General features: G+C 56.2%; 10 protein-coding genes across 14 annotated transcripts in view; 6 read left to right on the top strand and 4 right to left on the bottom strand.

Moving 5' to 3' along the window:
• Positions 1-8,743: 8,743 nt before the first annotated feature.
• AQP2 (aquaporin 2) lies at positions 8,744-14,890 on the top strand. The gene is made up of 4 exons (XM_083881166.1): positions 8,744-9,230; positions 10,990-11,154; positions 11,903-11,983; positions 12,909-14,890. The coding sequence occupies exons 1-4, from the start codon at positions 8,865-8,867 to the stop codon at positions 13,122-13,124; spliced, it is 828 nt and encodes a 275-aa protein (XP_083737292.1). The 5' UTR covers positions 8,744-8,864; the 3' UTR covers positions 13,125-14,890.
• Positions 14,891-22,006: 7,116 nt separating this feature from the next.
• AQP5 (aquaporin 5) lies at positions 22,007-24,989 on the top strand (the record flags this gene model as incomplete). The annotated part of the gene is made up of 4 exons (XM_083880921.1): positions 22,007-22,369; positions 23,612-23,773; positions 24,009-24,092; positions 24,804-24,989. The coding sequence occupies 4 exons, from the start codon at positions 22,007-22,009 to the stop codon at positions 24,987-24,989; spliced, it is 795 nt and encodes a 264-aa protein (XP_083737047.1).
• An 18,236-nt stretch (positions 24,990-43,225) lies between these two features.
• On the bottom strand, positions 43,226-64,670 carry SLC4A8 (solute carrier family 4 member 8). The gene is made up of 24 exons (XM_083881202.1): positions 64,612-64,670; positions 60,510-60,644; positions 59,706-59,841; positions 58,819-58,979; positions 58,149-58,334; positions 57,162-57,250; positions 56,896-57,053; positions 56,473-56,560; positions 55,729-55,875; positions 55,477-55,568; positions 54,947-55,121; positions 54,549-54,682; positions 52,871-53,116; positions 52,675-52,780; positions 51,428-51,589; positions 50,706-50,819; positions 50,083-50,244; positions 49,297-49,548; positions 47,512-47,580; positions 46,814-46,987; positions 45,824-45,961; positions 45,139-45,236; positions 44,608-44,711; positions 43,226-43,880 (listed from the first exon to the last, which is right to left on the bottom strand). The coding sequence occupies exons 2-23, from the start codon at positions 60,613-60,615 to the stop codon at positions 44,624-44,626; spliced, it is 3,081 nt and encodes a 1,026-aa protein (XP_083737328.1). The 5' UTR covers positions 60,616-60,644; positions 64,612-64,670; the 3' UTR covers positions 43,226-43,880; positions 44,608-44,623.
• A 7,279-nt stretch (positions 64,671-71,949) lies between these two features.
• Positions 71,950-76,520, bottom strand: LOC310921003 (uncharacterized protein). The gene is made up of 4 exons (XM_083881065.1): positions 76,431-76,520; positions 74,766-74,922; positions 73,612-74,057; positions 71,950-72,673 (listed from the first exon to the last, which is right to left on the bottom strand). The coding sequence occupies exons 2-4, from the start codon at positions 74,878-74,880 to the stop codon at positions 72,515-72,517; spliced, it is 720 nt and encodes a 239-aa protein (XP_083737191.1). The 5' UTR covers positions 74,881-74,922; positions 76,431-76,520; the 3' UTR covers positions 71,950-72,514.
• A 3,609-nt stretch (positions 76,521-80,129) lies between these two features.
• On the top strand, positions 80,130-87,800 carry GALNT6 (polypeptide N-acetylgalactosaminyltransferase 6). The gene is made up of 10 exons (XM_083881064.1): positions 80,130-80,632; positions 81,691-81,863; positions 83,434-83,583; positions 83,662-83,896; positions 84,871-84,988; positions 85,089-85,289; positions 85,760-85,891; positions 87,094-87,195; positions 87,294-87,446; positions 87,598-87,800. The coding sequence occupies exons 1-10, from the start codon at positions 80,145-80,147 to the stop codon at positions 87,709-87,711; spliced, it is 1,866 nt and encodes a 621-aa protein (XP_083737190.1). The 5' UTR covers positions 80,130-80,144; the 3' UTR covers positions 87,712-87,800.
• Positions 87,801-89,416: 1,616 nt separating this feature from the next.
• On the top strand, positions 89,417-91,530 carry LOC310921108 (chymotrypsin-like elastase family member 1; the record flags this gene model as incomplete). The annotated part of the gene is made up of 8 exons (XM_083881219.1): positions 89,417-89,456; positions 89,551-89,633; positions 89,728-89,828; positions 90,084-90,209; positions 90,298-90,434; positions 90,700-90,845; positions 91,260-91,409; positions 91,513-91,530. The coding sequence occupies 8 exons, from the start codon at positions 89,417-89,419 to the stop codon at positions 91,528-91,530; spliced, it is 801 nt and encodes a 266-aa protein (XP_083737345.1).
• A 4,718-nt stretch (positions 91,531-96,248) lies between these two features.
• Positions 96,249-98,232, bottom strand: LOC310921091 (chymotrypsin-like elastase family member 1; the record flags this gene model as incomplete). Its single annotated transcript, XM_083881201.1, has 8 exons — positions 96,249-96,266; positions 96,370-96,519; positions 96,804-96,949; positions 97,215-97,351; positions 97,440-97,565; positions 97,821-97,921; positions 98,016-98,098; positions 98,193-98,232. The coding sequence occupies 8 exons, from the start codon at positions 98,230-98,232 to the stop codon at positions 96,249-96,251; spliced, it is 801 nt and encodes a 266-aa protein (XP_083737327.1).
• Positions 98,233-99,681: 1,449 nt separating this feature from the next.
• BIN2 (bridging integrator 2) lies at positions 99,682-109,673 on the top strand. 4 transcript variants are annotated; one of them, XM_083880956.1, is made up of 13 exons: positions 99,682-99,773; positions 101,041-101,121; positions 101,243-101,297; positions 102,045-102,139; positions 102,232-102,327; positions 102,412-102,519; positions 102,617-102,702; positions 103,257-103,332; positions 103,609-103,691; positions 103,953-104,678; positions 108,679-108,743; positions 108,838-108,912; positions 108,994-109,673. In XM_083880956.1, exons 1-13 carry the CDS (start codon positions 99,696-99,698, stop codon positions 109,155-109,157), a joined length of 1,788 nt encoding a protein of 595 aa, XP_083737082.1. In that variant the 5' UTR covers positions 99,682-99,695; the 3' UTR covers positions 109,158-109,673. The 4 variants fall into 4 exon arrangements, 2 of the variants coding, with proteins under 2 accessions (XP_083737082.1, XP_083737083.1); XR_014592065.1 differs by lacking the exon at positions 108,994-109,673 and having other exon boundaries at positions 103,953-104,670; positions 108,671-108,743; positions 108,838-108,877; XR_014592066.1 differs by lacking the exon at positions 108,994-109,673 and having other exon boundaries at positions 103,953-104,655; positions 108,671-108,743; positions 108,838-108,872.
• A 127-nt stretch (positions 109,674-109,800) lies between these two features.
• DAZAP2 (DAZ associated protein 2) lies at positions 109,801-113,382 on the bottom strand. Of its 2 annotated transcripts, none has more exons than XM_083880959.1 (3): positions 112,450-112,683; positions 111,932-112,165; positions 109,801-111,120 (listed from the first exon to the last, which is right to left on the bottom strand). In XM_083880959.1, the coding sequence occupies exons 1-3, from the start codon at positions 112,642-112,644 to the stop codon at positions 110,995-110,997; spliced, it is 555 nt and encodes a 184-aa protein (XP_083737085.1). In that variant the 5' UTR covers positions 112,645-112,683; the 3' UTR covers positions 109,801-110,994. The 2 variants fall into 2 exon arrangements, with proteins under 2 accessions (XP_083737085.1, XP_083737084.1); XM_083880958.1 differs by lacking the exon at positions 109,801-111,120 and adding an exon at positions 113,294-113,382 and having other exon boundaries at positions 111,146-112,165; positions 112,450-112,562.
• Positions 113,383-133,190: 19,808 nt separating this feature from the next.
• Positions 133,191-136,518, top strand: part of POU6F1 (POU class 6 homeobox 1) — a gene marked incomplete at its 5' end in the record, with an annotated part of 8,493 nt that continues 5,165 nt past the window's right edge. Inside the window, 4 exons of the mRNA XM_083881011.1 lie at positions 133,191-133,374; positions 134,645-134,826; positions 135,504-135,629; positions 135,764-136,009. Coding sequence (XP_083737137.1) covers positions 133,191-133,374; positions 134,645-134,826; positions 135,504-135,629; positions 135,764-136,009 — 738 coding nt within the window. The remainder of the gene's footprint in view (positions 133,375-134,644; positions 134,827-135,503; positions 135,630-135,763; positions 136,010-136,518) is intronic.

Here is a 136,518-nt window from a genome sequence, read left to right as displayed (position 1 = left end):
GGCTCCACGAGCCTCAGCACAGCTCAGAGGGGCAAAGCAAATCACAGTGACAGTGGGGCCAAATCCCATCAGCACGGGCATGGGCATGGGAGGAAATCAGAGCCACAGCCCAGATTTAAACACAAAACTCCTCCAAAAGTCTCTATACCATGGCAAGAGGGCAAATCCCAACCCAGGCATGACCACACCCAAACCCCACTGAAATCCACAAACAGAAACATCCCACTCTGAACCATCACCCTGCCCTTTCTTTCCCACAGCAGGAAGGAGACAGAGGTTTTACAGCCCACTTTGGTGCTCTCTCCATTTCAGCCTCGGTGTTGAGGACAGGTCTGAGAAGCAGAAGGAGAAGGAGGGACATGGAGGATGGAAGGTAGGTCCTGAAAAGAGATGGAAGGAGGGAAGATAAATGAGCCTTCCACTGAAAATTGAAAAGCAAGAGGTTGGATCTCCTGTCTGCACCTGCTGTGTAAAACCAGAAGTTTTGGTAGCAGTTTTGGAGCCTGTCCCAGCCCTTTTCAAGCTGTTGATCACATGGAGATCTCTGCAGAATCCAGGCTGCTGTGAAGGGCTGCAGCCAGCCCTGGAGGCCTTTCCATGGGGGTCCAGCCTGTGGAGCTGTTCTACCCTTTTCCCTGCTTTTCCCACCATCCCAGCCTTAATCTCCATGGGAGAAACTTCCTGAAGCAATGTAGGAATCATGAGAAGCATGAGGGTTTTGTTTGCTGTGTCTAGAGGTTGCCAGAGCAGCTCCTAGAGGCAGCTTGGTGGGATGGAACTCTGGGAATTCATCACAAGCTCCCAACCTTGTTCCTGATGCTGTCCCAGAGCCCAGGAATGGCTTCCAATCCCTTCCGGCCCCAGGAGGGACAGCTCCAGGCAGGGGGAAACTGCTGGATGTCCACAGAACCTGTCCCTGTCCTCCTGGCTCTGAGCCAGCCCTGGCCCAGCAACTGCACCGCAACTTCCCTGGATCCCACCCTGGGTGGGATCGACCTTCAGCTATCAACTGGTCCTGCACAAACCCCACTGGACTCGGGAACCCAGCACTGGGAATGCTGGGGCTGTCAGAGCCCAGCTCCACACCCTGATTCCAACTCCATAGCCAGATCCCAGCTCCATACCCAGATTCCAGCCCCAAATCCATGCCTAGATGTCAACTGCAACGCCTAGATTCCAACTCTGCACCCAGAACCCAACTCAGTACCTACATCCCAGCTCCACACCCAGCTCCCAGCTTCACACTCAGATCCCAGCTCTGTACCCAGATCCCAGCTCCACACTCAGATCCCAGATCCTCACTCAGATCCCAGATCCACATCCAGATCCCGGATCCACACCCAGATCCCAGCTCCATACCCAGATCCCAACTCCACACCCAGCTTCCTGCTCCACGCTCCCCCAAAGCAGAGGCAGAAGCAGCTTCATACTGAGAAATTGATTTGAAAATGTTCCATGTAAAGGCCAGGAGGGATTTGATGCAATCCAACATTTCCACCAGCTTCCTCTGATTGCTGCATCTCAGCCTGAAAATTATTAAAATTATCCTGTTTTTTTTTTTTTTTTTTTTTCCTGTGGACCCCAAAGTTCCCTGCACTGCCTCTGCTGTGGGTAGCCCACGAGGGCCATGGACTGACACTGGGCTCAGGTAAAAGAAGCCAAAAAACATTTTCTTTCTCCCTCAATCCCAGCGGCTTTTTAGAGAGATTTTTGGAAATAACCCTCTTCTTTCCCTGGCCATCCCTGCACTTCCTCACCAGGAGCAGCTCCCCAGGCAAGGAGCTGGCACAGGGATAATGTGCAGGGGACAGGGCAGGAGGGTACAGGGAATGAGAACAAGAACCTTGGATCCCCAGGGCTGGAGGGGACAGGGAATAAGGGGCTGCAGGTGCCAGGCGAGGGGATAGGGGACATCATTCCTAGAGCCACCACCAGGACAAATTCCCAGCAGCATCCAACACTGTTTTTAATTTTCATTATTAACTCCAAAGTCACCTGGAGCTGGCATCTCCCCAGAGCTCATTCCCTTCTGGCCCATGGCCCTGGATTACTGAGATTTACATAAAACGAGGAAACCGGAGCTCAGCCCGGCACTGCCCCGTGTCACTGCCCATCACTGCTCCGTGTCACTTCTTGGTGTCACCACATGATGTCACAGCCACTCCCCAGTCCCACCCACAGCACTGGGGCTCGTTGGGGCGTTTGGTTCTGCAAACAAACCCCGCTGGAGCCGAGCTGAGCTCTCCTGCCCAGCTCCATCACCAGGGTCGTGTCCCACCCTCCCTGCTCCTCACTGATGTCACATTCCTGCCCAGGCAGGTGACAAAGAGCTTCCACCCCCCAGCCAGGCCACGGGGCTCCATCACTTGGGAATCTGCTGGTTTCTGGATGTCCTGGATGAAGTCTGGATGGAGTTGTTTCATGGGTTTCAGTGAAAAGCATTCATTATTTTCCTGTAAATGCTTATAAGCCCTGGCTTGAACTTCAGCACCAAAACATGGGAAGAATGTTCTCCTTTCTGCTCTTTTACGTGGGATTGAAGGGAGGTCCCAGCTTCCATCTCTGATGTCACAGGATGTTGGGAAAGGTCAAATCCCAGAGAAGCTGTGGCTGTGCATGAGCTGTGTCTCATTCCTGGAAGTGCCCAAGGCCAGGTCAGACAGGACTTGGAGCAACCTGGGATAGCAGGAGTGTCCCTGCCCATGTAGGGGTGGGACAGGATGGCTTTAAGGTCCCTTCCCACCCAAACTATTCCATGATTTCTGCTGGGTCAAAAGGCTCCGTGGTCTCCACAGCCATGGGAATATCCTAATCCCAGCAGGATCCACGGCCTGGCTCTGGCGGCACCAGTCTTGCTGTCTGCCTGCACTAATGCCTGGGCAAACATTCAGGACTGAACTTGCAAGTCCTTGAGATGGGATAAAGAAACGAAGCAAAGCCTCTGAGGCAGGTTCTGCTCCTGGCCCGCGCCCAAGGTCCCTTTGGGAGGCACTGGAGGGAATCGGGGCTGCGATAAATCCATGTGACTCCCTAAGGAACAACAAACACAGCCAGAGCCAACGGAAGCTTTGTGTGAAAAGGGATTTAGGACTTGGCCTGAAAGGCAGAGGAGGTGGGGATACTTTGCTCCCCTGGGTGAGTGTCCTCTGGATGGAATTGGGCAGTGGGAGAAAATCCCTTCTCCTGATGGCCACCAACCCCGCCCCCCTCACTGTGCCACAGCTCCTTGCTGGAGAGGGACTGGGGACAAGGGATGCAGGGACAGGTCACAGGGAATGGCTTCCCACTGCCAGAGGGCAGGGTTAGGTGGGATGTTGGGATGGAGTTCTCCCTGTGAGGGTGATGAGGCCCCAGAATGGATTTCCCAGAGCAGCTGTGGCTGCCCCTGGATCCCTGGAAGTGCCCAAGGCCAGATTGGATGGGGCTTGGAGCAGCCTGGGAGAGTGGGAGGTGTCACTGCCCATGGGCAGGGGGTTGTATTTCAATGGTCTTTAATATCCTTTCCAACCCAAACCAGTCTGGAATCAGGCAGCAGGAGCTGAATCCTGGAAAAGCCCAGCTCGGGGGACAGTGAGGGACCTGTGTTTGGTCCTGTCCCACCTGAGGGACTCCCAGTCACAGCCCCTCTGGGGGCTGATCCTGTCTGGGAATTGCCCACCAGGATCAGGACATCCAGGGTGCAAAGTTCCCTGGAGCCAAACTACTGCTGCTCCAATTCCCAAATGGAAGCCAGGCCAAGGGGTTTCTGTCCCTGCTGATCCCAACACAGGTGAGTCCGTCCCTTCATTCCCACCTGCTTCCCAAGCCCATGGCTGCCATTCCCCACACTCTGCTGGGGAACAGGATGGGACCAGAGGCTCCAGTACATCCATTTTTCCAGGCAGCCAACAGAGAACCTCAGCCAAGAAGAGAATTTGTCACAATACAAGAATTTTTTTTTTTTTTTTCTTTTAAGGACTGCTCCTGGAGAACTCTCTAAGAGAGGATATCAGTTTTACCCATTCCAGTTTTACACATTCCAGTTTTACACATTCCAGTTTTCCCCTCCTTTGTGGGACAGAAATCTTGCATTTCAAGGAACAGCAGAACCAAAACCATCTGAGTTTGTACAAAGTTTTCTCCTAAGCCTTATTCCAGTGGTGGATTCTCCAGTGTCCAATGAAAAGGGTGTTTGCAGCAGTTCAGGTTGTCCCTTAGGTGCTGTTTTAGAGGAGGGAGAGTTGCCTGCAGGTTCTCCCTGCTCCCAGAAAAGAGCAAAAAGTGGGATTTCCAGCAGGGTCTGGGCAGCACGTGGGACTCCTGTGACAGATCGGATGCAAGCAGGAAACCTGCACGTTGTTTATGCAATAAGTGTTTTCGTGGCTCCGAGGTATTTCAGATGGAATGGAGATACCTCGGGATGTTTATACTTTCCTGGAAGCCAGGGGAGCAGAGATATCATGGCCATCTAAAGCATTGGAGGAGCTCCTGGTTGTGCAAGAACCATTCCCTGCCTTGCAAAACGTTCCTCAAAATATGGCAGCCACAAAACATTCCTCGAAAAGTGGCACCAGGACCTTTCCTGCTGCACCAGCTCGGGGTTCAAACACAGACACCAGCTCAGGGTTCAAACACAGACACCAGCACAGGGTTCAAACATGGGCCACCAACACAGGGTTCAAATATGAGGCACCACCAGCAGATTCCAAACACAGAGAACCCACATAGGGCACCAACACAAGATTCCAAACACAGGGTTCCAAACACAGACAACAGCACAGAGTTCAAACACAGGGTACCAACACCAGATTCCAAACACAAGGAACCCACACAGGACTCCAAACATGGGGTTCCAAACACGAGGTTCCAAACATGGCATTCAAACAAGAGGCACCAACACCAGATTCCAAACACAGGGAGCCCACACAGGGCACCAACACAGGGCTCCAAACACAGGGTTCCAAACACGAGGTTCCAAACACAGAGCACCAACACCAGATTCCAATCACAGGGAACTCCACACAGGACTCCAAATACAGGGTTCCAAACACGAAGTACCAACATGGAGTTCAAACGTGGACACCAACACCAGTTTCCAAACACGGGGCACCAATATAAGGCTCCAAACACAGGGCTCCAAACATGGGGTTCCACACATGGGGTTCCAAACACGAGGCACCAGCGCAGGGTTCAAATATGAGGCACCAACACGGGGCTCCAAACAGAAGGTTCAAACATGGGGCACCAACATGGGCTCCAAACACTGGGCACTAGAATGGGGCACCAATATGAGGCACCAGCATGGGGTTCCAAACATGGCCCTGCAACATGGGACACCAACACGGAGTTCCAATCATGGGGTTCCAACACACAGCACCAAAACAGGGGTCCAAGTACAGGGAACCCACACGGGGTTCCAAACACAGGGTTCCAACATGAGACACCAAAATAGGCTCCAAACATGAGGCACCAACACAGGCACCAGTGTGGGGTTCAAACACAGGGCACCAACACACCTGTACAAAGATGGGGTTCTAAACATGGGCACCAACACAGGGCTCCAAGCACTGGACACCAGCACAGGGTTCCCAACACTGGATTCCAACATGAAGCACCAACACGGGCACCAACATGAGGCACCAGCTCAGGGAATCCACACAGGGCACCATCAAGGGGTGCCAAACATGAGGTTCCAACATGGGACATGAACACAGGGAACCCATGTGGGCTCGAACACGGGGCTCCAACGTGGGGCTCAAACCTGAGGCACCCACATGAGCACCAACACAAGGTTCCAGATGTGGGCACCAACACAAGGTTCCAGACGTGGGCACCAACACGAGGCACCAGCACAGGGTGAAAATACAGGGCTCCAGACATGGGGTTCCAACACAGGGCACCAAAATGGAGTTCAAACACGAAGATGAGGCACCAACACGAGGCTCAAACTCAAGGCACCAGCACGGGGCATCAATGCGATGTTCCAAACATGGGGCTCCAAACATGAGACATCAACACGGGACTTCAACACAGGGCGCCAGTATGAGGCACCAACACAGGGTTCCAACATGAGGCACCCACATGGGTTCCAGCTTTCTGCAGATGCCAACCCACTCCTTGAGATCATTAAATTTGCAGTTGGTCCCAGGGAGGGCTGATAACTCCAGGGGCTGGGGTTAACAGGTAAAATAATGCACTTTCCCAAACTTGCTGGATTCCCTGCAGGGCTGGAATGCTCCTGGCTGCTCCCAGAGCAGCAGCACACCTGGGGTGAGGTGGAAAGCCACATTTCCATCACCTCCAGCAGCTCCAGGACCCCCTCATCAACACAAGCACAGATTCAACAGCCCATTCCCAACCCTTCAGTTTGTGGGGTCTCCCATTTTTCCCAGACACAGGGCAGTGCCCAGCTGTGGTACTGCCAGGAAACCTTGGCTCTGCCACTGACTCTGTGCCTGGAGTCAGCAGGGTCTGGTTTTCTGCCGTGGATGAATTCCTCTGTAAAACCAGTGGAATTACAGTGCTGGGAGTCTCTGGGGAAAGCTGAGATGGGCTGTTCTTGCTGGAAAACACCATCTCCCAGCAAATGTCATGAACACCACAACAGCCAGTCTCAAAATGCAGCTCTGACCCTTTCCCCACAGTCCAGCACCACAGGATCCCCCCAGGCATGGCACAGACTGCTCCAAGCTCAAAACAAACATCTCCAATTTCAGCACCAACATCTCCAAGCTCATTACAAATGAGCTGCAATGAGTTTTGCATCTCCAGACAAAGGTCAGGACCATGAGGTTGGACTTTTAAGTTGCTCAGCACTAATCCTGCTGACTTCTCCTTCCTTTTAATTAGTCCTGAGCACTGAGACATCACCACACTCCCCACAGGTAACCACTAATCAGGCAGGGTATGAGCTCCAGTAATTACCCGGATTTGCTCTCCATCCTCCCTGCAGTAATTGCAGCCCTGAGTGACTCCTGCCCTGAGCAGGGCTGAGCCCTGTGCCAGGCGTGTGGAGCACGAGCCTGGCCAGGACCACGATCCTGAGGCTCAGCAGCACCCAAATCCCTTTAGCCTCCAAACCTGTTTTACGAGAGTGACTCCACTGATGGAAAAGCTCCAGCTGCAGAGATGCCGGGGCAGGACACAGTCCAAGGGGAGGATTTTCAGAGGAAAAGGTTTTATTGGACCACAGTCCCACCTTCTTCAGACTCAACCGTGGGCTGGAGGGTTTTTTTCCACTCTTTTTTCCACTCCCTCACTTGTTAAGAGCGATATTCCCAAAAACCTTTTTTTAGAGGGAAGAAAAGTGAGAGGGAGAGGGAGAGGGAGAGGGAGAGAGAGAGGAGAGGAGAGGAGAGGAGAGGAGAGGAGAGGAGAGGAGAGGAGAGGAGAGGAGAGGAGAGGAGAGGAGAGGAGAGGAGAGGAGAGGAAACGGGAAAGAGGAAGGGGGAAAAGAAAGGGGAAGAGAAAAAAGAACAGAGAAGGAGAAATAAAAGAGGAAGGGGAAAGAGGAGGAAGAAGAAAGGGAGACAAGAAGGAAGAAGGGGGAAGACGAGAAGAATGGTTCCATTGGAAGGGACCAACATCCATCCTGTGCTCCACCTGGGAGCTCTGTTCCCCACCTGTCATGGAGAAAAGAACCTTCCCATATCACTGTGGATCCCTTCCAACCTGGGATACCCCATCATTCCATAGTATAATTCCAGCAACATGGATCATCTGCCCTCAGTCCCATGGCACTTGCACAGCCCCTCTGGAAGGGAAAAATCCTCAGTTTATTGTAGAGCAAGAGCCTTTGTTAGAGCCCAAAAGTGGACACTTGGTCCTGGTGCTCTGCATCCCTCTGGGATGAAATGGTCCTTCGAGCTACAGCTAGGGGAGTGATCCCACCACAGATCGGCTCTGGAGAGGAAAAACCAGTTCCTCAATTTCCAGTAAAGCCACCAACCCCAATGACAAGGTGAGGAAAAGGTTTTACAGATATCCCTCAGGAATGGGAAATAGAGAAAAGGGAAAAGAAGTTTTCTGGGCAAGGAGTGGATGGAAAGAACCAAATCCCAGAGAAGAAATTCTCACTCTGGGATTGACACTAAGAACTAAAAGAACATTTCTGAAGAGCTGAGTTGGCCAAAATAGCCATAATTAGGGCACAGTTGGTGCTCCAGCCCTGGGCTCACATTTTCACATGGGAATTTCTGCCAGTCTTTACTTTGGGGTTGGTTCCCAATTTTCTGGGTAGGAGATCTTTTCCCAGACTGCAAAATTCTGCTGCTCTGAGGAGCTGAGCTGTAGTGAATCACTTTTGTGCCTCCCCCGCCCTCACTTTTCATGGAATCATGGAATATCCTCTGTTGGAAGAGACCCTCAAGTATCATTGAATCCAGCTCCTGGCCCTGCACAGGACATCCCCAGGAATGCCTCCATATCCTCCATATTCCTGGATTTTTCTGGTTGTTAAATCACAGCCCACAGCCTGATTTTCAACACAACCTGACCTCAGCTCCAGCTCCACAGACCCCCCGTTGCTTCCTGCCCTTTCCACGCTCCCAGGGTCCCGCTGCCACAGCAGCTCTGGGGAGAGATCCCAGGTAAGGAAGCCCAGGAGAAAGGGAGCAGGTCCTTCCCAGCACTGCTGGAGGCTGATCCATGACCTCCCCAGGGTGGCAAGCACCACATTCCCCGGCTTTAATAGAAGGGGCAGGATCTGATGTTCCCTCAGCTGGAACACGGAAGGAAAAAAGCATCAGATTTCCTGGGATCATGATCCCATCCCCTTCAGCAGCTGATCCCATGGCCCCCCCTCCTCCAGATATATAAGCGTTGTCCCAGGTCATCCTCAGGGGACACAGTGAGAGGTGGGCACCGAGGACACTCCGGGCAGGATCATGCTGTGGGAACTGCGCTCCATCGCCTTCACCAAGGCCGTCCTTGCAGAATTCCTGGCCACTCTGGTCTTCGTTCTCTTCGGCCTGGGCTCTGCACTGACCTGGCCATCGGCGCCGGCGCCCAGCACGCTGCAGATTGCCCTGGCCTTCGGGCTGGCCATCGGCACCCTGGTGCAGGCCCTGGGCCACGTCAGCGGCGCCCACATCAACCCCGCCGTGACCCTGGGCTGCCTGCTGGGCTCGCAGCTCTCCCTGCTCCGGGCCCTCTTCTACGTGGTGGCCCAGCTGCTGGGAGGGGTGGTGGGCGCTGCCATCCTGCACGAGATCACCCCGGCAGACTCCAGGCAGGGCTTGGCCCTCAACAAGGTGAGGATCAGGGGCAGGGTGTGGGGAGACTGGGAAGGGTCTTTGGGAAGGCTGAGGGGTGGGAGGAAGGGGCTTGTGGCCAGCAAAGACCCTCTGGGCTCGGTGAGGAAACCTCTGAATGCCGCAGCCCAGCACCAGGACCCTGCTGCTCCAAGGGTCCTGCTAGGAGCAGGGATGAGGGCAGCACTCGGTTCCTGCTCTAGTTTTGGGGCTAAAATTTCCTGAGGTCAGTCAAGTTTTTCCCATTGAGCCACTTCTTGCACTTGGGAAATTTTTCCCCTTTTCATATTGGTGCCAAAAATGCCCCCTGTTCTTAGGGTGGAAGGCAGAGGAAGGATCCAGGTGACCACAGACACCTCCCTTGGAGTCACAACCATCTCATTTTTCCCTGGGACTGGACTGGGGGGCACTCGGATTCTGGGGGTCCCAGGGGCTTAAGAAAGGAGACATCCAAAATACCGCCTCTACATTCCTCTTGTCCCAGGCTCATCTCAATTTCCCCTCAGCTGTGGGTACAGGCAGCCTTTTCCTGGCTTTGCTTTGGCAAAGCCACAATTTCCAGGTTGCTGAGGTGGTGGGCAGAGGAGAGATTTGGCTCTAAATCCCAGATTTTCATTAGATTCAGCTCATTGCTTCCCATTGTGATGGGATGGTGACACCAGATCCAGCTGGTTCATCCCAAAACCCAACACGTGGATTCCCTAAAGCTTCACAAAGATCTCAGGCTGGTTTTAGACAGGGAAGAAATGAAGCCAGGGAAGTTTAGGAAGCCATGGGGGATTCTCCAGTGGTATCCCAGTCCCCACTGCTGCACATAACAACAGGAGGGGGAAAAAGAATTGAAACCCAGGGATCCACTGTCCCCTCTCCGAGCCCACATCCAGGTGGGATCAGCATCACCCAGCCCCGAGGGAGCAGCGGGGAGCTGGGTTGGGAAGCTGCACGTGGAAATGGCCTTTCCCACAGCAGGGAGGCACTGCCAGGACTCAGCTGCACTGCCAGAGTGATTAAGAGCGTTAAAAAGAGGGATTGTGGTTTAATGTGAATAAGGGGATTTAGGCTGGTAATGACCGAGGGTAATAAAAGCGGGAGGTTTAAGGGAGACTCAGACTGCTCCAGCTTTGTTGGTTTACAGCTTAAACCACCTAAAAGTGAGAACTGGGGATTTCGAGAAGATTTTTTTTTCCCCCTGTGGGCAGTTCATCATGTGGCTGCCTGCACGAATTATACCTATAAAAAGGGAGGGGAATACTGGAGAGGAGAATGAGGAAGATCTGACTCTGGAGCTCGGGCAGGAGGGCAGTTGGGACCTTCCTGGGATTGCTGAGCAGTGGGATTAGATTTGGGGGGATACAGGGAAAGAAAGGATTGAGTTGGAGGAGAGGGGGTGCAGCCAGGAACAGCTCCAGATCAGACCTGACAAATTCCCTGAGTCAAATAAGTGTGGAAAGGGATTTTTTTTTTCTTTTTTCATGCCAAAATATTTCTTTTTGATGTCTTCAAAATGCAACTTGTAAAGTTTTCCAAAAGGCATTTTGAGTATGAGGGGGAAAAAAAATGGAAAAATACCCAAAAAATGCCAATAAAATTTCCTGAGAGGTCAATCAAGCATTTCCCATTGAGCCACTTCTACCTGGGAAATTTTTTCTTACTGGTGTCAAAAATCTCCAGTCTCCTTTGGTGTTTTTGGATTTGTACTCCACATTTCTCATCTGCTCATGGAACTCAGCCCTGGAACTTGTTTTTCCTCCCATTCCAGCTGCACAATGAGACCACAACGGGGCAGGCAGTGACAGTGGAGCTGTTCCTCACCTTCCAGCTGGTCCTGTGCATCTTTGCTTCCACAGACGAGCGGCGTGAGGACAACCTGGGCTCCCCTGCCCTCTCCATTGGCCTCTCTGTGGCCGTGGGGCACCTCCTCGGGGTGAGTGGATGGGCCAAAACTTGGCACTTTTGGGGTTCTTTTTTTTGTTTGTGCCCGAATTTCGTTTGCCTGAATCTCCGGGCTTGATGAGGAATTTGTAACCTGTGGTTTTCCAGTAGAGAAAGGGAAAAATCCCACCGAAGCCATGGGAGAGCTGTGGCCTGAGCTCAGCTTTTATTTGGCATGAAAAGCTTGATTTTTCTGGACTCTGCCTCTCCTTAAGTCCCAGAGGGAGTTCCAGGGATCTGTGGGATCTCTCCTGGAGCGAATGTGTTGGCAGCTGGGGCTCTCCAGAGCATGATGAGCCTGGGAAGTGTTTGGGATTTGGGATGGACACTCAGGGAAATCCCACCTGGGTGATGGTCCAAAGCAGCCCCCACACCCTGTGCACACAGGAAAACGCTGCTGGTCACACCACACCTTCCATCCTGGACGTTCCACGAGCCTCTGTGTCCGTGGGACTGTTCCTCTCTTGTCCTCAGAGGCAGGAGAGGGAAGTTTCTGCAGGACTGGGAGCTCATCCCTGCAGTCCTGGGGCTGCAGCACAACAGCACAACAACCATGGTTGGGACACACGAGCTCAGACACCTCACAGTGTTGACTCAGGTGGTGGCCGCTCCTGGAATCCCTTTCCCTGGAACAGGAATGCTGGAGCTCAGGGGACAAATCACCCTGATGGCACCCCAATATTTTTTAAAAACGTGGTAAAAAGGGCTAATGCTGACGTTGGCCGTGGTATTCCCGGCAGATCCGTTACACCGGCTGCTCCATGAACCCCGCCAGGTCCTTCGCCCCCGCCGTCGTTGTCGGAGACTTCAGCGACCACTGGGTGAGAACTTGGGGCTTGGGTTGGACGAGGCCCCCAAACTGCCAATATTCCTCGAAACTCACCAAGCCAGATGAATTCCTGGCATTTCCACACCAGCTCCCAGCTGGAGGAAAGATGGAGAGATTAGGAGCAGGAGGTGGGGCTGCTGGGTGCTTAATTGGCTTTTCCAAACTCCAAACCAGGAGCATTGCAACAGGATCAGGGTGTGAGGTCTGCTGACGTGACTTAGCACAGGGAACAAAACCAATGGAACGTGGAGCTGTTGCCAGTCCTGGGGAACTTTCCTGGTTCCTGGATCTATGTATAGCTTTGGGAACACTCCCTGGCTCCCTAGGGAATGCCCATGGCTCAGCCTGCCAGAGCTCCAGGAGCATTTCAGCAATGCTCTCAGGCACAGGGTGGCATTGGTGGTGGCAGTTGTCCTGAGCAAGGCCAGAAGCTGGATTTTGAGGATCCTTGAGGGTCCTTTCCAGCTCAGGAGATTCCATTATTTTATTGTTTTCACCTGCAAAGAGCCCATTTGGAGGCAGAGCTGCGGTGGTTCCTGGTGTGTTCCAAGGTGTCTGGCCCAGGCTTGTACCGCTGCCACCGCTGCCTCCTCCTCCTTCTCCTTCTCCTCCCACAGCAGTCCATGAGTGGGTAGGAAAACGTTCCTCTAGATGATGCCACATCACTCAGCATGTTCCCGATGGACCTGTTAATGCAGAGTCTGAGCATAGGGGGAATGGTGGAAGAGGATGGTTGGGAATATCCAGGCACTGGAGAGGATCTCAGATCCCTGGCGATGGCCAAAGCAGGGCTGACTTGGTGTTTTGTTCCCAGGAAGGAACTCAAGCCCCTGTAATGCCCCTCAGAGCTCCCAGCTCCTCCCCACCCTCCAAAGCCAGCCTGAGTTTTGCTCACCCCTCTTTTCTCTCCTCCCCAGGTGTTCTGGGTGGGCCCCCTGATCGGGGCTGCAGCAGCTTCCATCCTCTACAACTACGTCCTGTTCCCGCAGGCCAAAACCTTCTCGGAGCGCTTGGCCATCCTCAAGGGCTGCGAGCCCGAGCCGGACTGGGCTGAGCGCGAGGCCCGGCGGCGCCAGTCTGTGGAGCTGCACTCCCCCCAGACCCTGCCCAGGGGGATGTCTGAGAAGGTGTAGCCAAACCTCCCCCTGGGCCGAGAGAGGAGCTGGAAACCTCTGGCATGGTTTTATTGCTCGTCCAGAGGAGCACCTTGCCTCGCCCCTCTCTCCCTTTGTTTCTCCTGGGACACTGGAGGTGACTCCTCTCCCGGGGAGATGCTGCGCTGGTCCCACCCACCTCCTGTCCCCAGCTCTCCCCATGCCTGGGTGGATTCTGATCTGGGGCAGAGCCAGTGACTCCCAACCCCGCAGGAACAAGGGATCTCCCCAGGATGTCCTTTTCCACGTCCCCCTCACAGGACACGGAGCTTGGCTGAGGCTGTTCCCTCCCGGAGAGCTCCGAGGAGCCTGAAGAGTGTTCATTACCCTGGGTGTGGAGGTTGCCACCCGATGCCTCATTGCTGCTGACCTCTGCTCCCGTCTCCGGGCCCTGCTCGGCTCTTGGCTCACACATGGGAGCAGGAGCAGGAGCGCTCACTCTGAGCCACCAGTGTCACACACAACAGGTTCTGCTGTGAAAGGGACCAAAGTGCCCCTTCCCACCTGCCACAAGACACAGAGGTGTTCCCACAGGGGCTTTCCCGGGAAGATGGGACTGGGAGCGTGGCCACGAGTCCCTGCAGGTCCCATGGGAGCACTGGCAAATCCTCTCTCCTGTGAAATGACAAACCCGAGTTACAGCCCAAACCCACCTTATTATTGGGCCAGGGTTGTCCTTCTTCTCTCTCCCTGGTTTTCCCTTCTTTCACCTGGTCCTGTTCCCCCTGGACGCTCAGACCACCTGGAACACACAAAGGAGAGATTTCACACCCAACGTGTTTCGGGTATGAAGAATCAGAATCATGGAATGGGTTGGATGGGAAGGGAGCTCAAATCCTGTCCATCCCACCCCTGCCATGGGCAGGGACACCTCCCACTGTCCCAGGGTGCTCCAAGCCCTGTCCAGCCTGGCCTTGGACACTTCCAGGGATCCAGGGCAGCCACAGCTGCTCTAGGAAATCCATTCCAGAGCCTCCCCCGCCTCATAGAGAGGAATTCCTTCTCATCTCCATCACCTGTTTCTTACATCCCTTTCTCATGGCTGCATCACTCCAGACCCTCCACACCCCTTCCACCTCTTCCCTCTGCCCTGTCAGGACCTGGTCATGGTCCTCAGCCTGGCCAAGGAATTTGGGCTGGTCTTTGGGTGAACTTTGCTCTTTCAGCCATTGATTTAACCCAATTTCACTTGCTCTGCCCCAAGCTCTCCGTGCCCAGAGTAAATCCTAGCAGTGCTTCCAGCATTGCCCCATTAGTGTCAGCCTCACCAGGATTTCTCTGAAAAGGCTGTTCATGGGAATATTCAATGAGATTGGGCCAAATTCCACATCATAAGGGATCATTTATGGATCATTATGGATCATTTCCCTCCCCCTGTTCTGACAGGACCCCCCCACCAAAGGGCACTCTTCACTCTGCTCTGCTGGCACCATCCCCTCCAGACACATCCTTGCCTTTCTCCCCGTGCTCTTCCTCAGGTGTTGGAGTGGCTGTTGCTGGAGGGGTGGGGAGAGAGCCCAGCTTCGATCTGGCCCAGGCCAGGAGTTTATCCACAGCCAATCCATGCAAATACCCCCAGAGGGCTCTGCCAAGGCAGCACTTCCAGCCCTGGTTTGATCCACCCAAAAACAGGGGTTCTGCTTCCCTTTGCTCCTCGATGGTGAATTTGAATTTTAGCTCAGAAGAGCCTTCTCAAAAATTCCCTCTGTTCTCAGCAAGGGCAATAAAGTCAAGTTTTAAATCAATCCCAGTGTCAAATTGTATTTCTGTTATCAAATGCTCACTTTTACAACTCGTATGGGGTTTTTGATGCTTTTTAAAGGAAAATGAATCCATGTATGTGTGCAGGAAACTCCCAGCAGACATTTCCAGAAGTCATCCTGGGCATGTTCTGCTGCAGAAAAAGCCACAGCTGAATTCAGTTATTTATTTAAATTAATGTTGGTATGCTTAATGTCTCTTCTCCAGATTGAAGCATTTCATTTATTATTTACCCTGATGATGTTTAGGTCTCACAGGGCCTGAACCTGAGGTTTAATGTCTGATAATGGCTCTCCTCTCTCACATGAAGTGCTTTAAATTCACTTTTACCCTCTGAATGTGGACACAGGGATCAAATACTGACACATTTATGGAAAACACTGACACATTTATGGTAAATAATAGATATAAAGTCACCTCGCAGACCCCGAACCCCTTAGCCAGGTGGCTGAAGCAGCTCCAGTCTTCCCAGGAATACAAATTCACCTTCCCTGTAGGGCTGTGTCACTTCCCAAACTTGCCCTGTCAGGAAACCCCCCAGACATTCCAGATTGCACTGGGGGAACTGGAATTGGAGGGCAGGATCAGGAACATGGAGGTGCCACAGACCAACCACAATCCTCCCTAAACTGGCAACACTTGGGATGTCAGATCCCAGGGGAATGATTTGAGCCAGGATTTGAAGCATTCCCATGTCCTTCCACCCCCAAGCCCATGAGGTTTTCCCCTTCTCCCACCCTGGGGTCAGGGATGGCCTCAGCTTTGGGCTGATCCTTCTGCAAAGCTGGAAAAATTCCAGTTTGCACACACTGGAATTGTCCTTGTCTTTGCTGTTTGGCTGCCACATTCCTGGAACCATGGAATTGTTTAGGGTGGAAAATGCCCTGGAGACCATCCAGCCCCAGCACTGCCAAGGCCACCCTTGACCATGTCCCCAAGTGTCACAGCTTTGAAACCCCCCCAGTGATGGGATCCCACCCCTGCCATGAGCAGCTGTGCCTGGTCTGGAAAACCCTTTCCACTGAGGAAATTTTTCCCAATATCCAACCAAACCCCCCCTGGCACAGCCTGAGGCCATTTCCTTTCTCCTGCTGTTCCCTGGGAGCAGAGCCTGACCCCACTGCTGTCCCCTCCTGTCAGGGAGTTGTGCAGAGACAGATTTTCCCTCCAGAACTTCCTTTTCTCCAGGCTGAGCCCCCCAGGTCCCTCAGGAGTTCTCCAGACCATTCTCCTGGTGCTCCAGCCCCTTCGCAGCTCCATTTCTGGCTCCTGACTCACTCCAGCCCCACAGGGTCTCTCTTGGCAGCAGAGACCCAAAGGGACTCCAGGATTTGAGGGGCCTCAGCAGAGCCCAGCACAGGGCCCTGCCCTGGTCCTGTTGCTCACAGCTTCTGGTACAATTTGTATTTTATCCTAAGGAATTCCCTCCTTTCCCCATTGCAGCTCCAGGAAGGAGCATTGCCACACCCACCCACTGATCCCTTGTCTGTTGTAGGGACCCGAGAGCATCCAAACCCCTGCTCAAGATCTGGGGGAACCTGGGAACACTGACTTCGATCCCAGATACCCTGAAGGGTTTCTGCATCACATGGAAAAATGGGGAAACGACTGGGAGAACATGGAAGTAAAATCATGGCCTGGAGAAGCCCAAACCCACCTGTACCTTGGAAATCTCAGCACAGGACAAACCCCTCCAGCCCCTGGTCACACCTGTGGGACAGGGAGGACAGAGATCAGCTCAGATTCACTTTGGTGGGGGCCATGCTGAGTTCTCTGCTTGGGATTTCTTGGCCTGACCTTTCCAAATTCTCCCAATCCCAGAGGCAGAAAGAGCCTCCAGCAGTCACCTCCCTGCAATGCCATGACCTACCTGGGATCGGGTGCATCATTATTTTTATGCATCTATTTATAGATGGAGAAATACTTCCCAAGCATGTTTTCCTTGAGGAGCCAGGAGGGCAAGAGGAGGAGGCAGGGCCAGATGTAGGAAATTACCACAGACCATCCAGAAGGTGCTTGTGCTCCAGGGGGAAGCCAAACATCTCAAAATTCTTCTATTTCCAGGGCTCTGCCGAAGGATCTGCTGGAGGGAATGAAGACTCTGCTTCAATTTTTATCCAAACTTCCCAGGAATCCAAACAATTGAAAGAGAAATCCCACATTTCCAGACACCACTCAGTTCAAGGATCTTCAGCTCCGGCTGTGATGGCACAAGGGATGTTCCCTGCACAGGTCTCTTTGACTCCCCAGTGAACATTTTTAAAGCTGAGAAATCCCTTGGTGTCTTTGCTCTGAATTTCAGAGGCAGAACGGGGGGAAAATGGATTTTCCCATTCCCCAGCTGTCCATGTATTGTCCCCAATGTTCTGCTATGAAACCTCAGGCACCTGGAGCCAGAGGACTGTGTGAAAATCTTGGCTTTTCATAGAACCATGGGAGGGTTTGAGTGGCAAGAGACATTAAAGCTCATCCTGGCCCACCTCTGCCATGGGCAGGGACACCTCCCACTATCCCAGGTTGCTCCATGCCCTGTCCAGCCTGACCTTGGGCACTTCCAGGGATGCAGCAGCCACAGCTCCTCTGGAAAATCCATTCCAGGGCCTCCCCACCCTCAAAGGAAGGAATTCCTTCCCAATATCCCACCTAACCCTGTCTTCTGGCAGTGGGAAGCTATTCCTCCTTGTCCTGGCACTCCAGGAAATTGTCTCCTCTCCTCTTTCCTGCAGCTCCTTTAGGCACTGGAAGGCCACAATTATGTGAGCCTAGAGCCTTCTCTTCTCCAGGCTGGACAATCCCAATCCTCCTGGCCTTCCCTCACAGGAGCTGCCCCATCCCTCTGACCATTCTGGTGCCTCCTCTGGCCTGGCTCCAGCCTGTCCCTGTGCAGGACTCCAGGGCTGGAGCAGCTCTGCAGGTGGGGCCTCACCTGGGCACAGGGGCAGAACCTTCCTCCGGGGGGCTCGGGGGGTCTCTCGGTCCTGTCCAGCTCTCACCCCCCTCCCCCCCCCAGCACCCCCAGAATGTTTTTAGGACTTTCCAGATTCCTGCAATGATATCGAGAACTCATTAGTTTATTTATGGTGTTTTTCAGGTGATTCAGAGCCTGGTTGTGATTCAGGCCCCTCTGAAGCTCCTCCAGCACAGGCAGGATGGCAGTGCTGAGGGGAGGGGGAAAATCACCTTCCCTGGTTCATCTCCCTCCCCACAGCCTTTCAATTTCTTCCTGGGTGTGCTCCTTGTAAACCAGGGAAGGACTGCACAAATGAAGACATTTCCACAGCAAACACCTTTCCAGAGGAGGAACACCACTGCCCCCAACTCTGTCTGAATCCCGAGGACACAACAAACAGCCCAGAAGAATTCCAGGTGAGCAACAACGGTGCCTTGGGATGTCCCTGGTGCCGGTGGCTTTGCTGGAAAGGGCTGGACCTGAAAACCAGGACACCGGGGGTTCATCCCACCTTTCCCACTGTGTGATCTGGTTTTCCAACTGGGCTTTTGCTTTCCCTCACACTCATTATCCCATGGGACAATTTAACGACAATTTATATGCAAATGAACTCCTGAGGAGGCAGAGCAGCCCCAGAGCTGCCTCGGGACCCCCAGGAATTACTGAGCAAAGAGCAGAGCACTGCTGTCACTATCTTTGTCACCAGTACAGAGCACAAGTCACTGTGACCCACCACTGCGGGCTGGAGCAGCAGGGACAGCAGCAGGGGACGTGGGGACAGCCCCAAAACTCAATGTCACAGCGTTCTGGCTCTGAAGCCGGGGCTGAAGGAAGCCAAAACCTCAGTGCTGCAGGGCAGGAGAAAGTGAAAACGCCACCAGCCCCAGGCCAGCAGAGTCATCCCTCAGCTTCAAAGAGAGGGCAGCAGATGGAGGTCAGATAAAAGGGATCCTTGAAAGGGCAGTCTGAAACACCTGCACAGGTGCATCCCAAAGCAGCAGCAAACCCTTCCCTGCAGCCCCTGAGCTGAGGATCAAGAGGGCAAAGTTTGCTGCTTCTGCTCTGTGGAGTTTATTTCAGTTTTTCCTTATCAGTTTTCCTTATCAATTGTCCCCATTGCAAAATCCTGGAGCTGAGGCAGCAAGAAACACTTTTTCTCTTGGAAAACTGAACCAAACTTTCTCCTCTGACGTCATCCCAACCAAGGTCTTTGGGTCATCTAATCCCAGCCCATGACTTTAGGTGATGGGTTGGACTCAAAGGTCTCAGAGGTCTTTTCCAGCTCAATTGATTCTGTGTTCCTGATTCCAGGTCCAGCAGAACTGGTGTCTCCTGTTTGGGACATCCTGTCACTGTTATTATTCCTGCCTCTATTACTGGGCCAGTTTTCAGGTCCTTGGCTGGTGGAGCCAGGCTATGGCTATGGAGCCAGGTGAGGAGGAAATCCCAAACCCTGGCTCAGCAGTGTTTGTAACCTGAATTTGGAGCAGCCTCTGCCAGGCCCCGAGGTGCAGCATGGAACTCAACTCTCCAAAAACAGTGAGGAAATGCAAATTACAACAGCAAATTAACAACAGCCCCGCATGGGCTCTGACAACGAGCTGGGTGACAGCAGGGACAGCAAGGACTGGCACAGGGTGGCCTCAATGACTCCCTGGGTGAGGCAGAGCCCGTAACGGCCCCAGGTGAGGATGAGGCCGTGGCTGCCTTCCTCCCACATCCTCCCTGCTCTGGGGTCCCTCTCCTGAGTGGTAGATTGGGGCAAGTTTAGGTTATGTTGTTTGTCTGCTGATGCCAGCAAGAAGGAGGAGGAGGAAGAAGAAGAGGAGGAGGATGAAGAAGAGGAGGAGGAGGAAGGAGGCAGCCAAACCTGCCCGTGTTGCCAAAAGCCTCCTTGTGTTGTCTCCTGCAGGGTGAGGCGAGGCGTGTGTGACCCCTCCACGTAGGTGTCCGTCTGTCAGCACCTTGCCCAATTCCATTAAACCTGACACATCAAAGCACTTTCAGTTCAGCCAAGCTCCTCGGGTGGCGTGGAGCCATGGAGAGGACAGGGAGCCTTCCAAATGCCAGGGCTGGCAGCAGAGGAGCCAAGCAGGAATGCCCTAGTGTGAAAAGGTTCCCAAACTGCCTCGGCAACAGGGGCTTTGCATGGCATGTTTGGGAGAAAAACGTCCTGTTTCTCTCCAGAAGTTTTCCCTGTCATTCCCAGCCCTATTTGATTATATCACCTGCAGGATTTTGCTTGTTATTATCCACACTTGAGAGGCTGGAAGAGCTTTTTTTTTGTCTTTTCAGCCAAAGCGAGGAGTGTGCTGGAGAAGCCAACAGCAAAGTGCAGCCGCCGCCAAGGGAGAGCCAGGATGGGGATGCTGAGGAAGAGTTTGAAGGATGGGAACAGGGAGCATTTTATCCAGCTGGAGCTACAGACAGGGCTGAAGGGAAGTGGCAAGTAATTATGGCAGCTGGATTCCAGCCAGGGTGTCTTGAAATACCAGCTTGCAAAACTTTCACCAAAACACGCCAACAGACCAGGTGTTTCGAGGATAACAGATCTGGGCTTTGACTCTGCAATCAGCCCCAGGATCAGCAGATCCAGGGGAAAACCATTATCAGGAATTAAGACTGTAATAGATCCTCAGTCCCTCGAGGCCCTCCAGGTCTGTTTTGCTCAGGATTTGGGGTACAAAGGAAGAGAAAAGCTCATTTATTTCCAGTCCTGGACAAGAAGTTCCCTCTCCTTGCTCTGGACATGAATGCTCCTGGTGTTTGACCCCCCAGGCCTGACAGCCTCCTCGGAAGGCAGCAGCAAATCCAACTTTTTTGATTTAGGGAGGATTTTACCGATGTCCTGCCTGCAGAGCTTTGCCCCCTGAGTGCTGGAGTGTGGCTGCCCCTGCAGAGGGACCTGGCAGCCAGAGATAAACCAAGCCTGGGCATCCTTTGGGAAAGGAAACGTGGATCAGCCGAGCAAGGAGGGCTGATCTGGCACCAAAACCCAGCTTAAAGAAAATATCCTGGCACAAGGTTGTGAGGGCTACGAGAGAAGCAAGAATTCTTTGTTAAATGTCAACCGAGACCTTTTCCACCCCAAAACCTCCGTCTCCAGCAGCTCCATGTGCACAGCCCCGAGAGCCTCCCCCGCCACTCCCTGCCAGCCAGGCATCAGCAGATGGATGAGTTTGGGATGGAGGGAACATGAGAGGAGATGTGTAAACACAGCCTGTGTCCGTACAGAGCCTGTGGCTTGGTGCTGGCACTCCCAGGAACAAAATCATTGCTCGTTGAGCAAGAGCTGGACAGGCAGAAAGAAAAGGAAAGGGCGCAGGGTGGCAGGGGAGGAGACATCATTCCCAGCTGCCGGCTGGGAGCAGCCTCCAATTCCAGTGCTTGTTCCAGTGCTCTGGAAGGAGCAGCAGAACAGGAGCCCTCTCCATCCCATTTCTCCATCCACACACTTCTGGGAGGCTCCGGCTCATCTACAGCTCCTCAGAAGTGACAAAGCTTTCCCCAAAGCCTCCCCTGCTCCCTGGACAACTGCAAACCTCTTGTTTCCTGGAACTGAGCTCTCTTGACTGCCTGGGAGAAGCTCCAGGTGTTTGATTTTCCTTTACATTTCAAGGTTCCATAGAAGTGGAACGCACACAGAGCCCAGCCCCAGGAGAGCTCCTCCAGCCCAACGAGGGTTTTCCAACAGGAGCAGTGTGCAAGCACAGGGCAGGAAGGGAGGGAGCGAATATTAGCTACACCTGTGCTAATGAAACACCCAGGACCTGGCGAGAGGCAGTAAAAGGGAAAAGCAGAGGAGGGAGCTCAGCCTCGTTATGCAACCTGGTTATTTAACGACCACAAGACACCCTATAGGGGCTCTTTGTTTGCAGAGGGAAAGGAGAGAAATGCCACCAATATCTGAGTCACTAGTTCACCAAGAGGCTCCGAAGACATTTTCAGGTGGAAACTTTTCCAGGTTCACATGGTAATTTGGGAGGACTGGCTAATTCCCTGGCTCCACCCACCGCCCTGTAACACAGCTCCTGCTGCTCTTGCATATATAGATAGGTATGGCCCTACACCTGGCCGCACACACCAGAGCCCGGACACAGAGCAATCCTAAACGTTCTCCCTCCCTGGCTGCCCTCCACGTGCTCCCACCATGAAGAAGGAAATACTAACCCTGGCCTTTGCTCGAGCCGTCTTTGTGGAGTTCCTCTGCACGCTCATCTTCGTCTTCATTGGGCTGGGATCAGCACTGAAGTGGCCGTCGGCCCTGCCCAGCATCCTGCAGATCGCGCTGGCCTTCGGGCTGGCCATCGGCACCCTGGTGCAGGCCTTCGGCCACATCAGCGGCGCCCACATCAACCCCGCCGTGACCATCGCCTTCTTCGTGGGCAACCAGATCTCCCTGCTGCGCACGCTGCTCTACGTCCTGGCCCAGCTGGTCGGGGCCATCGCCGGCGCCGGGATCCTCTACGGCGTCACCCCCGCCAACACCCGCGGCAACCTGGCCATCAACGAAGTGAGTCCCTGCCCAAGGCGCTCCCCTCTTCCTTCCCTCGCCTTTCCCTCAGAGCTGGCTCGGGGAGGAGAATCCGTCGGGATGGAGCCTCGGTGCTCTGTCCCACACGCACGCACGGCGGGCTGGGAATGGGCCCGGCTCTGACATGACGGCTTTATTGTGCGGGTGATGAGTGGGATGTTTTTCCCTCCTTTAATGAGGGCTTCCTCTATCCTGAGGGCCTCGTGAGTCACCCGCACCACTGAGATCTTCCTGAGTGCAGCCTCTCCACCTGGAGATTAGTGCGGGATAGGAGCCGTGCCAGCAGCAGGGGGGAGGGAGGGAGCAGAGCCCAGTCAGACCAGTGTGGGCAGGGGGAGCAGGAGCCCACTGGAACCAGTCCTCTGGGGGAGCTGGGAATGGAGAGGGATGGGGAGAGTGGTGGAGAAGACCTGGAGAAGGAGCGAGGGGCAGGACAGTGTTGAGGGGCTGCTCCCAGGGGAGGAGGGGGACAGCAGGACCCTCGGAGATAAGCAGGAATGAGGCACAGCCTGAAACCCCCGGGGCAGGGCTGGGAAAACACCTGGAATGAGAGTGGTGGAGCAGCTGCTCCAACCACGGACCCCTGGGAGCAGCACAGATGTTGCAGAGGGCTCAGTCACTGGGATGGGGAGCTCCAATGCCTCTCATTCCACAGGTTCCACATCCCAAACAAGCCAGATTTAGACAAAAAATGAGCTGTGATGGGTTGGGTCACATTGTCCTTCCCATGTCCAGTGGGGTCGAGTACACCTGAGAGTCCCCAGGGTTTTGTGCAGTCACTGGGACACAACAGCCCATCCCACTCCATGACCTTCATCCCAACCCTCACTCTTCATCCCATCCCAGCTGCTCCTCATCCTCCAGGTGCTCCACAAAGTGCAGGGCAGAAGTCAGGGTACAACAGCCTGCAAAGATCAAAGAAATGCAGGAAAAAAGGGATTTGGTGGGAAAACACTCAGTGTTGTGGAGACAGGGAAGTGGAGAGCCCAGGGAAGGGACAGGCTCAGGGGAGAGAGAGATTTTGAAGAACTGTAAAGAAAGAAAGATCATTTCTTTCCTTTCAGAGAAGGAGCAGGGAGCTCAAGCAGGAGCTGGGAAGGGGCCCTGAGGGGCTGCTCATCCAACTTCACCCTTCCAAATCCACCTGCAAAGTTCCTGGGAGCCCTCCCGGTGATACCGAGCCCCAGAGATGGTTAACTATTGTCATTCTCATGGTTCCAGCTCAACTACCATGTAACCCCAGGCCAGGCCCTCGTGGTGGAGATCATCCTCACCTTCCAGCTGGCCGCCTGCATCTTCGCCTCCACGGACAACCGGCGCAGCGGCGTCGGCTCCCCGGCACTGTCCATCGGCCTCTCCGTCACCCTGGGCCACCTGGTGGGGGTGAGTCCAGGCTGAGGGTCCTGTGGGCACAGAACTCCCCTAAATGCCCTCGTGCAGTCGGTCCCGAGGGAGCTGCTCTGGAGGAGAAAACATGGGAGATCTTGGGGCTCTTTCCTGGTGAGGGGTCACCTCCAGCTCTCTGGGACAGAGACACCATCGGGGGCCACTTCAATCCCTGCTCCCAGACAGTGGCTCCAACCTGCTCCTTAACCCAGGGTTCTTTCCACACCTCCAGATTTACTTCACCGGCTGCTCCATGAACCCTGCGCGCTCCTTTGGGCCCGCAGTCATCACCAGGAGGTTCAGCTCCGTGCACTGGGTAAGTGTTGGTGGCACTGGGGACAGGGACAGGTGGGGGCCATGTGGGGACAGGGCAGGGAATGCCTTGGGAGTGACAGGGGTGGGGTTCCAGAGCCCACCCCAGGCAGGAAGGATTAAAAGAGGCTGGAAAACGAGGGAGGCTTTGCCCCTTGACGCATCAGGAACAGTTAATCCCCTGGCACAGAGCCAGCCAGGGGACACAAATGAACCCATCCCAGGGTAGGTTGGGTGGGAACGACCTAAAAACTCATCCACTACCACCCCATGCCATGGGCAGGGACACCTTCCACCAGCCCAGGTTGCTCCAAGACCCATCCAGCCCAGCCTTGGACACTTCCAGGCATGGAAGTCAACAGTGGTGCCCTCTGAGCATCATTGGTGCATCGTCTCAGGGGAAGAAAGCCCACAGAGAAGCCCAGCTTGGTCTCTCCTCTCACCCAGCACTCCCTGCAAGCTCAGCCCCAGACTTACAGAACAGGTTTGGCCCTCAGTGAGCACAGGCTGAGGGGGTTTCAGTCCAGGGAGTCTCTGGAACAGGTATTTTCCTCTCTGCGTGGCAGGAGACATGGAGCAGGGATGGATGGATGGATGGATGGATGGATGGATGGATGGATGGATGGATGGATGGATGGATGGATGGAGGTACCACGAGCAGAGCTGGAGCACCAGCCCCAGGAGCTGCTCTCACCGTGTCCCTGTTGCTTTCCAGGTGTTCTGGGTCGGGCCCATCCTTGGGGCTTGCTTGGCCTCCCTGCTCTACTTCTACATCCTGGTCCCCTACTGCATGAACATGTCTGACAGGGTGGCCATCATCAAGGGCACCTACGAGTCCGAGGAGGAGTGGGAAGAGCAGCGGGAGGAGAGGAAGAAGTCCATGGAGCTGACCCCGCCGTAAGAGCAGCTGGAAGAGCCAAGCCGAGGGAGGGGAGGAAGCCCCACACATGGGCTCATGTGTGCCCCAAAGCCAGGCAACAACCACAGCCAGCTGCAGCTGCAGACTCTTGATCCAAAGCCTTGCCATGCTGGCCCCTGTGGGATGCAGGAGGGCCAGGGGCTCTGTGTGTGTGTGTATGAACCCCTGTATGAACTCTAGAACCTCTCCAGCTTCCCCGCAGCCACAAAGCCCCTCAACCAGGCCCTGGCACTCTCGGCTCCATCCCTGCACCATGGCAGGGCCTCAGACCCCAAAACTGGGCCACCTGCAAGACCTCACCTGGCCCAGGTATGGGAACACCTGGGGGCTCCTGGGGGAAGGGGAACAACTGCTTAGGGCAGGGGGTGCAACTGCCCCCCAGCCCAGGGGCTGCTCGTAGTTGCTCTTTCACCTTTCCTGGTGCTGGGAGTCCTTTTTATTCCCAAAGAACGAGACTTTTTGGATTCTGTGTTGAGGACTTTGTATTATAGCTTATTATTTATTGTGAATAAAGGAAAGTTTAAAAAAACCAAATCCTGGGTGTAAATCCGCTCAAATCTCAAAGTTTAGGTGGGAAAACAGATCAAGCTGGATACAAACTCATCCCAAAGGGTCAGGAAAACAGCAAGGGCTCAGACCCTGAATCCTGTGGGAGCTGGTGGGTTGGGAGGGGAAAACATTAATCCTGGGAAGGATAAGAGGGTGCTGGTGATGGAGTGGGGAAGAGCAGCAGGTCCAGAGCAGCTGGGAGTCCATCCCGGGGCTGGAGGGAGCAGGAGGGATCCTTCCAATGCTTCCAGCCCTTCCCACACAGCCAGTTTGACTCCAGCCATACCAGTTCTCCCAGACGGCTCCGTGGGTGCCCTCGAAAAGCGACCCACAACTCCCCAGCCCCTCACCTGTGCCAAACCCACACCTTCACCTGACCTTCTGCTCCGGCCCTGCTCTTCCAGTTCTACCACAACCCTCTGCCAGAGCAGCTCCTGGCCAAGGCACTGGCACCAGGACACCAGCACAAGGACACCAGGACAGGGGCATGGGACAGGGACACCGGCACAGGGACACCCACCCTGGCCCAGCTCCCTCCCAGCCCCTCCTCCTGCTGCCAAGGGGAGGTTCCCACCCCAGACCCCCAGAGAGGTGGGAGACTCTTCCCTGGGAGCTCCCCGATCCCAGGTTCAGCTCGATCTCATCCCAGAGGGTCCTGCAGCTTTGGCCAGGGGGAGGGGCAGCCTCACCTGGATTTTGGCACCCCTGAACCTGCAGTTCTGGCTGAGCCTGAGGAGCAGCACCTTCACTCCCTCAGTTGTCCCCAGCAGGGGTTGGGGACATGCAGGAGGAGGAAAGAAGGTAGAAAAACCCTTTGGGACAGCAACAAGGTCAGGAAATTAAACCCTGCAACACCCCTAGCCATCCTCAAGGATGGGCTGAGGACCCCCATGCCTCACTTTTCCCTTTTGAAGGACATTCGGCCCCCTTCCCATGGGGAGATGGGAAAAACACCGGCCCTGGGGAGATTAAAGCACGTCCAGATCCCAGAGACCCCCTCTCAGGGGCTGGGGCAGGGCAGCCCCCCAAACGTGCACCCCCCCAGTGTGCTCCCCCTGCACCCCAGGACCCCGAGGATGCACCCAAGGGTGGATTCAGTCCCCCCAAACTGGGAATCTTGGCCATCCCCCTAATTTTGGAGCTCTGAACCCCATCCATCCCCACACTGGAGCAGGGATGGGGGAGTCTCAGCAGGAACTGGGGACCACCATAGCCCCCCCAGAAGTACCCAGCCCCCCCCACCCTGTGCCTCTAGGTGATCAACACCAGGGGAAGGAGCCGGGGCTGGGTGTGAGCCCTCCCAGGATGAATCAGAGGCTCCTGCAGCTCCAGCTCTGTGTCAGCACAAAAACCATCCAGGGCCAGCCCAGCCCTGAGCCCAGCTCAGGCACTGCCAGGGGAATTTGGGGTCAGTGGGACCCCAGAGCAGGGTAGGGGCAGCTGAGCCCAGCAGGACCCCTCAGGAGCACAGAGCTAACCCTAACCCAGCTTCCCTGGGCCTTGAGGATTTCATCCAGGCAGGGAGGTGAAGTTAATCTGGGATGAATTTTGGCACCCAGCAAACCCCATGACCTCACCTGGCCAGGGCAGGGCCCAGGTCAGGGCTGGGAAAGACTGAGGTTCTCCCACCTGTCCTCACCTGTCCAGGAATGGGAACAGCAGCACTGAAAAACAAATGGAGAATTTATTGTTACGACTTGTTTAACATTCCAGCTTCTTCAGACCAATTTTTAATACATTGGAAGGCTGGGAGGCAGCAGTGCTCCAACTCACTCCCTGAGCAGAAATCGGCTGTTCACAGAAAAATTCACCTTTATTTCAGCAGAAACAGCAAGGCCAGGTACAAACCTGTGTACCTGCACTGGGTTTTCTGCTTCTCCATGAAAACAGGAGTTTCCATTGCAGCAGCAGCATCACCTCCCATCCCACTCTTCCCTAAGCCACACAGCTCCACCGTCGTTTGGGGTATGAAAAGGTGAAATACACTTTATTACCAGATTTTTCTACCCTAATTTAAATGTTTCTCACCAGGTGAAACCACTCCAAAGGCACCTCATTACCATTCCTGGGTGGTTTTGCTCTAATTAAGGGTTATTCCTTGAATATGCCCACGAGCAGCTGCTCTGCTCTAAGAAGATTTCACAGATAATTCCTCACTCCCGAGTACCTTTTCCATCCTTGAGTAATCACTGCTCAACTTTGAAAATTGGATTTTTTTTTTATTTTTTTTTATTTTTTTTTATTTTTTTTTTTTTTTTTTTTTCTGGAGGGAGGACAAGCCCAATGATTTTCACAAGTTGCAACAGTTTGGAATCTCACATTTTGTACACATCAAAGGGCTTTCAGGTCTATTTAAGTCTAACTAAGGAAGATCTCCACCAGATAATTTAAATTCCCTGAACCCCAGGTTTTCTGGACAGGGGAAGGAACCAGGGGCATGAGAATAAGCAAAATTCAATAAATGTCCCAGTTAAGGATTTTTCTATGGGATGCAGGAGCTTCTTTGTTTCTGCTCCTTGCAGAGAGCGAGGCCCAGGAGGGAGCAGGGACAGAGCTCCACACCTGGGGTGCATCCCTTCCACCCTGCTCCCAGCTCCAACTATTTTGCATCCCTGAATGCTTTGCTTGAATCCTCAGGTTCTGGAGAGCAGAGCCGGGTTTCACCTGGAAGCTCAGCCCAGCTTGCTGGAAAGATGAGGAGAAAACAACCCAGGAATTCCCAGAGAGGGAGAAAAGCATCACAGAGGGGCTTGAATCCCATCTGGGATGTCTGAGCAGCCCAGGAAGCACCTCCCTGCTCCAGGAGGAATTCCAGGGCTGTTCTGGAGAGCCCTGAGCAGGCAGAGAGCAGCTCAGGAGCTCCACGAAGGAGCTGACCCAGAACAGAGAACACAGAACAGAGAACAGAACCCAGAACTAAGAACAAAGAACCCAGAACAGAGCTTGAGGCTCCACACCAGGAAACTCTTCCTGCAAATACTGACATTTCCAGAGCATTTCTAAGCCATTTCCAGGATTGAAATGCCGGCAGAGAGGAGCGAGCTGTGCCCCAGGAGGAGAGAGAGCCTGGCCTGGGTGTTGTTGGCATTAGTCACGGCACAGGCTATGCCAGCACCCACCTCCTCCAAAGCCTTCCTCCTCCTACTCAGCCTCTGCCCAGCCTGTTGTGCCATGAGATCCCTCGTTAGGAGCCGGGAAACAGCTCCCAGGCCACCGAGGGCCAACAGCCACCCTTCCTGTTGTCACCCCAGCCAGGAACACGGCCTCCACCTGAGTAGCAGCTCCTGGAATTTGTGTTTGGCTCCCTGGCCCAACTCACAGGGATTTGGGGGTCCAAGCGATCCTGGGTCACCCCCAGGTGCTGCCAGTGCCACCAGTGCCCTGCCTGGTCCCCACAGTGCACCGAGACCTCAGAGTGTGCATGGGAGGGGCAGCACCATAACCCATGGAAAGGTGAGAGTTGCCCAAAAACCACCCAGGACATTGAGGAGGTGAAGGGCTGGAGGTGTCCAGAGAGCAGGGAGGGCAAGAGGAGATCCAAAGGTGCTTCTGTTCCCATCAAACACCTCCCACAGCCCCCCAAATGTCTCTTTAATAACTCCCAACTTTAATAAGTCCCAACTCCTATAGCCCAAAAAATGCCTCCTTAATAAATCCCAAAGACTTTAATGAGTCCCGACTTAGCTTTTAATAAGTCCTAACTCAACTCTAGTAAGTTCCAACTCCTTCAGCCCCAAAAGCACCTCTCTCAAGGCAGAGCAGTTGGAAGTTTTTAGCAGATGTCCCAAGGTGGGGACCAGGAGGAGACAGGTGCCCTCCTGCTGCCCTGTGCTGGGATCGTCCATGGGGAAAGGAGAGGTGGCCAACAAAACCGCCCCCAAAGCAGCTCTACCTGAGGGAAGAGCCCCTCTTGTTCCCACTCACCCTCCCCAAAGCCCCAGCAGCCCGTGGCAGTGGAGGATCCCTCCCTGCCCATGGGGACTCAGCTCAGCGCCGGCGGGACTGCGGCTCTTCCCGCTGCCAAGTTTCCTCTTGCTCAAGGTTTTGCCTTGGCTTTCCAGGATCTGTTTGCTCTTAATCACCTTCCAAACAAAATCCAACGGCGGCTCCTCTGAGGGCTCCTGGTGGTGGCATCAATAAAGATCAAGGGTAATAAGACGGGAAGATAAAGGCGCCCGCACGCCTGAGCTCAGCCTAACAAAGGGGCTTTGTTGGGAAAGGTCAGCTCTGGAGCTGGGAAGATTTCCCAGGCTGGAGAAAGCAATAACCCAGCAGGCAAGGAGGGGATTAAACCCAGCTTTGTTAAACCACAGCCCTGGGGTGAGGCCTCTGAGCTGCCCCAGCTCCTCCAGCCAGGCTTTGGGCTGGGTTCCTTCAAAACAAGAGCTCTTCAAGCTCTTCCATTCAGCCCCAGGATGTGCAGGACAAGGAGGACAAGACCTCAAGGGCCCTCTCCATGCACGGAACCACTCAGGAGAACTGGGACCTGATCCATGGCAGAAACCACCCCTGAAAAATCACCACGAACGAGCAAAACAAACCAAATAAATCCCCTGGCACGAGGCCTCCAGGATCCAGGCCCGGCTCTGCCACTTGACATTAATCCTGCTTGGCAAAGGCCACGGGAGCTCCTGTGCCCACAAGCAAGGTGCAGCTGCAGGTTGGGATAAAGCCCTCTTGTGCAGCCAGGATTAAAAATGGAGATGAAAACAAACTTAAGTGTCCAGCACAATCAGCCTTTTCTAAAACGTCAGAAAGAAAAAAAAAAAAACATATAAATCAATTCCTCTTCCCCAACAAATCTTTCAGCTTTTTCCAGCAGGGATCTGTACCTCCTTCCCAGGGCTTGGTTTCTCTGGGGACAGGGCAGTTGGTTTCCTGCCAAGCAGCCAAAGAAAATAAGCCCTTTCTCCATTAAAAAAAAAAATATCCTTACTTTTTAAGCTACTTATCCCAACAGCCAATTGTTTCCTCACCAAGAGCCCCCCACTTGGAGATCAGAGTCCACAGGAATTCTGAAAGCTGTTATCACCCTCAGAGGGAAAGGACATAAACCCGAGCTTGTTTTCTTATCTCTTGGAACAGAAAACCCCCGTGTGTTTCGCAAAGGAGCCCTGTATGAACAGTTAATCAGTGCATAAAAGCGTGTTGGGTGTGGAAACACAACCTTATCCCACCGCTGACATCAGGGCTTGCATCTCCACGGCTTTGTCCTGGATTTTTGCCACGTTGTGTTTGGATTTGGAGCTCAGCTACAGAGCTGGGCTCGGCTCTCCCTCTCTGCAGCAGCAGCATCCCCGCAGAGCTGTGATGGGCTTTGCTCATCCCTCCTGCACCGTCCAACCCCCAAAGGCTCCTTTCTTTCCATGGAAACAGCAGCATACCTGAGCGCTCCCCTTCGTGCCTGCAGCCACCCCGATCTCCCGGGCTCTGCAGCAAAACAAGGTGTCATTAACCAGAGCCTCCTCAGAGCAGGGAACAGCCACCCACCCACCCTGGCCATGACCCCAGAGCGTCCAGGGATGAGCCATCCTGCAGTGCCGGGAGCAGTGGGAGTAAAATCCAGCAGCAAATCCAGCACTGGGCTCCTTCAGCTCGGGCCGGTGCTATTTAGGACCAGTTCTAAATCTCAAAACCAGCCCAAAGGAGCCAAATCAGGTGCAGGAACCATGGCCACTCAGTGTTGCTCAAGTTAGATACACCTTCCGATTCTTGAAATATCATTATGATTACAAACAGAACAATTTTCCGTGAGTTAAGAGGCGTCCCTAGCCACAGTGCATTCATTTTGTTAAGGTAAATTTTAGTTTCAGTCAGGCACTGCCAGGGGTGTCCCGGGTGGAGGCGGCTCATGCCCCAGCTGGGGGTCCCAAATCCTCCTGCCCGAGCTCTGAGGATGGTCAGGATAAATCCTGTGCTGGGCCAGGGCCACGTCTGAATCCTGGGCTGAACCTGAGACAAGAGAGACCCTGAGGGGCTGTGTAACAGTGTCTTTTCAGAATGTAGCTCAGGCCTTTCTAGATCCCAGTCAGCCTCTCCAGTGGAGAAACTGCTCAAGAAGAATTCAGGTAGCACTTCAAGCTCACACATCCACACGTTACAAGGCTGGCTCAGCAGAGAGGCAGAGGGCTCCCAGCCCCAGAGCAATTTCCAGCAAACGTTTATTCCGTGTGCCAAAGGTGAATCCGGAGCCAGAGAGAGGGACCATGTGGTTTCTCTCAGTTATACAGGAGGTCTGTGGTTTGTGGGTGGTACAGGGGGCAGGACAGGGGACAAGTGACCGCAGGGAAGAGAGGAACAGGACACCCGGCCCCATAACCAATGGGGAAACAGGGAAAGGGGATACCATGGGAGGGGTGATGGACTTGCCAAACCCAGAGAGAAGACTGCACAATGTCTGCAAGGAGCCACGGGGGAGAAACCTTTGGTTACACCTGGGAGAGGGATCTTTAATCTTCACCTTTCCCAGGCAAGGCACTTGGAAATTCCTGTAATGGCACAAGGGACTCCACAGGGCTGGAGTGAGTCCTGAGCCAGGAATGGAACTGGAGCTCCAGGGAAGGGTCAGGAGAACTCCTGAGGGACCTGGCAGGGGGGGCTCAGCCTGGAGCAAAGGAGGCTCAGGGGGGACCCTGTGGCTCTGCACAACTCCCTGACAGGAGGGGACAGCAGGGGAGGGCTCAGACTCTGCTCCCAGGGAACAGGGACAAGAATAAAGTGCCTGAGGAGCTTTAGGTTGGATATTGGGAAATTTCCTCAGTGGAAAGAGTTGTCCAGCCCTGGCACCAGGGCAGTGGTGGAGTCACACCCCTGGAAGGAGTGGCCCTTGGGGAGCTGGGTTAACGCTGCCCGTGGTGGGACACTGATGATCTTGGAGGGTTTTTCCCAACCTTGGTGATTCCAGGATTCTACAACCTTGGAAAAATGAGGGCTCAGACAATCCAATGCGGCCAAAAAAGCCGAGTTTCCCCGCTCCAGGTGAAGGAGCTGAGGCCAAAGGATTCCTCACGGTGCAGCTGCAGCTCCCGGGGCTCATCCTTCCCGTCCCCAGGGGAAGAGCCGGGGCCGCGGCCAAGCCTCGGCGGCTGAGCAAACACAGGCGGCTTCTGTCCAAGCAGGCAAGTGAATCTGGAGGCACAATTTGTCATCTAATTGCAGCCACACCCCCTCCGGATTAATTGCTGCATTTGAATGCAAAGCAAGGCAGATTTATGGCCCCATCAGGTTTCATCAGCCGTTACCGGTGATTGATGCCCAACTAAAAGCACTGCAAACACACAAAAAGGGCCCTAATAGGGATTTTTTTTTCAGAGTTAGGAGTATTTGGGTTGTTTAATCATCCCCAGCCAGCAAGAGGGAGAAATTAAAACCTTGGCCACATTTGCTTCAGACTCCACTGAAGATTTTTGGCTCATGCACAAGGGGAAATTGCCTCGGGAGGGTGTCTAAGATTTCCACTGAATTATGGGCAGGAAGAAGAGTCGGGGTAACAAAACCCTGATGGTTTTCCACATTCAAAGCCACAGGGACATTTAGGAGAAATAAACCTTTAACCAGGATAAACCATTCACCACCTTCTGCTCCTGTCTCGGATAAAGAGGAGAAATTAACCCCCACCCTGCCCCGAGATCAGCAGTTGTGGGGCTGCAGGTGTGTAACCACGAGGTGCTGGGCCAAAACCATCCACAGCCATGCAAACCATCCCACAGGCACCCAAAACCATCCCACAACCTCCCAACACCATCCACAGCCATGCAAACTATCCCACAGCCACCCAAAACCATCCCACAACCTCCCAAAAACATCTCACAGCTTCCCAAACCATCCCACAGCCACCCAAAACCACCCACGGCCATGCAAACTATCCCACAGCCACCCAAAACCATCCCACAACCTCCCAAAACTATCCCACAACCTCCCAAAACTATCCCTCAGCCATCCAAAACCATGCCACAGCCTCCCAAACCCTCCCTCAGCCACCCAAAACCAGTGCTCGCAGCTGGTGACGCCCAGAGCTGCCCCAGTTCAGCTCCTGTAGGGTCCCAGTATGAACCAGCAATCACTGGTGCTGGGCCCTGAGGGCCTAAGGCTGCTCAGAGCACCCAAGGGTTCCCTAAAAATATCTGATAGTGCCCAAAAAAGTCTTTCCTCCCTAAAGGAAAGGAAAGCCACCTTGCACTGTAAGGAATCGTGCTGGGAGCACACGGAGAGTGAAGGAGCACCCAGGAGGGGTTGGGAGCAGGAGGGAGCACCAAGGAGGACCAGGAGGAGCAGCCAAGGAGGGCCAGGGGGAAACAGGGATCACCAGGGGGGTCCAGAGAGCAGAAGAAAACACCAGGGAGAGCCAGGGGTCAGGAGTAACAGCCAAGGAGGGCCAGGGCTGGGGACCATGCAGGGCTTGCAGCCCAGGGTTTTTAGGCAGTGGGAGCTCAGCTGGGTGTGTCCCGTGCCCTGCTCTAATCACCAAGCCCGAGGAGGGTTGAAATGCTTTTGTTGAAATGCAGAAGAGGTGAAATGCTTCTGTTCACCCAGGTGAGAGGACTGAGCCTCCAGCCTGACCTGCAGGTGACCCCAAAGAGCAGCTCCCAGTGATGAGGAGGAGCAGGGACAGCTCCGGAGCTGGGGACACACATACAGGTGTCCAGATCCCAGGGCTGAGAGCCCCATGCTCCACCCCAAAGAGTTTCCACCTTCAAATCCCATTTTCTCACCCATCTCCCAGCCCAGCAACGGGTTCAAACTGGTTTCTGCTCCAACCCCCACTGATGGAATCACTGCCCCTCTCCAGGCTCACGTCCAAGTCTCCCAAGGGGAAAGTCTCTTCTTGGCCCCCAACGTCTCCATGTTCGGGGATCATGGACATTCAGGGATCATGGACATTCAGAGCTCAGGGAAGGTGCCTGGGGATAGAATTGTGCTGGGAGCTGAGGACAAGAGGGACCTCACCCAGTTTGTCACCAGCAATGTGAGAAGAGTCATAAATCCATCAGAAATGGGGATCCACCACAGGGATCAGCCTGAGCTGTGTTTTGGGAAGGGCCCAATTTTTGACTTCTCACAGCTCAACCCATCAGGTCCCACTCTTGGCACCATCTCAGCTTCCCACCCCACTGCCCCTCCCTGGCACCAAGCCTGAGGGACATCAACTCTGAGATCTTTCCTGCCTAAAAACCAGGCACAAAGGGGAGAGGAATTAATCCCCGGCCCTTCAGAGCTGCCAAAATACCTGGTGAGAACGCAGAGTTTCGCTCTACAATGGCCCCTCCCTTCAATACCTGCTCTTCAATACCTGCAAAGCAAAACAGAAAAAACCAGCCCAAAAAATGCTGAGACCAAACCCAGGCACTCGGCGTCACCGGGGAGGTTCCAGGTGGAACCAGTGACCCAAGGAGGTTTTTCTTCGCCAGTTTTGCCTCGGCCACTGTGGCACCTCCAGCTGTGGTGGGGAGGAGGAGGCCACAAATTCCTTCATGAGGAAAACAGGAGTGAAAAGTGTTGATCCCCAAGGCCCTGGGCTCGGAACCACAGCTGGGGGACAGACGGGAGCATTTTCCAGTCCCTGCCCTGGGGTGGACCCTGGGCTGGGCTCTGTGGGCATAAAAGGTCTCTCAGAGGAGCCAAGGTGAAGCCAAAGCTTCATTCCTTCCTGTCAGCCATAAATCCCCTCAAAATTAAGCATTCCCTGGTCTGACCCCACCTCAGCAATCTGGGTTAAATTTAAGAGCAGGTTTCAGTATAAACTTGCCCATGGCAGGGACGTAACTGGATTTAAGGTCCCTTCTAACCCAAATCATCTGTGACTCCATGACAAACTCATCATGTTCCCGGCCTGATTTTGGACAGTCTCAACAGAACCATGTCCCACCATCCCCTCAGGAGCAGCCTCGGCTCCTCCTGCCTCTCCCCGCTCCTGGAGATCAGTTCCTCCTCGCGAGGGCTCCTGGGGAAAAACAGGAACAGGGCTGGATGGGGAATGGATGAGCTGCTCTGGAGTTGATGGATGTGGAGTCTGGACACACTCCAGGAGTTTTCCCTCATCAGCTCTTCTGGTCCCTGTTCCATCAGCACTGAATGCTCTGGTAGCCTCAAAGCTGCTTCTCCAGGGATGATCCCAGAGCCAGTTTGACCCCAAACCATCCCAGTTGGGCTGTGATGTCACTGTGATATCGCCAACATCGCCGCGGTCCTTGGAGGGGCAGGAGGGGAGTTCTGGGAGCGAGGAGGATGAAGGGCAGGAGAGGAAGGACGGGCGGAGAAGGACAGACAGACAAACGCTGCCACCTGCTGTCCATAAAAACCTCTCTAAGTCCTGAACGGGGATGATGAATTCGGCTCTGCAGGATCCCGAAGCTCAGGATCGTGCTCCCGCAGCCTGGAGAGCCAACGGCGGCTCCATCCAGCTGGAAAAGGGAAAACTGGCTTCGCTTGGAACGGGGAAAGCACCGCGTCCCAAAGGGCTGCAGACAATCACCCGGGGCCTGTGGAGAGAGGGACTGGTGGGACATTTCCTGGGGCCACTCCAGCCCTGGAGCCGCGGTGAGAAATGAGGAGCAGCAAGAGGAGCTGAATGTCCCCTCCCTGAGCTGCCGCCTCCGCAGGCAGCGCCGTGACCCCCGGGCCGGGGGGACACTGCAAACGGTGACACCGTGAGCTAATTCGGTGGCATTATTAACAAACATCCCACCCGAGTGACGGGCAGGAGAGCTGGCCCTCTCCTCCCCAGATCCAGCTAATTAACGCCCCCTCCCTCGGGTGGTGTCAGGCCTCCTCGAGAGGCCGTGAGTGGCCCTCATTAAAGGCTGCTCAGGATGAGGGTCCTCCCAGCACTGACCTTATTTTGACAGTGGCAGTAATTACAGAGCTCTCGGCGCTGGAATGACAATAATTACCCAGGCACGAGCAGAAAGGTCCTGGGGGGAGAAAGCGCCGAGAAATACGGACCTGGAGCCTCCTGGAGGGAGAGACAAGGCCCAGCTCCCCAGGACTGCCTGGGAGGAAAGGCACATTCAGATCCCCAGACACCAAATCCTGGATGTTCTTCCTGGGCTGGAAACTCCCCAGAGATCTCAAAACTGCCCTGGGAACACTCGGAATGAGGAGCCCTGGGCAGCCCACTGAGCCCCAGGTGGGGAGAAGCTCTTCAGGGAGCTGAGGGCCCTGCCCTGGGCCCCCCCCCACTCCAGGCCCAGGTCTGGCTCTTTAGGGTCACTCTCAGTTTTCCTTTTTTCCTTTTTCCTTCACTGGATTCAAGGATTTGAAACAAACAAACCCAATTCCTGTGGGACGCCCTGGAAAACTATGAACCAAGGAGTTCCAGGTGTTCCCAGGGCACCTGGCCTGAGCCTGGATGTCCCACTGGGATCCAGAACTGCAGCCCCTCATGGGGCCTTGTTTCACCCCCAAATCCCATAAATCACAGGGAACATCCCCAGTTTCAGGTCTGCACTCGGGGAACCACAGCAGGCTTGGATCACAGGTGGGATCTGCCTGGCTGAGGAGCTGCACCAGGAGTTTCACACAGCAGGAAGTGTGTGGAGACACAAATCCTTGTTTTACGCCTTTGCTGTTTTTTCCTTCTTGTCTCAGCTCCAGTGAAGGTGCTGGAAAGGGGAGCCCGTGGGCAGAGGAATCCATGCAGGACACACTGTGCCAGCAAGAGGCCACCCCACCTGAGAGGAGGAAACCCACAGGTCACTGCTTTGGTCCAAAAAGTGGAGTGGGGGGGGGAGAGAAACAGCAACAACAATTAAAAAAAAAAAAACAAAAAAAACAAAAAAAACAAACACCTTCATTGAAGGCGTCAGTTGGAAAATCCACCAGTAACGATATTTTCAGCAGCAGCCCCGCTCCAGAAAAGCTATAATGATTCACAGTGACCCATCCAAGAAAAAGCAGGATACCCGTGACCCACCTGTCAGCTCTGGGCATCCTCCAAATGAGCTTAAAAGCACCAGGAAGGAGAAGAGTTCAGCCAGAACCAGCTCGAAGGAGGAAAATCGGGTCTGGCGTGGAGGGAGCAGCTCTTTGCCCAAGGTAGGTGCCTCTTCCTCCCTTCCTTCTCCCAGTCTCCCAAAGAATCAAACCAGATGAGGAAAGCATTTGGTGATGGGCAAAAGAAGCCTGATTTTTGGCAAATAAATGGTGGGAGGTGGCTTTTTATTCCCACTGAATTTCTGAGGTATCCAGCAAAAATAAGGAATGTAAAATACGAATAAACCTGCTTATCTGAAAGGTGCTTTTCGGAGCAGCGGGAAAGTTCTCCAGCACCATGGTGACAATTCCAGGATAGAAATGTCACCCCCAGATCACAAAGGACGTTTGGGATAAAGTTCATTGCAATTAATTTTCCCTTTGGGTGTCATTCCGTGTGCCCGTGCTGAAGCTCCAGGGATGTGCCAATAGGGAATGGCGAGGAGGGAATTTTTTTCTCATCCCAATCCCGTCCACACACCTGGGAAGGGGTTGTCCCACACGGATCAGTCCCAGGCTGTGCTGCCAAGGCTTCCCGCAGGGCTTGGGGGCTCAGTGGGAATTGCAGCCAGGAAATTTCCGTGTTTCTGCCTCACCAGGAGCTGCGATGGCGCGGTGGCTGTACCTGTCCGTGGTGTTCGCTGTGCTCATCCCGGCCGGGTGGCAGGTGGCTCCCCAGGACTTGGAGGACCTGTCCAGGTACGGGGGCTGGGTGGAGCAGGGCGGTGGGAGCAGCTTATCCCTCTCCATTCCTGTTGCTGTCCCAGCTCTCCCTGTTCCAGTGTTCCCATTTATTTTGTATAGATCCAAACTCCCTCCTGTTGCCTTGATTTTTCATTTCCTTCTGATATTTTTCATTTCTAATGGAGCTTTCTCACCCTTGTGACAAAAAGAAAGTCTGATATTTTTTAGACAACACATTCCTTCTAGGGGGAAGGACCAATTGATGGACTTCTAAGTTGACCACTGGGGTCAGAGGAATATTCCTCTCGTCCCCCAATTCTTGACCAAATCCCAAAAACTGTATAAATTGAGATTCCCAAATAAACTTCCCTTTTCCTTTTCATCTCACATCCGGACGGGTGAGCGTGGTTCTTTCATGTCCTCTTGGACACCCTCCTGGCTCCCCAGAGCCCAAGCAGGGACATTCCCTCGTAGGGAATCCCGGGATTTCCTGGCTGGGTCAGAGCAGGGACACCCTGCCTAGGGCCAGCCAGGCTGGGCTGAGCCCCCTCTGGGCTGGTGCTCTTGTGGCACAAAGTCCCTTGGGGACCCTCTGTGGAGAATCCCAAAATCACCCTGGAGCTGCAGGAGGATGATCCAAACCTCAGAGAAGTTCCTGCTCTGATGTGGGAAGCAGGGACCAGGGTGGAGGTTGGGATCCACTGAACAGGACAGAGAGGAATGGTTTGGGACAGGACACTGGATATATTGGATGCCAGGAAAACCCAGGGCAGGCTTGGCAAACCTCAGGAAACTGAAACAAGAATTGTGTGTTTGATTTGCAGGAATCATATTAAATATTCCAGATGTATTACTCTGCACTGTTCCATCTTTTCTGGGGGATGCTCTGCGCAGGGACAGGGTTTGGGGGGCACAGTCCTGCCCTGGGCATCTCCTCTGGGTGTCTGTTAAACCCCATTTTCCTCCCTTCTCCTCCCACCCCTGGCAGATGGAAGTTGTTTGGACCCCAGAACTCGCAGAGCTTCCTGTCCCACATCAAGAGACACTCAGAGGGGACCTTCACAAGCGACTTCACACGGTACCTGGACAGGATGAAGGCAAAGGACTTCGTGCATTGGCTCATCAACACAAAGAGGTGCTGGGAACAGGGAGAGGGGTGGGATTGTGCTGGGAAACAAGTGCCCACCACCCCCATCCTCATCCCAAGGGACAGCTGGAGAGGGACCTGGAATTGTGCCAGGACAAGGAATGGCTTCCCACTGCCAGAGGGCAGGGATGGATGGGAGATTGGGAAGGAATTCCTCTCTGTGAGTGTGGGGAGGCCCTGGAATCGATTTCCCAGAGAAGCTGTGGCTGCCCCATCCCTGGAAGTGTCCAGGGCCAGGCTGGAGCACCCTGAGATAATGGAAGGTGTCCTCCCACGGCAATGGGTGGAACAAGATGAGCTTTGAGGTCCCTCCCAGCCCAAACCATTCCATGATTCCATGAAATCCATGGATCTGGTGCCAAGCAGGGTTGGACCCCCCTTTCCCGATGCCCAATGGCTCCTGGGGATCCCCTCATTTCCTGTAATAAAGGTCAGGAGAATGGAGCCATTTGGGGTGGGATTGGAGCTCTGGGATGGCAAGGGGCTGTTTTGTCATCTCTGTGATTTGTCCTCACATTTTCCTCCTCATTCCAGCATGAATTCCTCACTCCTCCTGCTGATCCTTGCTGGGATCGTTGGCATTTTGGGGTTGTTTTTTTTTTCCTGTTTCAGCCATTCCAAATGGACAGCTCCTCTTGGAGTGAGGGAACCCTCACTGCCCTTTCCCAGCTCCTGATTTTAGCAGGAGTTTCCATCCCCTGAAGCTCTTTGGGGTTTGTTTTTAAGGTACAATTGATGGAGAATCCAGGCAGCGGCTTTCCAGCCGCATCCACGCGGGAATGTTGGACCTGTCCCTCTCCAGCCGGGATCGGGAGCTCCGCGGGAGGGATTCATTCATCACACTGAGCTCCTGGACCGGCCCGTGCTGCCCCGGCACCTCCTCCTGAAATCCGCCCCAGGGATCCCTCGATCCCGGCTTCCTCTGGCTCTCTTTTCCCTGTCCCTCAATCCCGGATTCCTCTGGCTCCCTTTTCCCCATCCCTCAATCCCGGATTCCTCTGGCTCCCTTTCCCCCATCCATCCCTCAATCCCGGCTTCCTCTGGCTCTCTTTTCCCTGTCCCTCAATCCCGGCTTCCTCTGGCTCCCTTTTCCCTGTCCCTCAATCCCGGATTCCTCTGGCTCCCTTTTCCCCATCCCTCAATCCCGGATTCCTCTGGCTCCCTTTCCCCCATCCATCCCTCAATCTCGGATTCCTCTGGCTCCCTTTTCCCCATCCATCCCTCAATCCTGGATTCCTCTGGCTCCCTTTTCCCCATCCATCCCTCAATCCTGGATTCCTCTGGCTCCCTTTTCCCCATCCCTCAATCCCGGCTTCCTCTGGCTCCCTTTTCCCTGTCCCTCAATCCCGGATTCCTCTGGCTCCCTTTTCCCCATCCATCCCTCAATCCCGGATTCCTCTGGCTCCCTTTTCCCCATCCATCCCTCAATCCCGGATTCCTCTGGCTCCCTTTTCCCCATCCATCCCTCAATCCCGGCTTCCTCTGGCTCCCTTTTCCCTGTCCCTCAATCCCGGATTCCTCTGGCTCCCTTTTCCCCATCCATCCCTCAATCCTGGATTCCTCTGGCTCCCTTTTCCCTGTCCCTCAATCCCGGATTCCTCTGGCTCCCTTTTCCCCATCCATCCCTCAATCCTGGATTCCTCTGGCTCCCTTTTCCCCATCCCTCAATCCCGGCTTCCTCTGGCTCCCTTTTCCCTGTCCCTCAATCCCGGATTCCTCTGGCTCTCTTTTCCCCATCCATCCCTCAATCCCGGATTCCTCTGGCTCTCTTTTCCCCATCCATCCCTCAATCCCGGATTCCTCTGGCTCCCTTTTCCCTGTCCCTCAATCCCGGATTCCTCTGGCTCCCTTTTCCCTGTCCCTCAATCCCGGATTCCTCTAGCTCCCTTTTCCATGGAGTTTTCCCTAAATGCCAATAAAAGCTTTGCTCAATCCTGCAGCTGCTTCCTGACATCTCCAACCTTCCCAATCATCCCACTGGGATCCCGCACAGTCCCAGGGGATTCTGAGCCTCTGACTCCGCACTTTTTTTCCCTCGATTCCTCAAGTTTTGCACAAAAGGGGTAACAAGGTTGTGCCCACCTGACCCCACAGACCAGGGCCAAAAGAAATAGGAGAGAAATTTAGGAAAAACCCTGCAGTAATTCACTCTTTGGTGTTAAATTATTTCAATTTAACCGGAGTCCAAAGAACCTCTTTGGAATTAATTCAGTTCTAATTAATTACAGGGTAAGTGGGCCCAAAAAAAAGCCCAGAAAGGCAGAGGGAACAGCTCTGGGTGGGGAATTTCACCTCTCCAAGGCATTCCTGGAGTCCCAGCACAGCCAGGGCTGGCACACGGGACACAGCTACTCCCACTGAGAAATAAATTAAATTAATTTTTAAAATATATAATTTAAAATTATATATTAAATAAAAATATAATTATAAATTATAAAGTTATATATAAAATAAAACATTTTTAAATTAAAATAGAATTATTTTAAGACAAAATTATTTGGAAAAAATAAAAATAGAATGAGAAGATACTTTTAAAATAGAATAGTTTAAAAACTAAATAAATGTTCTTAAAGGCAAAAATGGAATAATTTTAAAATAAAATACTTTTAAATTAAAATATAATAATTTTAAAATATACATAATGCTAAAAATAAAATACATTTGATTTTTATTTTAATTTAAAATTTCCCCCCTTGGTTTTATTTCCAGCCCAGAGCGTTCCCAAACTCCCTTGGGATAAATAAAATTATTTCAGCCTCTCAGAAAGAGAAGTAAGTCCAGAATTTTCACAGAGAGCACAAAAACAACACAAAGGATGTGTCAGCACCTTGTTTATTCCCTGTTTGATTTATTCCCTGTTTACAGCCTTTGTCATCCCCATTCCCATGGATTTCCTTTTGGGAATAGTCTGGAAGGGCCCAGGGGGGAAGTGGGAGGGGACTGATGTCAGATTTCACTTTCTGGGTCATTCCAAATTCCCTAAAGCAGCTCCAGGAACCATTTGTGGAAGGTTTTCCCTCTGTGTTGTTTTCCCCTGCACAAGGAAATATTAAATCCTCCCAAAATAAGGAGCTGTTCATGCTTTCCTTCCTTCCTTCCCCTGGAAGTTGAGTCCAGCCCTGTCTCTCTGCTTCCAGAGAGGAAAACAGGAAAACCAAAACTGTCCAAGCACAGGATCCCACTGATCCCAACTTTCTCCAGAACTTATTTTTTCAGCCTCCTCTCCTTCCTGAAGGCCCAAGGCAGCTTCTCCCTCTCTGCCCATCCCAGTCAAACTCCACTTTGCAAATCCCCATCCATCAAATCTGATGGAGTTTTGCGCCCTGCCTGGGGAGGTGACACTTCCATCCTTGCAGAGCAATTCCGTATCTTCTTTTCCCCAACCAGTGTCCTTTTGAGGTGGTTCCCTGCAGGAGAAGGCTCCTGGATGGGTGGGATGAGCTGATGGCAGTAGTGACAGGCCATGGCCCTGTCCCAGCTGCAGATTCCGAGAGGCTGGAGCGTGTCGCAAACCTCCCGAGGGCTGTGGGAGCACCTTTTCCTCTGGAATGTTCTCCCTTCCCTGCTCCATGGCTCCCAGACTCAGCCACACATTCCAGGGGGACACCAGAGCTCCCCAAGCCCCCAGAATGTGGGGAGAGCTTCAGGACTTTCACCTCTTCCCAGCCTCTCCTGGCCAAGCAGCAGGAAAAGGAGGAGGAAAAGGCACTTCCCAATTCCCTGCCGGCTCCGAAGAGGCTCTGCAAGGACAGGGGTGAAGGAAAAACCAGAGTGCAGGGGGGGACAGGAAGGGAAGTGGAGGAACAAGGGCAGGGGGGCAGAGCTCCACCTCTCACCTGTCTGCTCACACCACCAAACCCAGGGATTTTATTTTTAACCTTCCCTTGTGGTCACTTTAGGGCTGACTGGAAAGGGACATTTCTGGGTTTTACCACATTCAGGCTGGTGGCAGAGCCCAAAAAGAACCCTCAGAAAAGATGGGAAAATGGAGCATAGGGAGCAAATGCTTTTCCTTTGTTTTATCCCGAGTGCTCAGGGGTGGTTCACCCCAACTAATGAGACGCTCTCAACGTTGTCCCACCATGGAGAACATCCCTCTTGTACCAGTAAGAGACAGAAGGAGGATCCCAAACCAGACCAAAACCCCAACTGTGAGGAAGGAGAAGGCACCAGATAGAGCAGGGAATGGTTTTGTACATTCAGAGTTTATATTTGGAAAAAAAAAATAAAAAGAAAAAAGAAAATAAAGAAAAAACACAAGAGGAAGGAGAGGAGGAATTGGAGATTAAAAAAATAGAACTGATGGGAAGCGGTAGCGGAGCCTCCACCACTGCACGACACACACACGGACACACGAGGCTGGACAACACGGACCCCCGGGGGGCAGCACCCCCGGGGAACGGGAAACTCTGCATGGCTTTGTGGGACCCTTGGGGTGGGCAACGAGCCGCTCCTCCGTGTCTGCCTTGGCACATCCCTGAGTCACGTCCTGCTCCTCGACAGCGGCATCGAGGTGCCTAAACCTGGGAATGGGGGGAAAAGAGGGAAAGAGGGAGAGAATCATCAGTGGGAGGCCCAGAATCAGAGATCTGTGGGAATTGTTCAGGTTGGAAAAGGTGTTTAAAGTCATCAAATCCAAGCCTTGACCACCATGTTCACCACTGGCCATGTCCTCAAGTGTCAAGTTTTTGGAACTCTTCCTCTTCCAGGGATGATGAGTCCACCCCTGACCTGGGCAGCTGTGCCAGGGCTTGGACAACTTTTCTATGAAGGAATTTTCCCCAGTATCCAACCAGAACCTTCTCTGGTCAATCTGAAGCTGTTCCCTCCTCCTGTCCCTGTTCCCTGGGAGCAGATCCCAACCTCCCCCGGCTGTCCCCTCCTGTCAGGGAGTTGTGCAGAGCCACAAGGTCCCCCCTGAGCCTCCTTCTCTCCAGGATGAGCCCCCCCAGGAGTTCTCCAGACCCTCCTCCTGCTGCTCCAGCCTTTCTCCAGCTCCATTTCTGACTCTGGAGATGCCCCCAGCCTCTCAATGCCCCTCTGGGTGTAGGGTCCCAGTCTGATCCCAGGATTCCAGGCCCCCACCCTTCTCTGCAGAGAGGAGCTGGTGTTGTGCAGATGCAGTTGAGGTGCCCTCTCCTCTCCCCTCTTTGCAGGAGTGTCCCCTTTGCTCAGCAGCCCTGGCCAAGGCTCAGGGAGGCCGTGGGGATGTGCTGTCCCCCCAAGGTCACACCACAGCCGAGCCTTTACCTCTTTCCTCCCAGATTCAGAGTGTTTCTGTGTTCATGGTCAGAGCCTTCCACACCGTGGTCTTGGACATCTCGTCCGAAATGTTGATCTCGGAAGGATCAGCCCTGCAAGGAATATTCCACAGGGTATTCCATGAGGATGGGTCTGATCCAGGAGCACTGGCAGCAGCCAGAGGAATAGGAGGGACTGGAAAACTGGAGCTCAGCTGGTGAGGATGGTTTGGCTGGATGAGGGATTTTGGGAATCAAGCCCTGAAGCTGCAGACCCACCACTGGTGTTTCCCCCTGTGACCTCCCAGGTGGGAGCAGGAGGGTCTCCAGATCCCAGAAGGCCACTGGTGATGTAGCTTTGGGATAAAACAGGAATTATGCAGCCACTGTGTGGGGTCAGAGCTCTGCCATGACCTCCTAAATTTCCAGCAAATTGGGGTTTTCCCACTAAGATGACTGGGGATAAATCTGCAAGTGCAGAAACCTTGGCCAGACACTTCCCACTGATCCTGCCGGGGATCCTGACCTGGGGGTGCTGTACCTGTCACTGCTGGGCTTTGGGGTGTCCACCCTGCTGGTCTTGCCCAGTTTCAGCTGAACAGAATTTGCAGCAGCTGCTTCCATCATTTTCTGAGACTCCTGAAAAGAGATGAGTCAAGTTCCCTCTCCCTGATCCAAGAGAGGATAAATGAAATTCCAGTAAAAACCTGGAATGCTGCCCTCTCCTCTGACCCCCAGCACCTTTAACAGCAGGTAAAGACCTTCCCTTGTGGGTGTGCTTGGGGTTAGTGACACAGCTGGGAGTAACCCCTCACAGAAATGCAATCATTATTTTTATTATCAGGCTCATTTTAAAATGATAACAAGGTTTCTGTCCAAGTGTGAATCTCTCTGAGAATTTAGGAAAAAATGTTCAGGATGTGGGATCCAGGCTGTGAGATCTGTTTGATTCAGTTCTGGTGTTTCCCCAACAGCTGTTGCCCAGAGAAGGATTCCCCATCCCTTCCCCCAGCCTGGAAGTGCCCAAGGCCAGGTTGGATGAGCTTGGAGCACCCTGGGATAGTGAGAGGTGTCCCTGCCCACAGCACAGGTGGCACTGGATGGGCCTTAATGTCCATTCCCACCTAACCCATTCCATGATCCCACAATTCCATGATTTAAGGATGAGCTGTGACAGGAATAGGGAATCTCACAGCCCAGAGGACACTCCCAGCTCCTGGTGTTACCTCCTCTTCTTTGGCTTCATTTTTGGCATCGTCCAACTTCTTCTTCTTGCTTTCTGGCATGAGGTCATCCAGGAAGCTGAGCTCTCGCTTGGAGAAGCAGAAATCCATCACTTTCCGGACAAAAACAAGAGCCAAAACCTTCAGGAAGAAAAGGGAAAATGGGTGAGGCCAGAGACGGCCAGACCCCTCCAGGGCTGTGAGCACCAGGAGCACTGAGGGGCACTGGGAGCACCGGGAGCATCAGAAATACTGGAAACACTGGGAACACCTGTCTTGGGTTGCAATGCAAGGGGTATCCTATTCCCATCTGTTGAAACCATTTGAAGAGCTGGTTTTTTCTTTATCTCATAACTCTGGGGGAAGGGAGCAGGTGTGTTCTGTTAATGGGCAGCTGTTCAAACCAGCTGGGGCCGTGTTCTTTATCCCTTCCAGGAACCATCCTCCCTCCAGGGGATCTCTGCTGTCCATGGGCCATCCAGGCTCACTGCAGGGATGAGACAATTCCATCATCCCACGGGGAGATGCTCCACCCAGGGGGAGGAGCCCAGCATTCCCACCTGGATCAAACCTGGCATTGGGAACTCCAGCACAGCCTGTTTGCACTGGATTCCCAGAGGGAGACCAGACCCATCTCAGCACCACTGGACCCTTCTACAGGATCATCTCTGCTCCACCAGAACAACATCTGTCACTGCAGGAGGACTGGACTGGACTGACACCAACACCCTCATCAACAGCATGTCAGGTCATATTCTGACTCTGGCAGGGTTTTTCCTTTGTTTTGTTCTTTTGCTTTCTTGTACTACTACATTTTTAATTTTCCTAGTAAATAACTGTTATTCCCATTCCCATATCTTTGCCTGAAAGCCCCTTCGTTTCAAAATTTTAATAATTCAGAGAGAGGGGATTTACATTCTCCATTCCAAGGGCAGCTCCAGCTTTCCCTGGCAGACACCTGTCTTTGCAAACCAAGACAACACCGTGTCTCACCATCATGGGGAAGATGATGGCAGCACGGGAAGCTTTGATGGCCCAGAGCAGGACGAGGCAGAGCAGCTGGATGAGGGTGAAGAGGTGCACCTTGCGCAGGGGCACGTGCCGCAGGTAGATGAAATCCGGCTGGTGCTTGGCCGGCATCCAGAACAGCTTCAGGCGGTCAAAGAACTGCAGGGAAAGGGGAGACTGTGTCACCGGGGTGCTGCCAAAGCTCCTGGAGCTGCTGGGATGTGGAGATTTTAGGAGCAAGGAGAAATCCAGGATTCCGTTCTGTTCCTTCTAAGAGCAGCACCTGTTTCCCCTTCGCTCCATCCAAAAACCACCTGGCTTTGCCCACCAGATTCCAAATTATTCCAGGGTTTTCTTTTGTCTTTCTCAGCATCTCTTGGCCCAGGGAATCCCCCAGCAAGGATTCCCACCAGTGGAATTTCCTTCTCTTCACACTGAATTCTCCCCGTTTCCCATCAGCAAACACCAGCCTGTCCTAAAGCCTAAAACAGAGCGCTGAACTGGAGCCTCCCAGTGCTGAGATGGACCCTCCCAGTGCTCAACTGGACCCTCCCAGCCTGAAAAACTTCCTGAGCCTCCACCCATCAGTCCCTGACACAAACCATTTGAAGTTCCTGCTCTCAGAGACACTTTTTCCCATCCCAAGGCCTTCAGGGAGAGGAAATTCCCCAGAGCAGCCGTACCTGGATTCCTCTGAGTGACGAGACCCCCATGTACAGAAAGACCCCGTAAAGCACTGGCATTGGGATAAACTGGGGGAAAAAATGCAATAATTAATGGCTTTAAATTTCATTTGTAGTATTGCCCCTCTCGTTCACTACTCCTTTCTCAGGCACTGCCTGAAGATTTGCAGCTTTCCCATGTTGGATTTTATCCAGCACAGATTTTGTTCTCTGTGTCAGGCTGAGCTTTTGAGTAACATTTCATCAGAATAATCCTCTTTTCCCAAGAGGTTGGAGACAAAGAGGGGATTTCATCCATTAGGACCACATTTCATCTATCTGAGACCTCCTGTAGGAGTAAAAAAATTATCTCGAAAAACTCTTGTGGGAATGCATGGAAGTGACACCTCCTTTCACCCTGGAGATGGGAATGGGTCTGCTTTGAGCCTGGAGTTGGGATTGTTTGGTGGGAAGAACAGGCAGGAAAGCCTGTGTGGGGAACTCTGAGGGTTCAGCTCCTGGGAATGGCTCTTACGAGGCTCCTGGGCAAGTGAATTGCAGCCAATGAAGTCCAGCTTGTCTGAAAATGCTGAATTCTAACCCAAAACAGAGGTGGGTCTGTGTGGCCATGTTTGGGAGGGAGGGAGAGAGGGAAGGGAAGGGAAGGGAAGGGAAGGGAAGGGAAGGGAAGGGAAGGGAAGGGAAGGGAAGGGAAGGGAAGGGAAGGGAAGGGAAGGGAAGGGAAGGGAAGGGTCCCTGTCCTTATCTCAAGCCATGAACTGTTGCTCTATTTTCTCTCCAATCCAGGTGGGAAGGGCAGGGATACACCAGGTGGGATCCAGCCAGGATCCCTCTTACTACAAAGGGTCTGGAAGACACCTGGGAATTAAGGGATTTGTCTTGTTTGCTTGGCTTGAGGGCCCCATACCAGGTCTGAAGGGCTGGGAAGTCACCGGGACTGTTCCCATCCTGGCTTTGGCATCACCTCCTTGGGGAGAGAGGCCCTAATTTTGCATCCCCTCCCAAACTCCCATGGGTCAGCAGGTGTTTTCCATCCTGTCTTGGGTTGCAATGCAAGATGTATTCTCCTCCCAATCTGCTAAAACTGTTTGAAGAGGTGTTTTTTTCTTTATCTCATAACTCCAGGGGGGAGGGGGTGGGTGTGTTCTGTTAATGGGCAGCTGTTCAAACCAGCTGGGGCCGTGTTCTTTATCCCTTCCAGGAACCATCCTCCCTCCAGGGGATCTCTGCTGTCCATGGCCCATTCAGGCTCACTGCAGGGATGAGACAATTCCATCATCCCATGGGGAGATGCTCCACCCAGGGGGAGGAGCCCAGCATTCCCACCTGGATCAAACCTGGCATTGGGAACTCCAGCACAGCCTGTTTGCACTGGATTCCCAGAGGGAGACCAGACCCATCTCAGCACCACTGGACCCTTCTACAGGATCATCTCTGCTCCACCAGAACCACATCTGTCACTGCAGGAGGACTGGACTGGACTGACACCAGCTGCCTGACCAACAGGGTGTCAGGAGTGTTCTGACTTTGTCAGCATTTTTTTTTTTTTTTTTTTTTTTTTTTTTTTGTTAGTTTGCTTTTTTATACCACTTTATACCACATTTTTAATATTCCTAGTAAATAACTGTGATTCCTATTCCCATATATTTGCCTGAAAGCCCCTTCATTTCAAAATTACAATAATTTAGAGGGAGGGGGGTTTACATCCTCCATTCCAAGAGCAGCTCTGGCTTTCCCTGGCAGACACCTGTCTTTCCAAACCAAGTCACATCCCCCCGTGCTTACCTTGAGCACAGAGGTGAAGAAGACGGAGCAACCCATGAGCACGAAGATCATCAGGCCCGTGACCCTCTGCTCCCGGATCCCCAAGAACTTGGGCTGCTCACCCGGCGCGGAGCAGTCGGACTCCACTTTGAGGCTGTTCACGTGGGTGATGGACAGGACAGTGGCGGCCACGAACCAGGGCAGCCCCATCACCGAGCACACCCCCAGCATCACAGCCACCATGAACAGGTCCAGGTGGTACCCACAGCCTTTCTGGGGAGCAAAAATGGAACAGGAGCATCCCTCAGGGAGCGGGACAACACCACGGGTGAGGCTCAAACCCTGCTGAAGCACAGGTCAGCTTCTGGGAAATTTAAATGAGGTTTTGAAGTGAGGACTGGAATCAAACACGGATTTCATGTCTTGCATGAAAATCCGGCAGGATCAGACAGAGTGGGTCTGGAGGGTTTGTACTATCTCTGCTTCTCAGAAATAATTTAAAATTGATTCTTCTTTCATCCATAAAGAAGTTCCCACCACTTGCAGGAAGGGTGTGGCGCTGAGTGATCCCTGGAGCCCACTGAGACCTCTTCCCCAGCTGCCACTAACATTTGAAAAAAACCCACCCTTCACATCACTCCAAGATTCATCTGCTGCTCTCAAAAGTTGTCATCCCCTCCCTGTGTCCAGGAGAGCTTCTGCCACACAGCCTGGTGTTATCTCAAACCTTCTCAACGTGTTTGGGACAGGAGCTTGTCCCAGCCTCACAGTGGGGTGGGGATGGGGTGACCCCCTGCAGCCCCTCACCTTGAGCCTGTGCTCCTTCCTGTTGACGATGACAGCCGTGATCTGCTGGTCCATGAAGATGAGGATGGTGCAGAGCAGGGCCGGGATGAGCGCGGCCAACACCGTCCACCAGGGGTTGGGCCCAATGGGGTTGATGAGCCACCCACGGTCATCCCTGGTGGGCTGCAACACACAGCAGGATTAGCTCCCAGCCCAAACCCTTCCCTGGCCTCCATTCCCCTCCATCCCTGTGTCCAGGCATTGCCCAGCCCTGGCTTCGTGTCTCCCTCTCCCAGGGGGCTCTGCTGTGTCAGTGTCCTCTGTCCCAGAGTCCCCTCTCCCTTTGGGGCTGTCTGCCCAAAAGACAGGAACCGATCCATGCCCTTGGATGTGGCAAAGGAGATGCTCACACCATCAGCACCTCCTTCAGCCCAGCCCTGTCCTGCTGGAGATGGCTCTCCTGTTCAGTGTCTGGTTTTGAGGCTGTCCTCTGATTTCCAGCGGGGATTGATTGCTCGTGGATGTGGAAGACGAGATGGTTCCACCACCAGCACCTCCTCCAGCCCATCCCTGACCTGCCCGGACATCCCCTGGTGGCACCTGAGGTGCCAAAAGCCTTCTCCACCAATCCCCAACCCCGTTACCTTGAACATGTGGGGGACGTGAAGCTTGGGGGACGGGATCCCGATCCCGAGGTCGATGAGCACCATGATGACAATGGTGAGGAACACAGCAAAGTCACTCACTGTGGATCGGACCTGGGGCGAGAAACTGGGGCTGAGAGGGGCCAGGACACAAGATGGGAAACCTGGGGACACCCACAACGTTTGGACTGGTTAATCCCTAAAATCCCACCACTCCGAGGACTTGCAGCCAATTCCCTTGGGTGGATATTGCTGCCGTGTTGGAGATCTGGGGATCTGGTGTGAGACAGTAGAAAGAGTTTAATTACGGGGAAAATTCAAATTTTAATTCAGACATTAACAAAATACTAAAAATGAGGAAAGGTGCCACAGTTATGGGTAAAATGGGAATAAGGCACTCAGGCATCATTCGTTCCTGTTTTTCCATGGCAACTCCTCATTTGAATGCCACTCCAGCAAATGATGCTCAGGAGGGGAAAAGAAATAAATAACTTTGGAAGAGCTGATTTCCCACTGCCTGAGCCAAAAAACATCGCTCTGGAACAGGTGGTGAGGCAGGTGGGGAATGCTACAACCTCCCTGCACTCATGGAAACGAGGGAAGGACATCCAAGGTCAGCGTTTCCCAGCCTGACTGAGCAGTGGTGAATCCTTCAGTGCTCCAGGAATGGCATTTTGGGAAAGGAGCGTGGAGTCTGTCACAGGCCACCACCTTCTACCTACTCTGGTTGGGAAGTAACGGCTGGTTTTAAACTTCTTCAACAGACTCGACAGGACAAAGGTGGAGAAGAAGAGGATGCAGCACCAGAAGAGGACATTGGGTGCGTAGGGGCCGTTGTGTCCACAGGCAGGTCCTTGGAACTCCCCATGCAAAGAGCGACATTCCTGGAGAAACAGAGCATCAGGACACAGGGGAAAACCAGGATAACAGTGGGGATTGAAGGTCTGGGTGCAAGATCCTTGACCCTGCAGCTGCCATAGAAGTTAATCAGTATATATCAATATATCAATAAATGTCAATGTATCAATATATTATAAATATATCAGTATATTATAGAAGTTAATCAGTATATATCAATATAAAAATAAATATTGATATATCATTAAATATCAATATATCAATAAATATTGGTATATCAATAAATATCAATGTATCAATAAATGTCAATATATTGATATATTATAAATATATCAGTATATTATAAGTATGTCAATATTTTTAAGGGGCAGCAGCAGCTGAACAAGTGACACCCGGAGCTGGAATTACACAGAGGGGAACATGGTGGGACACCACGGACCCACGGCACATCCTCTGCTCCACCATGGCAGAGGAAAACACCAGAGAGGAAGGAAATGCTGAAAATTTGTGGATAAAGAGGGAGCAGGGAATGAGGGCTAGGACAACCATGGGATGGAAAGAGAGACAAATCATCCCTTTGCAGCTGGGGCTCTCAGGACAAGGCCAAAGGGGCTGGAGATGTCCCAAAGAGCTCCAGTCCCACACCTGGGCTCTGCTTTGGGGACTGTCCCTGTGGGGCTGCTCCAACATACAAATCTATGCAAGATCCTACAGACAGCAGGGCCTGGAGTCATTAGGAACCAATTAAGGGAGCCAATCACTGCCTTCAGACAGGAACTTCAGTCCTCGAAATGCTCCAAGAATCAAAGCACTCCTTTAACCTTGGTTGAGGTCCCACAACTGGGCTGAGGGGGACAGTTCTCATCCTGAGGCTGCAGACAAAGTGAGCTGGGCGAGGTGGGCTGGACCAGGTGGGCTGGACCAGGTGGGCTGGGCAAGGTGGGCTCTCCTTCCCAGGACCAAGTAGGTTAAAAGTACTCATGAGATTTAGGCAGGGACTTCTCAGAGCACTTTGAAGCCCAAAGTCACCTGAAGATGGTGGCTCTGAGGCACCTGTGAGGACCTGAGGCACCCTGACCTCCCTGAGGAATCGGTGGCCCCGGGCACTTACGGACACTGTGAGGTTTCCCCAGGTGATTCCCAACACGTTGATCCCATTGCTCCTCCAGAACCGCAGGGTTTCGTTGCTGGGATGAGCCGGGGGCTCGCACTTACAGCTGGAGGAGGGAAACCGCGACAGGGCTGAGGGAACAGCGCCAGGACAAGCCCAGAGGCACCTGCCCAGGGGTGAGGAGGAGAACACCCACTAATAGATGGTGAGGAGGTCGAGCTTGCTGTGCATGTGCACGGGGAAGGTCTCCCGCAGGTGGCTCAGCTTCTCCAGGGCCTCGTAGATGAAGATGATGCAGATGAGGGAGGCGAAGGCCTCCTCAGTGAAGCGGGTGATGTAGCACACCAGGCAGCTGGCGTCGGTGGCCACCAGCACCACGCAGAAGAACGCGGTCCAGAGCCCGATGCATGTCCGCAGGGACAGGTAGGAGAGCGTGTATTCCCTGGAAAACCACAAAGACTCCTGGGGGAAAGCCAGCATGGGCCTCGGAGCCCCAGGCCTTTCTCCAGAGAAAATCAGGAGCAATGTGAGAGTGTGTGGAGGTTGCACATGGTAGTTGAGGTTTCCATGTCCTTGAGGTTGCAGGGTGTGGGTGGAGAAGCTGAGTGTTTAATTAGCATTAATTAATGTTGTCTTAATGCCATGAAGGCTGGTTGAGGTTGTGGAAGGTTCTCCCACATCCCCCAGAGCCCCAACACCAAAACCAGCTGGGTTTGCCCTGTCACCCACAGCCAGCTTGGGGCTGAATGAGAAGATTAATTCTAGTGAGGAGGGTTCATCTCACACCAAAGTCACCTAGATGAAAGGACTGTCAGAGATAAGAGCTATTTCCCAGGAAAAGTTCCTACTTGTTCAATAAAATCCCCAAAACTCAAAATATTCCAATCAAAAACTATATGGATATTTGGGCAAAATCTATTTCCTCTTCCAGCAAAAACCAGGTTTAACAGTTTTGTACTCAGTGGAAAACAAACCCTCCCTCATTCCCAAACCAGAGTGATTTGTCTCACCTTCCTTGGGCATCCATTCAGAGCCTCTGGTTCCTCCTCCACCCACTGCTTCATTTTAACCCTAAAATCCTGAAATGACCCCAAGCCAAAAACCCCAAATGACCCCCAAGCCCAAGGGCTCTCACCCTTCCTGTGCAACAGCAGCAGCACGAGACCTCTGTGACCCAGCAAACAACTTAAATCTGACAACTCCCACCGAGAAAATGAGAAGAAAAACATCATCTCCTTTTGGAACTCTGGATGCTGAAAATATCAGGTTTTCTGTTCTGACAGGTGGTGACGCTCAGAAGGGCACTGCCTTTGACTTGAGGCTGTGGGAACAGCTTCCAGAGCTGAGTGATGGCGCTGGGAGTGTGTGTGTGGTTTGTATGGAGGTGTGTAGTGAAATATTTAAAGTTTTGGGTTTGGGGATATAGAATATAGTGATATATATAAGGGATAATATGGAGGGATTTGGGCATTGCCCGAGTCCTTCTCCTTGACTGTCATCTTCCTCTTTCTTCTCAGGTTTGGGTGATCTTTTCTAATTGGTCAGTGAAAGCCTCATTGCAGACATTGAGTGATCTTTAATTGGGTTATAAATAAAAATAACTTAGGTGTCAGGTTTTAATGGGTTTTGCTTATTGTTTAAAAGTCCTTGAAATAAGAAGTGGCCATTTTCTTGCCTTGTAAGACAGAGCTCACACCTTGTGAGACTGTAACTTAGATAAGAAACAATAAACAACCAAGTCTGAACACGAACCCAACGTGTCGAGCATCTCCTGTCCAGACCTGGCTAGAACTGACACCTCCACATTTTTCCTGCCCAAAAAAAGAAAAGAAAGAAAATCTTTCCCTCCCAAAAATAGAAGACAAACATCTCACTTGCAGAATTTGTAGAGAATCTTCTCAAAGACCAGGACAGGCCCAGTGCTGCCGAGGATGGTGAGGGGTTGGCCAGCAAAGAGAGAATAAACCACACCTGTCATGGATGCTCCCAGCAGCGACTCCATGGCACTCTGACAGGGAGGAGAGGGAGCAGGGAGTAAATATATCATTAGGCTTAAAAACCCCTCAAAAAAACCCAAAGGAAATTCACAGCAGCCAAGAGGTTTCGAAGATTATGGAGTGGGTTGGGTTGGAAGGGACCAACGGGTTGGGTTGGCAGGGGCTGGTTTGGGCTCCAAACACTCCCCAGGGGCACGGACACTTCCCCCCAGTCCAGGGGGGTCAGTTTGGGGCATTTCCCCTTCCCCACGCTCCCAGCAGAGAGCGGAGCTCACAATGTGGCCGTGGGTTGCCTCCCCCAGCAGTCCCCCGAAGGTGATGACAGGGGACATGCAGGCACAGTAAAGGAACAGGAAGGACGCCAGGCACTGCAGGCTCAGACCGTCCCGAAAGTCACTCCAGAACCACGGGGCCTTGCGCTTCACATCCAGGACCAGACCTCCAAAGAGCCTGCAGGGAGGGAAAGCCAGCCTGTTCTCCTGGGAGAGCACCTTTGGTTTCCTTCGGGCAGAAAACGCCTTCACCTGGAGGTGTTCCCAGACCTGCCCGGCCCCAAAGCCAGGAAACCCGAGTGTGCTAATGCTGGGGCAGGGCCCACCTGCCCAGGTGTTCCTCTGCCCAGACCTCCCACCTTCCCAGATCTTCCCCCTGCCCAGGTGTCCCCCTGCCCAGCCCAGGGGACCAAGGTGGCAACATGGAGCCCTTTCACTGAACCACCTGACCCGAAAAGCTGCTGCAAGGGGAGGTGCCTGCTCAGATTTTGGGGACAAAACACTGGAAGGCCCCAAACCAGGAGAGCTCCCACCTCCCAGTTCGCTCCAGTTCAGGACCACTGTGTTTCTCTGGCTTGCTGTGGGAAGAACTCTCATCCAGAGCTCCTGGCATCTTCCTCTTTTCCTGTGAACACAAAATTCAGCTCAAAACAGGAATTTTTCAGGTATATTATCAACCACCAGCTTGTTTTGCTCCTGGCCTGGGTGTGGTTGTGCCAAACTGGGAATTCCAAGTTTACCAGTGTTTGGGTTGTTGGGCTGCCTGTCCCCCTTGCAGCACCCACCTGGGAGGGGACGTTTTTGGGGGGCTCAATTCGGATGGATGGGTCCCACTCTCCTGGTGGCAACACCGTGACCTGATCCAGGAACTCATCGATGCCGGCCACGAGGTCAGCCCGGTCCTTGGCTTTGTAGGCAACATCATGGAAAACCTGCCCAGAGGAGACCCCCAGGTGAGAGCACAGCCCACCCCAGGCACCCTCACCAGGGCAGCCCCCCTTTGGCTACGGCAGGATTGTCTTCCCCAAATCTCCTGCTGGAAATGGCAGTTGGAAACGTTCCCCCAGCAGGAAAAATCTGGACATTGTGGTGCTTGTAATCATCTCCTCCATGAGGTCCCCATCCCTCATGGCTTTGAGAAGTTCTGCCACCCTGGCAATGGCACCACTGGGATGGTGCCAGCTCTGGATGTGGGAAGGATGAGGTGCAAGATGAACCCCGGGTGGGATTTCGGCCCTACCCCCCATGGCCACACTGGAGGCATTGGCCTAAAGGGGATAAATTCTTCTGGCCTGGGCAATGCCATCACTGGGGACAATGTCCCGGGGCCCCTCCCAGGGAAGGATGGGGTGTAGGATGCACCCAGGGGGGATTTAAGCCCTCAGGAATTGGGGTGATGTAAATCTGCCTGGTTTGGGGTGTGAATGAAGGGCTGCGACAGCAAATCCTCTTCCTCTAACTGCTCCAAGGGACAGGGAAGGGTGAAGAACCCCAAAAGTGACCTCGAGATCCCCCTAATCTCATCACACCTCATCCGTCATGGTGGTGGCCATGGACCTGCCGATCTCGTGGTACTGATGGGCTTTTCCTCCCGGCCCCAGCAGAACAAACAGGAACCTGGACAAGGAAAACCAGACTGAGAGAGGGGAATGTGGCTGCACTCCAAGGGCACCCAGGGAAATCCCTGGGGCCTCAAGGGGGAACATGTTGGTTCTTCACCTCCTCCATGGGCTGAATTGTTCACCAAAGCCAATCGCAAATCTCATTTTGGGACCAATTTCATTAAAACTGGTCCATAAGTTTCAAAGATCCAGCAGGGAAGGGAGAAGGGTGAGGAGTGCCATGGGAGAAACGTGCAGCTCCCACTTGTTCCCTTGGGCCCCAAATCGTGGGGCAATTTTGAGTGGGTTTGGGGTTGTTTTAAATAAAAACTTTTTGCTTCTCCTTCAGACCTTGTTGGGATGGGAACTTCGGTCATTCCCGACAGGAGCACAGCCGGGGTCAGGCGGACAAAGGCCACGAGGGGCTGGTGGAGGAAATCCAGCTCTCCCACCAGCACATTGGACGCCTCTGCTCCGCTGGGAATCTTCTTCATGAAGTGCAGCTCCGCCTGGAAAGGACCAGCCATTCTCAGGGAATCCCCCAGAAACAAAGCCCTCAGGGCCCCCCAGACTCTCTCTCACCCCCCTGGAGGTGTGGGAGAGGTGCAGGGTCTCACCTTGCTCAGGTCCATGGCACTGGCCTCAGGGGTCACCCCGTTTTTAGCTTCTGCAGTGGTGGGAGAAGGGTGAGGGGTGAGGGTTTGGGCTGGGAGGGAAGAGAAAGACACTCAGCAAGGGAGGAAAGAAGGAGGTGGGGTATTTGTTATTTACCAGAACAAGTCTATTGGGGAAAAAGTCACCCAGAAAGCCCCATCTGGTGCCAAAGCCTGGAGAAACCCTCACCTGGTGCCAAATCCCTGGAGAAACCTTCACCTCAGGCTAAAGACAGGCAGAAGACCTCACCTGGTGCAAAAGCCCTGGGAGAAAACTTCACCCAGTGCAAATTCCTGGAGAAAACTTCACTTGGTGACAAATCCTAATAGAAACCTTCAGCTGGTGCCAAAACTGACAGAAACCTTCAGCTGGTGACAATCTCCTCCAGAAACTCTCACCTGGTGCTAAAAACCGGCAGGAACTCTCACCTGGTGCCTAATCCCTGGAGAAACCTTCACCTTGTGGTAAAGCCTGGCAGAAACCTCCAGCCAGTGATAAAACCTGGCAGAAACCTCACCTGGCTCCAAACCCCACAGAACCTCACCTGACTTTAAACTCCACACAACCTCAACGGGTTTCCTACCCTGCAGAACCTCACCTGGTTCCAAGCCCCACAGAACTTCTCCTGGCTCTAAACCCCACAGAATCTCATCTGGCTCCAAGCCCCACAGAACTTCACCTGGTTCCAAGCCCCACAGAACCTCACCTGACTTTAAACCCCACAGAACCTCCACTGGCTCCAAGCCCTGCAGAACCTCACCTGGCTCCAAACCCCACAGAACCTCACCTGGCCCCATATCCCGCAGAACTTCACCTGGTTCCAAACCCCACAGGACCTCACCTGGCTCCAAACCCCACAGAACCTCACCTGGCCCCATATCCCGCAGAACTTCACCTGGTTCCAAACCCCAGAGGTACCTCACCTGGCTCCAAACCTCAAGGAACCTCACCTGGCTTCTCAAGCAGGTGCAGGTCCTGTTTCTTGCTGACGTCGGCGAAGGAGCGCACGATGGGCAGGAGGTTGTTCCTCTTCCTCTCGTTCTGATGGTGGTGCTTCTTCAGCAGCACCTCTCGCACCTTGGCCCGCGTGCGCTCATCGAACTCTGGTGACAGCTCCTGCTGGGCCAGGATCAGGTCTGGGTGGAACAGGACACAAGGTCAGAGCATGAACCTGCCCCACCAGAGCCACCCTGCCTTTAGAGCCCTGAACCCTGGATGTGGAGGGAAAATGGAATCAATGTAACACAAAGAAATGGCTTGGAATGAGTCGTTATTGAACAAGGGTCAGCTCCTAAGGAGAGCTGAAGAGCCAGGTCCTGAAATACTCAAAAATGTGCAGGATGTTCTTCTTGTTTACTGCAGAACATTCTCCCTTTTACTGCAGAATATTCTCCTCTTTTGCTGCAGAACATTCTCCCTTTCTACTGCAGAACAGTCTCCCTTTTGCTGCAAAACTTTGTCCCAGTCACTCTCTAACCCAAAAATCGCTTTCCAACGGACCCCACACTGCCAGCAACCGCTGCACACCCAAATCCCACTGGCATCCTGGAAACCCCACGAGGACAGCTGGAGCCCCTGAGCCCCGGGGAGGGTGTCCCAGGACCAAGGTCCCCCCGGTACCGGCGATGTCCTCGACGCTGGTGGCGCGCACGTCCAGCAGCACTGTCCCGTTGATGATGCAGCTGCGCAGCTCAAAGAGGCTGTGCAGGGACAGCGTGGCCACGTAGGGTTTGCTCCAGCGCTCGCCCCCGTCCTCCACGTCCTCCTCAAACTTCAGCCACCTGTGGGTTTGGGGTGGGATCAGCCAGAAAAAAAAAACAAAAAAAACAACGGCTCCAGCCCTACAAGCATTTGAATAAAACCATGGAGGAGGTTCCTGGAGCTGGGAAAGTTCCAGATCCCAGGGAACAGGGACTCCTCTGCCACTGCAGCTGGCAGCAGGGATCATGGAATATCCTCAGCTGGCAGCAGGGATCATGGAATATCCACAGCTGGAAGGGACCCACAAGGATCACACAGTACAACCCCTGGCCCTGTGCAGGACACCCCAACAGTCCCACTGAGAGCGGTGACCCTGACCTCTGGAATCATGGAATATCCAGAGATGGAAGGGACCTATGAGGATCACAGAATCATGGGAACTCTGGAATTGGAAGAGACCCACAAGGACCATCAAGTCCAACTTCTGGCCCAGGATAACCTCAAAAATCCCACTAATTCCCAAACCCCAATGTCCAAGCATTCCCTGACCTTTAGAACCATGGAATCTCCTGAGTGGAAAGAGACCCACAAGGATCATCAAGTCCAATCCCTGGCCCTGCCCAGACACCCCAAAACCCCACCGTGCCCCAGAGAGCTTTGTCCAAATGTACCTGGAGCTCTGGCAGCCTTGGGGCTGTGACCATTCCCTGGGGAGCTGCTCCAGTAGGGGAAGAACCTTTTCCCAATATCCAACCTAAACCCCTCCTGACACAGCTTCCTATCATTCCCAAATCCCAGGGATTTACCTGGCTGTCTCCTTCCACTCAGCATCTTCCCCCTCCTTCACACAGATCTCATCCAGCTCCGTAAACAAGTCGTGGGGAACGTGTTGCTCGTCCTCCTCCGTGCCCAGGATGAACTGGACCCGCTGGGATGGGGTGTCTGGGGACAGGAGGGGATTCCCCATCTCATTACTGAGCCTGGATCACATCCCAGTGACGTCACACTGGGACCAGTCCAGCCACAAATGCTGGGCTGGCCCCTCTCCCACAGCTCTGTCTGGGCTCTCACAGAGCCAGGGGAAGGTGGAGCTTTCATCCCACGCTCCATAAGGATGGGCTGCTGTCGCCCTGACCTTTTTCAGCCTTCTGATGTTTGCATTTTTGTAGTGGAGTTTCTCACAGATTTTCATGTCAACAAAAGTAATGTTATTGTAAACTGTTCTTTTTGCTTATTGTTCCTCTCTTGAGGGAGGACAATTGATGGACTTCTAGTTTGACCAGTGTGGTTGGAGAGGTGTCAACCTCCATGGTCATTGTCCAAAATCTATATAAATTGAGGTTGAAAACTAAACATCTCTTTTTGCCCTGACAACTGACTGCATGCATGTAGTTCTTTTCATGTCCTATAGCAACAGGCTGCTTTCCTTCCCCACACCTCCACTTTTACATCAGGATCCCCAGATCCACTGCGGATTTAACTTTAAAACCAGAGAAAAATTTGGGAAAAGAGGATTCTTACTTTTAAAAAACCCACTTTTCCTTGCTAAAACAGCCATACAAAGCATCCACAGGGGCCTGGTTGTGAGGTCCCACGGTGGCAGGACTTACAGTGGTATCCCTGCTCCGCAGGCACCGCGTCCTTCTCCCGCTCCCGTTTGCGGTGCTTCTGGCTGTGGGCGCGGTGGTGCCGGTGGCCCTGGCGCACCAGTGGCATCCGCACGCCCACGTACAGCGTCCTGTGGCCTGGGAAAACAGGGATGTTGGGAATGATTGGGAGCTCAGCCAGTGCAGACACCCCAGGAGGAAACCACAGAGTCAAGGGAGCCCCTCAGTGGGAAGGGACCCACAAGGAACATCAAGGCCCCACACAGGACACCCCAAAAATCCCACAGCCCAAAAATCCCACACCGCCCATGGACAGGGTCCAGTGGCCTGGGAAAATGGGAATGTTGGGAATGATCAGGGGATCAGCCAGTGCAGACACCCCAGGAGGAAATCACAGAGGGCTCCACAGTGGGAAGGGACCCACAAGGATCATCAAGGCCCCGCACAGGACACCCCAAAAATCCCACACTGCCCACACACAGAGACCAGTGGCCTGGGAAAACAGGAACGTTGGGAGTGATCAGGGGCTCAGTGTTGTGGTGCATTTTGAGTTTTACCAAGTTTCTGCATGCTTCTGTTCTTTGTTTTACAATGGTTTGTTCCATGTACACCCATGTTTAACCTGTCATGGTTTCCCCCGAGTCACAGCTGTGTTTCATTCATCAGTTTAGGAACCCCTGAGTCCTGTCCATCACTCTGCAGCCCCGCTCTGATGTCTAGAAAAGTCCAGGAAGGCTATCGAGCGATTTGGCAAGGTCTTGGTTCTCCCATCCATCCCCTTTTTATGTATTGAATTGTTCTACTGATTGTCCTTTTGTTCTGGGTCACTCCCTCCCCCTTTCTGGATTGCTTCCAGGCTGTCCCCTTCCCTGCCCCCACCCCGAGACTTAAGGTGACACACAGAGGGGGAAACTCCCTTTTGTGGGTTCCCTCTCTGGGTGAAATAAACCCCAGGTGAACCTCACAAGAGTCCTCTCTTCATTCCTTGCCACTGCCACACTTCTGCCCAAGGCAGAGACTCACTGAGTTGGAAAGGTATCTTACAATACCGAACTGTACCTTTTAATGCGAGCTCGGTGCCAGAGCGAGTTCCCTGAAAGCAGCACCGAACCCCCGCAGCTCAGCCAGTGCAGACACCCCAGGAGGAAAACAGAGAGAGCCCCTCAGTGGGAAGGGACCCACAAGGATCATCCAGGCACCACACAGGACACCCCAAAAATCCCACACCCCAAAAATCTCACACCACCCTTATACAGCATCTGGTGGCCTGGGAAAACAGGGATGTTGGGAATGATTGGGAGCTCAGCCAGTGCAGACACTCCCAAGGAGGAAACCACAGAGTCACGGGAGCTCCTCAGGGGGAAGGGACCCGCAATGATCATCAAGGCCCCACACAGGACACCCCAAAATTTCTATAAATACATGAATGGTATTAATGTTTCTATAAATACATTAATGGTAAAAGGAAAGGTAAAGGCTAAGCTTTGCTCTCTATTGGATAAGGAAGGGAACTTAGTAACTGCTGATGAGGAGAAGGCAGAAGTGCTTAATGCCTTCTTTGCCTCAGTTTTCAGTGGGAAGACAACTTGCCTACAGGACAACTGTCCTCCTGGGCTGGTAGATGGTGTCAGGGAACAGAATGGTCCCTCCCTTATCCAAGAGGAGGCAGTCAGAGAACAGCTGAGATGCTTGGACACTCATAAATCTATGGGCCCAGATGGGATCCACCCCAGGGTGAGGAGGGAGCTGGCAGATGAGCTTGCAAAGCCACTCTCCATCATTTACAATCAGTCCTGGCTCACTGGTGAGGTTCCGGAAGATTGGAAACTGGCCAATGTGACACCCATTCACAAAAAGGGTGGGAAGGAGGATCCAGTAATTATAGACCAGTCAGTCTGACCTCAGTACCTGTCAAGATAATGGAGCAGTTTATACTGAGTGTGATCACACAGCACCTACAGGACAGCCAGGGTCTCCGGCCCAGCCAGCACGGGTTTAGGAGAGGTAGGTCATGTTTGACCAACCTGATCTCCTTTGATGACCAGGTGACCTGCCTGGTGGATGCAGGAAGGGCTCTGGATGTCGTCTATTTGGCAAGGCCTTTGGCACTGTCTGCCACAGAACACTCCTGGAAAAGCTGGCAGCCCAGGGCTTGGACAGGAGCACTCTTTGCTGGGTTAGGAACTGGCTGCATGGCCAGGCCCAGAGAGTGGTGGGGAATGGTGCTGCATCCAGCTGGGGACAGGCACCAGTGGTGTTCCTCAGGGGTCTGTGCCAGCTCTGTTCAATATTTTTATTGACTACATGGATGACGATATTGAATCTTTCATTAGTAAATTTGTGGATGACACTAAGCTAGGAGCATGTGTCGACCTGTTGGAAGATAGGAGAGCTCTGCAGAGAGATCTGGAACAGTTGGGTCAATGGGCAGAGTCCAACAAAATGAAGTTTAATGAGTCCAAGCGTCGAGTCCTACACTTTGGCCACAATAACCCCTTGCAGTGTTATAAGCTGGGGATGGTGTGGCTGGACAGTGCCCAGGAGGAAAGGGACTTGGGGGTTCTGGTCAGCAGCTGAACATGAGCCTGCAGTGTGCCCAGGTGGCCAAGAGGGCCAATGGCACCTGGCCTGGATCAGGAATGGTGTGGCCAGCAGGAGCAGGGAGCTCATTCTTCCCCTGGACTCAGCACTGGTGAGGCCACACCTTGAGTGCTGTGCCCAGTTCTGGCCCCTCAGTTTAGGAAGGACGTTGAGACACTTGAATGTGTCCAGAGAAGGGCAACAAAGCTGGTGAAGGGATTGGAAAACAAGCCAGATGAAGAACAGCTGAGGGAGCTGGGGTTGTTTAGCCTGGAGAAAAGGAGACTCAGAGGTGACCTCATTACTCTCTACAACTTCCTGAAGAGTGGTTGTGGACAGCTGGGGGTTGGTCTATTTCTCCAGGCAGCAACTGACAGAATGAGAGGACACAGTCTTAAGCTGTGTCAAGGGAAATATAGGTTGGATATCAGGAAGAAGTTTTTCACAGAAAGAGTGATTAAATATTGGAATGGTCTGCCGGGGGAGGTGGTGGAGTCACCATCCCTGGATGCATTTAAAAGGAAACTGGATGTGGCACTTGATACCATGACCTAGTTGAGGTGTTAGGGCCGGGTTGGACTCGATGATCTTGAAGGTCTCTTCCAACCTACACATTCTGTGATTCTGTGAAAAATCCCACACCCCAAAAATTCCACATCGACTTCTGTGGACCCAGTATTTTCTGAGCCTAAGCTCTTCCCAAGGGAAACTTTTCAACAGTTTTCCTTTTTCCCAAAACAATCTTGTGTAAACAATATTCCTTTCCCATAACAACAGGTGTTGTTTGCTATTTCTGTTACTGAGCCAATGGGAGAGGGTCAGTCCTATGGATCAATAATGTGTCTTTTTAGTGCAGCATGTTATAAAAGGGCTGAATGAATTGTAAATAAACCTTCTGATTTCTACTGCCTCCTGACTGGAGTCAAACATCCTTATTGTGTGTCCTATTGTGACAACTTCCCTTAATGTAAATTTCAGTGGATCCCTGACTTTCCCAGACTCGTCCTTTTTTCTAAGCCCATTTTACTTAAGCTTCACACCAAGGAGTTGTTTGGGGTCACTTAAACTTGCCCTGAAAACACCAAAACTCTTCTCAAATTCCAGCTTGGCCTGGACAACAACACCACCACTGACCCTCAGCTTTGCTCATTAAGCAGGAGATAATACAATAATTATAGTTTTGAAATCTTTTTATGGCAGAAGGGGACAAGGAAAGATCAAAGGAGTCCCATGACGATGAACTCCAGGAGGAAAACAAGGAATCTGCACCACATCAAATGATTCTCCTGCCCCTCTCCAAGTGGGAAAAGCAGACGGGAATTAACCAACCCCATGGACACAATTCACACTGGGGCTCCATCAGGGCTTTAAAAGCCTCGCATTAAAAAATAAATCAATAATTTGTTGTTTAATCAAGAACCAGGCCAGGTTTTGCTGCTCTTGAGTAACACCAGGCAAAGAACATTGCAGAGACTTTTTCCCAGGGCCTGGTGGCCCCCCCAGCAGGATCCCAGCAGGATCTCACCTTCCAGCTCCTCCTTCTCATAGTGGATGTTGACTACGTTGCTCGTCCTGCCCTGGTCAATCACGGCCTCCTCATCGTGTCTCTAATGAGCAGAAGAAGAGAAAATTTGGGGATGGGTCTGTGGAGCTCCCGTCACCCATCCTGTCCATACACCATGAGGATCACAGCTTCTCCTCCAGGCACAGCCCAAAAAACAAGGACTTGTGGGAGGTTTTTTTCCCATTCCTGAATAAACCCATCAGGTTGTACACAGTGGGAGTCTGGAAGGGTTACTACGGGGGGAGAGGGACTTCAGACCCAAATTTGGGCATTTCAGACCTAAAAATACCAAACCACCTGCTTTGCTTTTGTGGTTCCTTTCTCTAAAAAGGAAAAATACACAGGGATTTCCAAGCAGGGAAGAAAGAGCCACTTTTGGTCTCAGGGTGGTTCCTGCAGGACTCCCTGGGTGGCTCTTGGCCACAGGACGTGGCCACCAGAAGCCCTCAAGGTCCTGCAGAGGTGACTCCTCATCCCAGCAAGGCTCAGGCTCCCCTCGGTGTGAGTTCTCCATGGAAAACAGCATTTTCCATCTTTTAATTGAGATTTCTGCACAACCTGGGCTCAGGGGAGGTATCCCTGTCCGTGGCAGAGGGGTGGAGTGAAGTGTCCAACGGTTTTCCAATCCAAACTAGTCCAGGTTCTTTTCTGCCTCAAATGCTAAAGGAAAGACATCAACACTGCTCATCTTGCCCTTCCTTGTCCCCCTGGACAATCTGAGAAAACCAAAATTCCATCATCCGTGCAAAGAAAAACCCTGCAATGCCCAACCACCCACATTTTCTATCAGTGTCCCAATTATTCCTCATTTAAAGGCTCAGAGGGAAGGTTTTGGGTGATTGAGTGGATGAGATTCATCCCCACATCGATGCCATTGCAGCAACTGAAAATGATTCAAACAACAAAAATCCCACCCAGATTTTGTTTCCGGAAACTGAAGGTGGAAAAGGAGCAAAATCCTGCAGGAAGTGGAAAGTTCTACCTGCCCTTGTATTGATAATGATGCCATGAGGTTATTGGAAAATGGAGAATAAATAATGGGCTCTGATTTCAGCTGGAAAAACTAACAGGGAATCTGCTCCCCCAAATCCCTGCTTTAACCGATAGGTGGAAAACCTTCAGGCCCAGTCACTGGTGAGTTTGATGAGGAAGAGGAGCAAACGTTCCCCTTGGGAATGAGCTGCTGGTCCCTGAGTACCAATTCCAGAGTTTACTGTTGCTCCTTCCCCGCCTTGTCCACGTTGCCCAGCAGCCGGATTTTCCTGCGCCAATGGCTTTTCCATCCTCTGATGACATTCCTCACCCCTCTCCTGCCTTTCCTAGCACCCTGCTCCCTCCAGAGCTGCCCAAAGGGACTAAACTCCAGCCTTGGAAAAGGCACAGGGTGAAAGGGCTCAATAAACCCCAATTAAAAATGGGAATTTTAATAAAATGGCGAATTTGAGCACACCTGTGGCAGTGGGAATAAACAGGGATTTGGGAGTGGCAGATTCAAACCTCACGTGGGTGACATAGGCAGTCTCTGTCTCTCCCAAAAAACATTTTGTCAAACTTCCCCTCCTGCACTGCAGGGAAACTCCAGCAGGATTTGGGGGAGTTTTCCCTCCATTGGGATGCAGAGCCCCAGCCGTGCTCCCTGGGATTGTCTCAGAAAGGGTCACTTTGTCACTGCCCTGGGGACCCTTGTGGGTCCCTCCCCATTCAGGACATTCCATTCCCCTCCATCCTCATGTCAGTCCCCGGTTTTGGGGGACTCCAGATGGATCAGGGGGTCACATTCCCCAGGACAAGGCGGCACCTTGTGTCCCTCAGCCTGAGACAAAAAAGGACAGAATCAGGATCCACAGTGCCAACCCAGGGATTATTTACAGCCACATTCCCCAAAACTCTGCCCACCTGGAGGGGAAGAACCCAGCTCTGTTTTATGGAAAACTCTGCGGAATGGGGTGAAAACACCACATCCTGCCAGGGGAAGGACAATCAGCGTTTGGGTGGACCTTAAACCCCAATTCCCAAAGAGCAGCTGAGGTACAAACTGTCAGGAAAAGAAACATCATGGGCAGGGCTGATTTCCACCCGAATTTCCTGCAGAAAGTCAGGGAATTCCAGGGAGGTCTCACTCTGGCACGAGCCTCATCCCTTGGGGGATCCTCATCAGCCAGGGCCAGTCCTGCCGCAGGACGGATCAGCCCCAGTTTTCCTCTTCTCGCTCTCCAGCCCTGCCTGACTTCCCGAGCTGAGCTAATCCGGCATCTCCATCCTCCAGACTGGCTTTAATGAGCTTTCACGAGCTCCCTCCGCGGCGCCGCCGGACTCAGAGGTCACCTGTCCGGAAAGGTGACCCGGGTGTAAAATGACCCGGCCGGGGAAGGCGACACCGAGGGCTGAGCAGGGAAAATCCCGCCGGGATCCAAGCTCGGAGCCCCACTGCCGGGTTATTAACCAGGATTGAAGCTCCAGGAGCTTAAGGAGGGGCAGGCGGGTCCATGGATGCTCCGACATCCCATCGCCCTTCCCTGGACACAGCAGAGTCCCCAAAATCACCCGGAGGTGACACTGAAGGAAACGGTCCCGCTTCAAACTGTCCCAGCCAGGCCACTCAGATGGACTGGGCGGGCTGGTTCCTCTGAGGAAATCCGGGGGGATTTAAGGACTTTGTGGAGCCGTGGGTTTGGGATGGGATGGAGCAGGAAGGAGGGATGGCTGCAAGGCACGAGTTATCCCAGGATACCTGGACGGCTCCCAACCTTCCCTCTCCATCCTCCTCCACTGCCAACAGCCTGGGAACCATCAAATCATCCAAACTGGGCTGGAAAGGGGATGCCGAGCTTGGCACCGCTCACTCTGGAGTTTCAGAGCAGCCAGAGTTGTTTTAATTTGGTGTTTTCCAAGGAAAAAAACTCAGCTTGGCTGCCTGGAAGTTGTTTTTTTGGGGGGAGGCTGAAAGGAATTGCTTCTAGGAATGAAATCAGGGATGGCTGGAGCAAAGCAGGAAAACACATTTCAATCCCCCTCTATGTAATGTGTCCTGTCCCCCTCTCCAAGTTCATATTTTTGTTGGGATTTTGTGTCCCTCAGAGGGATTTGGGGGGTTCTGCTTCAATTTCCCTGACTCCCTGCAACTCCTCAGGTTAGGAAAGAAAAACCCCTGCTCTGGGGATGTTTTGGGGGAATTGAAGATGAGGAAAAGCTCCAAGCAGAGGGTCAGGACCATCCCTGAGCCCTCTTGGTCCCCAGCCCAGGGCACGCCAGGGGAGGCCAACGGCAGCACTGGGAGGACTGATGTCACTCACCTCACCCGTGGTGTAATCAATAATTAATTAACAACTGACCCACTGTTCTTATGGGATGAGGGCACCAGGGGGTACCTGGGGGCTGCTGAGGTGGCAGAGCAGAGAAACCCCCCCGACCCCTCTCCATCCCCCTCCTGCTGGACAAAGCCATCATCCCCGGAGTCCCCTGGACTGTGTTACCCCCAGGGACCCCTCGGGCTCCCGGGCCAGGGTCTAAACTGGGATTGGGACTGGACCCAGCTGGAAATGGGGAAGGGGACAGCCCCAAAATGGGGCTGGGGAGGGACACGCTGGTCACGGCCGAGCATCACCAGGACACGGCGGTCATCAGTGCAGGGCCGACAGAAACTCCGCTCACGCCGTAATTTCCGGGCAGATTAATTAATTCCCAACGTCTCATTAATTAATTCCCCGCCTGTTGTGGTCACCCAGAGCAGCTCCGGCCGGTCCCACGGGCAGGGGGGGACAGGGACAAGGACACGCTGAAAGGGGAGGGGACACCCAGGTGCCTCCTGCGCCCCTCCCGCCCCGGGCACGGGCTGGGGACACAACACCTGAGCCCCCCGGGTGACAGTGACGGGGTGACGATGGCGGGGACAGTGGTCTTTGTCCCCTCTCCAAAGGGCCGATCGCGGGGGGGAGGGCAGGAGGGAGGGGAGGCACATCCAGGTGCAGAGGAGGACACGGGGGGCGCCCAGCGGGGACCCCCCAGCGGGCACCACGCAGGTGCCCTTCCCCCCCTCTTCCCCTCCCTCCTGCCCCCACCTTGAGCGCCCCCCGCCCGCCCCCTTTGCCCCCCCATTTCCGAGGCCGGGCTCCCCCTCGCAGAGCCCCGGCACGCCCTGCACACTGCCGGCCCCCCAGTTCACGGACACCTCCCGCCGCTCCGCTGCCCTTCACCCCATTCCGCACCCCCCTGGGCCCCCCCGGCAGATCCCTCCCTTCCCCCCCCTCGGTCGGAAATGCCGCAGTGAAGCAGGCGCGGAGCATCCTCCGGCCGCACCGGGGGGACCGGGCATCCCCCCCGCCGCCCTCCCCACCTGGTAACTGAGGATCCCATCGGGCTCGTTGCTGCCGGCGGGCATGGCTGGGCCGGGGGCCCGGGCACCCCCCCGGGGTGGGGGCCGCCGCCGGCTGCAGCCCCGGTGCCGCTCACACCGGCTCCAGCATCGCCCGGCGCCGGGGCCAAACCCCGCCCAGGGCCGGCGGCAGGGGGAGGAGGAGGAGGATGGCGGGGGGAGGAGGCAGGGCCGGGGGAGGGGGGGCGATGCCAGGCGGGTTTCCTTGGGCAGCGCCCCCGGCCCCCCCAGCGCCCCCCGCCAGCATCGCGCTGAGCCCCTCGGCCTTGGAAATCGCCCCTGATGTCCCCCAGCATCGCCCCCACCTTCCCTCCAGCACCTGCCCTCAGCCGACCCCCAGCCCCCCCGATTCCCCGCAGCTTCATCCCCCCCCCCCTTTCCCCTCGGCATTTCAGTGCCCTCCCGTCCAGAATCACCCCCAGCGTCCTCCTGATCCCCCCCAGGATCCTCCTGATTCCCCCCGGATCCTCCTGATCGCCCCCAGTCTGACCCCGATTCCCCCCTCACTCCATCCCCGCCCACCCCCATCCCCTCTGGCATTTCAGTGCCCCCTCCGGAGCCCCTCGCCCACCCTCCGGCCCCCTCAGCACCATCCTGATCCCCCCGGCATCCCCTGACTCTGCTTCAGCTCCATCCCTTCATCCCCCCGAGCCTCACCCCACACCCACCCCAGTGTCACCCTCAAACCCCCTCAGACCCCCCCCAGCCCTTCTCAGACCCCCCAGCCCCTCTCCAGCTCCCTCCAGCAGCACCCCCGATTACCCCACTCCACCCCAGCATCACCTTCAACACTATCCTGACCCACACCCCCCCCCCCAGCTCATTCTCATCCCCTGAAGAATCCCCCAAACCCCAAACCCCCCCCTCAGCCCCCCGTGTCCCCTCCCGGCCTCCTCCACCATCTCCCTCCCCCTTTTCCCCCCAGCTGAGGCCAAACCCGGCCCTTTGCTCCCCAAAAATCCCCTTGTCCCGGCAGGAAAGGCTCAGAAATTTGGGAGGGTTGAGCTGTCACCTAAAACCCTTCAAAAAATTACATTTGGAAGTCACTGAATTGCTCGGAAATGAACTTTTTTTTTTTATCCCATTTTCCAGTCTCTGCCTCCTCAAGCTCATGTCCAAACACAACAGGATCACGGAACATCTCCCTTTCCTTAATGAGGGATGAAAATCGAGGGTCAGTTATTAATTAACAGAGGCATTAATGACTCCCATCCTCACTGGTGGCACAGATGGGCTCCTGCTGCAGGTGGGGGGAGAGATGATCCCCCCCCCCATTCCTCATTTCTGATGACAATTCCCAGGAGATCTGGGACAAGTCAGAGAGTTTTTCCTTGAGAAATGCAATTCCTGGGTGGGAAATTTCCCTTTTTTCCTCACTCTCCCATTAAAGACATGAAATCCTGCCCTGCCCCACCCTCACTTCTTTTGTCTCCTCTGAAAATGTGGCCCCAAAGGAGCTGGATGTTGGACTTTGGGGGTGTTTGGGCACAGATTAGTGCCCAGATCTCGGTGTCAGGACACCCCCAGCACCTGGGCAGCCCCTTCCCCCTCCCTCAGCCCAGACCCTGAATTGGAAACTCTCAAAAATGAACATTTTCCACCCAAAATCCCATTTCCAGCTGCATTTTTGCTGCCGTGGTCTCCCCAGGAGTGTCATCACCCGTTCTATCCCTGCTTGAAAAACAGGAGTGGGACACCCTCATCCCCGAGTTCCCCTGGCACTGGCATCACCCAATCCTGATTTCCCAACTTCTCCTGACGGGAATCTGCCCTCACCCGGCTCCTGCCTTTCCCAAAACAACTCCCACCCACCTGGAGCCCAAGCTGGCCCCACCAACCACAGCCCACCCACGGGCCCCACCAGCACCCTGCAATTAAAGTTATTTCGGAGCCAGAGCCACCTTCCTGCCCTGGAAAGGGCTGGACCCAGAAAGGAATCTCCGTGTCCCTGCCAGGGGGGGATTAATTATCCCACAGCTAAAAAAGCCCTTGAGACAGGCCAGGTTTGTGGAGCTCCCACTGCTCACCCTCCCATCTCACCAGGGATGGAAGATCAGCACAAAATCCCCTCGTGGCTCACCCCAAATGCTCTCAGGGGGATTTTCCACAGCGCTTTGGGCATTGCAGAGCTGCACCTGCCCCACGCCAGGGCTCAGCTCATTTTGACTCTTGACAAAAACCATCTGTGCTCCTGCTTTGGGAATTCAATTTCCCGGGCAAGGAGAGTCCTGCTGGATTTCTACCTCCAGGCAGCTGCAGAGATTTGGTGCCAATCAATGGGAATAAATTGATGAGGTGCTCACTCCAGCTTTGGGTCTGCAGCTCCCAGGGACAGGAGGGTTTCTCCCCTAAGGAGAGCATAAAACCCTGTCAAATAATCCCAGTTAATTTGAGGAGCCACAGGAGGAATCTTGGAGCAGGAGATGGTGGTGGGAAAGTTTGTTGTGGTGTGGAGAAAACCTGGAGAAAATCCCAGTAAAACCCTAAGAAAATCCCAGTAAAACCCATTTTCAGTAAAATAAAGGCTGGTTCTACCCAGGGCTGGAAGCAGCTCCAACATCCACACGGATGGAGAATCCAAGGTCAAAGCTGCTGACCCAGAGAAAGAAGTTACAGGATTTGTCTTGGGACCCTGGGGACACACAGAGGTTTGTCATGAATAAATCCATTAATGTGACTCTGTTTTGGGGAAGAAACTTCACTCCTGACTTATCTGTGCTGCCAAAGAGGAGATGTTGGAGCTGGAGATGCCAATTATTCTCAATCCCTGGGATTACAGGAGAACCTGCCTCTCCATTTCAACACAAGTTTCCTCAAACAGGAGATGCCAAATCCACTTTGGGGAGAAACTTGCAAAATAAAAAAGCCTGAGATGAGATTTTTCCAAAAGAAAAAAAAAAAAGGGATTTGGAGCTGATGCTTTGTGCCTCAATTTCCCCACTGCTGCAGTGAATTCCTTTGGGAAACACATTGGATACCACTGATGGAAGTGCTAGAAAACACTCAAATTACTGTTAATGAATTAAAATAATTTTTAGTGACTCCAGAAACCTTGAAGATTCTCCCACCCAACCTTCCAAAATCCCAGGAAAAGCCAGTGTACCTTCCCAAACATCCCTAACTATTTATGGAAGATTCATTTCCACTCAGTCAAAGGCAAATTTTGAGAAATTCCTTTTTCCCAGGAATTGCAGCTCTCCCTCACACCTCCAGACCCCGGGACTGGATTGGCTCCAACATCCACGGAGATCAATAACCCCAAACACACCCGGGGTGATCCAAATCTGGGAGCTCATTCCACGTGGAGAAGGAATATGGAAACTGCTCCCAGTCCAAAGCAGCAGCAGGATCCCAGAGTCCACATCAGCCACAGAACCAATCCCAGGGCTGGAGGAGTCCTTCGAGGCCATCAGCTCCAAATTGGGAACGTCCAGAGTCTGCCCCGTGGGGTCAAGGTGCAAATCCAGGGATTTCCCATTGGGAAGACAAGTCCTACTCCAGATGGGCCAGAAGGTGGTTCAAACATTCCGTGTGTCCTGCTGACTCCGAGGGGAAAATCCCCTGGCACAGGTGACAGGGCAGGGCAGCCCCGTGGGTGGGGCCGGTCCCGGGGGTCTCCTCCTCCAGCGCCCAGCCCGGGGTCCAGCAGCTCTGCCAGGAAAAGAGGGATTTGGGGACACAGAGACCCCCAGGAGTGCCCTGGGCCAGCCCCCAAAACCTGACTCCACCTCTTTGTGCCCAGAAAGGGCTGGGCTGGAGCTTGGGGGAGCTCGAGCTGTCCCTCAACTCATCCTCCATAAATCCCACTGGACAATCCCTTGTCCGTGTGTCTCCAGAGACTCCCCCAGTGCTTCCCACGAGCCAAACCAGGAGGAAAATTGGCTTTGAGCAGCAAACCGGAGCACGTTTGTCACCTGTCCCTGTGCCATTGTCACTGGAGTGCTGATGGGGCCCCAAGGGGACCCTGACACGGCCCCACTGCCCCCTTCTCCTTTAAAAACTCCCAAAATCAGGAGTAATCCCTGGGAATACCCAGCCCCTGAAGCCACGAAAGAATTTTTAAGGGCTTCATTTAGGAAAAGGAATGAAAGAAAATGGGTTTGGCATCCCAGGGACCCTGGGTGGGAAAGGCAGGACTGGGGTGAAGGTTCACCAGGAGGACTGAGGGGCCAGAGCTCAGGGAGGTCTGCAGGAATCCTTTCAGAATTATGGGAGTCATTTGGAATGATTTGGAAATACATTTTGGGGTGTGGAGGTCAAAGAGAAGGAGAGAAATACTTTGGAACTGTTTAAATGGAAGATTCAAAGGAGGTTGAGGGAACTTTTCCCCCAGCTGACTCCTCCAAGGGCTGCTCAAAGCCTCCATGAGGATCCCGGGAGGGATGTCCTGGCTGGACAGACAGACCTCAGGGGCTTCCCTGTCCCCAATTCCCTGGGGACCACAAAACTGAGTGCCCAGAGATTTTTAATGAACTAACCCCACTGTGGCACACTCCCCGTGTGTCCAGGGCTGATGGAGAGGAAGGTGAAGTGTCCCTGATGCTGTAACTCCAGCATGGCCCAAATTCCCCACCAGCCTCCCAAATTACCTTCACAGGCCCTCGGATCTCCACCAGAGCCTCCCCAGGCAGAGCCACGTCCCTGGGAGCATCTTCCTTCCCAAGGGCTTCCGGGGCTTCATAGAGATCCAGGAGATTTGGGAAGGAGCCCCCAGGCCCTGGATTTAGTGTCTCCAGCTCCCCAGGGCTGCAGGGAGCTCCTCCTCCTTCCCAGGGGACAGGGAGGACCCAGGTTCTCATCCAGGTGGGCACATCCCCCTCAGGGCTGCCAAAAGCTGCGGCTCCTCCTGTTCCAATGCCATCCCCAGGGCTCGGGGAGACGCTGGTGGTGGCCTGGGGCTGTTCCATGGGCTGCTCCAGGTGGGATGTGGAGGATGTCAGAGCCCCTGGGTGGTTTTGGCTGCTCTCAGGTGACGTTTGCCTGTCCCCTGTCACCACGTCCTCCGTGCACTGGATGGGCAGCAGCTCTGGGGTGTCTTTGGGAGAGAGCAGAGGGGTCATCCCTGGGAACTCCAAAGGGTTTTCTACCTTTCCATTGCTCTGTTTTTCATTGCTCCATTCTGTTGGGCTTGGGGAACCCCTGGGCTGGCAGAGCTCACCTGTCCCCTACAGAGCCTGGGCCAGCAGAGAAAGGAAACTGAGGACAACCAGGGAGGGCTGGGGGTTGGAGGAGCATCAGCTCCCTCAGGAGCCCAGGACATCCCTGTGTCCCCAAACTCCAGGATCAGCCCAGGAAAGGCTGTGGTTTGAGCCCTGGAAGGACACAGGTGGAAAGGAGGGACCTCCAGGGCAGGGTGGCTGCAGTTTCCCAGCACAGCTTTGTCCAAACCGATCCCTCCTGGCCACAAAATTCCCATTTTAGGGTTGGGAAAATGGCACCTGACCCCCTGGGAGTGATGTGAGTGTTTGTGGCAGGGAGAGGAGAGTACAGAGAGGGGGAACCCTTGGAAAACCAGAAGGTTTCTGGGTGTTTCGTGGGCTGCAGATCCTCCCCCACCCTCTCCAGGGGATGCTCCCAGGACCAGGAGTGTCCCTGAGCAGTGACACCCAAAAACCACAATGGGCTCAGGGCACATTCCTGCTCCAAGCCCCTTCACCTCACCTGAGGAACTTCCCGAGGGCACTGGAATAAAGGTGGGAGTGACCCAAATGTTCACTCTGGGGACCCCGCAGGCCCCACTCACCCGGGACTGGTGGCCCCTTCCTGGCCCTCAGCCTCTGGAGGAGCCTCCCCTGCTCCGAGCACAGCTCCTGCAGCCTGGCCACCTCCTCCCAGAGCTGCAGGAGCACCTCTTCCATCTGTGCCACACCTGGGCAGGGCAGAGGACAGGGAACAACCACCTGGAACAGCAATAATAATGACATTAATAATGACATTAATAATCACCCGCTGATAACTGGTGTTGTCCAAAGGCAGGGAGGAGCTGCCAGGGTCACCCCGAGCTGGTGGGATGGGGAGGATCAGGTCCTGCAGGTGCCTCAAGGCCCCAGGTGCTGCATTCTCAGTTCTCTCATAATTTATACAGAAAAGAAAGAGAAAAGGGAAGAGGTTCTTCCTCAGAGAAGCCGAGCTGAGTTTCTTCACCTCTCCCCCACAGCTTTCACGAGCTCCAAAAAACCCATTTAGTAAAAGAAAAATCTACCTGGAAAAAGTTGTGTTTTCAACTCGATACCAAAGGATCGAATTTTCTGGGCATGAGAGCAAAAAACTCCCTACTACAAACCCATCCAAGGAATGATGTCCATGGGTGGGGACACAATTCCCTTTTTTTTAGCTGCTCAGCCCCTTCTCCTCCCAAAAATACCCCAGGAAGCACCACCCAGCTCAGAGCCACTCAGCATCAATTAACCAAATATTGGCGCTATGGAGGGAAATTGTATTGCCCACACTTGTCCCCTCTTTAGCAGCTGTATTATGGATTAAACTTCCCAGTTTTCCCATCTCGCACCAATCATTACCGGGCGAAAAGATAATAAATAAACGCAAAGCTGGGCACAAATCTACAAACCATCTGCAAAGGGGGATCTGAAAGGTTCGTGCGATCTTAATGAGCAGAGATATGCAAATGAGCCTGGCTTCCTGTCAGCTCCTCCAGGTTTGCTGCCGCTCAGCGCTGGAAGTTTCAGCTCAGCGTTAAATTTAAGCTCTGGCTCAGATTAGGGGTTTGGCTGGAGGGTTGGATGGAGCCGCCTCCGGCGCTGTGGATTCCCGGGGAGGGATGAAGGGCAGAAATCCCGAAGGAAATGCTCCTGGAGCGAGGGAAACCTCCGAGGCGATGGTAAGGTTTGCTCCCAGCGCAGGGGGTTGCGGCGCTGGCCCCACACCCAGGGGTAACCTCTCCCCAGTTTTGGCTCTTTGGGATCCTCTGCTCCTTCAAACCTTAGAAGTAAACATTTTTCACCTCCCTCAAGGCAGCCAACTCCACCTCTAATTCAAGATTTGTTTTGCCTGAGAGTTGTCTATGAGGACGCTAATTAATTATTAATTGGAGCGTGACACGGCGCCGCCGCTCCCTAACACGCCTGTACAGATTTTGTTATGGATTTCGTTCCAGCCCTGCTGGGGTTTTTCGGGTCCCGGCTCCTCCTCATTTCCCCCAGACTCGGTGCCACCAGGACGAAGCTGCGGGAGATTTTTTTCACGTCCCAAAAAAAGCCTCTCCCAAAGTCCAATTAAAAGCAGCGAGTCGGGAACACAAAACTCCCGTTTTCGGGCTGGGCAGGGCGGCTGCGAGGGGCAGAACCCGGCGGGGGAAACGGGGCGGGTTCGGGGCACCCCAAATCCCATCCCCACGACCCAGCCCGGCCTGGACCCCAAACCCCTGGTATTTCCCCCCAAAGTGACCTACCGTGGTGGGGGCCGAGCTGGGCCGGGCCGGGGCCGCGGTGACGGGCTGAGAGCGGCGGCCCCAACGCCGAGCGGATTGCGGGGAGGGAATTTCCCCTCCGGCTTCGGGGCGAAGAACGAAACCTCCGACGCAGGAAACGAAAAGGGCGAGAGCGGCGGCTCCGAGGTGAACTCGAAAAAGCCGCGGGGAGGGAGATGGAGGCCCCGGGGGGCGCGTGGGGGCCGAGGGGTGGCTCCAGTCGGTGCCTCAGTTTCCCCTCACACCTCATTCCAGCTCATTAGCGCTTTATTTTGGGGCTGATGGGTGTTTGTGCCCCGGAGACCCGATCTCCTGTAAACCAGTTAATATTCCAGCTAATATCCCAATAATCCCGATTAATCCTCGCTCTGCTCCAGCTCAAATCTCCCAAATCCTCCGCGCAGCGCCGGAGCCAAAGGAAAATCCTCGGCTGGGTGATGGAACCCGCCCGGGCCCGTCCCTCCGGGGCTTTTCCCGCGGCCATCCTGCTTCCCCCAGCACGCCCAGTGCCAGGCGCTTGCTGGTCCCAGCACTCGTGGGGTCCCAATGTCCCCGGTGCCAGTCCCTTACTGGTCCCAGCATACCTGGGCTCACACCTGTGACCTCCACTGGTCCCTGAGGTTCCCAGTGTCCCCAGTGCCAGTCCCTTACTGGTCCCTGTCACAGCACCTCCGTTTCAGGCGCCGGGCGGGGGGCGGCTCCAGGACGCGGCGTTTTCCCCTGACAGGACCCTCTAGGACCCGGCGTTTGTCCCGGGCCAGGCGGGTTTAGGGCCGCGGCCCCGCCCCGTGCACCTGCCCCGGGGGGCGGGGAAAGGGAACAGGTAGCGCAGGTGCCCCGCCCCACCCGGACGCACCTGCGGCCCCGCAGCCGCCGTGGAGCCGGTGAGAGGGGAGGTGATGGGGGTCCCTCTGCTGTAAGCGGCTCTGGGGGTCCCAGTGCCGAGCTCTTGCCGGGGAAAGGGGGCCCCGGGGTCCCGGTGCGCAGCCCCCGCTCCAGGGAAAGGGGGGCCGCTGGTTCCGGGGTCGTGGTGCGGCGCCCCCCTCTGCGGTAAGGGGGTCTGGGGGCCCCGCTGTGAAGTCCCTGCCTCAGGGGACGGGGTTTGGGGGTGCCGGGGGTCCCAGTGCGGGGCTCCCCACCGCGGTAAGGGGGTCCGGAGGTCCCGGTGTGGACTCCCCCCCACGGAAAGGGAGAAAGGGCGTTCCCGGTGAGGAGGGGCAGCAGGGTGGTCCCGGTGAGGGGCCCTCCTGGGGGTGTGGCGCTCGGGGGTCCCGCTGCAGAGGCCGTTCCGTGGAAGGGGGTTCAGGTGGTCCCGGCTGGGGCGGGGGGGTCCGGATGGAGCCCCCGGAGGAGCCCAGCGGCTCCAGGGGCTGTGGCAGTTCCGAGCAGGGCGGTGGGAGGACCCGGGCCCCGTCACCCCCCAGGGCCCCCGGCAGGGAGGGGACCCTCACACACCCCCCGGCTCCGGCCGGTCCCATCCCGCGCCCCGGGACCCCCTGGGCTCATCCCGAGCGATGACAGCAGCACCTGGACGGGGGAGCCCGGCAGGATCCATTTCCTGTGAGCTCCCATCCCTCGCTGTCCCCAGCACATCCAGCTCCTCCCGTCGGAGCTGAATCCCCCCGGGAACAATCCCGCTTTCCCCCGCTCCCCGCTCCCGGCTTCTCCCGGCCCTGCCCCTCCCGGTGTCACCGTGACTCGCTGCCACGTGGAGCCGGCGGCCACCTCACCCGAGGCGGTGTCACTGTCACTCCACTTGTATTTCATTTATTTTCCTTTTTCTCCTCCACGACTTTATCTCTGTTTCTGCCTCTTCCCACCATCCCTCCCTCCCACACCTCGGGGATGCGCCTCGAATTCCCACCGAGCCCCTTTTCCCCTTTCTCTGCCCCCAGCAGGCTCCGCTGCTCATTCTGATGTTGTTTTCCCGGGGTGCAGGGCCAGCCCCGTCGCCACGCGGGATTTTCGGGATGAGATGGAGCAGGATCCAGCCGGGAGTTTGCAGGGCAGGTGGAGGAGAGTGAAGATGCACCAGGAGCTGAGGCTGGAGCTCTGTGCCAAACCCACCCCACTCTTTCGAGGGGGGGGTATTTTTATTTGTATTTTTGGCCCTTTTGGGGAAGGGAGTGAGGAGAGGGTTGGGGTTTTAGCGACAGCTCCTGTGCACGACCTGTGCCCCCCCTGCACAGCGGAGTGTCCCCTCTGGGGTTAATTAGCACCGACACCTGACGAGCTTCGTTAGCAACGTGGCAGGAAGGAAGCTCAGGGAGTTGTGGAGTTGATGGAAACGTTTTGGGTTTTTTTCCCCAAAAATCGGTTTCTTTTCCCTCTTCCTCCTTTGTACAGCAGCGCCGTGCAATGAAATCCTCGGTGCTCGGGGGCCGCACCGCTCAGCTCGGCTTCGGGCAGGAAACACGAGGGGATTGATGTTTTTTCCCCAATTCTGCGCTGGATTTTTCCCCAATTTTCCGTGCTGGATGGGCCGGCCGCCCTTGGCAGTGAAGCGTGGTCCAGCTTTGATCCCGCGGCGCTCAAAGGGGGACCCCGGGACCCTCCTCCTCCTCCGCAGCCCAAACTTCCTCGCCCTTGAAGTTGTGGCAGGTGCCCTTCCCCGCCCCATTTCCAAGAGAATGAAAAGAAAAGGGGAAAAAGGACTCGAGGGAGGGGGGGGGACCCCGAAGTGGAGGAGGAGGAGGAGGAGATGGCGGTGAATGGATCCCGCCGGGCTCGTCCATGCTCCGGCGGCCGCGGCTCACAAAGAGGAGCCGCGGGAAGGGTGAGGGCGGTGGGAGCCCAGAGCCTCCCACGGATCCCGGGGCAAGTTCGGAGCTGCCGCCGAGCTCTGGTGGCCGCGGCACCGGACACCGAACCTGCTGCTCTGACTCAGCCGAACCCGGAGCGCTGCGGGGTCTGTTCGAGTTTTCCTTCGCAGGCAGGAAAATGCCCAGGAAAAAGGCGCTTTTTTTTCCCAGCGGCCAAAAATATTTTGGCGAATTTTTAGCTCTGTTTTAACTTCGGCGTGCAAGGGGCAGTGACGGGGGGAGGCTGCAGCCTCCGGATCAGTCCCAGAAGAAACTTTTGGGGGGTCCCGTGTGTGGCGGTGGGGGGTGACACATCCTCTGGCATTTATTAATCCGCACTTTTCCTGGTGTTTTAATTTTGGGATGGATTTAGGGGCTGGAAGGGCCGGGGGGGAATGAATTTTACAGGTGTCGCTTGAACCAAACTTTATATTAATATATTGCTAATATTATTTTGCTATATTAATGCATTACCAAAATTGTATTGCAATATTGATGTGTTAATATGTCACTAATATTACTTTGCTTTGTCAATGTATTAATGTATTATATTGCGATTGCATTATTCTGTTATTGTTATTAACCTGGTCTAGTGGGAGGGTCCCTGCCCTGGCAGGGGGCTGGACTGGATGATCTTTAAGGTCCTTAAGAAAAGCATTCCATGACTTGATTATAGTTTTATATATCCTGATTTAGGTGCAGTATTAATTTATTGTAAATATTATATATCTTCAGTACGGTATTTCTATCTTGACATCAAGGGGATGCACTCAGGGCACCTCCAGCCCGGGAATTCACCGCAGGTGTTCCTCCTTCCCCCAGGTCACTGGAGCAAAGCAGCCCATCGTGATGCACCCTGAGCCCCCACACTCCTGAATCCTCCAGCAACCCCACAATGAGGCTGTTCCGCCGCCGCTACAGCCCCTTGAAGGTGGCCTTGGCGGGCGCCGTCTTCGTCCTCTTCCTCTTCATCCTGCAGAAGGACGTGGGCAGCAAGGAGCCGGGCGAGGAGCCGTGGCTGCGGAACATCGTGCAGGGCAAGGGCCAGGTGCTGGACCTGATGCTGGGCGCCGTGCGGGACCTGCGGGACTCGATGCCGCGGCTGCAGATCGGGGCCCCGGAGCCGCCGCCGGAGCCGCTGCCCAGCGCCCGCTCCTGCCTGCCCGGCGCCTACACCGCGGCCGAGCTGCGGCCGCTGATGGAGAGGCCCCCGCAGGACCCCGCCAGCCCCGGCGCCGACGGAAAAGCCTTCAAGAAGGACCGCTGGACGCCCGAGGAGACCAAGGAGAAGGAGCGGGGTTATGAGAAGCATTGCTTCAACGCCTTCGCCAGCGACCGCATCTCCCTGCAGCGGGCGCTGGGCCCCGACAGCCGCCCCCCGGAGTGAGAGCCGGGCCACAGCCCAGCGGGGCCGCTCCGCCCTTAAAAACGGCCGCTTAACTCCCTTAAAAATGGCCACTAATTCCCTTTAAAAAGGCCATTTAACTCCGCTAAAAATGGCCACTCATTCCCCTAAAAATGGCCACTCATTCCCCTAAAAATGGCCACTTAACTCCCCTAAAAATGGCCACTTAACTCCCTTAAAAATGGCCACTGACTCCCCTAAAAATGGCCACTCATTCCCCTAAAAATGGCCACTCATTCCCCTAAAAAAGGCCACTTAACTCCCCTAAAAATGGCCACTTAACTCCCTTAAAAATGGCCACTGACTCCCCTAAAAATGGCCACTGACTCCCCTAAAAATGGCCACTTACTCCCTTAAATGTGAGAGGAAGTTAAAGCAGATTGGGGCCAGGGTGTCACCCAGCACTGGCAAGGGATGGAATGGAGACAGAGCTGGGAAAAAAGAAAAATTATTATTTCTCCCTAATTTTGGCCCCTTGGGGGCGGGTTTAATAGCAACAGGCTCTTTGTGTCTCCCTGTACCTGCTTGGTGGCTCCGGCCCCTCCTCGCCTTCCCCTCCCCTCCCTCCTTTATCCCGGCGGCTCCAGCGGTCAGACTTTTTCTTTTCTTAGCCGAGTGGAACAGCCTCGGACCCCGCTGGGGTCGGGGGGAGGGAAACGGGGAAACTCCAGAGATTTCCCCGCCTGCCCTCGGCCAGGGGCTGCCGGATTAAAGCCCTGCCCGCACGGGGGGGTGGGAAGGGGGAGACACGGGGGGAATTCGGGATGGAAAAAGCCTTGAAAGGGATGGAGGAATCCAGCCCCCCGCGCCGGCGGGCGATTATCCGTGCTTAGCAGGTGTAGCAGTGACAAAGGGGGGACACGGAGGCCGGGAACGGGACTCACTCAACCAAAATCAATAGGAATCAAAGCAGGGATGAGTCCAGAGGGGCCAGAGCTGCTCTCCCGCTGTGGGATTTGGCGGGGGGGGGGGACGGATATCAGGAGGTCACTCCAGTCGTGTCTCCCCCTTCACCTCCCCCCCGTTCTGTCCCCAGGTGCATTGACCAGAAGTTCAAGCGCTGCCCTCCCCTCCCCACCACCAGCGTGGTCATCGTGTTCCACAACGAGGCCTGGTCCACCCTGCTCAGGACAGTCTACAGCGTCCTGCACTCGTCCCCGGCCCGGCTGCTCCGCGAGGTCATCCTGGTGGACGATGCCAGCACGGACGGTGGGCGGGGGACACGGGGGGCAGAGGGGTGCAGGGACCACGGTGGGATGTGGGGCAGAGGGATGCAGGGACCACGGTGGGATGTGGGGCAGAGGGATGCAGGAGCTGTGATGGGAGGTGGCTCAGAGGGATGCAGGAGCCCTGATGGAAAGCAGGAGCCAGAGGGATGCAGGGTCAGAGGGGTGCTGGAGCCATGTGGGATGTGGGTGCCAGAGGGAGGTAGGACAAGCTGTGGTGGGATGCAGGAGCCACAGGGAGCTGTGGGGGAGTGGTGAGGGGATTTGGGGGCTAGAGGGAGGCAGGATCCATGGCAGGATGTGGGATCAGGAGGATGCAGGAGCCCTGGCAGGATGCAGGGGATGCCAAGCCCCTCTCCAAGCCTGGAGGCAGCAGCTTTGAGGCGCTGGGAGAAGCAGCTGATGCTCCCAGCACCCCAGGATCTCCCAACAGCCATTTCACATCCACTCCACGGCACCCCTGGGATTTTCCCTTCCCCAGCACCGCTGTTAACTCAGCCCTGGGGACAAGCCAGGTGCCCCACAAACCTCCACCCTCAGCCAGCTGCAACCCTGGTTAATTAGCACCCAGAACTAATTAATGTGGGGTTCAGTGTCAGGGCACTGGGAGGAGTGGACTCTGCCCTTGTCCCAGATAAATTCTCCCTTTCCACCCACGGGCTCCCAAGGAGCAGGAACCTTACAGTGCCCCAGGGCTTCAATGCCCCAGAACTCGACTCCCACTGTGGCTGGACATGGCTTGGACTCAGATCCCCTTCCCAGGACGGTTTTCTGAGAGTTCCAGCTCTCACTTGGCCATTCCCAGCTCCTAGCTTGGCTGCATCTGCCAAGAAATCCCAGGTTCTTCTGGTGACCCCGTGTCTGCTGTCCCTTCCCTCAGTAACAACTCGGTCCTGGTGACACTTCAAGCACAGGGATGTAACCTCTTCACCCTGTCAGTCTCCAGCCCCTCTCCAGAGAGGGATTAGGCAGGAGGGGGCTTAGACCCTTATAAAAGTCATTTTCTTTAGCTGAAGATACATTTGGGTTTGGGGCAAAGGCTCAGGTGCCCCTGAACCCAAACCTGAGCAGGGGGGGATGAGCAGCAGGGGATGGGATGGGGTGGGGTGGGATTGGATGGGATAGGGTGGGATGGGATAGGGTGGGGTGTAGCACTGCATGGCTTCAGTGAACATCATGAACATCATGGAGGTACAGCCTCTCCATGGCAGGGAAATGGACAAAACCAGTCTCTATTTTGTTAAGCACAAGAGTCCATTTTATTCCCACCCCTGGAGCAGGGGAGGGAGGAGAAGGCAGAAAAGGCAGAGAGAGTGAGCAGGGGCAGGGTGGTGGGGTTTTATCAGGTATTGCAGGGAAAGAGTCTTAGGGTTTGGGTCAAGGGAGGACATAACATAAGGAGAGTAAGATCAGATTTCAGCTTCTTCAAAATGGGAGGATTCCACAGTGGGGGGGGATGGGATGGGATGGGATGGGATGGGGGCAGCAGGATGGGTTGGTGGGATGCAGGGACCAGCCTCTCTGATGGATCCAGATGCTCTCCCTGCCCGCAGAGTACCTGAAGGAGGAGCTGGATCGCTACGTGGAGCAGCTGCAGATCGTGCGCGTGGTGCGGCAGCGGGAGCGCAAGGGGCTCATCACGGCGCGGCTGCTGGGGGCCAGCGTGGCCAGCGGGGAGGTGCTGACCTTCCTGGACGCCCACTGTGAGTGTCCCCCATGACACCTGTGTGTGCCCCCAGTGCTGTGAGTGGCGCTGGCCCCAACCCTGCCCCGTGTCCCAGGCGAGTGTTTCCACGGCTGGCTGGAGCCGCTCCTGTCCCGCATCGCCGAGGAGCCCACGGCCGTGGTGAGCCCCGACATCGCCACCATCGACCTCAACACCTTCGAGTTCTCCAAGCCTGTCCAGAACGGGAAGCAGCACAGCCGGGGCAATTTCGACTGGAGCCTGACTTTCGGCTGGGAGGTCATTCCTGCACGGGAGAGGCAGCGCAGGAAGGATGAGACCTTCCCCATCAAGTAAGCCCAGCACGGGGCTCTTTATGCAGCTGTGTTTGCTCTTTTTTTCCAACAAATCAGTGTTTTTCTTGGCTTTGGTGCCCCGGGCAGGCAGTGGTGTCCCTTCCCGGGATTCTCCCTGGGATTCTTGGCGTGGGGGATCCCAGGGAGTTTGTGCCTGGCCATGGTCAGAGCTGTGGGGGTGGTGAGGACAAACCTCTCCTGGGGCTTGGGGAACATGGGGACACAATGGATCTTGGAATCACCTCTGGCTGCCTCTCACTCCAGCAGTTGCCCATTAAGGATTTAATTGCTGTCTGTACCTTCTCACTCTGGGATACCCAGGTCCCCCCACACAGAACAAGTCACCTGTGGATCAGGCTGCACTAAAATCCCTCTTTTTATCCCTCTGTTTTACACGCCCAGAGAGCCTGAGTGGCTTTCCCACCTCTCCGCTGGTGCCCCAGGATAAGCCGGGTGCTCCCACTGGGAGACACCGGACACCCCTCCTGGCCCCGTCCCCACCCCTGCCGCGGGGCTGGCTTTGTGCACGGGTCACCTGGGAGACGCTCCTGTCCCAATAAAGGCCCCTTTCACCTCCAGCCGGGCACTTGGCTCCCGGCCGTGCCTCGTCTCCAGCAGCTCAGCGAATCCTTGGGGTTTATTATTTTTCCTGAATAAAAGCGAGGTTCTGTTCCAGCCTCAGATAGAAAAGATTAGGGAGGAGGGATTGGGGCACCAAGCTCCAACCTCCCCCTCTTTTTGGAGAATGGATTTTGGTAACAATATCCTCTTTTCACTTTGAATCCAGCCAGCAGCGAGGCCCCTCTGTGTCATGCTGTCACCTCTGTCCCGTCCCAGCAGCTGGGCCCAGCCTGTCCCCCAAAGCCACCACAGCTGGATGTGGGGGGATTCTGATTTTGGGGCTGTGATGTCCCAAAACTCAGATTTCTGCTCTTTTTATTTGCATTTCACCCCTCCTTTGCCCCCTGCAGGTCCCCGACCTTCGCAGGTGGCCTCTTTGCCATCTCCAGGTCCTACTTCGAGCACATCGGCTCCTACGACGACCAGATGGAGATTTGGGGGGGTGAGAACGTGGAGATGTCCTTCAGGGTAAGGACGGGGGGTCACCTTCAAAGGGCACCTCCAGGGAGCTCCCTGCTGGGGGGCCTGGGGGCTGGACCCCCCCACCTCAGGTGTGGCTTCCCCGCAGGTGTGGCAGTGCGGGGGACAGGTCGAGATCATCCCCTGCTCCGTCGTGGGCCACGTGTTCCGCTCCAAGAGCCCCCACACCTTCCCCAAGGGCACCCAGGTGATCTCCCGGAACCAGGTGCGCCTGGCCGAGGTCTGGATGGATGATTACAAGGAGATCTTCTACCGCCGGAACCAGCAGGCCTCCCAGATGGCCAGAGAGGTACTGGGCACGCTGCGGGGGGCTGCTGGTCTTGCTGGGGGGGCTGGTCCTGCTGGAGGGGCTGGTCCTGCAGGGAGCTCCACCTGGGCGGGGTCTGGGAAACCACACACAGGTGGACAGAAGTAAACAAACACCTTTTGTTTTTATTTCCCCCTCTGGCCAGAGTATATTTCCTAGCAGGAAAATGTCATGTTTTATGAATTTTAGTTTTGCTTGTTTGTTGGGTGGTTTGTGGGTTTTTTAACAACACAAAAACTTTGTGTCAAAATATCTCCATGTTCTTGGTGGAGCCTGTGGGTACCTGTCAGGTGATCCCTCCCAATTGTCTTGGTGCTGGTCACACCATGAGGATTGATGACAAAGCTGGGGTGACTCCCAGCTCCGAGCCTCGGCTCAGAAATGGTTTTTTGGGGATTTTCCCCACTGTTTTCTGAAGTGAGTTTAATTTTCTGCCATGACTTCATCGACAGAAGACGTTTGGTGACATCACAGAGCGGCGCAGGCTGCGGGAGCGGCTGCACTGCAAGAACTTCACCTGGTACCTGCAGAACGTCTACCCCGAGATGTTTGTGCCCGACCTGACCCCGACATTCTACGGAGCAGTGAGTGTGGGATGGCTGAGCACTCACGGGGCTTGGCCCTGGGCTGGGAATAGAAAACAGGGGAAGTGCCCCGAGGCTGGGGGGTTTGCATTAAACTGGGGGGGGAGAGGGGTTGGTGCTGTCACATCTGTCACCTCATCTGTCACTGTGTCTGTCACTGCTCACTGTGTCTGCCTGTCACCTCATTGTCACCAGCTGGTGGGGTCAGTTTGGGCTCCAGCTAAGCTGGGATCCAGCAGAGCTGATTTTGGGTGAGTTCCAGGGTGGGGAACCCACAGGGATGTGGATTTGGGTTAAACTCAAGGGAAAAGCTGAAAACTTCCTTGAGCCCCAAACACCATCCTGGCACAGGGAGGGCTGGAAACTGAGCTAGGGGTGGGATGTGGAGCTCCAGCTCCATCCCAAAAGAATCTGGGGATGGGCAGGATGCAGGACCTCATCTCCAGCCACCCATCCACAGGGAAGTGGAGACAGGCAGGATGTGGAGGGCTGGCTGTGTCCCTGAGGGAGCTGAGGACAGCAAGACGTGGAGCTCTGGCTCTGGCTGCATCCCCAGGGAACTGAGGACAGGCAGCATGAGGGGCTCCGGCTCCATCCCTAAGGATGGAGCTGCCAGAAAAGCCCTTTCTCTCAAACTGAGTCTCCCCTCCTCAGCCAGGGGGATGTGACAGCATCTGGCACGGCCAGGTGACGGCCCAGTGACAGCCAGGTGACACCTGGGCTGAGTGCTGGGTGCTGGCTCCCATCCAGCTTTTAACTCACGTTTATTTCCTGAAACCTCAGCCCGGGCACCTTTCCCTTTGCTCCGTGTGCCGGGGGCGGTGACTCAGGCATTCCTCGTGTCCTGGAAAGGACACGGGACCCGGACTCGGTGCTCTGTGCTGGGATTGTGTTTGTACAGCGATATCCCAGAGCCCTGCACGGCCAAACCCTGGGCAGGTCCTACCCTGGCTCCTCCGAGCCCTTCTTTCCTCTGCTCTCCCCACCTTTTTCCTCACTCCTGCTCCTTTTCCCCCTGCCCGGTCTCTTTTCCCTCTCTTTCCCTCTCTCCTCACCACCATTCCCCTTGCCTTTCCCTGCCCTTTCCCCTCCATCTCTTTTTCCCCTTTTTTCCCTCTCCTTTCTCTCATTTTTCTCCCCGCTCTTTTTCCCACCATCGCCTCTTTTCCCCTCCCAACACCTCTCTTCCCCCCACGCCACAGATCAAAAACGAGGGCACCAAGAGCTGCCTGGACGTTGGGGAGAACAACCACGGCGGGAAACCTCTCATCATGTACCCCTGCCACGGGCTGGGGGGCAACCAGGTGCGCCCCTCAAACCACCCCCACCATTTCCCCCTCTGCCCCCCGGGGCTGAGCTCCCGGGGCGCGGCAGTGACGGCCCCGCTTGGCTCTTCCCGCAGTACTTTGAGTACACGAGCCAGCGGGAGCTGCGCCACAACATCGGCAAGGAGCTTTGCCTGCGGGCGGGCGCGGGCGCGGCCGAGCTGGGCGAGTGCCAGTTCCGAGGGAAGCCCGGCCGCGTCCCTGCCAGCGAGGAGTGGGACCTGGCGCAGGTGAGGAGACCCCTCTGCCCCGGGAACCGCCCCGGGCACGGCGGTATCGTGCCTGTCACGGTGCTGCTTCTCCTCCGGGCTGTTTCCCCTCGGTCCCGCCCCGCGTCCGCCCCGCGGTCCCTCGTTGATCGCTTGGGTTGTTTCTCGGCAGAACCGGCTGATCAAGAACCTGGCCTCGGGGCTGTGTCTGACGGCCCGCGGGAAGCACCCGGCGCTGGTTCCCTGTGACCTGACGGACCCGCACCAGCTCTGGTCCTTCACCTAACGGGGAGCGGAGCCCCCGGCCACGCTCAGGAAACCAGGATCAAAAAAAACTTCCTTGTTCGCTTTAATTTAAGAAGTGAAAGCCTTAAATATGCTGCATTTCGTGGTTGCCTTGAACCGAATCCCGAAGCTTTGGGGGCCGGGCTGTGCCGGGGGCGGCCCCACAGGCGGGGACGCTCCTGCCGAGGCTCCTCGGGAGCCGCTGCTCGTCCTCCCCATCCCGGCTCGGCCAGAGACACTTCAGGTCATGTCGAGCATTAACAACGTGGATGCGCCTCCCCAGATGTGGGACCCGGGCGGGAAAATCCGGCGAGGAGGAGGATGGTGACCGGGAGGCTCCTCCCGTCCAGGGGGATCGTGGCTTGCGGTGGCCCCTGGCGGGCAACGGGAGAAGTTGGGATCTGTGCCTTAGGAATCACGTTGGGATTGGAGCGGGGAGGAAGTTGGACTTTTGTTTTTATTACTGTTGTTATTAAATGATGATGATTCCCAGGTACATTTTGCCTGTGCTGAGCAGGAGGAGTTTTCCCTGGCTGGCATCACAGGATCCTTCTGAAGAGGATCCCAGCTGCCACATCTCCTCTGATCTGGATTTTTTGTCTATCCCAACTCCTGTAGCTGCCACTTTTGTTGCCATTTCATTTATAGTTCGGGGGAAATCCTCCTGGATATGACAGGAGAGGGGAGAGCCTGTCCTAGACACAACCTCAAATAAAGAGATGATTTATTTTACACAAATCTGTCTCTGAACCTTCTGAGATCCCCACACTCTGCTCACTTTATATCGCTCCCTCCTCTTGTTCGAGAAACGCCCTATTTAGGTCAAAATGAGTTTACAGCTGTTTGTGCCACAGCTGGGGGCTCAGCTGTGGATTGGGGTGTCCCTGGGTGGGATGGAGCCGTTGCTGCTGTCCCTCCCCGTGTGCCCTTGGTGCTGGTACAACACACACGGGATTATTGGGACTCTGTGTTCCTGGGAAATCTTCTGTTTCCCTCGGAGATAAGGGCAGAACTGCAGCAGGTGCTTTTTCCTGACTTCACTTTGGTTGACCTGGGTGACCCCACCAGCCCCGGGATCCCAAGTGCTGTTTGCCAGAGCCTGGGCCTCGAGGGCCGAGGTTCCCCCCGAAAACAGCCTCAGCAGTTTGGAGTTCAAGGGCTAAAAAATGACACCGTTTGGACCAAAACTCCAGCGTTTATTTCAAACCCTGTCCCGGCTCGGTTTAGCCCCAGCCTCGGGCCCGGGGAGGCCGAGCCCCGGCCCTGCCCCAGCGCCGGCCGGGCTGGGCCCTGGGGAGGGGGAAGGTCGTGCCCCGGTGCTGCCTCCATTTCCCCACCCCGGCGCCCCCGCGGCTCCGCTCGGGTGTCGGATCGACCTCAGGGCCCCATCCCGCACACCGGGGCCGTGGAGAGCAGCAGCCGAGGCCTCCTCGGGCCGGCCCCGGGACAAACCCGCGGCTCCGCTCGGGGACACGGCGACAGGAGGCGGCAGCGCGGGGCGGCGTCTCCCCGGGGCCCGGAGCCGAGGGGCGCTCGGGGCGTCCCTGGGGCGCCTCGGGGCCGCGTGTGCTTTGGCACAGGGGCCAAGGCCGCCCGACGGGGCCGCGGCAGCTGCTGCCCTTCCCGCGCCTCCTCCCGCCGCCCCGTTAAAGCGCCCGCGGGCAGCGCCTCGGCCCCACCGCGGACCCCGCGCTCCATCCGCCACGATGCTGCAGCTCGTGCTCCTCGCCGCCCTCGCCCTGTGCGGTGAGTCCCGCCCGGAGCCTTCGGCCTCCGCGCCTCCCGAATTCCCCCCCGACACCTCCCCCGGCGGGGACTGACGCCGTCCCCGTGTCCCCAGGGCGCTGCTCCGAGCTGGATGTGGAGGGCATGCAGCGGGTGGTCGGCGGCACCGAGGCGCGCTCGCACGCCTGGCCCTACCAGGTGGGTCCTGCCGCCGTCCCGCGGCCCGGCCCGGGGCTCTGCTGCCGCCGGGACCCCGCGCTCAGCCCCGGCCCGCCTCTCGCCCCCTCCCCAGATCTCCCTCCAGTATTACTCCAGCGGCGGCTGGTACCACACCTGCGGAGGCTCCCTCATCCAGAGGAACTGGGTGATGACCGCCGCCCACTGCGTCAACAGGTGAGCGACTCAGCGAGTCACCTCTCCTTCCTCTCGCCAAAGCTCCGAGCCCCCAAAACCCTTTCCCGGGAGGAATCCTGCCCGCCCCGACCCGCCGAGCAGCCGCCCCTGCGGGCCTTTGGGGCTCCGCGGGCCAAAAGCTCCACGGGCCTTGTGTGGGAGCATCTTCTCCCCGGCCCGGCCCTCCCGGCTCAGCCCAGGCCCGCAATGACCGCAGCCCGGGGCTGACGGGGGGTTTGTGCACCTCGCCGCCAGTAACCTGCAGTACCGTGTGGTGGCCGGCGAGCACAACCTCAACACCAACGACGGCAGCGAGCAGATCTTCAGCGTCAGCAAGATCATCGTCCACCCCTACTGGAACAGCAACAACGTGGCCGCCGGGTAAGGCCCGCGGGAGGGGCACCTGGGGGAGCCCGGACGGCCTTTGGGCTGGGGGGTCCTCGTAACATCCTCTCCCTCCGCCCGGCAGCTACGACATCGCCCTGTTCCGCCTGAACGGCTACGCCACCCTGAACAACGCCGTGCAGCTGGCCGTGCTGCCCCAGGAGGGCACCATCCTGCCCAACAACTACCCCTGCTACATCACGGGCTGGGGCCTGACCCGCAGTGAGTGACGGGCTGCCCCCGCCCCAAATTCCCCCGACACCGCACCGGGCACGGCGCCGGCGGCTCCCGGAGCGGCCCCGGGACGCTTCGCTCGGGCCTTTGCTCGGCCCCCGCGGGTGCCCGGCGCCGGGCGGGGCCGTGCCCGGCTTTGGGGGGACGGGCGGGGCCGGAGGGGCTCGGCGGGGGCCGCGGGCTGCCCTCGGGCCGGGCCCTCGCGGCGTCCGGCGGCTGCGGGCGGGCTCTGACCGGCCCCGGCTCCGTGCAGGCAACGGGCAGCTGTCCAGCGTCCTGCTGCAGGCCTACCTGCCCGTCGTGGACCACCAGATCTGCTCCAGCTCCTCCTACTGGGGCTCCATCGTCAAGAACACCATGGTGTGCGCCGGCGGCGACGGCGTCCGCTCCGGCTGCCAGGTGCGCCCGCGGCCCCGGCACTGACCCCTGCACTCCCCGGCTCTGCCCCCCGACACTGCCCCCCGACACTGCCCCCCGGCACTGCCCCCCGGCTCTGCCCCCCGACACTGCCCCCCGGCACTGCCCCCCGGCTCTGCCCCCCGACACTGCCCCCCGGCTCTGCCCCCCGACACTGCCCCCCGGCACTGCCCCCCGGCTCTGCCCCCCGACACTGCCCCCCGACGCTGCCCCCCGGCGCTGCCCCCCGGCGCTGCCCCCCGGCTCTGCCCCCCGGCTCTGCCCCCCGGCGCTGCCCCCCGGCGCTGCCCCCCGGCTCTGCCCCCCGGCGCTGCCCCCCGGCTCTGCCCCCCGGCTCTGCCCCCCGGCGCTGCCCCCCGGCGCTGCCCCCGGCTCACAGCGCTCCTCGCTCCGCAGGGCGATTCCGGCGGTCCCCTGCACTGCGCCGTCAACGGGCAGTACCAGGTGCACGGCGTCACCAGCTTCGTGTCCAGCCAGGGCTGCAACGTCTACCACAAACCCACCGTGTTCACCCGCGTCTCCGCCTACGTCTCCTGGATCAACAGCGTAAGGCGGCCGCGCCGGGCCGGCCTCGGCCCCAGCGCTCCCGGGGCACCGCGGAGCCCGCCCCGGCCCCCCGCGCCTCAGCCCGGCCCTTTCTCCCTTCCAGGTCATCGCCCAGAACTGAGCGCAGCAGCGGGACGAGCGCTCGCTGCCCCTCGCCCACGGACATCCCCTGTCTCCCCCCGGCCGCGCTCCGGCCTTCTCGCACCCGAGCCGCCCTCAATAAAATCTCTCCTCCCGTCTCTCTGCCTCCGTGCTGCCTTGGCCCGCGCCCGCCGATCCTTCCTCCTCCGGCCCGACGTCCTTCTCCCCTCCCAGCTCCCGCACCAGCCCTTCCCCGCCTCCTCCTCCTCCTCTTCCTCGCTCCTCACGGAACGGTCCTGGCCAGCGGGAGCCGGCTCCGAGCTCTCGGGGCGGCCCCGAGCTCTGCGGGATGCTGGAAAAGGGGCAAATGCTGCAAATCCCCTCCCCGGGCAGCGGGGGGCTGTGCCCGGCACTGCCGGAGCCACTCGGGGGCTGTGCCCACTTCTGCCCCTCCCATCGAGCAAAACACGGGCGGGTTGGGCCGTGTCCGGAGAAGGGAACAGAGCCGGGCAAGGGGCTGCAGCAGCCGAGGGAGCTGGGAAGGGCTCAGCCTGGAGAAAAGGAGCCTCAGGGGGGACCCTGTGGCTCTGCACAACTCCCTGACAGGAGGGGACAGCCAGGGGGTCGGGCTCTGCTCCAGGGAACAGGGATAGGAGGAGAGGGAACGACCCCAGGCTGGACCAGGGGAGGTTCAGGTTGGACTTCAGGAGGGATTTTCCCATGGGAAGGGTGGCTGGCCATTGGCAGGGGCTGCCCAGTGGAGTCCCCATCCATGGAGGTGTCCAAGGAAGGACTGGATGTGGTACTCAGTGCTCTGGGCTGGGGACAAGGTGCGGATCAGGCACAGCTTGGACTCGATGCTCTGGACACAGAATTCCCACCTCAGGGATTCTGGAATTCTGTTCTTGGCGTGTTGATGAACACAGCTGGTGCAGTAGCTCAGTTTGTGGTTGAGATGTTGAGTTCTGGGTGGTACAAGAGGCCGTGAACTGTGTGGAGACATTGTGGGGAGACAGATGGAGACCGTGCTGAGGGGGCAGGAGGTGACGGAAGAGTCTCAAGCTGTGCCAGGGGAGGGCCAGGTTGGACATCAGGAGATTGTCACAATCCCTTGCCTTGACCAGCGCAGTGTCGCGCCTGGTGCCCCCGTTAATGAAACTTCCCAGCTCGAGCATTCCCCAGGGTTCTGGTTTAGGATGAATTAGGGGAGAACCTCCAAAGGAATCCCCTAATAACAAAACCTCTACCACCCCTCCCCCAGCCCTGGGTTTGGGAAGGAATTTCTCGAACAAAGTGGAAAAAATCGGTTTATTGACAAATGAATAAACACCCCCCAACACAAGGGGGAAAAAAAAAGAAAAAAAAAAAAGCTCAGGTTACTGTGAGGGGGAGGGCACAGAGCTTCTTTCGCGGGCTCCGGAGATCCTCGGACTTCTCAGGTCAGGTCAGGTCTGGTTCCGGTCCAAAATCTTAAAGGGGGGGTGGGAAGGGAAAAAGAGGGAAAGGAAAAAACAAACAAACAAACAAACAAACAAACAGAGGCACAGAGGCAGCAAAAAGAGAAAGAAGGAAAAAAAAAAAAAAAAGAGCAAAAAAGTGCAAGCAGCAAAGAGCGGAACCAGCCGCCTGAAATCCAGTGAGCCAAGAGAGAGAGGGGGAAGCAGACAGTGCCCGCCCAGCCAACAGGAAAACAGGGACAGCTGTTAGACATAACAAGGTAGTCCACGATATGGGATAGGAAGCACTGTCAACCCAGGACACCCGGGTTCTCTGGCTGTCACACTCCCACCTCTAGAGACTTTCACTGCAGGGACTGGAGCCCCTTCACAGCAGTGACTGTAGTGACCCATCGAGCCCCACTGGACTCCCCACACCCTCACCCACAGTCAGGCTGTTTCCTCAGTGGTTCCAGGCCTGGTTTCCCAGAGCACTCAGCTGTCCTGTTCCACAAAGCCATCGACTCCCGGGACAGTGACACGGGCACAGCCCAAGCTGGTGCCACTGAGGAGGAGCCCAACGAGGGGACCCCTTGGATTTATCCCCTCACAGTCCAAGAATGTCGCTAGAGGGACACAAAAGAACCACACTCACTGTCAGTGTCAGGGCAAAAAAGAAGGAAGTTTATTTTGGGATTTTGATTTATATAGTTTTTGGAGTTTAATCAGGGATTGGGCAATGACACCTCTCTGGCCCCACTGGTCAAACTAGATGTCCATCAACTGTCCTTCCTCAGAGAGGAATGCAAAAAAACATCCACTTTGTTTGTGTCACAATGTCTGAGAACTCCAGTACAAAAATGTAAACATCAGAAGGCTGAAAAGATCAGGGCAACACAAGAGTGCAAGTTTTGCTCTTCCTCCCAAATCTTTGGCTCCTCCCATCTCTCCCAGCGCCCACCCCACTGGCTGTGCCACTGCCCTCCAAAGGGTCAGCAAAGGGTCAGCAGTTCACTGTGGAAGTTGAGAGGGACACTGCGCTCAGAGTGCTTCTTTAAAAACTTCAGGGGCCTCCAAGCATCAGCACCTTGTTATTCAGAAGTCTCTCATACCTTTTCTCCATAGCTTTTTAAAGGCAGCTTCACACAGCTCTCAGGGTTTGGCAGCAGCTAGTCTGTAGACTCAGTGCCTCAGCTCTTCTGTTCTCCTTCTTCTGCTTTTCCAGCTCACTCCTTTCTGTCCCTGGCACAGCTGCCTCTCCCTGTCTGTCCCTCATACAGTAGCTTGTGGACTCAATATTTTCTGAGCTTGAGAAGAGCTAGCTCTTCTCAAGGGAAACTTTTCAACAGTTTTTCTTTTTCCCAGAACAATCTTGTGTAAACAATATTCCTTTCCCATAACAACAGGTGTTGTTTGCTATTTCTGTTACTGAGCCAATGGGAGAGGAGTCAGTCCTAAGGACCAATAACGTGCCTTTAGCACAGCGTGTTATAAAAGGGCTGAATGATTTGTTAATAAACCTTCTGATTTCTACTGCCTCTGACTGGAGTCAAACATCTTTATTTCTTGTCCTATTGTGACAGTAGCTTACCTCATCTGTCCCTTGCCCAACCGCCTGTCCCTTCTTCCTCACAGCTCAGCCAGGAGACTCAGACTCCAACTGACCCCCCCCCCAACTAACTCAGTCTTTCTCACACCCACAGCTGGAAGGCAAGGCTGTTCCCACTCTTGGATAATTAACATGGCTGGAACATATCAAAGTCAGGACTGCCCTCAGCACTGTCTCCATCTGTCTCCACACAGTTCATGGCCTCTTGTACCATCCAGAACTCAACTTTCATCTCAACCACAAACTGAGCTACTGCACCAGCTGTGTTCATAAACACGCCAAGAACAGAATTCCAGAATCCCTGAGGTGGGAAAAGCCCTCCCAGAGCATCGAGTCCAAGCTGTGCCTGATCCGCACCTCGTCCCCAGCCCAGAGCACTGAGTGCCACATCCAGTCCTTCCTTGGACACCTGTGGCAGTGGGTTGATGAGTGCTAATGGTTATCCTTTGCTGATATGTTATGTGTTAATGTTGCATAGTTCATGCCCTGTTACCCCTTATTCTCCCTATTCTTCAGACCATAAAGCAGTTACCTGTCAATCTTGTTGTTTACATGGCACCTGGCCCTGCCAGTCAACCAGAGACCTCTCCCAGTGTCTAGAAACTTCTGGGAAGAGTCCTGGGTGATTGGTTAGAGTCAGGGTTTCCCCCTCCTATAAGTTATATTATGCACCCTGAGTCCCTGTCATTGGTCCCCGTGCTCTGCCATCCCATGTGTTCCTTCCCCCCTTTAAATACTGTAACGCTCAGGTGCTCGAGGTCTCTCCCTCTCTCCATCTCTCCATCTCCCTGTTTCTCGGAGCTTCAGCCCTGAGGTGGAATAAACCTCAGTTGCTGCCTCCAAGGAGGGTCCCGTCTCTCAATTCATCCGCGCCTTAGTAGTGACTCTGCTTCACTGGCTCAAAGACCCCTGTGTTGCAGTGGTGCCAGGGCTGGCCGGAGCCGGCAACACCTGGGAGGAACCACTGTAGACACCTCCATGGATGGGGACTCCACTGGGCAGCCCCTGCCAATGGCCAACCACCCTTCCCATGGGAAAATCCCTCCTGAAGTCCAACCTGAACCTCCCCTGGTCCAGCCTGGGGTCGTTCCCTCTCCTCCTGTCCCTGTTCCCTGGGAGCAGAGCCCGACCCCCCCGGCTGTCCCCTCCTGTCAGGGAGTTGTGCAGAGCCACAGGGTCGTCCCTGAGGCTCCTTTTCTCCAGGCTGAGCCCTTCCCAGCTCCCTCGGCTGCTCCAGCCCCTTGCCCGGCTCTGTTCCCTTCTCCGGACACGGCCCAACCCGCCCGTGTTTTGCTCGATGGGAGGGGCAGAAGTGGGCACAGCCCCCGAGTGGCTCCGGCAGTGCCGGGCACAGCCCCCGCTGCCCGGGGAGGGGATTTGCAGCATTTGCCCCTTTTCCAGCATCCCGCAGAGCTCGGGGCCGCCCCGAGAGCTCGGAGCCGGCTCCCGCTGGCCAGGACCGTTCCGTGAGGAGTGAGGAGGAGGAGGAGGAGGAGGCGGGGAAGGGCTGGTGCGGGAGCTGGGAGGGGAGAAGGACGTCGGGCCGGAGGAGGAAGGATCGGCGGGCGCGGGCCAAGGCAGCACGGAGGCAGAGAGACGGGAGGAGAGATTTTATTGAGGGCGGCTCGGGTGCGAGAAGGCCGGAGCGCGGCCGGGGGGAGACAGGGGATGTCCGTGGGCGAGGGGCAGCGAGCGCTCGTCCCGCTGCTGCGCTCAGTTCTGGGCGATGACCTGGAAGGGAGAAAGGGCCGGGCTGAGGCGCGGGGGGCCGGGGCGGGCTCCGCGGTGCCCCGGGAGCGCTGGGGCCGAGGCCGGCCCGGCGCGGCCGCCTTACGCTGTTGATCCAGGAGACGTAGGCGGAGACGCGGGTGAACACGGTGGGTTTGTGGTAGACGTTGCAGCCCTGGCTGGACACGAAGCTGGTGACGCCGTGCACCTGGTACTGCCCGTTGACGGCGCAGTGCAGGGGACCGCCGGAATCGCCCTGCGGAGCGAGGAGCGCTGTGAGCCGGGGGGCAGAGCCGGGGGGCAGCGCCGGGGGGCAGTGCCGGGGGGCAGAGCCGGGGGGCAGAGCCGGGGGGCAGAGCCGGGGGGCAGCGCCGGGGGGCAGTGCCGGGGGGCAGAGCCGGGGGGCAGCGCCGGGGGGCAGCGCCGGGGGGCAGTGCCGGGGGGCAGAGCCGGGGGGCAGAGCCGGGGGGCAGTGTCGGGGGGCAGTGTCGGGGACACCGCCGGGGGTGCAGGGGTCAATGCCGGGGGCCGCGGGCGCACCTGGCAGCCGGAGCGGACGCCGTCGCCGCCGGCGCACACCATGGTGTTCTTGACGATGGAGCCCCAGTAGGAGGAGCTGGAGCAGATCTGGTGGTCCACGACGGGCAGGTAGGCCTGCAGCAGGACGCTGGACAGCTGCCCGTTGCCTGCACGGAGCCGGGGCCGGTCAGAGCCCGCCCGCAGCCGCCGGACGCCGCGAGGGCCCGGCCCGAGGGCAGCCCGCGGCCCCCGCCGAGCCCCTCCGGCCCCGCCCGTCCCCCCAAAGCCGGGCACGGCCCCGCCCGGCGCCGGGCACCCGCGGGGGCCGAGCAAAGGCCCGAGCGAAGCGTCCCGGGGCCGCTCCGGGAGCCGCCGGCGCCGTGCCCGGTGCGGTGTCGGGGGAATTTGGGGCGGGGGCAGCCCGTCACTCACTGCGGGTCAGGCCCCAGCCCGTGATGTAGCAGGGGTAGTTGTTGGGCAGGATGGTGCCCTCCTGGGGCAGCACGGCCAGCTGCACGGCGTTGTTCAGGGTGGCGTAGCCGTTCAGGCGGAACAGGGCGATGTCGTAGCTGCCGGGCGGAGGGAGAGGATGTTACGAGGACCCCCCAGCCCAAAGGCCGTCCGGGCTCCCCCAGGTGCCCCTCCCGCGGGCCTTACCCGGCGGCCACGTTGTTGCTGTTCCAGTAGGGGTGGACGATGATCTTGCTGACGCTGAAGATCTGCTCGCTGCCGTCGTTGGTGTTGAGGTTGTGCTCGCCGGCCACCACACGGTACTGCAGGTTACTGGCGGCGAGGTGCACAAACCCCCCGTCAGCCCCGGGCTGCGGTCATTGCGGGCCTGGGCTGAGCCGGGAGGGCCGGGCCGGGGAGAAGATGCTCCCACACAAGGCCCGTGGAGCTTTTGGCCCGCGGAGCCCCAAAGGCCCGCAGGGGCGGCTGCTCGGCGGGTCGGGGCGGGCAGGATTCCTCCCGGGAAAGGGTTTTGGGGGCTCGGAGCTTTGGCGAGAGGAAGGAGAGGTGACTCGCTGAGTCGCTCACCTGTTGACGCAGTGGGCGGCGGTCATCACCCAGTTCCTCTGGATGAGGGAGCCTCCGCAGGTGTGGTACCAGCCGCCGCTGGAGTAATACTGGAGGGAGATCTGGGGAGGGGGCGAGAGGCGGGCCGGGGCTGAGCGCGGGGTCCCGGCGGCAGCAGAGCCCCGGGCCGGGCCGCGGGACGGCGGCAGGACCCACCTGGTAGGGCCAGGCGTGCGAGCGCGCCTCGGTGCCGCCGACCACCCGCTGCATGCCCTCCACATCCAGCTCGGAGCAGCGCCCTGGGGACACGGGGACGGCGTCAGTCCCCGCCGGGGGAGGTGTCGGGGGGGAATTCGGGAGGCGCGGAGGCCGAAGGCTCCGGGCGGGACTCACCGCACAGGGCGAGGGCGGCGAGGAGCACGAGCTGCAGCATCGTGGCGGATGGAGCGCGGGGTCCGCGGTGGGGCCGAGGCGCTGCCCGCGGGCGCTTTAACGGGGCGGCGGGAGGAGGCGCGGGAAGGGCAGCAGCTGCCGCGGCCCCGTCGGGCGGCCTTGGCCCCTGTGCCAAAGCACACGCGGCCCCGAGGCGCCCCAGGGACGCCCCGAGCGCCCCTCGGCTCCGGGCCCCGGGGAGACGCCGCCCCGCGCTGCCGCCTCCTGTCGCCGTGTCCCCGAGCGGAGCCGCGGGTTTGTCCCGGGGCCGGCCCGAGGAGGCCTCGGCTGCTGCTCTCCACGGCCCCGGTGTGCGGGATGGGGCCCTGAGGTCGATCCGACACCCGAGCGGAGCCGCGGGGGCGCCGGGGTGGGGAAATGGAGGCAGCACCGGGGCACGACCTTCCCCCTCCCCAGGGCCCAGCCCGGCCGGCGCTGGGGCAGGGCCGGGGCTCGGCCTCCCCGGGCCCGAGGCTGGGGCTAAACCGAGCCGGGACAGGGTTTGAAATAAACGCTGGAGTTTTGGTCAAAACGGTGTCATTTTTTAGCCCTTGAACTCCAAACTGCTGAGGCTGTTTTCGGGGGGAACCTCGGCCCTCGAGGCCCAGGCTCTGGCAAACAGCACTTGGGATCCCGGGGCTGGTGGGGTCACCCAGGTCAACCAAAGTGAAGTCAGGAAAAAGCACCTGCTGCAGTTCTGCCCTTATCTCCACGGGAAACAGAAGATTTCCCAGGAACACAGAGTCCCAATAATCCCGTGTGTGTTGTACCAGCACCAAGGGCACACGGGGAGGGACAGCAGCAATGGCTCCATCCCACCCAGGGACACCCCAATCCACAGCTGAGCCCCCAGCTGTGGCACAAACAGCTGTAAACTCATTTTGAGCTATAAAGGTGGGGTTTGTGGATTAATGAGAGTTTTGGATTGTCCTAAGTACAGCCAAGAGCTGGACACATGGCTTGTGTCCTAGTCAACTCCAGATGTTCCACAATTCTTTGTTCCCAGTGAGTCCTTTCCAACTCAGGATATCCATGATTCCATGAGTGTGGACACCAGGGAGCACTTGGGCAACACTGTTGGATTTTGGGGATCTTTGGGTTTGTCCCAGAACCAGCAGGCCACCTTTATCATCCCTGTAGGTCCTTTCCCCCTCTGGTTATCCCATGACCTGAGAGGTCAGGGACCTTTTTGACAACGATCTTGAACACCAGTATTTTGTTACCAGTGGGCTTTTGGGGTTGTCCTGTGCAGGACAATAATGATCATCCTTATGGGTCCCTCTCAGCACTGGATCCCCCATGACTCCCCAGCCCTCTGGCCTGTGCCGGGTGCCAGGGGAGCCTTTTGGGGGTTCTGGGGGTTCCGGGGCGCGGAGCGGATGCCGCCTGGCCTCGCCTCCCACTTCCTTCATCAAAACCCTCCAACGGCAGCCACGGGGCTGCGGGCGGGGCCGGGCCGGGGCCATGGCCGAGGGCAGGAGCGGCAGCGCCGGGCTCTTCGCCAGGAGTGTCCAGAAACACTTGAGCCGCGCCCAGGAGAAGGTATGGAGGTGCCACCCACCCCCAAATCCCAGCTGTGATTGGGTTTGTCCTTCTTTCCCACCACAGTGTTCCTGAGGAGGCCCAAACGGAGCAGCTCAGCTCCTTTGGGTGCTCACAGGGTGGGAATTTGGGGGTTTCTGGGTCAGTGTCATCGTTGCTCCAAGGCTTTGGAGGATGGCATCTCCCAAAGCTCCCCAAGAGACTTTGGCTTCTCTAATGGGGGGTGGTTTTCCACCCAGAACGCCCTGCAGGGATTGGGGGGGGGGGCTGTGGGGTGGTGGCACAGGGTCCCTGGGCTGGCTGGCACTGAGGGGTCCCCAGCAGGGCCTGGCTGGGCTGGTGGTCCCAGGAATGTTGGTGAGGTCGGCCCCAGCCCCACAGGAAGAGAGGGGGAAGGGCTGCGGAAGCGGCACGAGCAGGGCAATCCTCAGCTGCTCTGGGGTTACTCTGGGGGAGCTTCTTTCCCTTCCTGTCCCCAAAAACGTGCCATGACTCCCCTTTTGGGGGTGACACAAAGACCCCCCTCAAACCCTCACCCTCCCGGGTTTCCTGGCCGGGGCTTGGTGCTAAATTTGGCTTTCTCACGGCTCAATCATCCCAGGCCAGGCTCCGGCTGCTTCCTGCTCACAGCAAATCTCCCTCCCAGCTGGTCCCAGCCTCTTCCCAGGGGGCCCAACCTCTTCCTGGACATCCCAAATCTCCCTCTGACCCAGCCAAAAGCTCTTCCTGGACACTCCAAAGCTCCCCGCTCCCAGCCCTGGCCTCTTCCTGTGGTGGTCAAGCTGTTTGTGGACACCCCAAAACTCCTTCATGCCTGGCCCCAGCCTCCTCCCAGGGGAGTTCAATCTCTTCCTGGACACCCCAAAACTGCCCCTGTCCAGACTCAGCCCCTTCCCAGGAGGCTCAGCCTGGACACCTCAAATCTCCCCCCCCCCGGCCCAGCCTCTCTGCTCTCCTTCAGCCTCAGACCCTCCTCATCCTCCTCCCAGTGTCCCCAGTGCCCCACAGTCGGGGCCCGGGGTGTTTTGGGGTGCACAGGACTCCCCCCACAGGGTTTAAGGTGGGAGTTGGGTTGGCACCCAAAAATTCACCATTTTCCTGAAAATAATAAAAGCACTGGGGGACGCAGTGAGATTTTGCATTTCTGCATTAATCCCGCCCTGCCTGACCCTCGGCAGCCCCTCAGGGGGGTTTGGGGGCCCGGGGGGCACAGCCCGGTGACCTGGGGGTGTGTGTGGGGGGCTCTTCCCCTCTGTCTCCATCACAGGTTCTGCAAAAACTGGGCAAAACTGTGGAAACCAAAGATGAGCAGTTCGAGCAGAGCGCCTACAACTTCCAGCTGCAGCAGGTGACTGGGGCACCCTGGGGACACCGGGGACATTGGGGACACCCCGAGCCACCCCCGGGGGTCCCTGTCCCCCCCAGCCCCGCGGACAGCCCTGACCCCCCCTCGCTGCCCTGTTTTGCAGAACGAGGGTCAGAAACTCTACAAGGACCTCAAGGGGTTCGTGGGAGCCGTGAGAGGTGTGGAACCGACCCAGGAAATCCTGGGAACAGGGAGGGACTCGGGGCGGAGCCAGGATAATAAACAGGGAATAGCAGAGGAAACAAATCGTGCTTATAATAAATAGATTATTAACTAAGAACAGCGTTAAATCAAAAGAAAGCATAAATAAAAATAAATATTTAAATAGATTGTTAGCTAAAAATGTATAATAAGGAGTAAATAGAAAATAAAAATACTATATGTGGGATAATAAATAAGAGATATATTATTAATTATTATTATTATTATATTATAATATTACAATATATAATATTATAATATATATTATAATAAATAAGATATATATTATCTTATATATATGACGTATGCACTATATATTTATATATCTCATTATGTATTAAAAACATATGTGAGAATAAAGATAAAAATAATAGAGAGATAATGAAGATATAAAAATAATAGATATAAAAATTAAATATATATTAAAGATAAAATAATAATAGAACTACCCTATGTGGGATGATAGATAATAAGTATATATGGGATATATATTATACATGGGATATTAAATAGAAAAACAGATAATACATATATTATCTGTCGTATATATATGCTATATATGTGATAATAGAGACAATAAATAGAGACATAATAGAGATAAAAAATAACACACCGGGCTAATAAAGAACAGCAGACAGCAGTGAATGGATGAATAACTCTGAGGAATAAAGGACAGCGGGTAACGGCGGTGCCTGTGCCCACAGCGATGCACGAGAGCTCCCGCAGAGTGGCCGAGACGCTGCAGGACATTTACAGCCCGGACTGGGACGGGCACCAGGAGCTCCGAGCCATCGCCGAGGTGAGCCCCGGGTGTCCCCAAGGGCCCCTTGAGGCCTGGGGGGGGTTGGAGGGTCCCGGGTGTCACCGCTGTCCCTGTCGCTGCCCCCCCAGAGCAATGACCTCCTGTGGGATGACTACGAGGCGAAGTTGGCCGACCAAGCGCTGAGGCTCATGGAGAATTACCTGGCTCAGTTCGGGGACTTCAAGGTGCCCCCCTGCGCGGTCGGGCGGGGTTGGGGACAGGGGGAACACGGGGAGGGGGGTCTGGCTCACCTGTCCCCCCCCGCCCAGGAGCGCATCGCCAAGCGGGGCCGAAAGCTCGTGGACTACGACAGCGCCCGGCACCACCTGGAGGCCCTGCAGAGCGCCAAGAAAAAGGACGAGGCCAAAATCGCCAAGGTTGGGACTCCCCGGGACGTCCCGGCACAGCCCCCGCGTGGGGACAGTCCCCCGGCCGTGGGGACAAAGCCACGGCCCCCCCGTGTCCCCCCCGCAGGCTGAGGAGGAGTTCAATAAAGCCCAGGCGGTGTTTGAGGACCTGAACAGCGACCTGCGGGAGGAGCTGCCGGTCCTGTACGGCAGGTACGGGGCTGTCACCGGGCTGGGGACATCGCGGGGGCTCGGGGACATTTAGGGCGCTGGGGGCTGCAGGGATTTGGGGACATCATGAGGCTGGAGGTCACTGTGGGGATTGTCAGGCTGGGGGAGACTGGGAGACATCACAAGGGCTTGGGGACATCACGGGCCAGGGGGTGGGGGGACATTGTGGGGCGGGGGGACACAGCAGGGGCGGGGGGACATTGCGGGGGACACGGGCTGGGCACGGCTGCCATCGAGTGGGTGAGGTCCCCCCACGGCAGGGAAGAACTTGCGTGGGTCTCTCCTCAAAGCCCTGGGGACACATCGGGGGTCCTGGGGGACATCGGCCACGGGCGCCTGTGACAGTTGGAGGTGGCAACTCCACGGCATCCAGGGGGTGGCTCTGAGGGGTCATTCCCCTTCCCTGCGGGGTCCACGGAGTTGGGGACCCAGCGGGTGGGATGGGCGGGACGTGGCTGAGCACCCCCAGACCCCCCCGGTGTCCCCTCTGTGGGACATCCTGGGGCAGCCCCAGACCCCTCCGGTGTCCCCCGCAGCCGCATCGCCTGTTACGTCACCGTTTTCCAGAACATCTCCAACCTCCGCGACGTCTTCTACAAGGAGATGAGCAAGGTGGGGAGGGCACCCCAAAACTCCTCCCCCGCCCCTCGGCAGCACTAGGTGTCCTCAGGTGTCCCCAGGTGTCCCCAGGGGTCCCCAGGTGTCCCCAGGTGTCCCAGGTGGCTGCGCGGTGCTGTTCCCCACCCCTCCTTGCTCTTCATTTAATTCATTCAGAGCAGCCCGAGGGTGTCCGGGGTGTCCCCAAGTGCTGAGGTCCCCGCTGAGCCCCCAGTGATGGGAGGGGGCACCTGGGGACCCCCTGAAGTGTTCCTGTGTCCCCCTCCCCAGCTCAACCGGGACCTGTACGAGGTGATGAGCAAACTGGAGAAGCAGCACTCGAGCAAGGTGTTCATCATCAAAGGTGTCCCCAGGTAACACCTGGGGGGATGAGGGGACAATTTGCCCCCCAACCCCCACAAACGCGGTGGAGGCTGCGGTCCCAAAGTCCTGCGACTTTGTCCTGCGGTGGGCGGGCGCCTGCCAAAGATGGGCTGAAGGAGCTTTTTGGGGGCCTTGGGGAATTAATCAGGGTCCTGCTGGATGGGGAAGGGTCACCTGCAAGCCGGGACGGTGACACCCCAAGGATGTTTGGGTACACCCCGAGCTGAACCCCTCTGTCTCCCCCTCCCCAGTAACCGCCGCTCGCTGGTCATCTCGGCGCCCGTGAGCCCCCCGGCCGTGTTCCCCTGCCCGGACAAGGCGCCCGCGGTGGGCGCGGAGGTGACACCGGGGTCCCCCGGCGGGGACAGCGCTGCCACCGACACCTCCCCCAACGGGGACCTGGGGGCTGTTTCCCCCGGGCCCCCCCCGGCTTCCCCCGCCAGCGGGGGGTCCCTGGACACGACCTCGGTGTCCAGCGAGGAGACCCCGGAGCCCGGCCCCGGCCCCGACAGCGCGCCCGCGGAGCCGGCGACATCGGTGACAGTGTCGGTGTCCGGCGAGGAGACCCCGGAGCCCGGCCCCGACCCCGCCTCTCTGTGCCCTGCTCCGGGGACATCGGGGACAGCCGCGGAGCCGGGGGGTGACAGCGGCGCTCGGGAGGGGCCCGAGGGCATCGCCACCTCCCTGGCGTCACTGATTTTATCCGAGGCCATCGCCCAGGCCGCCGGCACCCTGTCACCAGAGGCGGGGAAGGCCGCGGACACGGCCGGGGACAGCGCGGCCACCGGCGCGGAGGACGGGGCAGTGTCGCCGGCCCCCGCCGCAGCTGTCCCCTGCCCTGTCCCCGGCCCCGCGGCACCGGCGTGTCCCCGGGAGCCGTGCCAGCTCGGCGGTCACCGGGGACAGAGCCGGGACGTCCAGGGCAGCGCGGAGGGGACGGATGTCGAGCCAGAGGTGCGCAAAACTCAGGGGGGAAAGTTCGGGGAGCGGGGAACACACACAGAGGAGTTCCTGCCTCGGGGGCACCCGGGCGGGGTGTGGGGACACCACGGGGACAAGCACTCGTGTCCCCAGCCCGAGGGGACACCTCCTGCTGCGGGTGGGGCTGGACCTGCCCCTCCCCGCGGCCCCGGGATCAGCCGGTGCCCCTCTGGACCCCCGACCCCGGGCTCGGCCCCTTTGGGATGGAGTTTGACGGAATCACGAGGTGCCGGTGTCACCCCCGTGTCTCTCCCAGGGCTGTCCCGGGACACCGGAGCGGGACACGAGCCAGGACATGAGCCGGGACCCCTCAGGTGCTGCCGAGCCCCGCCAGGATCCCCCCGAGTCCTTCAGCACCACCCTGTGATCCCACGGGAAATGCGGCGCCTTCCCCAAATTCATTCCCCAGAATGCAATTCCCAGCCCCCAACCCGTCCGAAATAAAGATGGAAAAGTGGCGAAAACCCAAATGTCCATCGGGGACTGCAGAGGGGTCCCGGGGGGATCCCCACCGGCGGATTTGGGGTGCCTGAGGAGTGAAGGGGGGCTGTCACTCTCCAACAGCCGTGACTCGGGAAAGGTGACTCAGGTGTCGAGCCCGTTCCACCAGCTCCTGGGAAATGCGCTGTCATGCCAAAAAAAAAACCCCAAACACCCCAATTTTCTCCTCCCGTGATCCAGAATTGCGCCATTCCCGCACAAAGCCCCATTCCCAGTCTCCGGGGCGATGGGGTGGCCCCGCAGCCAGCGAGGGGTTAAACGGGGGAGGAACCCTCGGGGCTGTTCCTCATTCCAGCCGAACTGGAAAGGCGAGGTAGGAAAAGGGCAACGCCTTCACCTGGGCAACGCCTTCACCTGGAGCCGCACATGGTGCCGGCAGGTAAGGGCTGCAGGAGTGGGACCGGGATCCCGGGATGTCCCCCCGACATTCCCGTTCCCTGGGGGGCTTCAGGGGCTGCCCACCCCAGGCCCAGGGAGGCACCGCAGGCCGGCGCTGAGGGACGGGACGGGACGTGCGGCCGCCCGGGGTGAAGCCGCAATGTCGGGGCTCGGCCGGGCGTTTTCCAGCTGGATTTGGGGTGGAAGGGGAGGGAAAGGGCCGGATCCTGCCACAGGGAGAGGCTGAAAGCAGGAAATCCGGCAGGAAAGCTGAGGGGGAAACAGGGGGAGCAAAGTGCCCATCCCGGGGGATCATCCCGAGGGGACGGAGCAGAAACGAGGGTGAGCAGCGAATCCCGCCCCCCACCCGCCCGGGAGGGGAAGGGGCGGCTGGGAAGGGGCTGCTGAGCGCCCCCAAAAGAAGCCTGTGGGGATGGTTTGTGACCCCATCCTCCATCCGCCGGGAATGGGAATGGAAGTGGGATGGGAATGGGGGGCTGCCAAGGCACTGCCGGGCACCGCTAAAAATCCCTGTGGGGATGGTCGCTCCTCCCGTCCGTCCTCCAGGCGCCGGGAATGGGGATGGGGATAGGGTTGGCTGCATCCCCAGCGCTCCTCGAAGGAGTTTTTGGGATGGGAGCAGGGTGGGGTTTCCCTTGGGAACGGCTCTGGGGCCACTCGGCCGGAGCGCAGGAATGAGGAAGATGAGGGGTTTTCACAACCCTGCTTTAAAAACACATGGAAATCCATCGGGATTCGGAGTGCTGGGAACGATTCACTCCCACTGCCAGCCCCCCTCCTCTGGGCTGGATCCCGGCCCGGCACTGCCAAGAGTACCGTGAGTTTCCGTGCTGGGAGCACCGGGTCCTTTCCCCGCTCGGTTCCCGTGAGTCCCTTCCCGCGAGCCCAAGGCGGGAGCAGTGCGGGGGATCCGTGGGGAGCATCCCTGCCCCGGGAGAGAGCACAGGGAGCTCCACTCCCGTGAACACGCGTGCTTTGATGGAAATCAAACCTTTCCCTCAGATAAAACTCGCTTTAAACCATTGGTGAGCCCCAGGATTCCATTTTTCGGGTCCCAGGATTCAATTATTTGGGTGCTTGGCACAGAATTGGTTCACCTTTCCCACTTTCCCAGACTTTTCCCGAGAAACCCTCCCTAAGGCTCAGACCAGCTCCTGTTCCACCCAGCAGCACCTTTTCCTCTTCTCCTCTTAAACCCCAGTCTCTCGGGGGAGATTAGACCCAGTTTTAGCTCCAAACCCACCCGGGAGCAGCAGCAGCTCCATGGGAAGGTCGTGGCTGGCTTTGGGAAAGGCCCGGAGAGCTCTGCTGGGGGAGCTCACAGCAAAGCTGGGCTTACTGAAGGCTTGGGTTAAAGCAAAACCAGATTTAAAGCAAAACTGGATTTAAAATGAAACTGTTTAAAGCAAAACTTGGTTTAATTCAAAGTCGGGTTTAAAGAAAACCTGGGTTTAAAACAAAGCTGGGATTAAAGCAACTCTGGATTGAACGAAAAACTGAGTTTAAAGCAAAATCATGTCTAAATCAAAGTGGGTTTAAAGGCAAAATAGGGTTTAATTCAAAGCTGGGTTTAATGAAAAGCTGGACTTAAAGTGAAGTTGGGTTTAAACCAAAATGAGTTTAAAGCAAAATCAAGCTTAAAGAAAAGCTAGGTTTAACATAAAACTGGACTAAAGTAAAACCAGGATTAAAGCAAAATTATGCTGGAAATAAAATCGGGTTTAATGCCAAGCTGGATTTAAAGCAAAACAAAGTCTAAAGTGAAACTGGTTTAAAACAAAGCCAGGTTTAATGCAGGAGTGGTTTTGAAGCAGAACTGGTCCTACAGCAAAACCGGGTTTAAAGCAAAGCTGGGTTTAAATTAAAACTGGGTTTAAAGCAGAGCTGATTTTAAGTAAAACTGAGTTTAGCGAGCGGGTGGCTGCTGCCGGCCCGAGCCCAGACCCAAACCCAACCCGGGCATCTCCCGTTGGGGTCCCCTCCCTGTCCTGCCGCGGGGAGGGGAACGTTCACTTCCCGAACTCCCGGGGCCGCCCCGCTCCCAGTTCCCGGGATCCCCCAGCCCTAAACCCCGGGATCCCCCAGCCCTAAACCCCGGGATCCCCCAGCCCTAAACCCCGGGATCCCCCAGCCCCAATTCTCACCTCCTCTTCAGCCCAAATTCCCGGCGCCCCCCGCCCCAATTCCCACCTCTCCCGGCCCCAAATTCTCGCCTCCCCCAGCCCAAATTTTCGCCTCCCCCAGCCCCAGTTCCCCTGCAGCTCAAATTCCCGGCGCCCCCAGCCCCAATTCCCGGGATCTCCAGCCCCAATTCCTGGCTTCCCCTCAGCCCAAATTCCCGGCTCCCCCAGCCCCAATTCTCACCTCCCCCGGCCCCAGTTCCCGGCTCCCCAGTCCCAATTCCCGGGATCCCCAGTCCCAATTCTCACCTCCCCCGGCCCCGATTCCCGGGACCCCCAGCCCCAATTCTCACCTCCCCCGGCCCCAATTCCCGGCTCCCGGCCCGGCCGGAGCCACGCCTCGCTCCTGCCCCGCGGCCGCGCTCCCGCCGCTCGATTTCCTCTTTTTTTAAAAAACCCCAAACAAATGAGATTTGATTCGCTCCCGACCGCGCTGAGTCACGGAATCCCCGAGCCCCGGAGCCACCCGGCCCCGAGCGCCGGAGCCACCGCCGGGACACTTCGGGGGGTCCCGGGGGGTCCCATCGGGTACAGCCGAGGTGGGTCCGGCAGTTCCAGGTCCCGGCTGCGGCATCGACCTCCGGCCCCGGATTTAGGGCATTTTCAAGGACTTTCGGGCACTTTGAAGCTCTCAGGATTAGGGAGCGAATCCAGTCAGGGGCCGGTTCTTCCCAGCCCCAGTAATACCAGCGCGTTACTGGTGCGGCACCACCCCCCTGGCGCCTTTCGGGAGCCTTTCGGGGCTGTTTGGAGGAAATCACCACCTTTATCCCTATTTTTGGCAGCTCCGAAGGAACCCGGAGCCTCACCTGGAAGGAGCCACTGGGAGGAGGGATCTCAGCCCTACCTGAGCGCAGGTGAGGGGGCACTGAGTGGGAACTCACCGCTCTTATCGCTATTTTTGGCAGCTCTGAAGGACCCCAAACATCCACCCTGAAGGAGCCGATGCGATGGAGGGAGATCAGCCCCACCTGAGCTCAGGTGAGCACCTGGAGCCGCTTTTCGGGGGTTTCCCCACGTTCTCCACGCGGCTCCGGCCCTCCCTCACCTCCCTGTCCCTCCTGTCCCGAGGCAGACCTGACGACGCCGTACCTGAGGAAGGCTCCCACGCCCCCCGGCCATGAGGACGTGGACACCGCCGTCATCGCAGGTGAGGCCGCGGCTCCCGCTCCGCCCCGGGGCCGGTACCGGTGCCGCCGCCCCGGCTGAGCCCCGCTCCGCTCCCCCGCAGTGGTGATCACCCTGGTGTTCCTCACGCTGCTCACCGTGCTGGTGGTCATCGGGATTTACCTGTACCGCAACCAGGGCTCCTACCGCACCTACGAGCAGCCCGAGCCCGACGCGGCCCCGCGGGACGAGGCTCCCTCCAAGGAGAAGGAGGAGTATTTTATCTAAGGACTCACACGGGGATCCGCACAGCTCCCGAAGTTCCCTACAGTCGCGGGGTCTACATTAATTTTCAGGAGTTGGGATGCTACGTGAATTCCCTGAATTCCATCGGGGATCGGTCCGAATTTCCTGGAGTTGGGGGTTCACCTAAATATTCCGGAGCTGAGGATCTGCCGAAATTTCTTGGAGATGGGGGATCTTGCTAAGATGGGAATCTGCCTAATTTCCCTGGAGCTGGGGCTCTACCTGAATTCCCTGGCTTTGGGGTTCTGCCTAAATTCCCTGCGTTTGGGGATCCACCTAAATTGGAAACCTGCCTAAATTCCCTGGGGTTGAGGTTCTGCCTGAATCTCCTGGAGCTTGTGATCTACCTAAAGTCCCTGGCGCCGGGGTTCTGCCCAAAGCTGAGGATCTACAGGCTGATTTTGTTTGATTTAGTTGGGTTTTTTCCTTAATTTATGAAGCCAACCATGGAAGGAATATGTGGGTGCCCGAGGGCAGGAAAAACCCCTAATTACCCCCAAAGAAATAACAATCCCAAAAGAGGAAGTTCCCAACCCAGCAGGAAAAAGGAAAGAAGTGAGAAAACCCCCGGCTGGCAGCAGCCAAAGGGGTTCTCAGAGGCCCAACAGAAATTTGTTACTTCATCTAAATTTTCAAAATAATCTTTATTTTTTTTTTTTGGGTTTTAGTATAAAAACTCCACAAGTTTCAGTGCAGCACAGAGAGTCCGAGAGCCGAGCTCAGGAACAGTCAGGGACGGTCACACACACACAGGACACGGATTCAGATTAAAGTGAAACGCTAAGATAAAATGGAGTCGAATCTGAGCTCTTTCTTCATCAAATAACAACCAAAAAGGAGAAAAACACCCGATTGAGGATCCCTGAAACGTTCCTCCCAAGCTCGTGGAGGTTGGGTTATCAATGCAGGCATGAGTCACTGATAAACACTTCGATAAACCCATTCACAACCGCCCCATTCACATAAAAATCCGCCCACAAACATCCCATTCATAAAACTCATTCACAAACCCACCAATAAACAACTCATCGATAAACCCATTGATAACCCCCCTGAACCACCCCGCTGCTGAAGAGCCCGCGATCCGAGGGGTCTGTGTGTCCCCTGACAGTCCCCACGCGCCCGGGCCAGATGGAAACCGGCCTCTCGGATTTAAGGAATTTGGGTGCAAAAAAACCACCAGGTTTGAGTTAAAATCAAGCGTTTGCTAATTAAGCCTGGGTTAAACCTGGTTCTAGCTGGAATGGGAGGATCCCACGGGAGCTGCGGCACGGCCCTGGCACCGGTCATGGCTTTGATTAGAGCTGAAGTGCAAACAATATCCAAGATTACTCGGAGTGGGTTAAAAAAATCCCGGGACAGACGTTTCTGGAGGAGAAAGGTGGGAGAGGGTGAGGGGGCACCTCTGGATAAGGCCGGGAAGGGCTCAGGTGTCCTTCCCGCTGCTGGGAAGGGATTTTTGCCTCTGGGGAGGAGATATTGCCTATTTCCTACCCCAAAATCCACCTCTCACAAAAAGAAGGGAAACCCGGATGGGTCCAGCAGAGGGATGAGGGCAGCGGAAGAGGAAACCCCTCCCCCGAGCATAATTAGGCCATAATTAATTACAGCTGCGCGTAAATGAGGAAAGGGCGGGGCAGAACTCACCCTCATTTATAAATGAACCCCCAGGACCCCCTAATTGACCAAGCCCCTCCCCTGTCACCCATTGGTGTCACCTGCTGGGGGGTCCCTCCCCGGCCTTTGGGGGTCCCCAGGCCCGGTGCAGGTACCTGGGGGGAGGCGCTGACGGGCGGGGGGACCCCCAAACCCGCCCCCCTCACCAGAGGCTGAAGCCGCCCCCGGCCCCCCCCAGGAAGCCCCCCTTGCGCGGGGGCAGCAGGACGGTGGCTCCGGGCGGGACGGGCACCGGGGGGACGCCCGGGGGGCACCCGGCGGGCGGCGGCTGCAAGACACAAAGGGAGGGACACGTCACTGTCAGGACAAGGGGACAGCCCAGGTCACTGTCACAACAGGACGGGTCAGCTGATGTGTCACTGAGTGTCCTGACAGGAGCGGGGGACCAGGGCACGTGACAGGAGGGAGACAGGGGCACTGTCACAGGAGGGGACAGCCGAGGTCGGTGTCACACCCAGGGAAGGCATGAAGCCCCCGTGGGCTGTGGGGACACAGCAATGTCCCCAACCCCAGCTAAGGGACAGTGGTGGGGCTGGGACACGTTGGGTCCTCAGCCCTGACCCATCTCTGAGGACTGTGGCACCTGGGCCAGGTGGGGGACACCCGTCACCTGTGCTGTCACCTGTGGGACACACTCTCCACCTGTCCATGAACTGCAGGTGGGAATTCCAGGGGAGCAGGAACCTCTCAGGTTCCAGGGAAGGGGAAGCAGGGACCAGGTGAGCAGGACCAGGTGTGGGGACAGGTGAGGTCAGGTGGCCAAGGCCCCCCTTGCCCTGCTCCTCCCATCCCAGATTTGGGCAGCACCAGCCACGCCCATCCCAGCTGTGAACCAGAGCCACCAGCAACCCCTGAGCCCACCTGGGATCAGGTGGGATGGGGCTGGGACCCACCTGGGCCAGGGACAGGTGATCTTCTGGTCCCTCTCCACCCAAATCCCCCAATTCCGTGCATCCACCTGCATTCCCTGGAATGCTGGTGGTGCCACTCATCCCAAACCTTCCCACCCAACCCCAAACCCCACGGATCCACCTGTCCCAAACCTTTCCACCAACCCCCCCAGATCCCCCTGCACTCACCGGGATGCTGGTGGTGCCAGCTGTCCCCAGCCTGGCCCCGGTGTCAAACCCTTCCAGCAGCACGGTGGATCCCGGTGGATACACCTGTCCCAGGGGGAAATAGGCCACGGGGGAGCCCAGAGCCCCCACGGGCAGCGGCGGGGCCAGGGGCAGGTACAGGGACCCCCCCGGGTACGCTGGGGACACCGGGGGGACACCAGCAGCGCCCAGGGGGATGAAGCTCAGACGGTAGAGCTGGAAAATCACCAAGTCAGTGAGGTCAGACAGGTGTTATCCCACACCCAGGTTGCATCCAGCATCCTGCGGGAGCAGGGAATCACCCGGAATTCACCCCTGGGCTTTAACGGGGGTTTGGGTCACTTGGGCTGTGGGAAGGAGGGGTCCCTGTCCAAGGGAACCAGGTGAGCTCCAGGGTTCCCCCAGGGCTATGGACAGGAGGGTCCCAGGGGTAAACACCCCTCTGGACAGGTGTCAATGCCACACCTATCTCGGGGTACAGGTGTCAGTGCCCCACCTACCTCGGGGTACGCAGCTGCGGGGTCAAGGTAGGGGGGCGGCTGCGCCAGGGGCAGAGTCTGGGGGTACCCGGGGGGGGCCGGGCCGGGGAACGAGGGCTGGGCTGGAAACGGCCCTGGGGGAGAGAAACGGGTCAGCAGAGCCGGGATCGAGGGGTTTGGGATCGAGCCAAACATTGCCCTGCCGGGAAAAGGCATCACCGCCGTGCCCTGTGCCCCCCCAGGGCATCAACCCCCGCCCCGTTCGCTCTGGTATCACCCCCGTCCCGTTCACCCCCGCGGTATCAGCCCTGCCTCAGTGTCCCCCCCATGCTGTCACCCCCTCCCCCTGTCAGGGCACGTCCCCCCACTCCCCCCCAAAGCCTCAGAACCCCCCCCTCCGTGCCCCCTCCCATGGTATCTTCCCCCAGACCCCCCCCCGCGCCCCCTCCCATGGTATCTCCCTACCCCCCCCCCCCCGCGCCCCCTCCCATGGTATCTCCCCCAGACCTCAGACCCCCCCCCGCGCCCCCTCCCATGGTATCTCCCCCAGACCTCAGACCCCCCCCCGCGCCCCCTCCCATGGCATCTCCCCCAGACCTCAGACCCCTCCCCGCGCCCCCTCCCATGGTATCTTCCCCCCCCCCATGGTATCTCCCCACCCCGCCCCAGCCCCGCCCCCGGGGCCAAAGCGAGGCTGAGCACGCTTCTCCATGGCAACCCTGGCCCCGCCCCCTCGGCCCGCGCGGCCCCGCCCAGCCCGCGCCCTCACGCGCCCTTAAAGGCGCCGCGCGCCCGGGGCGGCGCTCCCGGACAGGGGCGGGGGGCTCCGGTCAAAAGGCCCCGGGGGGCCCCGCCCCGGCCTTGCCTTTGCCGTTCATGGCGGCGGCGGCTCCCGCAGGCGCGGCGGGGGAGGAGGAGAGGACGAGGAGGAGGCGGGGGCGGCCCGTGGGGGAGGGTGAGGGACGGGGCAGGAAGCGGGGCAGGAAGCGAACGCTGTGACGTCATCGCGCTGGGGGCGGGGCCTCGCGCTCTTAAAGGGGCCGCGGGAAACGAGGGGGGCGGAGGAGGGCGGGTCCCAATGGGGGCGGGGTCTCAACGGGGGGGGGCTGCAGGGGAGGAGGGCCCTAAACAGGGTCTGGGGTCCCTAAACAGGGTCTGGGGGGGTCACAACAGTGTGAACTCCTTTTAGGGGCGAAAAACACCTGGCCCAGGTGGGACTCTGAAGGACTCACCGGGTCCTGGTGCAGGGGGAGGCGGAGCTGGGCAGGGAGCGGGGGTGGAAAATATTGTTTTAACATTAAAGAGATGTCAAATGTGGAGAATAATAGAAAATACTGGTAATAAAATAATAGCGTTCTATATTTGTGCATTAATACACAAGAATTTAATATAAAATACAGTTAAAATAAATATTTATAAAGTATCTATAAATTACCTATAAAACCCATAGAGGTATATAATACATACTATAATAATATATAAAAATAGTAAATAATAAATATTTTAAAATACAATAGTATAATATATAATATATAGGAATAAATATTAATAAGGACTAATAAATAAAACATATTAATTAATATAATGATATACTGGTAAAAAATGATATAATTATGCATAAATCTATAAATATATTATATAGTATAATACGGATATAAGCCAATAAATACTTCTATAAATACACAATATATAGAATAATAGTATAACATAGCAAAAAAAATCAACGAATACTGATAAAATAAGAGACTATATAGTACATAAAATATATATAATGCCTGTCACATATATAAAGCTATACATAAATAATCCATATATCTCTCTATCATTAAAGAGCTGCCTTATGCTGTAAAATGTCCTCTGGAAGTCTAAAATTCCCATTTTTTGGATGGAATCTCCCTTCATTTCGCCCATGCTTTCAGGACTCAAACCTCTCCTTTTCCGCCTCATTTTCCTCCCGCTCCATCCCCAAATCCGAGCGAGCCGCTCATGAATAATGTAGCAGCTGCCTCATGAATACGCAAATGAGCCTCCCGGCGCTGGGGTGTGGTCATGAATAATTCATTAGGAGAAAATGGTCTTCACCTTCAAGATGCAGAGAAACGGAAAAAATAATATTTCCCTTCCAAGTGGGACCAGACCCCGCTCGGGGACCCCCAGACCTTCCCTGAGGGACCCCCGAGCCCTCAAACCCAGCCCCGACCCCACTCAGGGAGCCCAGAACCACTTCTGGACCCCCCCTCTTCCCTCCAGACCCCCCTTGGGACCCTCAGACCCTTTTAGAGACCCCCCCCCCTCTCCCCAGACCCATTTAGGGACCCCCAGACCTGCTTAACAACCTCCTTCTTCCCCCAGGCTCTGCTTAGGCACCCCCAGACCCCGTTTAGGGACTCCTTTTCCCTCCTACTCCCCCAGACCCCTTTAGGGACCCTTCTTCCCCTCTACACCCCCAGACCTGTTTATGGACCCCCCCCCCCCGCTTAGGGACCCCCAGATCCGTTTATGGACCCCCAGACCCCGTTTAGGGACCCCTCTTCCCCCCTACATCCCCAGACCCCTTCAGGGAACCCCAGACCCTGCTTAGGGACCCCCAGACCTCCCTTAGGGACCCCAGACCCCACTTAAGGACCCCCAGATCTGTTTAGGGACCCCAGACCCTGCTTAGGGACGCCCCTCCCGTCCAGCCCCCCCCAGCTGAGTCTTTGTTAATTAAAATCCGCCCCCTCACCCGAGCTGTTTTCCTTTCCCCGTATGCAATCTATTAGCGCTATGCAAATGTATGCAAATGAGCCCAGGATTTAACTAGCTGTAGGTATTTAACGATCCGCATTAAATATTCATAATCACGGCAGCGCGTATGCAAATGAACCCGGCAGAACTGGGCCGTGGCCGCCAATAACAGGTGCACCTGGGCTAATTGGAATATTAATGAATATTAATGATTATTAATGAGTAGGGGTGGGTCTGGCTGTGGGGTTATTAATATTTGGCCTTGTCCCCCCGTTTCCCCCCCCGCACCATCCCTTGTCCCCTTTGTCCCCTCTCGTCTGGGGGGATCTGACACTGCAGGGGTTGGGGGGTTGGAGGGGCTCCGGCATTGGGGGTCCCGGGTTTGGGGGTCCCGGGGTTGGGGGGTCTGCTATTGCGGTTTGGGATTTTGGGGAGGACCTGGATAGAGGATCCGGGGTTTGGGAGATCCTGGCCCTTCGGGTCTGGGGGTTTGGGGGGGGTCCAGAGTTGGGGATCCGGGGTTTGGGGAGTCCTGACGCTTCGGGGTCTGGAGTTGTGGGGAGTGCGGGATTGGGGATCCGGGGTTTGGGGGGTCCTGACGCTTCGGGGTCTGGAGTTGTGGGGGGTTTCTGGGCTGGGAACCTCTGATTTGGGGGTCTTGGGGCTGGAGGGGGCTCTGGTTTTGGGGTCCCAAGGCTCGGGAGGCCTCTCTGGTTTCAGGGAGTGTCTGGTCCTGGGGGTGTCCCCGGTGTCTCACACTCTGGGGGGGCTCTGACTCTGGGGTGTCCCTGTGCTGTGGTGGGGGGTCTCTGGCCCGGGGGGGTCTTTTGGCCCTGGGGCATCCCGGGAGCCTCTGGCTCTGAGGGGGTTTCCAGGGGGATCTCTGGGGTCTCCCTGGCCCCGAAGGGTGTCTGGCTCGGGGGTTTCCAGGAGGTGTCCAGGGGTGGGTCTCGGGGGTCTCTGTCCTCGTGGGGGTCTCTGGAGGGTCTCCAAGATCTCTATCCCGGGAGTCTCTGGGGTCCCGGGATCTCTGTCCAGGGCCTCTGTCCGGGGTCTCTGTCCCGAGGGTCCCGGGGTCTCTGTCCGGGGTCTCTGTCCCGAGGGTCCCGGGGTCTCTGTGCGGGGTTCCCGGCGCTCTCTATGCCGGGGTCTCTGTCCCGGGGGTTCCCGAGCTCTCTCTCTGTCCTGGGGTCTTATCTGGGGGTTCCGAGGTCCCTGTCTCGGGGACTCAGTCCGGGGGTCTCTGTCCCGGGGTCTCAGTCGCGGGGTCTCAGTCCAGGGGTCCCGGGGTCCCTGTCCGGGGGTCTCTGTCCCGGGGTCTCGGGGGTCCCGGTCCCGGGCTCTCAGTCCGGGGGTCCCTGTCCCGGGCTCTCAGTCCGGGGGTCCCTGTCCCGGGGTCTCGGGGGTCCCGGTCCCGGGCTCTCAGTCCGGGGGTCCCTGTCCCGGGGTCCCAGTCCGGGGGTCCCTGTCCCGGGCTCTCAGTCCGGGGGTCCCTGTCCCGGGGTCCCTGTCCCGGGGTCCCAGTCCGGGGGTCTCAGGGGTCCCGGGTCTCTGCGGCGGCGCTCGCAGCGCCCCCAGCGGCGGCGGGCGGGATCGCCCCTGCGGCAGCGGCCTGCGCATAAATTATGTTCATGACGCAGCAGCCCCAAAACCCCGGGAAGAGGCAAAAATCCCCTCCCGGGACCCCCGCGGCCCCGAGCCCCCCATAACCCTCCCCCGCCGCTCCCGCCGGGGGTCCGGGCCCGGCCCGCGGTCCCGGGGCCGCTCCGCCGCCGCCCCCCCCGCCGCCCCCCGCCCCTTTGTGCCGCCGCCGCCGCCGCCGCCGCAGCGATCGCGGGAGCGGGAGAGCGGCGGGGACCCCCCGGGCCCCCCCGGGGCGCCCCCGGACCCCCGACCCCCGGCTCGGTGAGTGCGGGGCCGGGGCGGGCGGGGGGCGGCGGGCTCGGCGCGGTGAATATGCAATGGCGTAATTAGCATAATTTATATATTTATGATAAAGAGCGGTGGGGGGGGCGGGGAGGGGAGAAAACGGCGGAAAACGGGGGACAGCGGGGGGGCGGCGGGGTTTGGGGGGGAAAGGGGGGTCAGGGCAGGGGGGGGGGGCACAGGGGCTCGGAGGGGGGCGGGGGGGGCCGGGGGAGGAACTGGGGAGAACTGGGAGGAACTGGGGAGAAAGGCGGGGGGGGGGGGGGCAGAGGGGAGGATGGGGACGGGGGGATTTGGGGGTGCCGGGGGGATTTGGGGGTGCCGGGGGGGGTTTAGGGGACATCCCAGGGGGAGCCCCGGAATTGGGGGACAGGGAAGGGGGTACAGGGGCTGGAGACCCCCGGGTCAGGGAAAAGGGGGGGAAAACTGTCCCGGGGGGGTAAACGGGGGGGAGGGGGCAGGAGGATTTGGGGGTGCGGGAGGTGCGGTTTGGGGGGGCAGCAGAGGAGACACAGCGCGGGGGTTGGGGGCAGTTTTGGGGTCCTGCCCGGAGAGGGCAAAGAGACCCCAGGGGTGGGAGGCGAGGGGGGGGAGCAGCGGGATTTGGGGGCAAAGGCGGTTCGGGGGGGCGGAGCGGGGCAGGGGGGCTCGGGGGGCGGAAATTGGGGAGAACTGGGGGGACACGGACGCTCTGAGGGGGGACAGGGGGCACCAGAGTGGGAGTTGGGGCTTGGCGGGTGCCGGGGGGACCTGGCACAAGTGGGGTCCCTGGGGGCACCCCGGAATTGGGGGGGCCCTGAAGGGGGGGACTGGAGAGCTGCGGGGCAGGGAACGGGGGCGCCTGCCCTGGGGGGGGACAGGAGGGATTGTGGGGGGCGGGGGGTGGATTTTGGGGTGTAGGAGAGGAGAAACAGCGCTGAGGGGGCAGGACGGTGTTGGGGTCCTGCCGGGGTGGGGCGAAGGCGGGAAGGGGGGATTTGGGGGGGAAGGACAGATTTGGGGGGGCTGTGGGGCAGGAGGGCTTGGAGAGGGGCGCTGGGGGGACACCACACGTTGGGGGACACAGAAATGGGGGCTGAGGGGTGACAGGGGGACCTCGGCTGAGTGACCCTTCAGTTTTGGGGTCCAGGAGCTGGAGAGCCCCGGGGCAGGAAAAGGGGGAACTGCCCGGGGGGGTAAAGAGGGGGGGCGGGAGGAATTGGGGGTGTGGGAGGGGGGTTTGGGGTGCAGGAGAGGAGACACAGGACAGGGGGGAGGGGACAGTTTTGGGGTCCTGCCCAGGGAGGGCAAAGAGACCCCGGAGGGGGCACCCGGATTTGGGGGGCAAAGGCAGGGCAGGGCAGGGGGGTGAGAGAGGCTTGGAAAGTCTGGGGGGGAAACTGGGGAGAATGGGGGGGACATGACACCCTGAGTGGGGTCAGATGGGGCTGATGAGGATTTGGGGGTGCCGAGGGGACTTCAGCTAAGGGGGTGTCCCTGGGGGCACCTCGGAATTGAGGGGCTCAGGGGAATGGGAGGAGGGGGGTGGAGACCCCCGGGGCAGGGAAAGGGCGGTGACTGCCCGGGGTGAGGGGAGCAGGAGGGATTCGGGGAGGAGTTTTGGGGTGCAAGACGTTATTGGGGTCCTGTTGGGACACCCAGAGGGGAGGCAGTGGGATTTGGTGGGGGGGAAAGGCAGAGCAGGGGAATTTCAGTGGGGTACCAGAGTTTGAGGGGCAAAGGAAGGTGGGGGGGTCCAAGGACATTTTGGGACACCGAGGGGGGGCTGTGAGGGTTTGGGGGGGACTGAGCATCCCTTAGAGGGGGGCACTGTCCCGGGGCTGCCCCCACAGCCACTCTGAGCCCCTCGTTTGGTGGTTTGGGGTGGGGGTCCCCTGGGCGCTGTGCAGGGATGGGGGGCACAGGGGGGTCCTCACCTTTGGGGGGAAAGAAGGGGGTGGGGCTGTGCTGTCCCACATCCCTCCCAAACCCGTCCTCAGCACCTCCACCCGTGGCCACCTCAGGGTGACTCTTGTCCTTCAACCCCTGCACCCCACACAAATGCCCCAAAGGAGCAATGGGGGCACAGCATTGGCCCCCATCTCATCCCATTCAATCCCATCCTATCCCATTGATCCTGTCGATCTTATTGATCTCATCCCATTGATCCCATTGATTGTATTGACATTACTGATCCCGTCCCATCAATCCATGGATGCCATTGATCCTATTGATATTGACCCCATCCCATTGATCCTATTGATACCACTGATCCCATCCCATCCATCCCATTGATAGCATTGATACCACTGATCCTATTCATCCCATCTCATTGATCCCATTGACAGCATTGATCCCATCGATCTCATTGTTCTTACTGATATTGATCCCATCCCATTCCATTGATCCCATCCTATTGATCCCATTAATCCTATCACATTGGTCCCATTGATATCACTGATCCCATCCCACTGATCTCATCTCATCCCATCACATCAATCCCCTTGATACCATTGATACTACTGATATTGATCCCATCCCATTGATCTCATTGATCCCACTGACCCCATCCTATTGATCCCATTGATCCTATCCCATCCCATTGCTCCCATTGATCTCATTGATACCACTGACACCATTGATTCTAATTATATTGATTCCCTTCATACCATTGATCCCATTGACCCCATCCCACCCCATTGGGATGTAGGTCCAGGGAATCCCATGCCCGCCAAGCCCCCCCGTGCTGCCCCTCCAGGCTGTCCTGTGCCCTCAGGGGCACTTCAGGACACGGGGTTGAGGCTCCAGGTTCTATTTTTGGGGGGCCTTGGCAGGGGACTGTAATCCAGGAATAAAAATTCCTGGGAAGTCACTGCAGGCTGATCCCGCTGCTCCCCGTGCCAGGGGCTCACATTCCCAACAGGCAGCAGGGCCAGGGCCACCCCAACACTGCCAGGAATGCTGCAGGCTTCATTTGGGATTGAGGTTTTATCCCCAGAAACCTCTTGAAAGTGGGAAGGAAGTCAGGGATCCCACCCAGGCCCAGAGCCACATGTTGGTCCCCACATTTTATTTGGGAAGAACAAGGCAAAACCAGGGAAAACTGATCCTTTTTAATGGTGCAAAAAGGATTCTCAGAACGCTGGAGTTAAACTGCCAAACTGGCAGGAAACCTTTGGCCAACTGGTTTGGGGTTTTCACTGTTTTCCAGCAGTTTTGGGGCCCCTCTGCAGGGCATTTCCTCACTGATGGAGTGATATTATTATTATTATTATTATTATTATCATCATCATTATTACTATTCCCTGGATTTTGGGGGGTTGGGGTGCTGGCACCTCACAGCCACACACTTGACTCAACAATTTTAGTTAATTATGTGCCCCCCCCCAAAGCTCCCCTTTTTCTGAGCTGCCCCTTTTCCCTGGATTTGGAAGGTTTTGGGGCAGTACATGAGTTTTCCCAGATTTTCCTTTGGAATTTGGCTATCCCAGCCCCAGATGTGAATCTTGTTGGAGGTGGATATTCTGGGGGTGACATCTCATCCCCTGCCTCAGCTTCTTCATAAATGCCATAAAACCTTAAAATAAATCAAATTTAGAGGGAAGGAAGGATTTTGGGGGGAATTATTCCCTCCAGGAATGAATCCAGGATAGCAGTGAGGAGTTTGTGGGTCCAAAGTCTCTCCTGCTCAGGTTTAACTCATCCTTAGGGTTTCTCACCTGGGCAAACTCAGTTTTCCACCCATTTTGAATCCATCTCTGCCTCATCAATACCTAATTAACATGGAAATTAAATCCACATGGAGACTGGGAGCATCCTAGATATCCTTCCCTCACCTTTTTCTCCTCTTTCTTTATTTTTTAATATTTTTATTATGATTTTATGCATTTCCTTGCCTTCCCCTCCATCTGTTGCTCCGTGGCTGCTCCTCCCTGCCTGCCCTCGCCACCATCTGGATAAATTATTTGTCACATTAAATGCCAAAGAATACCCCAAAAAGTGTGAAAAACGGGGAAAGTAGGGAAAGGATCCCGCTCCCAAATCTGGAACTGGATGCCCACACCTGCATCCAGCCTGGAATTATAAATGTCTGATTAATTGGCTCATTAATTAGTCCTCCCCCCCGACTTCCCTCCCAGGTTATTTGTGTCTCCTCCCACCAGCAGCAGGGAGAGAAATCCAAGGATTTGGGGGATCCTGTGCCCTGCTCAGCCTTTTGCTGCTCCAGTGGAGCTGGAATAAATCCAGTTTGGCTGCTTGGCTGGGACTGGGCTGCCTGGGGGTGGATAACAGGGAGGTTTTGTGTTCCTTGTGTCATCAGAGTCCCAGAAAACCCCACACATCTCTCAACTTCCCTGTTTCTTTTGTCTAAGCTGCCTTTTCCCGAAACACCTCCATGCTTTGGGAGTGGGAAGGGTGGAAGGGGGGAGTCCTGGGGCTGGTGGTGGTTTTGGGGAGCACCCAGAGCTCGGCACAGGAACAGCTCCGGGTTTTGTGTCCCTCCAGGCCAAACCCAGGGATCCCAAAACTCAGAGGGAGCAACAACCCCAAACCAGGAGAGGACAGAGCCCAGATACCACAAAACCTGCAGAGCCAGAGCCTGGACACCCCAAAACCTGGAGAGCCAGAGCACAGAATTCCTGAGAGCTGCACCAGGACACCAGAGACCCCGAGCCCTGAAATCCAGAGACCCCAGAAGCCTCGGAGCCCCCAGCCCCATCAGCCCGTCCCAGGGGGCAGGACCCACATCCAGCCCCGGGTCTGGCCGGGAGGGTCCCTCACCCCAGAGCAAACAGTGGGTGAGTACTTGGGACCCCCAAATCCCGTGGGATTCCCTTCCTTTCCCCATTCCTATTCCCCCTTTTCCCTTCCCCCTTGGGGTCCCAGTTTGACCTCAGTCATCGAAGCCCCCCTATGTGAAGGAGGTGGGAAGAGATGGGGATCCCACCTGGAAGAGGGAGGAGCAGAAGCTTTCCCACCTTTTCCAGCCTCAGATGTAGGAAAAAGCTGCCACAGGATTTTGGGATCCCTGGGGCAGGTGAATCCCACCTGGGAGGTGAATCCAGAGCCCTCCTTCCCCATGACTCCTGTCACCTGCTGTGTCCCCAACAATTTGGGCACCCTCAGGAGGCACCAGGGACTTGGGAGGGCAGCCAGGTGTCACCTGGAGATTTGAGTACTCACTTTGAGCTCCAGAGAGGTGGTTTCACCTGGCCCATCTCCAGTTTTTAGGGTATCAGAGGGGCTGGAAGAGAGGACCCCCCAGGCAGTGACAGCCCCTCCTTGTCCCCTCTTGCAGCATGTGGCAGGTGTGACCCTGCCCACCTGTGCCAGGTCACCATGGAGCCGTGTCCGGGGCAGCCCCAGGAGCTGCTGACGGTCAACGAGCAGGTACGGCCCCCTGCCCCCCAAAACCGGGTGGAACCCCCCCCCCCCCAAACCAGCCCGGGGTGGGACACACCCACCCTTGTGCCCTGGGGTGGGCTGGGACACCTGTAGGGAATTGGAGGGGCTCACCTGGCCCTGTGCCACACCTGTGGGGCTGGAGGGGACACTGGTGCTGCAGGTGTGGGGTGCTGTTGATTTGGGGTGCTGTGGATGTGGGGATGGTGCAGCTGGGGGGGTACCCGCTGTGTTTTGGGGTGCTGCAGGTGTGGGGGTACCAGTTCAGTGGGTTAATACAGGCTCAGGTGGAACAGCCAGGTTTAATTAATCATTAATTAATCCCTCCTGGGGGGAGTTGTGCCCTCTCTGGTGTAACACTGGGGTCACCCCCAGCCCTGGGGGGAGGGCCCAGAAATGGGTCTGGGGGCGCTTTGGGGGCTCTGGGGGTTCCTGGCCCTGCTGGGACCCCACGGTCCCTCTGAAGGGCTGAGCCAGCCCTGCCCCAGCAGGAGGGGGAACGGCCCCCCCAAACCCCATTTGCTCTTCCACGACCCCATTTTCCATTTCCTGGCCCCATTTACCCCTCAGGACATCGCTGACCATTTCAGAGCCCCATTTCCCCTTTTAGGGGCACATTTACACTTCAGGAACCCGTTTACCCTTCCAGGACCTCCTTTACCCTTTAGAAACCCATTTACCCTTCCAGGACCCCGTTTATTCCCTGAGGATCCTCTTTCTCTTCCAAGACCCAATTTACCCCTTCAGGGTATAAAAAACAAGATTCACTTTCTTAGTTAAATTTATACATTTAATAAAAATCTTTAAAAAGAGACAATTAAGAGACAGACAAGCAGAGATAGTTAATGGCCAGGTGCCTGGTATTCAGCCAAAAGCAGTCCCTGACTCAGAAAACAGTGTTTTAAATTTACCTGTTTGTTACATATTCAAAAGATCCTAATTCATTATTCAAACATTCCTTTGAGTTTAGATATTCTCTTGGTTTTGACCCCTCCAGCCTGCCCCATTTCACCAATTTAACATTTTATGACTCCTGGTAGATAAATTTCTTGGTGGCGCCTCTTGGTCATCTCCTGTCCCGCTCTGATAACAGAGGATCAATAAATTCCTCCCTTGGAGCTTTGGGGTCTGTCCCAGTTATCTTCATCCAGATAATCCAAGAATGTGGGGAAATTCCCTATTATCTTCCCTATTCTTCTGGGTTAGCTACAAAAAGCATCTGACATCACATAGTTTCCATTTCAATATTATGCTACAACCTAAAAAGAATATATACAGTAATCACAGCAGCATTTTTGAGCCCCATTAATAGCAGAAAACAAACAAAAAAACTATGATACATATGAAATGATACAATATGTACATATAGAATGGTGTGATACAATATGATACATGTAATATTCAGTTTAATATTTGCCAAAAGCCAACTTTATAAGATGTATTTATAACCAGGTGGACAGGAGATGCCCCAGAGCCTCAGCAGTCTTTACACACACCAAACCAGGAGGCAATGACAATTCCATTCCCACTCACCAGTGAGGCCCCAAGACAGGAAAAACAAGAGCCTGGGCTCCATTCTTTGAACTTTGCTTTGCCTGGAACGTTCTCTGCTCTGCTCAGGGACCTCCTGCTCCTCCTGCAGGGCTGGTGGCCTTTCCCTGGTGCCCTGCAGGCCCATTTTACACTCCGGGCTCTTTGAGCTGCAGATCCAGAGCAAACTGGTTCTGTAGGGTCAGGTTTGGGAGCTGCTGGACCTGGGGTTTAATTCCCCCCAGGCACAGCCAGTCCAGTGTTTTGAGGCTGGATCAGACCAAGAGATGTTTTCCAGGATAAATCAGCATCTCCTCAGGATAAATGTGTTCTCTGGCATTGGAGACATTCCCATCTGTCAGGATTCCTTGGGTTCCATGCACAGCCCATTGGGGTCCATCCCTTTCCCTGCACCTCCTGTCCTGTGCTGAGGTAAAATAAAGTCCCAAACCCTTCCAGGACACCTGGTGGGAACCCCAGCCTTCCCTTGGGTCCAGCCCTGGCACATGTGGATGGCTGGGGAGGGATTTTCCCATCTCAACACGCCCAAACTGTTCCTGGTGGAATATTTGGCTGGTGAGGGATCCAGGTCACCTCAAGGAGTTTCCTGTGCCTTGTCCCTGGAATTCCTGGGTGATGGGAATGGCACAGGACAGCCCCATCCATCCCTGGGACCCATCAGGTGTAACCCATCCCCAGCTGGGATAACTCAGCATGTCCTGCATGAAAGCTCTTGGATTGGGATGATCCAACATGTCCTGGATAAACAGTTCCCAGCTCCAAGATATTGCAGGTTTCCGTGGGCTCAGCTCACCTTCCCCTACTGCCAAAAAAGTGGAATAACTCAAACTCTGACATTATTTTTAGTGCTAGAAAACAGCACTGCTTTATTCACTCCCCAAGCTCACCCCACCACACACTTCCAAAACTTTTCACTATTTCTACATTTTAGCAAACAAAGAAATTCATGCCCATAAATCACAGAATTGTCATTAATTAGCAGTTTATTGGTTATTGATTTCTCGTGCTGATTAGTTCCCATTTTCAGTCTCTTCACTGCCTTTTTCCCAGCTCAGGAGTTTCAGTTCAGTTTCTGTGGGCTGTGTCTCTCCTTTATCTCTTGGCTCTGCAGAATGTCCTTGTGCTCTATAAATCCTGCATTCCTCATGTCCAATTCTAGCAAAAACATCTCCCTCTCCCAGGCTTTGTTTATTGAAAAAAGTACCAAGGTTGGTTTCAGCAAAACTCAAAAGTTTCAGCGATTTTCCCAAAATAGCAGCTGGTGACAAACCTTGCTGAGTGCTGGCTGCAGTGGAACGTGGCACTGCTTGTGATTAATGAAAGCCATTAATTAGAAAACTTCATTAAAACGATTAATTAGGAAAAGTTATTAGGAAAGTTATATCATTTCCAACAGAGGCACAGTTGGTAAATGGTTCAGGAAGGGCTGGGTGGGAGCTGGGAAGATTTCCTTGTGTTTGATTTGTGTTCCCTTTGCAGTCCTGTCCCTCCTCCTGCTCTGGGATGGGCCTTTGGGACATTTTCTTGTGTTTCATCAAGGTTATTTCATTCCCTTGTTGATATCTCTGAAAAATTCAGCCAAATCGTCACCAATCTAAAGCCATCCAAGGCAAAACTGGTAAAAATTCCCTCAACTGGATGATTCCAAATATTCATTAATGCTTGTACCAACTCCGAGGCTTAATTTGGTTCAATTCCCTGACCTTCAATTAGTTGAGACAAATTTATACATGAGATAAATGTGCATTTAACCTAAGAGAAAAATTAAAGCTTTTCTCACACCATTTTTTTCCAGTAAAAAATCAACTTAGCAAAAAAGCAAACTGACAGCAAATGAAATAGCCTGGTTTAGATAATCCTAGTAATATTTAGTTGCCCAACAAGCAGCTCACAATAACAACAAATCAACAGTTATTATTAAATTGATAATACAGGCGGTTATTTTGGGGACTGTTAAAGTCTCATTGGTCCCACACAGCTCAATCAAGTCCAAAAAAAGGGAGAATTCCTTGATCAGGTCTGAAAAAATGGAAAATTCCTCAATCAGGTGCAAAAAAAAAAGGGAAAATTCCTCTATCAGGTCCTATAAAAAGGGAAAATTGAGCCCAGGATGGATCAGTTATTAAAAAGCAGGAAAAGTCCATTGAGTGTGGATTCAATTCCCAACTCCTTTTCTCCTCTGGCAGCTCCAGGATGAAACTCTGGCATTGGTGACTCCAGTAAATGTGAAAGGGCAGAGTGATCACCTAAACCCTTGGGATCACCTGGGAGCCCTCCCAGTAAACCCAGTGCCCTCCCCTTTGGGGACTGGTCAGACTGGTCAGCCCAGGCTCCTGCTGGGGTTGGGGGTGTCAGACCACCAAGGACCTTGTGGAAATTTCATCCTTTGGCTCCAGGAATTCTGATTTTCCCTCTTTTCCTGCTGCTCTAAGGGCAGCACATCCCCCATGGCACTGCCCTGTCTCATGTCCTGCAGGGATTGCAATTCCAGCACCCCTGGGTGGGGCAGGGATGGTCAGAGCCCAGAGTGGCGGGAGAATGACCACTGTTGACTGGGACAGTGACCACTGAGTGACCCTCAAAGGGTCACTGAGGGTCACTCAGTGTCCTGCTGCCCACAGACCCTCCCTGAGGGTCAGCTGGACTCTGTGCCAGAGGAAACCTCATAACAGGTCTGGGTCACACCAGGACCCCAGCGCCAGTGCTGGACCTCACTGACCACTGCACCCCACCCCAGGGACCCTCACTGACCACTGCACCCCACCCCAGGGACCCTCACTGACCACTGACCACTGCACCCCACCCCAGGGACCCTCACTGACCACTGCACCTCACCTGAGGGACCCTCACTGACCACTGCACCCCACCCCAGGGACCCTCACTGACCACTGCACCCCACCTGAGGGACCCTCACTGACCACTGCACCCCACCCCAGGGACCCTCACTGACCACTGCACCTCACTGACCACTGCACCCCAACCAGGAGACCCTCACTGACCACTGCACCCCACCCAAGGGACCCTCACTGACCACTGCAGTGGTCACTACATGACCAATTGCGAGGCTTTAACTTTTTATTTATTTACAAAAAAATCTCACATACTCCAAATGTTTATACATTTGCACAATCCAGCACCTCCCATTCCTTGCTGTGTGTTATAATGAGGCCAGAGTCACACAATTCTTCTCTTGAATTGGGTTGTGGTCTTTAAAATGGGTCAGTGGTCTCAGAGGATGAAGTCAGAGATGTCTTCCTGGCAATGACCTTTTTACTTTTTTACTACTGGCTTTTGTGACTTCCTGGCACAATTCAGTCTCTCCTGCTTTGGTTCCAGGTAGTTCCTGGGCCCAGGTGCTGTCATGGCTCCACTGGTTTTCATTTGTTCTCCTGATGGTCCATTTGTCTCATTTCCTTCCACAAACACAACTAAGACAAGCACATAATAGCAAGTAATGCATCACCTGTGCTCTGGCTGAAGCATCTAATAATTATTAACTCATTTTATTTTTCTAACTTACATCCTAATCAGTATAAATTGCTTCTGGAAATGCCTTGGCTAAAACCTTCACTCTTTAAAACCTTGAGTCACCACTGCACCTGACCCAAGGGACCTTCACTGACCACTGCACCTCACCCGAGGGACCCTCACTGACCACTGACCACTGCACCCCACCTGAGGGACCCTCACTGACCACTCATCCCACCCAAGGGATCCTGGCATTGCCTGGCCAGTTCACGGGGTTTAGGAGAGAGTTGGATTTGCTTTGGGTTTAGCGAAAGAGTTGAATTGATTCTGAGTTTAGGGAAGAGTTAGATTTGCTCTTGGTTTAGGAGAGAGTTGGGTTTGCTCTGGGTTTAGGAAAAGGTTGGATTTACTGTGGGTTTAGAGGAAGAGTTTAATTGACTCTGGGTTTAGGGGAAGAGTTGGGTTTGCTCTGGGTTTAGGAAAGGATTTACTATGGGTTCAGGGGAAGAGTTGAATTGACTCTGAGTTTAGAGGAGGAGCTGGATTTGCTGTGGGTTTAGGGAGATTTGGATTTGCTGTGGGCCTTGCAGAGAAATAACCATGATTCTCAGGAGGTTCAGGAACAGGTGATGGACCCTCCGAGGGCTTTTCTCCCCATTAACCCTCCCTGAGGGTCAGCTGGGCTTTCTCAGGGACAAAACCTCACAAAACTCTGGGGCACACCAGAAACCCTCCCACACCAGATTCTCAGAGTGATCCTGTCCCTGGCACCAGTAAAATGTTCCAGCCCCCCATGAAGCAAAGGTAACCCAGGGTGGTGTTAGTGGAGCCCTTGGGGTGAATTAGGGTGAAATGACACTGGATGATTTGGGTATGTAAATATGTAAATATGAACATGTGTGTTGGGTGGGGTTTAGAACAATTTGTTTGCAATGGGGAACAGGTTTGGAGCTGTTTGGGTTGTTCTCATTTATGGTAATGTGGAAACAAAACCAAAAATAACAGGAAAATGTACAAGGGGGAAAGGGAAAGGAAAGGAAAGGAAAGGAAAGGAAAGGAAAGGAAATGTTATAAATACATATTATAAAGTTGCCTTTTTGCAAATATTAAGATGAATGCTTATGTATAATGTTAAAATAACGTTGCTTTTATTGCTGTTATTAACAAAACTTAGAAATAGAAGTGTGATAAATATATCTCTTAGACCATAGCATAATATTAAAATGGAGACTATGTGATGTTAAAATGCTTTTATTTATGTAACTAACTCAAAAGAATGGTGCAGGTAATTAGGTGATTCCTCACATTTGTGGATTATCCTATCTGGATGGAGATAACGGTGACAGAAACCAGAACTCCAAAGGAAGAATTTATTGACTCTCCATTATCAGGGAGGGTAAAAAAACCACAGGATGAAACCATGAGGAGCAATAAAACATATTGATTTAATCTACAAGATGCCATGAAGACAGGTCAAAGGTTAAAACCAAGCAAAAGAACATCTAAACTCAAAGGAATGTTTGAATAATGCATAATAGTCCGTGAATATGCAACAGGTGGATTGAAGAAGATATTAAAAGGATGTTTCCAAGACAGTAAGTGTGCCCCTGGCTGAATGCTGAGCACCTGGCCGTCCTTTTTTCATTGTTTAACCCGTTGCTTTGTGTCTCTTATTGTCCTTTTATTAAACTTTTAAAATTTTACCGAGAAAGTAAACTTGTTTCTCACAGGTGAACACCCAGGAGCCTCCTGGGGGGAGTTGTGCCCTCTCTGGTGTAACACTGGGGCCACCCCCAGCCCTGGGGGGAGGGCCCAGAAATGGGTCTGGGGGCGCTTTGGGGGCTCTGGGGGTTCCTGGCCCTGCTGGGACCCCACGGTCCCTCTGAGGGGCTGAGCCAGCCCTGCCCCAGCAGGAGGGAGAGCGGCCCCCCCCAAACCCCATTTGCTCTTCCACGACCCCATTTTCCATTTCCTGGCCCCATTTACCCCTCAGGACATCGCTGACCATTTCAGAGCCCCATTTCCCCTTTTAGGGGCACATTTACACTTCAGGAACCCATTTCCCCTTCCAGGACCTCCTTTACCCTTTAGAAACCCATTTACCCTTCCAGGACCCCGTTTATTCCCTGAGGATCCTCTTTCTCTTCCAGGACCCAATTTACCCCTTCAGGGCCGCACTTGGGAGTAGGAATGTCCCTTCAGGAACCCATTTACCCTTCCAGGACCCCGTTTATTCCCTGAGGATCCTCTTTCTCTTTCAAGACCCCATTTACCCCTTCAGGGTGTGAAAAACGAGGTTCACTTGCTTAGTTAAATTTATAAGTTTAATAATTTTTTTTAAGAGACAATTAAGAGACAGACCAGCAGAGATAGTTAATGGCCGGGTGCATTCAGCCGAAAGCAGCCCCTGACTCAGAAAACAGCCAGCCCTGCCCCAGCAGGACAGGGAACATCCCTCGGGAATGGCCTCGGGAATGGGAATGGTGAAAAACGAGGTTCACTCTCCTGGTAAAATTTACAAGTTTAATAAAGGACAATAGGAAACAAAGATAATAAAGCAAATTTTACTGGTCGGGTGCTCAGCATTCAGCCAGGAGCTCACCTGCTATTTCAGACACCCTTTACCTTTCTCATTGCTTCAGCCTATTCATAATCGATTTTACATATCGCATTTTCATATTTTAATATTTAAATTTCATCTTTTCATATTTTCAAAAATTACATATTTAAATATTCGTATACAATTATGGATATTTAAACTTTTCCCCCGAAGTAGTTCCGGGAGCTGCCCAGCGTGGCCCCTCCTCGGGCCCGCCCTGTCAGGGCACGCTGTGGTTTCCTTATCGCCTCCAGTCGGGGTTCTGGTCCGCGCGCTCTGCAGATGGCAGGTGCTGATAGCGGGGTATCAGCAGGGGAGTCTTCATCATCCGGTGGTTGGATGTTATCCCAGCCCAGCAGGCGGGTCGATTACAGCCAGAACTGCAGCAGATATTTCACTGCTGTGTCTGGGTTTGGTTAACAGCACAAATAAAAAACGGATCTTTGTAGCAAAGTGACTTTAACTTAATGGACACACAGCATCCATTTTAATATTCGCGAAAAGCCGGTAGTGTAAAATGTATTTATAGCGGGAACAGCCCGACAGTGCCCTGCAGGAGTCCCGACAGCTCCCGTGAGAGTGGGAACGGCCCCCCAGCTCCGGGGGTGGGTCCGGGGCTGCGCTGCCGGTGTAAAAGGCAGGACCTGCCCGATAAAAACCACTGTCCGGGAGGATGAGGAGCCCGATCCCGCCCCCGCAGGGGCTGCTGCTCACGGCCCTGTCCCTTCTGTGGCTCAAACCCCACGGGAGCCCCTCCGCTCCTCCCGGGGCCGGGCAGGGGGCGCGGGGCGGCCCCGGCAGAGCCCCGGCCATGGCCGAGGGCTTCGGCTCCTTCACCGTCTATGTCCCGGTGCCGGCCACGCTGCAGGTACGGGCAGCGCCTCTGGGGCTGCTGGGGGCTGGCAGAGCTCTGTGGGGCTGGGGGTGCTGTAGGTTGGGGGTGCCGGCCCTGTTTGGGAGTCCTGTAAGTTTGCAGTTCTGTAGGGCTGGGGGTGCTGTAAGTTTGCGGAGTTCCGTAGGTTTGGGGGTGCTGTAGGGTTGGGGTGCTGTAGGTTTGGGGTGCTGTCGGTTGGAGGTGCCGGCCCTGTTTGGGCGTGCTGTAAGTTTGCAGAGTTCTGTAAGTTCGGGGGTGCTGTAGGTTTGGGGTGCTGTAGGGTTGGGGTGCTGTAGGATTGGGGGTGCTGGCCCTGTTTGGGGCTGCTGTAAATTTGCAGAGTTCTGTAGGTTTGGGGTGCTGTAGGGTTGAGGGTGCTGTAAGTTTGCAGAGTTCCGTAAGTTTGGGGTTCTGTAGGATTGGGGGTGCTGTAGGATTGGAGGTGCTGTAGGATTGGAGGTGCTGTAGGTTTGCAGAGTTCTGTAGGTTTGGGGTGCTGTAGGATTGGGGTGCTGCAGGTAAGGGTGTGCTTTAGGTGTGGGGGTGCTGTAAATCTGGGGGTGCTGTGACGACTGGCAGCGTTTCCCCTGCCCCAGGTCTCACCCGGGGGCGCCCCTGGGGTTGGGGTGCTGACAGAGAAGCACTGCGGTGTTGGGGGGCTGGGACCCCCACACCCGTCCCTCCCTCCTGCAGGGTCCAGGTGGTCTGCACCCCAAAACAGCCCCCCCCGTGAGGCAGGGGAGCCCCTGGGGGACACGGCGGTGGGGCGACATCCCTTGGAGCTGATCTTGGGGTTCGTTTGCAGGTTATTGTCATGTCCAGCCACGAGACCATCCGGGTGCTGGAGGTGGGAGTGGATGGGGACCCCAAAACGGCCGGGGAGGGAGCGGGGGGGTCCCCGGCACCGCGGGGCCCCCCAGGCGTGGAGGACGCTCCCTCCAGCACCCCGAGCTCGTCCGGCGGGGAGGCGGCAGGTGAGAGACCCCCCCGCCCCTTCCCCGGATCGTTCCCGGGGGTTCTCCCGGGTCTCCCTGTCCCGGGATCGTTCCCGGGGGTTCTCCCGGGTCTCCCCTTCCCGGGATCGTTCCCGGGTCCCTCCCTGGGAGCAGAGGGGGTGTCTGGGTTGTGTCACCTGTGTCACCTGTGTCGCTGCGCGGTCCCGCTGCAGGTCCCCCCCCCCCAGCCCCTCCCCGGTTTCTCACGTTTTGGGGAGAGCCCACTTGGTTCCTCGCTGGTTTCTGGCCAGCGCCCGAAATCCTCCCCCAGGTGTGTCCCAAATCCACCCACCCCTGTCACCTGCCCCATGTCCCGTCCTCTCTCCTGCCGGGGGAGGAGGCGGCCCCACCTGGGGTGTGGGTGACGGTCACCGCGCCGGTCACACCGTGGTCACTGCCCCTCCTGCGCCCCCTCCCCGGGCACTGAGCCCACCTGAGCACACCTGTGCTGTCAGAATTTGGGTGCCCCCCCCCTCACCCCCGCCTGTTTCTCCCCCAGATAAAGCCAAAGCAGCTTCGCCCACTCCCGTCCCCTCGAGCCACGCCCCGAGCCAGCCCGGCGTGACCCACCTGGCCGTGCAGGCCGCCCCACAGGTAACTGTCCCCCGGGGCTGGGGGGCCAGGGGGGACCCCGGGGGGTGGCCAGGTGAGGGGACCCCTTTTGTCCCCCCACGGGGGGTCTCCACAGAGCTGGGGGGGTGGGAAGGGAGGCCCCAGGTGCCCCTCGTGTCTCTATGGAGAAGGGGTTCCCTGTAAGGGAGGACCCCAAGGTAAAGGGGACCCCCTCTGTGCCCCCCATCCCCCACAGAGCGGGAGTCAGCAGTGAGGGGGGACCCTCCTTTGTACCCCCCAGGGGGGCATCTCCACAGCCCCCCAGTGCCCCCCACTTAGCAGAGCTCCCCCCCATCTCCCCACGGAGAGGGGTTCACGGCTCAGGGGGGCTCCCCCTTTGCCTTCCCCCCCCAGAGGGTCACCAGGGAGCCCCCCTGGATCCCCCTTCCCCCAGGGCTTCCCCAGCCAGGGGGCTCCTCCTTTGCCCCCCCCGCCCCCAGAGAGGGATTCCCGGGGAGCTCCCCCTTTGCCCCCTCCCCGCAGAGGGGTGTCCCAGGCCGGGCGGGGGGTGCCCCGTGGGGGTTTCCCTGATGCTGAGCAGGGCGTTGATTTGTGTTTCTCTTTCAAATCTCATTTATCTCCGCAGGTGTTGGCTCAGGAAAGCTTAGCCACAGGTGTGACAGGAGTAATGGTTCCAGCAGGGACAGTTACTCAACCTCTTCTTATCCCCATCAGTATTGCAGGTCAGGTGACAGGCCAGCAGGCGCTGGCCCTGGTGACAATTCCCACAGCAACGCTCGCCGCGCTCCCGGGACTGACGCCGGCGGCACCTGCGGGGGCGATTTTCAAACCGCCCGTAGCCAATCTGACAGGTAACCGCAGGTAACCGCGCCCCTGCCCCGCCCGCCCGGACACCTGGGAGCGGAAACGGGGCTGACACCGGGGAGTTGGAGTGGAAAAGGTGCAGATTTGGGGCTGCAGGAGGGGTCTGAAATGGGCTTGAGTTTGGGGGATTTGAGTATAAAAAAGCAGATTTGGGGCTCCAGGTATGACACCTCCTGCAGAATTTGGGGCTCCAGGTGTGACACTCCTGTAGATTTGGGACTCCAGGTGTGGCACCTCCTGTAGATTTGGGGCTCCAGATGTGGTGCCTGGTGTAGATTTAGGGCTCCAGATGTGGTGCCTGCTCCAAATCCATGGCTCCGGCTGTGGCTGCAGGAGGGGCCTGAAATGGGCTTGAATTTGGGGGATTTGAGTATAAAAAGTCTAGATTTGGGGCTCCAGATGTGGCGCCTGGTGTAGATTTGGGGCTGCAGATGCAGAGCCTGATGTAGATTTGGGGCTGCAGATGTGGTACCTGCTGCAGATTTGGGGCTCCAGGTGTTGGCACCTGGCTGAAACTGTGGAGGTTGGAGCTCCCTTTGCCTCCTCCCCAGCTCATCCTCAGCCCAAGTCTAGTCCATCCACAGGCTTCAATGTGAGGGGCTTCAGTGTAAAAGGTGCAGATTTAGGGGTTTTGGTATAAAAGGTGCAGATTTAGGGGTTTTGGTATAAAAGGTGCAGATTTAGGATTGCAGGTGCGGCACCTGCTGCAGGAGTGGTCTGAAATGGGCTTGAATTTGGCAGATTTGAGTCTAAAAGGTGCAAATTCGGAGCTCCAGGTGTGGTACCTGGCTGAAACAGGTGACCTTGGGGCTCTCTTTGTCCCCTCCTTAATTTATCCTGCCCCAGCTCAGGCACAGCCCGGGTTGTGTTCACCTGCAGGGGTCTGAATTGGGCTTGAATTTGGGGAATCAGATTATGGAAGGTGTAGGTTTGAGGCTCCAGGTGCAGATTTGGGGCTCCAGGTGTGGCTCCAGGTGCAGATTTGGGGCTCCAGGTGTGGCACCCTCTGCAGCAGGCGAGGGGGGAGACCTGCAGGTGGGACAGTGGGGGGGATCGACCCCAACTCGTCGAGGCTCTTACCTGTGCCAGGTGTGTCCGGGGAGGTTTTGGGCTCCCCCCGCTCCGGGCTGCAGCCGCAGTACCTGGTGTAGGTGAGGCCCCGCCCCTGGGGACGGGAGGGGACAGGCGGGGCGGGGCGGGGGAGGGGACACGGTGTCCCCGGTGCCACCCAGTGACGGTGTCTCTGTCTCTCCGCAGCCGCCGCCGTGCTCAGCCCCGCCATCCCGGCCATCCCGGCGGTCCCGGCGCCGCGGCCGCCCCCGCCGCCCCCCGGGCAGCCCCCGCTGCTGCCCCAGCCCCCCCCGGCGCCCACCCCCCCAAAGGACCCCCCGATGTCCGTCCAGCCCCAGATCACCGGACTGGCCTTTAACTCCGGCATAGTAAGGACTGACCCCACCCCGTCCCGGGGTCCAGCGGCCACGGGGAGCCCCGGGAATTCCAGGGCCACGGCCCTGCCTCAGTTTCCCCAGGCAGGTTCCCAGGCTCAGTTTCCACATGGGAGATTGTGACCTCAGTGTCCCTGGAGGAAATCCCTGCCTCGGTTTCCCAGGTGGAATCCCTGCCTCAGTTTCCCCAGGCAGGATCCCAGTTTCAGTTTTCCTGGGCAGGACCCAGCCTCAGTTTCTCCAGTGCAGGACTCTGGCCTCAGTTTCCTGGGACAAGATCCCTGCCTCAGTTTCCCTTGGCAGGATTCCAGTCTCAATTTCCCTAAACAATCCCTGCCTCTGTTTCCCCATGTAGGGTCTGAGCCTCAGTTTCCCTATACACAATCCCTGCCTCAGCTTCCCCAAACACAACCCCAGCCTCCGTTTCCCCAAACGCAATCCCTGCCTCAGTTTCCCCGTGCAGGATCCAAGCCTCAGTTTTGCTGAACTAATCCCAGCCTCAGTTTCCCCATCCCAAGGTGCAGCTCTGCTTTGGGCAGCTCCCAGGGCACGGATTTATGGATTTAGGGACCCCCAGGGACTCCGGTGGCCACCGGGGGGATGGGGGGACAATCCGGGGGGGTCCCGGCGGCCCCCCCCGCCCCAGCTCTGACCCCATTTCCGTCCCACAGCTCACGGCGGCTCTGGGGGCGCAGCCACAGATCCTGGGGTCCCTCAGTGCCCCCCCCGTGATCGCCAACCCCCTCCCCAGCGTGCAGGGGATCCCGGGGCAGCTCCTGACCAACACGCAGGGCCAGGTACCGCGGGGGGTCCCCTGTCCCCCCCCACCCCGGGGCTGTTCACCTGGGGAGGGGCTCCCGGCTGCTCCCACTCTTGTCCCCCCGCAGGGCGGGTGTTTTGGGGTCCCCCAGCGCTGTCTCCCCCCCCGCAGGTGATCGGGACCCTGCCGTGGGTCGTGGCCCCCCCCGGGGTGGCCGCGGCCGCCCCCGCGCCGGCCCCGCCCAGCCTGCAGGTGACACCGGTGACACCGCAGCTGCTGCTCAACGCGCAGGGCCAGGTCATCGCCACGCTGGCCACGGGGGCCACGCTGGCCACGGGGGCCGCGCTGGCCACCGCCCCCCCCGCGCCCGCCCCCGGCAAGAAAAACGGGGCCACCGAGCCCCCCATCAAGAGTGAGGTGAGCCCACAGCCCTGAGCCCCCCAGAGTCACTCTGAGCCCCCCCCCCCCCCCCCCCCCCGAGCCTCCCATGTCACCCCGAGTCACCCTGAGCCACCCTGGGCCCCCATGGGTCACCCTGAGCCCCCCCATGGGTCACCCTGAGTCCCCACCAAGAGTGACCCCAAACCCCTGAACCCCCTCTAAGGACAAGGGGAGCCTCTGCACCCTGAGACCCCTGAGCCCCCCAAGCTCCAACCCCCACCAGTGAGGTGGGTCACGGCTTGGGGGCGGGTGGCAACAACCCCAGCCAAGGGGCTTTGGGAGCAGGGGACAGCTTTGGGACCCTCCCTGTGCCTGTGGGACCCTGCCACACCACCTTGGGGGAGACAGAAGCACCTTTGGGACGTGGCCAGGTGACTTTGGGACACTGTGGCCATTCCTGGGACCCAGCCACGTTGTTTTGGGGACATGTGAGCCCCTTTGGGACCTGGCCATGTTGTTTTGGGGGGACACTCCTGGGACCTGGC

This window comes from Zosterops lateralis (assembly GCF_965231275.1).
Source record: "Zosterops lateralis genome assembly, chromosome: 32".
In the NCBI taxonomy this organism is placed as follows: domain Eukaryota; kingdom Metazoa; phylum Chordata; class Aves; order Passeriformes; family Zosteropidae; genus Zosterops; species Zosterops lateralis.
Note: the sequence above shows the minus strand (reverse complement) of the source record. Positions and strands in the feature narration are given on the sequence as shown.

Bases quoted from the DNA above. Each gene is read 5' to 3' on its own strand.
- LOC310921003 (XM_083881065.1), bottom strand. From the start codon at position 74,880: ATGGAAGAGGTGCTCCTGCAGCTCTGGGAGGAGGTGGCCAGGCTGCAG. The intron at 74,058-74,765 runs GTGAGTGGGGCC...TCTCTCCCAAAG, and splicing joins GAAGGGGCCACCAGTCCCGG to ACACCCCAGAGCTGCTGCCC. The intron at 72,674-73,611 runs GTAATTTGGGAG...TTTTCCTGGCAG, and splicing joins AGATCCGAGGGCCTGTGAAG to AGCTGCTGGACCCCGGGCTG.
- BIN2 (XM_083880956.1), top strand. From the start codon at position 99,696: ATGGCCGAGGGCAGGAGCGGCAGCGCCGGGCTCTTCGCCAGGAGTGTC. The intron at 103,692-103,952 runs GTAACACCTGGG...CCCCCTCCCCAG, and splicing joins ATCATCAAAGGTGTCCCCAG to TAACCGCCGCTCGCTGGTCA. The intron at 104,679-108,678 runs GTTCGGGGAGCG...GCAGCTCTGAAG, and splicing joins CGCAAAACTCAGGGGGGAAA to GACCCCAAACATCCACCCTG.
- AQP2 (XM_083881166.1), top strand. From the start codon at position 8,865: ATGCTGTGGGAACTGCGCTCCATCGCCTTCACCAAGGCCGTCCTTGCA. The intron at 11,155-11,902 runs GTGAGTGGATGG...TATTCCCGGCAG, and splicing joins CCGTGGGGCACCTCCTCGGG to ATCCGTTACACCGGCTGCTC. The intron at 11,984-12,908 runs GTGAGAACTTGG...TCTCCTCCCCAG, and splicing joins GAGACTTCAGCGACCACTGG to GTGTTCTGGGTGGGCCCCCT.
- DAZAP2 (XM_083880958.1), bottom strand. The intron at 112,166-112,449 runs GTAGGTGGGGCA...GTGATTTTCCAG, and splicing joins CCGCAGCTGCGTACCCCGAG to CTCTACCGTCTGAGCTTCAT.
- SLC4A8 (XM_083881202.1), bottom strand. From the start codon at position 60,615: ATGCCACTGGTGCGCCAGGGCCACCGGCACCACCGCGCCCACAGCCAG. The intron at 58,980-59,705 runs GTAAATCCCTGG...CCAAACCCACAG, and splicing joins GAGTGGAAGGAGACAGCCAG to GTGGCTGAAGTTTGAGGAGG. The intron at 49,549-50,082 runs GTGAGGGGCTGC...TTTGCTCCCCAG, and splicing joins GGAAGGAGCACAGGCTCAAG to AAAGGCTGTGGGTACCACCT.
- GALNT6 (XM_083881064.1), top strand. From the start codon at position 80,145: ATGAGGCTGTTCCGCCGCCGCTACAGCCCCTTGAAGGTGGCCTTGGCG. The intron at 83,584-83,661 runs GTGAGTGTCCCC...CCCGTGTCCCAG, and splicing joins GACCTTCCTGGACGCCCACT to GCGAGTGTTTCCACGGCTGG. The intron at 84,989-85,088 runs GTAAGGACGGGG...GCTTCCCCGCAG, and splicing joins ACGTGGAGATGTCCTTCAGG to GTGTGGCAGTGCGGGGGACA.